The following is a 144179-nucleotide window of genomic DNA, read 5'->3' on the forward strand; positions in this document are numbered from 1 at the left end:
CAGCATCGTCACATAGATGTAAAATACGGTGTAAAATAGGCCACATCGTCCACACAGTCATTTTGTGATGGGCTACTGAAGTGCAGTTGCTACCAAAAATCTGTTTGCCTATATCCTTCATAGATGTCGCTACTGTGGGCTTAGATGTAGTCATCATTTACGTTAGAAACATAATCTGATAAAAACACATTAGGTAAAATACATGTAGCGGATTTGTAAGTATTGATAACTACTCGTATTATACGAGGGCAGTTCAATAAGTAATGCAACACATTTTTTTTCTGAAACAGGGGTTGTTTTATTCAGCATTGAAATACACCAGGTTATTCCCCAATCTTTTAGCTACACAACACTATTTTTCAACGTAATCTCCATGCAATGCTACGGCGTTACACCACCTTGAAATGAGGGCCTGTATGCCTGCACGGTACCATTCCACTGGTCGATATCGGAGCCAACGTCGTACTGCATCAATAACTTCATCATCATCCGCGTAGTGCCTCCCACGGATTGCGTCTTTCATTGGGCCAAACATATGGAAATCCGACGGTGCGAGATCGGGGCTGTAGGGTGCATGAGGAAGAACAGTCCACTGAAGTTTTGTGAGCTCCTCTCGGGTGCGAAGACTTGTGTGATCTTGCGTTGTCATGAAGAGGGAGAAGTTCGTTCAGATTTTTGTGCCTACGAACACGCTGAAGTCGTTTCTTCAATTTCTGAAGAGTAGCACAATACACTTCAGAGTTGATCGTTTGACCATGGGGAAGGACATCGAACAGAATAACCCCTTCAGCGTCCCAGAAGACTGTAACCATGACTTTACCGGCTGAGGGTATGGCTTTAAACTTTTTCTTGGTAGGGGAGTGGGTGTGGCGCCACTCCATTGATTGCCATTTTGTTTCAGGTTCGAAGTGATGAACCCATGTTTCATCGCCTGTAACAATCTTTGACAAGAAATTGTCACCCTCAGCCACATGACGAGCAAGCAATTCCGCACAGATGGTTCTCCTTTGCTCTTTATGGTGTTCGGTTAGACAACGAGGGACCCAGCGGGAACAAACCTTTGAATATCCCAACTGGTGAACAATTGTGACAGCACCACCAACAGAGATGTCAAGTTGAGCACTGAGTTGTTTGATGGTGACCCGTCGATCATCTCGAACGAGTGTGTTCGCACGCTCCGCCATTGCAGGAGTCACAGCTGTGCACGGCCGGCCCGCACGCGGGAGATCAGACAGTCTTGCTTGACCTTGCGGCGATGATGACACACGCTTTGCCCAACGACTCACCGTGCTTTTGTCCACTTCCAGATCACCGTAGGCATTCTGCAAGCGCCTATGAATATCTGAGATGTCCTGGTTTTCCGCCAAAAGAAACTCGATCACTGCCCGTTGTTTGCAACGCACATCCGTTACAGACGCCATTTTAACAGCTCCGTACAGCGCTGCCACCTGTCGGAAGTCAATGAAACTATACGAGACGAAGCGGGAATGTTTGAAAATATTCCACAAGAAATTTCCGGTTTTTTCAACCAAAATTGGCCGAGAAAAAAAATGTGTTGCATTACTTATTGAACTGCCCTCGTAGAAACCAATTGTGATACAGTAAAAGAATACAGTTACGCATATAAAATTATTAAAAGGAAATAAGCCCACAGTAGCGACATCTATGAAGGATGTAGGCAAACAGATTTTTGGTCCTACTGCACTTCAATAGCAGTTGCAAAATGACTGTGTGGACGATGTGGCCTACTTTACACTGTATTTTAGATCCATGTGACGATGCTGTGCTGAGCTTATTTATATGTTTTGGTGATGTCATTACAGCCTTATCACATTAGGACATGGTGTATAACAGGTACACTTTACTGTATTTTATCTGTACATTTCTTTGGTTGAATGATAATATTTTGTGATAAGTAATGCTGTATTGTGTTGAAAGACATACTCCCCCTAGGTGTATATATTTTATGGTGTAGATCTGAAGATGGTCATTATTGACTGAAATAGATCGTCGTCAAAGGAATTGATATTGTGATCAAAGACTGGAATAAAAAAAAAATTTGACAGTATTGGATCACTGTTCACATTCGCGACTATGTCGCAGCTGGTGGAATTTGTTTTCATGTTTCCGGCAATTTTAATGTTTCATGAGAAAATTGGCTGGAAGTTCAGACACTGTGAGTTGTTTGTTTAAATGCGTGTTTGTAGCAAGCTTATTTATTGTTAAGTAGCTATCTGGATTGTGGGTGAAACATTTTTGCAAGTATCAGACGACAAACGATGAACGTGGCAGTGAAAACTTAGATGATAAATGAAGAATATGGCTTTAAATGAATGCAGTAAAAAATGAAACGATAATGCATTTACTGTCGCTTTCAACAATGTTATGAAGGAATTAGTAGATTGAGTTACCTCAGTCAGCAGTGACAGCCTCAGTGATGCTAATGCCACTGACAAGGGGAGGCCACAAAGTCTGTAACACGGATTTACTGCAAACTTCGTACAATCGTAGTACTGCATGAGGACAACAACATGTGTAAGCAGTAGCGCGTACTTCTCAAACGTTACTGAGAAAATCGCAAGATAATTTCGGTCGTCGAATATATAGCTGTGCGTGGTCATTTCAACCATGAAGCGTCTGCAGCCGAGCGGTGCCGGCAAGGTAGCTCAGCGTGTTCGGTCACAACGTTAGCTAACCTTTATAATAAAAAAACAAACTGAACGGGTGTCATCGGACGTCCACCCTGAACAAATTCAACGAACAATATGCAGCAAAATGTTTTTTTTTAATTTTTTTAATTTTTTATTTTTTAAGTGTTTGGCGTTCAGGCCGCTCGATCGCGCGAGTTCCGTTCGTCAGTTTTTTTGAACGCCAACCACTTTTGTTCTATATTGTTCGCTGAATTTGTTCAGGGCGGACGTCCGATGATATCCGTTAGTTTGTTCGTTCATCCGTTCGCTCAGTTTTTTTTATTATAAACGGAAGCTAACGCTCTGACCGGACACACTGAGCTACCGTGCCGTCAGCACTCGGCCGCAGCCGCTTTGTGGTTAAAAGGCCACGCGCAAATATATATTCGACGACCGAAATTATCTTGCGATTTTCTCAGTAACGCTTGAGAAGTACGCGCTACTGCTTACATATTTTGTTGTCCTCGTGGAGTACTACGAGTGTACGAAGTTTACCGTAAATCCGCATTCCAAACGTCGTGGCCTCCCCTTGTGCGGCACTGAGCAATGTTTGGCAAGATGGCCGCCGAGAGAGATGACAGGTATTTTCTTCGTCCACTAAAAGAGCGTATTTAAGAGGAAATAGTGTCAAACTTAAATTTTCTAGGTATTTTCTTCGTCCGCTAAAAGAACTTATTTGAGAGGAAATAGTGTCAAATTTAAATTTTCTCTCTTTCATATACTTCCTGTAGCATCCGTTCTTGTCAAACAACTGAATATTAACATCCCAGCAGAGCTTGTTCTTGAAAAAGTTCGTGTTATCTGAAGTTCCCATAATCGCGACGTAATAAACGGAAAAAATTCTATTCAAGTTTTCTGGACAGTGAAAAATTCTTTAAAAAAAGACAGCTACTAGTTTCGTCAATGTCAACCGTCGCAATAAAAGTGTAATTAAACATTTCCAAAACGTATTTAAGTAACACATTCCATATTGTTTACTGGTTGATAGACGCGATTTAGGCCTAAATTTTCCGAGTTATAAACGTTTAAAAATATGACCAAACACGGTTGATAACGTAAATTCTCTAATTAATTATTCTGCCACTGTATCTTTAAATCAGTACAAAAACAACAACTGCCCATGAGCCCTGTGTCGTTTTTTTGTTTATGTAAAGAAAATCTCACGTCCCTGACAAATTTAAAACATTCTTTAAACTTAATTATTCTTTCGAAACTGACCATGAGTGAGAAATGTGGGAGCTGTTGTAGGGTAGTTGTTGTTGTTGTGGTCTTCAGTCCTGAGACTGGTTTGATGCAGCTCTCCATGCTACTCTATCCTGTGCAAGCTTCTTCATCTCCCAGTACCTACTGCAACCTACATCCTTCTGAATCTGCTTAGTGTATTCATCTCTTGGTCTCCTTCTAGGATTTTTACCCTCAACGCTGCCCTCCAATACTAAATTGGTGATCCCATGATGTCTCAGAACATGTCCTACCAACCGATCCCTTCTTCCGATCAAGTTGTGCAACAAACTTCTCTTCTCCCCAATCCTATTCAATACTTCCTCACTAGTTCTGTAATCTACCCATCTAATCTTCAGCATTCTTCTGTAGCACCACATTTCAAATGCTTCTATGCTCTTCTTGTCCAAATTATTTATCGTCCATGTTTCACTTCCATACATGGCTACGCTCCATACAAATACTTTCAGAAATGACTTCCTGACACTTAAATCTATACTCGATGTTAACAAATTTCTCTTCTTCAGAAACGCTTTCCTTGCCATTGCCAGTCTACATTTTATATCCTCTCTACTTCGACCATCATCAGTTATTTTGCTCCCCAAATAGCAAAACTCCTTTACTACTTTAAGTGTCTCATTTCCTAATCTAATTCCTTCAGCATCACCCGACTTAATTTGACTACATTCCATTATCTTCGTTTTGCTTTTGTCGATGTTCATCTTATATCCTCCTTTCAAGACACTGTCCATTCCATTCAACTGCTCTTCCAAGTCCTTTGCTGTCTCTGACAGAATTACGATGTCATCGGCGAACCTCAAAGTTTTTATTTCTTCTCCATGGATTTTAATACCTACTCCGAATTTTTCTTTTGTTTCCTTACTCAATATACAGATTCCTTCCCAACCACTGCTTCCCCTTCATGTCCCTTGAGTCTTATAACTGCCATCTGGTTTCTGTACAAATTGTAAATAGCCTTTCGCTCCCTGTATTTTACCCCTGCCACCTTTAGAATTTGAAAGAGAGTATTCCAGTCATCATTGTCAAAAGCTTTCTCTAAATCTACAAATGCTAGAAATGTAGGTTTGCCTTTTCTTAATCTAGCTTCTAAGATAAGTCGTAAGGTCAGTATTGCCTCACGTGTTCCAGTATTTCTATGGAATCCAAACTGATCTTCCCCGAGGTCGGCTTCTACCAGTTTTTCCATTCGTCTGTAAAGAATTTGTGTTAGTATTTTGCAGCTGTGGCTTATTAAACTGATTGTTCGGTAATTTTCACATCTGTCAACACCTGCTTTCATTGGGATTGGAATTATTATATTCTTCTTGAAGTCTGAGGGTATTTCGCCTGTTTCATATATCTTGCTCACCAAATGGTAGAGTTTTGTCAGGACTGGCTCTCCCAAGGCCGTCAGTAGTTCCAATGGAATGTTGTCTACTCTGGGGGCCTTGTTTCGACTCAGGTCTTTCAGTGCTCTGTCAAACTCTTCACACAGTATTGTATCTCTCATTTCATCTTCATCTACATCCTTTTCCACTTCCATAATATTGTCCTCAAGAAGATCGCCCCTGTATACATCCTCTATATACTCCGTCCACCTTTCTGCTTTCTCTTCTTTGCTTAGAACTGGGTTTCCATCTGAGCTCTTGATATTCATGCAAGTGGTTCTCTTTTCTCCAAAGGTCTCTTTAATTTTCCTGTAGGCAGTATCTATCTTACCCATTGTGAGATAAGCCTCTACATCCTTACATTTGTCCTCTAGCCATCCCTGCTTAGCCATTTTGCACTTCCTGTCGATCTCATTTTTGAGACGTTTGTATTCCGTTTTGCCTGCTTCATTTACTGCATTTTTATATTTTCTCCTTTCATCAATTAAATTCAATATTTCTTCTGTTACCCAAGGATAGGGTAGTGAGTAGAGGGATTTGTTCTTGTAGGAAATATTTTCATTGGGGGGGGGGGGGGGGGGAGGGAGCAGTGGAGAGAATATTGGGAGAACAGAAGAGGCTCTCTTCCGGAACTACAGAGTATGCAGTAGGGACATTTCGACTGGGGAAGGGGAAAGGAAAATCTGTGTCCTTCAGGCACAGTTGTTGGAAGCAAGGAAGGAACTGATAAGGTTCAAGGGAGATAGGGGGGAGGAGGGTGGTTAGGAAGTGGCAGCTGGTAGGAGAATAGGATGAAAGAGAACGCAATCTGACAGTTTTATCGTCAACACCAAAAACAGGGATCTACCACTGTCAGACTTAAGTGGAGGAGACCCTCAGGTATAACGAAGAGCAGGAAATGTGGAGCACACTTCAGTCAAGGCCAAGAAGCCTAGGAATGCACAAAGTGTTAGGAAGAAGAAAGTGCTGCTGCTAGGTAATAGCCATGGGCGAGATGTAGGCCCTCAGTTACAGAAAGTTTAGGGGCAGCGTACCAGTCCACCAGTATCTTCAAGACAAATTCAGGGCTAAGTCATGTGATAGAGGACTTAGCGTCTTTATGTAAGGACCTTAAGAAGAGGACCATGTAGTGACAGTGGGTGGGGTGGGAAAAACTTTAGACAAGGATGGGGCATACGACATAAGTGGTGACCTGGACAAGATAGCTTTCCTGACTCACGGCACCAATGTACACTTGGTTGAGCTGTTCTGACGTCATGATCGACCACACCTTGATGGAGCTGTGAGGCGAATCAATGTGGGGTTAGGGACGGCTCCGAGGGCAGCCAACTTTGCTCATGTTTCTCTGGTGCCTGTCGGGACTGTCAACAGATGGAGTTTCACAAGACATGGCCTACAGCTAAACAGGACTGGGAAGGGAAGATTGGTACAGATGATTCATGAAAGTATAGGGGGTGGATCTTGGGCCACACATGGTCAAATACCTGTTATCATGGGTAGTAAAAGTAAGTCTTTTTTAGGATAAATCCAGACAACAGGTTTCCCTGCCTAAAGAGTACCTCCAGTAGTTTAAAAAAATACTGAAACAAACACTCACAAGACAGATTTTAACACTCCAAATATCATACATACCAGATGTCCAAGGAAAACAAACGATTGGAAAGAGTAAAATGGGGCATTTCACAGATTTAACAATCCTCCATCAAAGCATGCAAACAATAAAAAATAAAATAAAACTGTTAGAAGTTGAGCTCCAATCTGCACTGTAGTTTGTGTTACTGAGCAGTGGTATAGAGACACAGAAATCCAACATGTAGTATTATCATTGCATGAAAGGGCAAAATATTACTGCAGAAATGCTTGAAGGGGTGCAGGATGATGCATTTATATCAGGAAAGGAACACAGTTCAAATCAAGACATGACCTCAATACAGTAAGTGAAGACAAACGCTTTGAAATATTAGCTGTTGAAGGAACAAGGCTTGATATCACCAAGAAATTAATCATTTTGTGCATGTATAGCTTTCCCAGTGGTATGTGGACACTTTTTTCAATAACCTGACAGAAGTTCTAGATAAAGTCTCAAGTACAAAGGTCAACATAATTCTGTGTGGGGACATTAACATCGACACTAATATCATAAATGATTCCAGCAGAACCCTCATAAATATACTTCAAAGTTTTGGCATGTCCCTATTGGTCAATAGTGCAACAAGGGTTACTAAAATGACTGCATCAGTAATTGACCACGTGGCCACAAATATGGAGAGGGAAAAACGCGATGTAGCTGTAAAAGATGTCGGACTATCAGACCATCTCTGTCAAATAACAACAGTACAATCAGGCATCAAATCATTCCCTAGACTACAGGTCTACAAATGACATCTAGCAGAAATCAAAATAAAAGATTTTTCAAAAGAACTAGCAAAACAAAGCTGGGATGAAGTGTATAAGGAAACCAATGTGAATATGAAATTCTCTAAATTCTCCACATTATTTAAATTGAACTTTAAAAAGGCATTTCCAAAAGTATGCATGTCTGTATCAGCGTGTCACAAAAAAGATGGATAACAGCAGGTATTAAGAAGTCCTCCCAAACAATTAAATACCTCAGTTCCATGAAAAAGAGTTGCAGTGATCCAGAATTCTTAAATTTCTAACACACATACAAAAAGATCTATAGGAAGGTCCCAATTGCTACAAAAAAGTCATTTAATGACAAAATAATATATAATGCAGAGAATAAAAGCAAAGCCATCTGGGATGTTATAAAAAAGGAAATGGGGAGAGGCAAACAAATGCAGAATAACATACTGCTAAGAGAGGGGGATAACACTAAGCAGATTCAGAAGGATGTAGGCTGCAGTAGGTACTGGGAGATGAAGAAGCTTGCACAGGATAGAGTAGCATGGAAAGCTGCATCAAACCAGTCTCAGGACTGAAGACCGCAACAACAACAAATAATGTTGCACTAAATACAACGATGTTACTTCCAACCACAGAGAATGAAGTCAATGAAACTGTTCAAAAACTAAAAAATAAAAAGTCAGTGGGCTTAGATGAAGTGTCAATGTGTGTACTGAAACAAAGTGTAGAGACTATACAAGGCCCCTTAACAAATATAATAAATGAACCCTTCACATTAGGGACATTGCCAGAGGAGTTAAAACAGGCAAAAGTTGTACCTTTGCTTAAGAAAGGTAATGCAGACAACATAGAAAATTACTGGCCCATTTCCCTGCCGTCAGCATTCTCAAAAATAATAGAAGCAATTATGAAAAACAGGTTAATGAATTACCTGGATAAATATAATCTTTTAAGCGAATCACAGTTTGGTTTCTGAAGTCGCAAAAATACGGAATCAGCCATATTAGAAATCACAAAAGTTGTTCTTGGTGCTCTTAGCAAAGAAGAGTGTGTCACAGGCATATTTTTGTATCTTTCGACGGCCTTTGGTACAGTCGACCACAATAATTGTACTCAATAAATTAGAAGCATTAGGAATAAGAGGGGTAGATAATGACTGATTTCGATCATACCTAGCAGATAGGGTACAAAGAGTGGAGATAACACATACTTCAAATAGATCTTAACATTTAGTAAAACATTTATCAGAACCAAAATACATTAATATAGGGGTTCTGCAAGGTAGCATATTAGGACCAATACTATTCCTGATACACACTAATGGCTTTCCCAGTAGTGATACGGTGAAAAAATTCTCTTCACTGATGACAACAATATTATAGTCACTGAGAAAACGAGAACTCCTTGCAGAGAAAGTAAATGAAACTCTCGAGGAAGTTTATGATTGGTCAATAAGCAATGAAGTGACGTTGAGCATAACGAAAACTAATGCCATGAATTTCAGTATGAAGAGGTAAAATTACAACGTTAAATTAAATGTAGATGGCACCTCTATAGACTTTGTAACAAATGTAAAATTTCTAAGAATGAATACTGATTCTCAGCTGAAGTGATGTAAACACACAAAGGCACTTGCAAACATAATGTCATCAGCATGTTATACCTTTAGAATCCTATCATTAGTGTGTAACATGCAGTGTCTTTTAGTTACATACTACTCATAAGTATACTCAGTTCTTAGCTACGGCATTCTTGTTTGGGGAACAAATGTACAAAATGTGAACACAGTTTTCAAACTCCAGAAAAGGGCCATAAGAATAATAACCAAATATAGTAGTCGAGCTCACTGTAAAGATCTGTTCAAAATACTGGGGCTTTTAACTGCTCCATATGAATACATTTACCAGTCAGTTGTACTCATCAAAAAAAACATTGGTAATTACTGCACAAACTAGAGCTAGACTAGACTTACATTTACCAAGAAAAATGAACATAAAACTCAAAAGAGCATTCTATACCAAGGAATAAAACAGTACATTAAATTATCAATGGGGAGTACAGAAATTGCAAAAATACACTTATTTAAAAAGGCAGCTAAAAAGTACAGTAGGTGTTTGGTAAAAAAGAAATGTTATACATATAAATAATAATAATGATTATAAAAGATCCAACATTCCACATAACACCTTCACACGAAGTGGTTTTTTCCTTCTTTTTTCCTTTTCTAGAAAAACTTACCCCCAAGCTATGCATAGCACAATACTAACAGCTCTTCCTTTTTCTGAGCTCAACATCTCACTCATTATAGAGGGATGCTGACTCAGTTTTTCAGGATAGCAAATGGGAAATTGCAGTACAGAAAATGGCCCAGAGATCGCCAGTGTGTGTGTGCTGGTGTGTGTAGTGAGTGAAGTGTTATGAATGTTATGAAACAATGTGTGTATAGTGTGTGCAGTGACTGATAGTGAGATATGAGTGAACAATGTGGCATTACATTATTTAATAAGTTATTTGTAAAAGAAGTATTGTATACTAGGAGTAATTCTAATGATTGTCTTTAACTATGAGTCTGTAAATGTATGTGTATAGGAATTAGCTTATTTTAAATTAGTATAAACTTGTAAATACTTTGAAATGTCCTATATCCATGTAAAAAGAGATATATGGATAAATAAAGCTACTACTACTCCTAGTACTAGATGTACGCAGCTGGGAACATACCTTTCGTTCCACATCCATGGTAAATTAGTCTTTGAGAAATACTGAGAGTATCACACAGATGAGATTTTCCTGAGAGTCGTAAATTGTGGAAATAAAGGTATTGGAAAAGGTATACTTCGTCTCTCTATCCCCAGTCAGCCTTCTCTCTCAACGGATGATTTTAGTGACTTCCGCAATCGCTCATTGTTTTAGGTGTACACAGATGGATCGTCTGAAGGTACAAACTCTATTGAATCATTCACAAACCCGTGATCGAAACCCTCATTCTTAATTTTTTTATACGATTTGAAGCCGTCAGTTACCGCTTTTCTACCTGGAAGAATGAAATGTTTTATAAGTGACATTAAAGTTGTCTTATCCCGAGAGTAAATATGAAGTATAAAACACTTTCTGGATTCCCTTTCGATCCCAACGAACACCCAAATATGTTCTACCTCGTTCTTAAGGAGACGTACTTTTCCGTATTTGCGAGTAACGATGTGTGACTCGTCAACCACTGCAATCTTGTAGACGCCACCGATGGAAACACTTTCGTTAGCTGCAGTTGCATAGTACACTTCCTGAAAAAATCCATAATAGTCACAGACGGTATTCACAGATTGTTCACATTCTGAAGCAGTCGCTTGTAATGTACAATCTCGTCTCCAGCACGAAACGACAGTTACGCTTTTCTGAGTGCTGAACTTCGAGTTTTTGAACCAAGTATTTCTTTTAATCAAGGTCCTTTTTTCTCATCGTACAGCACAACTTGTACGGGAAGTCTAAATCAGATGGTTTTTTGTTAAGTTTCGAACATGATTTGCCGCTGACAATCCGCGCAATTTCTCTGATCTTAGCTCGACATTAAACCATATTGCCAACAGAATTGTAAGCATTTATCTACTGTTCACATGCGTGGAAATAAATTTTGCCACGTAAGGGTATTAGAACTCGCTGTTACATGAGATTCGCTCATGGCTATTCACAATGTTAAACAACATTCCCTTGTCAATCCACAAAACAATTTTCAAACCTGCCGCCTCGACAATCGAGTGTTCGATATATAACGCTGGCATCGCGGGTGCAATTTCGATACCTAACGCCACGAGCCCGCGACTTCGATACGCCAAACTTCTTGGAAACTACCGTGAATATTCCGTGAATGGCTCGATAAAGTGGAAACGTTTAAAGACCAGAGATGATTAACGTTGCAAAAATTGGATCTGTTTTGAAGGCAGTGTATTTTGGTGAGATAAAAGTCAGTATGTCAACAGAACGGTAGTGCCAATTGAGATTAAATATTTTATTTGTTCCTGGACTAGACGACAACTTACTGTTAGTGCAAAGACGGGAGACAAGTGGTTTCAAAGTCACGTTTGAAAACGAAAGGGCAACTATTCAAAGAGGAAACGGTATTGCGAGGAAAAATGAGGCGAAAATGGTCCGCTCTGAAATTCACCAGAAACTCGTGCATGGCATTTCTTACAGGACCATTCAAAAGTGGAATCAAAGATCAGGAGACTTGAACCATACCGATCTAAAAGTGCTACCAAAATATGTGGAAGGAATTAACATTGAAAATATGAAGACACCAGAGTCGTGCACTATCTGCATGGAAACCAAGCAAACAAGACTCCCACACAATTCGAAGAGAACATGAGCAAAACGCCTACGGTGCTAGTACACAATGACAATGGGTCCTGTTACTGCCACGTCTTGCGGTGAAAAGAGGCACGCCGTTATATTTACGTATGGCTGCACCCATTTTACAGCCGTATATGTGACACAAAATAACCCCTTAACAAAGGGTTAAGTTTTACTTACGGCAGCGGCGGCATAGTGTGCTGATGTCGGCAATGACCGTTGAATGCTCTGAATTACTTGACGTTCATAGTAAGCTGACGTTTTGTTATGAAACGTTCGCTTTACGAGAATAATTCATTTATCGAGTGACAACAGTACATACAACAACCTGTCACAACAGAGCGGGGACAGCATTAATTATTTTATTTTTTTTTATTTTTTTATTTGGCCTTTGAGTGTGTACTCAATTTAGCCATCGGCAACACAGTGACAATGTACACATAATTGAATAAACAAATACAGAAATGCATATTTACAAGAATAAAAAGCTTAACTGTTACAGTTTTGTACTTAATGTTTTAAAAATTGAGTTGAATTGAAAAATAATTAAAAGTGTCTTGGCTTACAATTCACACCAATTCTGAAATATCTTCATCAGCAAGACATATTTATAATTGACGTACACCATTAAAACCTACAGATTGTGACCAGTACTCTTGATGAAGTTAACGATCACTTTATAAATTATTTTCTTCATGGGCTGTCGTTGCCAATATCAGCACAATAAGCCGCCACTGCCGTAAGTAAAACTGTACCATGTGAAGTACCAGTACTGGAATGTATTAAACAGGCGGTACTGGAATAGGTATGACAACTGCTCATTTCAGCCTGAGAATCAGTAGATTCCGCTGTGGTAACTATAAAAAATAGAACCAAAACCCCAGCGCCGCAACAACCCAAAAATCGGATCTCGCTACACCAATTAAAACACAATCAACTTATAGATACACAGAAACGTACAATTACTACAGAATAAAACCAAAAACAAAAATTACTTACCAACAACAGAATCTGGTGATACGGTCTAGATTGACCATCCCAAACACGTGCGCGCCCACCCACACGCATATGCTCACACACACACACAAAACCTCCTAAACCATCCAAAACTTACAAACCACCCACATCACCCCCCCTCCCCCCCCAAAAAAAACCACTAACAAATAAAAAACACAAAATAAACCAAAATCAATCACATCTTACAAATCAACAAATACTGTAACCACAATGGTCCTCTACAACATAATCATAAAACAATTCCCCCCCAACAACCCGCCCAATTAAATCCACAACCAATAACCCCCGCCCTTCACCCTCCCCCCCCCCCCCCCCCCCCACACACACACACACAGAAATTGCAGGTTGGAAGAGTGCCTCTTCCCCTTCCCTATAACTTATTTAATCTCCCCCCCCCCCTAAAATACTCCTGTGAACGGCGACATGTTATGCAGATCTTGGCGTCACTCACGTCCATCTAGAAAGGTAAGTCCTTATCATAAGGCTTCAGCAAAATGATTGCATTTCTGAGTGTCAGATCACTGGTGAATTCTCTTATCTATTTTTATTATTTTATATCCATTCTCCCAAGTACTTGACTGCAGGAACTTTACAGATAGTATTATTTCCTAGTGGGATTGTATAAGAAGCCTACTTGATATTGGTGATGAACTCAGTCTTCTGCCTGTTGACCCTCAAGGCGGTTTTTGCCGCAATACTGTAGAGGCTCTGTCGTTGATGAGTAGCCTCCTCCATGCTGTTGGCCAATAGGGTGAGATCATCAGCAAAGGCTAGACAGGATACATTTAGGTTGTCTTTCTTGTACCCCAGCTTCAGTCCTGCTTCTGGTGACAATGTGGAAGCCCATTCTATGACAATCTTCTCCAGAACACAGTTGAAGAGGATACAAGAGAGGCCATCCCCCTGCTTGACTCTTGCGTCTGGATGGGAAAGCTCATGGAGAGTTCATCCCCTGAACTTGACATTGGAGGTCGTGCTCTTTAGGGTAGCTTGGACCAGTCTAGTAGTCTTCCCATCTAGGCCTAGTTCCCACAGGGTAGAGAAGGGTGTCTGTCGATCTAGTGAGTCATATGCCTTTTGGAAGTCTACCATAATGGCTACCCAGGGGTGTTCCCCTCGTCTCCTGTATGAGAAGATGGTCTTGAGGTTTTGAATCTGTTCTGAGCAGGACCTACTGGTATTCACCTAGTTGGGAGTCTAGCTATTTGATGTCTCTATTTTGCAGGGCTTTAGAGAAGATCTTGTAGGTTTTACGCAAAAAGGGGGATGCCTCTGTAGTTGTTGAGGTCGGTCTTACTTCCTTTCTTGTGTAGTGGATGGATCACGGCTGAGATCCATCCCTCTGGCAAGACCTCTGTTCTTCAAATGTCCTGAATGATCTGGGTGATATTCTACAAGGACTGGTCATCTACATGCTTTCAGATTTCTGCAACTATACCTTCTTCACCAGGGGCCTTGTTGTTCTTAAGATCTTTGGTGATCTTCTCTATTTCTTCCCTGTTGGGTGGTAAAGAGTCCTGGTGCCTGACTGTGGGCTCAGCAAAAGCAAGTCTCTCTTTCAGTTGTTCTGCATTGAGGAGTTTCTGGAAGTATTCTGCAAAGGTTTTTGTGCAGTCCCTGTTATTCATTTTGAGTTTCCCATCTGGCCCTCTGAGATGTAGGGTTGGGGCCGTGTATGAAGTAGTCTGTTTCTTGAGTTGCTTGTAGAGATCTCTTGAATTATTGTTTCTCTTGAAGTCTTCTTCTGCCTGTAGTATTTGAGAAATGTGGTAGTTCCTCTTGGTTTTGCGGATGATGCTTGCTGTTGTTTTTCTTTTCACCATGAAAGCCTGATGGTTGGGCTCATCTTTGCACTGATTCCACTTGATCCAGGCTCTATACTTTCCTCTATAGCTTGATCACATTCTGTGGTCCACCAAGGATGCTTGCCTTTGTTCGATGAAGCAGGTATAGTTTCATGAGCGGCATCCAGTACAGCCTTTTGAAGAGTTGGCCACCCTTGTTTCTGTGTGTTATTCTCAAGCATGGTCTGGAAGTTGCAATCCTTATTGCTCAGCCAGAGGGTGTTAAATTTTGGTATTCTCGAAATCTTTCGGGTGTTGTGAGCTCTTCTCAAAGGTTGTAGGTTGGTGTTAACTAGGCAGATAGTGGCCAGAGTCAAGGTTTGCTCCCCTCATTACCTTGATGTTTTGTATTTCCTTGTGGCATCTCCTGTCAGTAGCCATATGGTCTATCTGAAATTCACCCAGCGTGTGATTTGGATTCCTCCAGGTCATGGCCTTTCTTGGTAGTCGCTTGAACGCAGTTGATTTTAGGACCAGGTTGTAGTTGTCACAAAGGTCTATGAGGCACTCGCCATTTCTGTTGGTCCTCTTGTGGGCTGGGTAACCACCTACTATCCTGAAGTATACTTCTTTTCCTTGACAAGTTGTGTGTTGAAGTCACCCATGAGTATGATGGTGTGGTGGTTAGGGGTCTTGTCTAAAGTCTTTTCAAGGGTGTTCCAGTAGTATTCTATTACTTCCAGATCATTCCTATTGGTGTCATTTGTATGTGCATGGAAGTTAACTATTGTGTATGCTCTATTGCAGGACCTCAAGGATAACAAGGAGGTTCCGCCATTGGGGGATGTGAATTCTAAAACATGGTTGACCATTCTATACTGTACAGCAAAGCCAGTACCCAGGCGTGGAACTGTCTTCATCACTCTTTCAGCTGATTTTCATTTATAGATCCAATATCCTTGGGATTCCACAGCATCCTCATCTTGGAACCGAGTCTCTTGTAATGCCGCTATCTTGATGTTATACTTCTCCAACACATCAAGGGTGTGTTTGAGTTTACCAACCTTTAACAGGGCGGTAATGTTCACTGTAGCTAAGTAAGTGATGTTTCTTTTCTTTTTCTGTTCTTGTTTATGTGAGGTCAATAGTGGTGGAGTACACAAAGGTGCAGACTCCCCAGAATCCGATGACCTGCTTGCCCCATCATGACTGGGGGTGGATTGGTTACCATTTGGGGTATTATTTCTGTTGATATTTCTCTTCATGTTGAGTCCAACGAGTGTATGTATGGGGTCACCCTAGTGAGTGATGAAGTTAACTCTCAAGGTTGTTAGCCCTGAGGTATGTTTTTCCAGCCGCCACTAACATGTGGAACAGGCGCTGTTGGGGTACCGCCACTGACATGTGGAACTGCCGTGCCCTTGGTACTAGTTGTGGTCCACCCCGGGTACTTTATCTCCCCGGTACCCACCATATCTGGTGATCATCCCCCTATCCGCCACCTAGGGAGCTGCTCGGTAGGAGACTAGCAACATTTACATTTATTATTATTATTATTATTGTCATTCACAGATCAACAATACAAATATAACCATAGGACCAATATAACCTGGCAGACAAAAAGACTCAGTAACTGGGCAAGTAGGGAGGAGGGATTTAATCACATCATTTCACCACTTGTAGACATGGACAGTTAATTCAATGTTAGCATGATGTGTCAACCACCTCATGCTGTGTGTACCTGCGGGCTGGAAGCTGGCAACTTACATCTCCTGTGGCACTGAGGTGACGTCCTAAGCAGCATAACTCAGCACTCCTTCCATGTTGCTGAGATTATCGCCTTCCAGGTAGAGTGCTCACTGGTGACTGACAGTATTATTGTCCTCAAACTCAATATCTGTTATTTGAGGTGATTATCACAGACAGAGGTGATGTCAGCATAACATTTGGAGGCTGAGGTCAGATAAAGAAAATGCTGGAAGACTGAGGCATCTGACTCAAGAAAGTCCATTTCGCATTGTATGAAAAATGGGTACATCTGAAGGTGATGACAGACATTGGAATGAATGTACAAATCTGACTCAAAGTGTGAAAACTGAGTCGAAAATAGGTTGATATGCTTCCAGAACATGAGGTTAGAACATTTTGTATGCAGCAGCATGAAAAATTATTTCTTCTCTGGCATTTCTGAGTACTCATCTCACTTAACACTCATTCATTATCTTCACTCACTGACTGACCTCTCTCTTCTCTACCTCTTATTCATCTCAGTAGTTTTCTCCCTGGTCTCTCACTGTCCTCCATGGCACTTAATTTTTTCCATTGTATCATCACTGATGAATCTAATTTGCAATCTCAATCTCATGCAATGAATGATCAATACTATGTAATCATGCCTCAAAGTCTTTGTATAGGGTGATAAAATTTCTGACCTTGTGAATAAAAAATAAACCTGGGCAGCATCTGGCATGTAACATGCGAACTCCCACATTGTTCTCACACTATCTCCTTGATGTGGCACCTCTCAGTCCTGGCTGTGGGATCCCGTGTAGAATTCATGTTGGATTTTCTCACGGACATGGCTAAGAATTACTTACACTGTTTGTCTGCTTTCCTGAATCGTCAAGAAGGCAGCAACCCAACAACAAACCTGTTTGTCTGTAAAGGAAATGAGCCTATGTTGCTATGCAATTGGGACTTGATTGCATCCCTCTGCTACCAGTTTACCTTTAAATAAGGCAACTCTTTCCGAGCAAAGCAAACATTTCAATTAAACCTTACCTGTCTGGCTTTCAGGAAACTGTCTAGTGCGAGTGTGGCCCAAATGGAGCCCAGTTGTCCTGAGCATCTAAAATCAGAGTATTACATAGCTCCTTGGCATGACTCTCATGCTTTTGGTACAAAAGGTTGAGAGTCATGGCAACATGGCTCATCTACACTCACTGGTCCTACCACTCACACTTCCTATTCATTAAAAAAAAATCTGCACTTATAATTTAAAAAAATAAATAAATATTATACTCATTCGCAAGCTGAGAGGCTTTTGTGAGGATGTGACATTGTTTTCAGTTGACCCAAATTCTGTCAACTGCAACCCAACTAATGCCCATAACACTTCGAGACCAGCGATTTCTATCTGAAACCACCACACTGTTATTTTATTTTTTGAAGTATCAGTGCCTTTAGCATGAAACCACCAATGCTGCTGCAAGACACATATCTAGTGGTAGACTGAGGTACTGCTATGAATATAATGCTTTGTCGCAGTCATTTTTAGCGTTCAAAGCAATAGTTGGCGTGGAGACTGTGCTACATGATTGTAGGAGATTGTGACACGTGGTTTTCTTTATAGTGGGTACGTTGATGAGATCACTGACAGCAGAAATACATATATTTAAAATTATTGCAATGTGAATTTAGTGTGTACTACTGCTTTTGTGAGTAGTTTCACAATGAAACCACTGGGGCAGTACATAGTTTTGACACAAAATTTATTAAATTTTAGGCCCATTTTTGCTTGTTATTTAGGACTATGATTTGTTTTAGGCATTAGGAGTTCACTGAGGTTTCAAGATGTGGGATTGTGTCTAGGAGAAATGTGAATTTGTTTTCAAACGTATCATATGAAATGATGGGTGGCTGAAAACTCTATGTCCTAATGGTTCCAAGGTGAAACCACATCCTCAAAACAATTGAATGTTCAATTTTTGCTAATTTCTTCATGTATTCATTGCTTACTATGCTAATTAAGGTTAACTGTGTGAAAAATTTTAACGTTATACATTTTTTTATCATAATGGTTGGCCTCAAAGACATAGTAAGTCATTACCAACCAAGATATGACTTATGTAGACAACACTCAACAACTTATAAAAAGCACTCTAAGAACATAAATTACATTGAACATACTCAAAATGTCAGAAATAAAAAATATGACAAACAGACTCAAGATACAGAGAACTGGGTCACATGCAACTTTTACAAAACAAAAAACCACAAACAGTAACAGTATTCATCAAATAAAAAAATTACAAAGTGGTTGCCCACCCAATTCACTGGTTACACAAATCAATAAACAGTCATGATGTAATCTTAGACTAACATAGGCCAGTTATGATTATGTGGAATGGGTAAAACACAATAATATTAACAGCAGTGTACCATGTACCAAAACTGACCTTACGACTTATCTTAGAAGAAAGATTAAGGGAAGGCAAACCTACATTTCTAGCATTTGTAGACTTAGAGAAAGCTTTTGACAATGTTGACTGGAACACACTCTTTCAAATTCTGAAGGTGGTAGGGGTAAAATACAGGGAGCGAAAGGCTATTTAAAATTTGTACAGAAACCAGATGGCAGTCATAAGAGTCGAGGGGCATGAAAGGGAAGCAGTGGTTGGGAAGGGAGTGAGACAGGGTTGTAGCCTCTCCCCGATGTTATTCAATCTGTATATTGAGCAAGCAGTAAAGGAAACAAAAGAAAAATTCAGATTAGGTACTAAAATCCATGGAGAAGAAATAAAAACTTTGAGGTTCGCCGATGACATTGTAATTCTGTCAGAGACAGCAAAGGACTTGGAAGAGCAGTTGAATGGAATGGACAGTGTCTTGAAAGGAGGATATAAGATGAACATCAACAAAAGCAAAACGAGGATAATGGAATGTACGGTAGTCGAATTAAGTCGGGTGATGCTGAGGGAATTAGATTAGGAAATGAGACACTTAAAGTAGTAAAGGAGTTTTGCTATTTGGGGAGCAAAATAACTAATGATGGTTGAAGTAGAGAGGATATAAAATGTAGACTGGCAATGGCATGGAAAGCGTTTCTGAAGAAGAGAAATTTGTTAACATCGAGTATAGATTTCAGTGTCAGGAAATCGTTGCTGAAAGTATTTGTATGGAGTGTAGCCATGTATGGAAGTGAAACATGGACAATAAATAGTTTGGACAAGAAGAGCATAGAAGCATTTGAAATGTGGTGCTACAGAAGAATGCTGAAGATTAGATCGGTAGATCACATAAGTAATGAGGAGGTATTGAATAGAATTGGGGAGAAGAGGAGTTTGTGGCACAACCTGACAAGAAGAAGGGACCAGTTGGTAGGACATGTTCTGAGGCATTAAGGGATCACAAATTTAGCATTGGAGGGCAGTGTAGAGGATAAAAATTGTAGAGGGAGACCAAGAGATGAATACACTAAGCAGATTCAGAAGGATGTAGGTTGCAGTAAGTACTGGGAGATGAAGAAGCTTGCACAGGATAGAGTAGCATGGAGAGCTGCATCAAACCAGTCTCAACACTGAAGACCACAACCACAACAACAACAACAACAACAACCATGTACTTCATCTATGTATTTGTTTCCCACAATAACAATAAATACAAGAAAAATGTCAGCGCTTTCAATTATACCACACCACTTGTGATTATCAGATGTGTGTGTGCATTACTCATCTTCCGAGGCATCCTGTGCCTTCACTTAGTGTTATTGTGGGCAGGTCCTGTGAACTCTGATGTCAACAAGAGAGAAGAGAGATAAAAACCTGTGCATAATTACTAAGTACTTAAGCTCTTCTACATACCCATCTTCTAACATAGTATACTAATCTTAACATGCCTAAATCTACTTTCTAAGCACAACTTTGCAAGATAATAACGTCTCCACCAATTGCATGGTGCTCCTGGCGTGTCTTCACAAAGTGCAAAATGGAACTTACAATATCATATGTAAGGTTAGTTCTTAACATCCACACCTGCACCATCAACTTCTACACATCCTATGAAAACACACAACAAAACATGGGCAAATCAGATTAGAATTAAGCACACACAACAAGCAAAAACACAAACTAAATACCAGTAGATTACAGTGAACTGTGTTGTAATATTGCACAATGAAAATATCCCCCCCCCCTCCCATGTCTATACCAATACCCTACAAAAACAAAAACACACACACACACACACACACACACACACACACACACACGGCTGTCTAACCACAATAAATAACATGCTAACCAAAAAATATTGAGTGTTTGTAACCCTCACAATTTATTATCCGCATCAAGTAAGGCATTCCTAGTCTCTCTTGCCACTTGGCTATGTAGAGAAACTCATGCTCCTATGACAATTGTCAGACTATTGCACCTCTTTCTTCTGTAGATGACATAACATTGTCTTCTACCACTACTGGAGGGTGGGGTATCACATACTTCCATAGTGCTCCTCTAAGTGTGTCTATGCCGCACTGCGATCTCTGCTGCGTTCTCCACCCGTCATGAGCCTTTGTTACAATGGGAGGTCCATGTCTAACCTTTAGTACTGTCTTGGAGGGCTTATTGTTGGTTTTGACAGCTCATCATTTCATTACAGCCACACTGCAGATCAGTGTGTTGTTCTCAGTGCACAACTTCCTTATTCACACGGGCAACGGAGTATCTTGAGAGCATGCTCATAAAAGCCCCTGGCACTCTAAACCCTATAAGCATATATGCAAAGCTCTCTAACCCACAAGCAGTTGCACCATGTCTGATATATTTCCCTTCATCAGCTAGGTGGATGGAACAATCACCACAGCCCACAGTCAGTAAACTGAACTTTCCTAGACCGCTGTTCCATCTAATTAATTGCCTTTAAGGTCCTGTAGCCCATCTATAGAAATTCCTTTGCCCTCCTTACATGTTACTAAATTACTTTAAACAAATCAATCACTGTTTCTGGGGTCCAGTACATGACTGTGATTCTGCCAGGTAGTAACTCATTCCTGATTACAAAATTAAATGACAAACCATCAATAACAATAGTGTTTTCCTTAAAGTTGCTTCTTCTGTCACTTAGGGACACCAAGACTTGTTTCCTTAAGTGCTGCTTTTTTGCCCCAACATGGAAATCAGTGTCCTTCCTTTAACACGGGTCTCTGCTAGTTTAGTGTCACGCTCCACCAGTTTAGAGTAAAAAGATACCGAAAGTGTCATTATTTGTGAAACAGAATGCAGGCATACCCTAGTCTCAACTCCTTCCACAGTTATCTCACTGGAAGGGACACCGATTGCAGCATTTCTGGGTTATCACAATATTGATCTATATTGTCCTCCACTTCTGATCACCAATACAACACTTTGCATATGCAATGCCCCTTTTCTGATAAGGCATTTACTGAAAGACCCGACTATCTTCGGTCTTTTACTTCTGCGGTCTCACACACCTCTGCCTTTCGTGAGGTCAGCACAGTGCACACACAACTATACATTCTTTCTTATTATATAATGCTTAAATGCAATTTACACAGTGCCTGTGGTCCAACACTTCATTCTAGCATTGTTCTCTTTTGGGTGGACCACAGCAGTCACCCCAGTATCATTTATTCCATTCCCCTCTGGCCTTGTGCCACTTCAGCCTGCCTTTGTATTGCAAGAATGCTTGCAACATCTCATTTTCCATAGCGACTGTTATCCTCTAATTCGATTGTTCTTCGATGTTGTCCACATACTTTAAAATATCGAGAAATTGTTTCTTGACAGCATCCCAATGAGTGCACACTGTACATGAACAGGGAATGGTGTGTCATCATGTTACACCATTCCTTATATGTAATTTTATCAGTCAAATAGCCTGCTAAAATGTGCAGATTACACTGCCATAGATTCACTTGACTGTAAAAAAACACTGACCCCAGCGTATGATAATTTTCACATCCAGCTCACCATTTGTGTTACCTGGGCAGCGGTGTAACATATCCTCTGGTGAGCCAAATGTCAAAAGTCACATATAATCTTAGCACACTGTAGAACAGCTATAATGCTTCTGCATTATTTCAAGATATGTCTTCAGTGGAGGCAATCACTGCAAAGGTTTACAGCAAGGAATATATGATGATGACACCTGCTGATGTTTCATGAATAACAACACATTGATTGATAGTGACACCTATCAACAAGTATGTCTGACAAATAACACAGGTCTGGTTATCTTGCATCATCATCTTTATGTTGAAACTAATTTCTCAGAAACGGGAGGCACACTGAATGTATGAAAGTTTTAATTTTATCAACAGTTATTCTCTTAGTGACATTTTCAATGACTCCTTGGCTACGAAACGCGTGGAGAAGAGTTAAGACATGTAAATGTTTTTCCTGCCATACACTTGTGTTCATCAACATGCAGGCAATTTTAATTCCACTAGAATCCTGTGCCAACTACAAATATTAAAAATTTCATTTGTGATTGGAAACAACCTGTGAAGTAATTTCCTGACAACAGTCTGAAGTTGTTAGAAGTTCTTTCTGCTATGATAATAGGTATGCAGTTGCCTATGTGTTACTGATAATGAAATGGCTTGTCATTCTTGTTCACTTTATGCAATCTGTAAAATCTAAGTGGTGTAGCAGCAAAATATTCATCTTGTGATGATGTAACTGAAAGTTCAAGAAAAGGTAATTCACCTTTCCAATGTACTTGACAGACTGGTACAATAATATGCAAGGGCAATGAGCACAGACTGCCTTTTCACGATAAAATCACTGTGAGGTGAAAGAGTATACAATAGTATTACTATTACCAGAAGGCAGAATATCCATCACAGTACTCTTTGACAGCATGAAACACCTTATTTTCGAAATGTTAAGGTTCTACCAGGCAATTAAAAATCTGCGCCTTTTAGGCCCACTCAAGTTGTAACTGTTTTGGAGACTTTGAGGTTCGTACACAAGCAGATATTACTAAAAGCTTGTGGCATTAATAAAATTACAGTTTTCACATTTAAGTGGCACAGGTATTTCATTTTTGCCGATTAGTATGTTGAGACCGTGCTTACACAATATACTGTCCAATATTTAACATGTTGTGCAAGTACTTTTTCCTGTATTCTGCTCAGTAAATGAAATCTTATTAGCATTTAGCATTATTCTGCCTTTTGTCTTCATTTAATGTTTACTCTGTATACTTATTGGACAACCTAGTCATTAATTTGTCACTACGTTTTACAATTATTCTTACTTTCTCCTTATTGAGCTACTTGTTACTATAAAGATATCTTATAGCTTCTAAAGTGAATAAATTTCAATCTAATTACACTGTTATATACTGCATATATTTAAAGTAAATTACAAATCTCTATTTTTAAATTCATTAGGTTTTAGCACATTTTACAACCAATCAAAAATATACTCACTCTGATGAACTTAAGTGCTCAAAACATAGAACACGCTGTTGTGAAATATAAATGAAATATCTGATCCTAGACAATGCTATTTGAACTATAAAACTAGAGAAGCTGTAGCATCAGAAACACAATGATTTCTTCCTTCACATTGAACAGTCACAAAATTCCTTATTTATCCAGTAAAACAGCCAAGCATATTACTGTAATATTCTATAAAACACTATCTGTTCCATGTCTGCTTCTGCATCATCCACATGTTGTACAAAAGTGTTTAATTTTTTCATCAAAATCTTTCATATGGTTATGGAACTTCTATGTCAAATAAAACTATTTCAAAAATGATATGCTTACTGCGATTGAGACTAGTTTTTTATGTGATACGAAAACACATGCACATTAGAACTTCATTCAGTTAACTTTCATGTTTAACGAGTGGAGGAAAAAAAATCAAGCACAACTTAAAAAAAATGATAACTGCAAAAGATTTTATTAATAGCTGCAGTGTTTAAGATTCATTATTTCACATTTACAACCCCTATTATCTTGTATAACTTAAGATCCCACATTAAGACAGAAGTTCGTAATGCAGGAATTCTCATAACAGTATTAGCAAGAAATTACAATGAAGTACATAAATGTGGTTTGTATCTTTATATGTTTTCATCCCTACGGAAGTGTGACACACAACCATGTATTGCAACAAAAGTTCTGAGCAGCGATATGAAAGGAAAATTTTGTGTATAGAGAAAGCAGAAACCTTACAACTTCACTGAGGATGACACACAACTACAATTTAAACTCAATGCAAAACCATCCATGATCTCTGTACATATATGAAAAAAGCAACTGCTGGACCTGGACACACATTCTGAATAATTTGTGAAGGTTAGAAAGTTATAAAAGCTAAATTACTTTTATTTCAAAATTGTTTCTTACATACATCTATCATAATATTCATTTTCATTGTAGTTCTTTTAAATTATGATGAGATAAATTAAAATGGCTACTCACGAAAATGCAAATCTGGACATTGATGAAACTTCTACATTTTGGTAAGTAGTTCTAATGAAAAATATGAAATTGTGCAAGTGAAGTTGAGAGGGATTAGAGAAAGATGTAAAGGAAACCTAATAATAAAATACGACAAGAGATTTATTATGAGTAGTTAATATGATAGAGGTGGGATGGAGGTCATATACCACAGGCAGCTCACAAAAAATGCCTGAAAAGGGTGAGCTGTGGTGTGGGAAAAAAAAGTCATTCTCTCACTCCCCTCCACCCTGAAGCTGCCTATGGTCAGTGATAATGTCCACTTGAAAAATATTGCCTTTTCAGTAGACATCACTGTCAAGTCTTTTTCTGTTGTTTCACTGTTCATCATTGAAGCTCTAGTATTCTTTCATCAGTTTGGTAGATATTTATATTCATGGTGTTTTGCTGTTCTGTTTTTAGCATTTGAAGAGAAAAGTTTATTTCAGTAAGTAGTGAATCATCAATCAATGAGACTATTTCCTTTGCTTCCAGAACTACAAGAAGAGACAGATAATTCTCATGAGGCTAAGGAAATAAATCATGGGTGAGTAAGCTAGGGCAGAAAATTTTAAACATTTAGGGAAGTAAAGTATTATGCTGGCATTTCTGTAAAAACTATTACAATTCAAAAAACAGGCAATTTCTGGGTGAATTTTCTCTCTGTAAAAAGTGTCTAAGATCCTAAGAATACAAGTTTTACTACAATAACTTCAGCAGGGATGTAAGACGAAAAATAAATGAAGAATTTGACCAATATTATTTGTGAAGTATCAGTTCAATGTAAAGGTGTAGTTTAACACATTCCAGCTGGCCCAGTGACCTTAGCAATCATCCAGAAGCCATACACTTTTTCAACTTCTTGGTATGACTCCTGCTTACAAGATAATGGAGAAAAGCTAAATTTTTTATTGAAACGTTGACCATCATCTTTTACCTACACCTATATTCAAGATGTTTTGAAATTCACCTGACATTTACACAAAAATTATATTTTCAAAATTAGAAGATTTGGACATAGAAATCTGTGTAAATGATATACATAAGAATTTGTATGACACTTTTCACTGTGAAAAATTCAGCTTTATGTGATATTGTTTGGAACAGTCTGGTAAGCAACCCTACTTGACATTCTTCCCACCACCATCTGGCAGTATCTTGAAGCAAACTTCTTGCTTGCTGTCTATGGTACACGAGTGAGAACATCCTTTTGGAGGTAGCCTGTTTTGGTGTAGAGCACTACTTTCCATTTTCAATAAAATCTCTACAAACTTTCTCGAGAATTTGTTTTCTTAGTTTCACCATAAATGTAAACAAGTGGATCGTTTGAGAGAGACAAGCCTGAAGTTTCTTGTAGGAACTAACCCTAGATTTGGTTTGACCTCTTCTTAGTTTTTTTTAAATTCCTGTGGCACTCCTCTTCTATTCCTCATTCCTGTACCACGGGCACACATGCCCTTATGAAACAATCTTTCAAATAACCTTACACTGAAATAAAATTGGTCCATGTACAATGTATGACCCTTACGTAGATAACTGTTGTACACATGAAGGACTACTGAATCTGCAGTATTATCTTTTCCCCCTGCACCAGTACACACTTCACAGTTTAAAACATACCCTGTTGCACAATCATTAAGAATGAAAAACATTATACCACAACTGTGTGCCTTGTCCTTGATATATAACCTAAATCAAATTCTTCCACTTCAAGGACATAAGCCTCCATCAACCATTAGATTCTTGCCAAGATAAAAGCTGCTCTTGCTTCTCAATATAAAGTTACCACAGGCTGGATCTTGTGTGAAGGAAAATGTTTCGGTTGGCCCCAGTCTACGAAATTGTCAATGTTGTTCAGATGAAGCAGAAAGTAAACAAACACAAATCTCTCTTCACGATTTTCAAAGGTAAAGATGTTAGAACATTAGCTCATTGCTCCAACAGTCTGTGATATTTGGTTTGTGCACAAGGCATATGTGAATACTTACAGCACAAAACTGATGCACCTCATGCAGCTCCACAGCAGACCAATTGGTCCAAAGCTACTTGGGGGTCATTTTCCTGCCTCTGCAATTTAGAAACAATTGATGCTGGGTAGTGGTTTGTTTAAGCTCTAACCTGTATGTCACATTCTTGACAGTAAACAAATTTGGTGCTTTCAGTGTCCAATGGTGCAAAAAAATTACTTACGTATGTATTCATTAACCCAGGCAATGACGCTGGTTTGCGACTCCTGCTGTTGCATTTTGCCATGTTGAATGAGAACTTCACACTATTCCAGTTTATCTGATATCTCATTTTCATTTTCAGGTCATTAGTTATCTTCAAAATACAAGAGTCAGTAAAACTACCGTGAATGCAACTGGCTGATATATTTACAGTTTGTTTCAAAAAATACTGTTGTCAATTTTAAAACTGTCATTGTCAATTGCTGATTTAGATTCTTCGAGTAGTCCCAATTTCTTTTCGGTCAAACCATCCTCCATTTCACGACACACTTTTGCAATCAAGACAACAACAGAACAACATTGCAACAATGAAAGTGCAGGAACTAATGACACTTTTAATACGTTCCTCAAGTCACATGATGCCTTGTGAAAGCAGGTAATGTTATCTAGCAGCTCTCCTACAAGAGCAGATGACTGACGTCAAGCAGTCACTCCTTGGAAATAATACACTACATTGTGAAGTAAAAATCAGAAAACCTGCACTCAGATTCTACAAGTGCCGACTGCTAGGGAAATCACAACACGCCCCAGAAAATTGCTACTGCAAATTGTTTAGTCATTTTATTAGAAACTGAAGGCATTAATAGTCTTACACTGCAAGTATCCACAGTATGTAGTTCATAAATTTATTTTGTATGTCCATTCTGACTAGTAAAAAAAGGATAACAACAAATCTTTCTCTCCTCTCAGGGCATAAAACTCAAGGAATCTGTCTGACACATTTTACACAGCACATAACAATAATAATGATAATGAAGTACATCATTAACCTCTCATTTGTTTACAATTCACTTAAAGCATCTGCAGAACATTTAGATCACAGTGGTTCCAGTACAAAAATAACAGTTCTTTTTAAAACAGCACTCATTGCAGAAATGTCAGTGAGTCACATGCCCATTCACTTCTTCACTTGCTTGGGATTTCTGCCTCCTCGACCTAGCTGTCCTGGTCTCCCACCACGTCCTCCAAATGTGCCTATGAAACAGATGAGAAACAAGCTTAATCAGAAACTTTCACATACACTATGTGTAGTTAGCTTTAAAGGTACTGTTAGTGGTTGGGGGTTCAAGGTTTGAATAATATGCTAACAGCATGGTGATGGATTTTTTCCCTTGTCTTTGGGTCCATAGCCACAAAACATTGATTTGAAGAAGACTTGATTCTGTTGAGGCTATGTAATATTTGAAGAAGGCACTTTATTCATCACTCTATGGTCTTATTCAAATGATATACAGCCTCACTGGAAATTCATTCTATATATGGATGGCTGAGCACACAAAAAACAGGATGAACCTTTCCAACATGTTAAAAGTTTACTTTTTCACTTCTCATGCGCATAGAAATCGCGTCTAATGAGGCACACATTCAAGTTATTTCTAAAAACAACTTTTCAACCTGCTGAAGATTTTTCATGATTTATGTAGTAGTTAACATCTTTATGTCCTTTTGACTGGGGCAGAAAGTCTGAAAACTTCCCTTTAGCACAGCAATGGTTTTTCGATTTTGCTCGAAACTGATTTCGAGAAGCATCAGCAGATGTACTGGCACACGTTGAATCATCTTGCTAAGTTAGAAAGCCACTACTTTTGAAGGAATCAGTTGCTATTTAAGCTCAGATCTGAGAGTGCACAAAATGTTAAGTCTTTTTCCTGGAGTACTGCCCGGAACTAAATATCAGTGAAAATATGTACAGAGATATTTTTAGAAGTGATTTTAAATTAAAATCTAGTGTGTCAAATGTATGCACATTCATATTGTGGCAAACTCTTCATGTACATGGTTAGTGCTGATAACGCCGAAGGAATTAAAAAAGGTTTAACAGAAAGAAATATAAGTGTTAAGCATTGCAGCACTGGCTCAAACAACAAGAAGCAGACTACTAATAATGTCTTACTGAAGTAAAATGTCTGCAAAATTGTTAGTATTAGTAGTAATCTTAAATTTGGTTCCAATTCCATACCTATGCATAGGTCTATTAAAAGGAAAAATAGTGGGGAATGTAAACCAACATCATATCATATTGTATTTCAACCTTGTCAAATACTACAAGCAATCACTCATGTAGTGTAAAATCTAAATGACGATTACTATAACAGGACCTTCCATGTAAGCTGTGGCTGTACTACAGCACACACCACAAGCCATTTAGACAATGAGCCTACACGATTCCAGTATTACATCCATACTGACATTAATATGATACACTATTATGTTAATTGATAGTAATATAAAAACATAGATATGAAATCTTGAAAGATTGTCACTTATCACATTCTATTTCACTCTACTGATTTATGCGAGGATAAATCATCAGGGAACAGTAACCAAAAAGGAAACTAATGAATGTAGGGCTGCAATTAGATTCATCAAAAAATGCCTATTGACAAATATTGTACCCATGTTTCCACGTAAAAATAAAGGTATGAGATTATGTTTCTTAGAAAATGAAAGTGTTCTGAAAAAATATGTTTGTAAGAAGAGTTGAAAGTGAAATATAAGGAGCTCACTCTTACTAAAAAGGTGAAAGTGTGTGTCCCACTTGTTACTGGGCAAAATGCTAAATTGGGGATACCTCTGGTCAATGTGTGAAACAGCTGACTGTTATATTGATTTGGAAAGACAATCTTTTAGTGACAGACATAAGAAAGTGTTCATATACTAATAATCCTGCAGCAGAATTCCAATTTTATGACAGAGTAGTAAATCTACCAAACATTACGTTCTCAAATGAAGAGCTCAAAGTGTTAGAAAATGGGGTAAAATACAACTTACATCCTTCAGTTAATGATAACAATTTTAAAAGACCAGTTGCAAGTACAAAAATATTAATCTTTGAAAGCTGAGTGTTCATTAGCACAGGAAAATTACATGTCCTGTAAGATAGCTAAATTTATTAAACAACATGTACAAGAAACAATATTATGAAAAGGAAAGTTGCTACTCACCATACAGCGGAGATGCTGAGTCGCAGATTGGCACAACAAAAGACTGTCACAAATAAAGCTTCCAGCCCAATGCTTTTGTCAAAAGTAGACAACACACACACACACACACACACACACACACACACACACACACACACAGTGTGTGTGTGTGTGTTTGTTTTTGATGAAGGCCTTACAGGCTGAAAGCTTTATTTGTGCCTATCTGCGATTCAGCATCTCCACTATATGGTGAGTTCCTCCTTTTCATTATATTGTTTCATTCCATCCTAGATTTTATATGTACAAGAAAATAAGAGAGACAAAGTTAATAAACTTGAATATCACAAAATGTTAACGAGGAGGTTGTTGGGAGGACAAAACTTGATAGCCAGAGCACATTATTTCTAAAAATCCCCGACAAAAAAGTAATATTCAATATGTATTAAATGAATTTAAAAAAGAACACACTTATTATGTACTCAAAATCATATAGGTTTAAACCAACATAAGATACACGAAAGTGGCATACCATTTAGCCTGATTGTCAATTACATCAACAGCTGAGGTTAGTTGCTTAGTCAAAAGCTTAACAGCACCATTAATAATAATTACATCTTCTGTGAGAAATATATAATCAAGAACAGTGCTGAATTGGTCAGATTTTTGAATGAGATCCATGTGAGTGATAACACTGCTTTATGCTCTTTTGATGTAGTGAATTTATATACTTATGTACCAATTAAGGAGCCATTGAGAAGGAGAGTAAAGTACTTATGAAAATACGTTTAAGAAAAAATTACAAATATGCAGTTCTGCCTTATTGTGGGAATGTTTCTGAGAATGTTAAACAGTTTTTCCAAGAGAAGTAACATTTTTATCATTTCAGACTGATAGCAAGTTGAGGAAAAAACACGACATTGGTCAGGAGTTTATAAATGATCAATCTGGAGTTTACAGAATCAGTTGTCAGCAATGTGACAAAATTAATATCAGTCAGACAGGTACGAAACTAAGAATAGGGTTCAAATGACATGCATATCACAGCAGTACATATGCTTTATTCACCAAGTTGAAAGCACATAATCTTACACTAGGCAACATCTCATCTCAGATCTGGTGGAACTATTACAGAAAGTTCATAAAGATATTAATATGAATTTGCTAGAAGAGACTGAAATTTTCACAAACTTATTTCACACCCAGATAGAGTTCTTTACGAACAGACTGACTTAAACATTATTTGAATAACAAACATGATTTGAATAACTTTCACATGTAATCAAAAGTGTCGTATTTACTCGAATCGAAGCCGCACCTGAAAACTGAGACTCGAAAGCATGGAAAAAAAATTTTGCCGAATCTTAGCCGCACCTGAAATTTGAGACTCTAAATTCAAGGGGAGAGAAAAGTTTTAGACCGCACCTCAAAATCGAAACAAAGTTGGTCCATTGTAACATGAGACACAATTTAGGTCGAATGGATGAAAATACAGCTACTGTAATTTGGTTCGAGTCGTAAGCTTAACATTTAAGCTTACCAAGTAGCCATTGCTATGTGTATTTATACTGGTACCCTTCCGTTTTCATGCGCTTCGTCTGGTTTGAATCGATTGCTTATTTTGCTTTGATCTGATGAGTACCGTTCTCTTTGTTATAGGTGTTTACGTCACTCTAAGCTAAAAATGCATTACAGTACTGTGTCATGCATTGTTTGTCGTGTTCTGATAATTAGTGTTTACGACCTGTCGCCGCTCGTGGGATGGCTTGCTTCTTTTGTGCGCGCTACCGCCACTTACAAGAGAGAGTAATTGTCTCATAAGCGAAACAATGGCAAAGAGACTGCTATTTGTTGTTACTTACACTGATGCTTTCTTTGATAATGATCAACAAGAACCAAATAATAAACTACATATTATAGAATATGTTCTGAATGAGAGTTTGGCAAAAATTTTTCTCAGTTTGAAAATCTTTGCAGACGCCTCTTTAGTACATTGGATTCTGCACAGAAATTAGAGTCATCTTAGATTTAAAAATCTAGTCAGTTGCCATGCTTCATTTCTGACTGGATCACTATACAGCATAAGAATAATACGAATATAAACATGACATGATTTGTATATTCTTCCGCGTTTGCTGTTGTCTCACACTAGTTTCATAGTTTATTAGGCAGACAGGATTTAAATGAGATAGCAGCAAACACGAAAGAATACATGGCATAATGTTTACATTCTTCTACCTTTTCTTTTAATTTATTTACTGACTCAGAGGTTTTGGCGTCAGTATTTATCTTTGTGCCTGCAAAGCATGCCTGTGTAACACTACATATATTTGACGGCAGAAGTTAGTTGTGGCGGCACCTACCAACATTTTTCAGAACTTCCGTTTACTCCGCACTCAATTCTAAGCCACAGGTGGTTTTTTGGACTACAAAAACCAGAAAAAAGTGTGGCTTAAATTTGAGTAAATACGGTATATTAGTGACCTGCAGAAGTGTGGCTAAAGCCTAAAATAAAAATGTCTTCGATCCCACTTACGTCCCCGCCCCTCTCCATTTTGGTTGCTGTTCCTTGATGTTTTGTCCTTACACAAATCAACACAGTGGATGTGATAGGTGATACCCTAACAGGACTTCATATTTAACCTTTTATATTACCACTGATCAACATACAAGTACATCATTCTAATGTCAATACGGAGTAATACTGGAATCGTGTAGCCACATTGAGGGAGGGTGGTTATACGACTAAACAGTGAGGTCATCAATCCTGTGATTGAAAAATTACATGCGTAAGATAGAGGTGTCCACTGAAAGTGTGTGGATCCGGCTAGAGGGGTCCAACTATAAATCAAGGAAGCTAAAAAACACACATAGGAGGAGGTATAAAAGGGTAAGCCAAATCTAAAAAGTAGAAAAACACCGGGATACAAGTGCGGTCTTTGCACGGGGAGTGATCATATGTTCCTGACCAAGAAAACATCAAGAGAGTCCCCAATGAGAGCTACACAGCCCCTGCTCCAGGAGTAAAGCAAAACCTTATAACTGAAAATAAAAGCCACTTTCATGTAGGAAAACTAAGGACCAGTTCAATCACCTGTGAATTATCTGCCAATATTAAAGGCAAGGAAGGGCCAAAAGAAGAGGACATTCCACCAACATATGGGATACTGTCAGTCTGGCTCCACAACCACATAGTGGGGGTGGCCCATTAAGCAAAAGAAAACAATGGGTGATCCTAATATTACTGGTGTGTACACAGCATAGACTCCTTCAGAGAGGAGTGGAAGGAAGAGCGCCAAATTACAGTATTCTCCTTGATTGTGGGAAGTTTATTACTAAGAGCGGTAGTGCATAAGATGTCATTCCACTTTTGGATAAAGAGAGATCTGACGTACAGCCACATATCTGCACCTGGAATCACGAAAAGGAATGGGGCGTACGTATCTACCTCTCAAGCCAAACAGACCGCCAGTTCATTCCCTGGGGTGCAGACATAACTTAGGAGCCAGATAAAGACAACTGAGCAGGCGACATGGCCAAGGGCAGAAAGGAGGTCATGGATAGCAGAGACCAAAGAGTGGTGATAGAAGCATTGGTCCATAACCTGCAGGTTGCTCATTGAGTCAGTACATATTCAAACATTGTGGGGGGAGGCCTAAGTAACAAAACGAAGGGCCCTGTTAATGGCTAGCATCTCTGCTGTGAACACAGTACATGATCCCAGCAGTACATGGTGTTCCATACCAGTAGGAGACATAAAAGCGTATCCCGCCTTATGTCATTTCAGAACAATCAGCATAGGAAATGATAGCACTATGGAAATCTTCCAAGGATGGAACATACAAGATGCCAGAATATCATAGAGGCAATGGAGACCTTAGGACCGTGGAATAGGTCAGCCCTAATCCACAGTTGTGGCAACATCCAAGGAGGGGTGCAGGAGGAAAACAGGGCTCTTCCCAGTGAGAGGAGGTGGAGATGCATTCCAACTGGCAATCCCACCCAAGGGTGGGTATCAGGAGTGAGGCATCCCTCGTTTGCCAAGAGGACAGGGTACACGGGATGGCTAGTGAATCGTCGAATGGCGATTGCGTAAGAAACCAGGATGCTGGCTTTGTCGTATTTGTAGAGGGGGGAATCCTTACTTCTGCGAGGAGACTGTCGACAACTAGTACAAAAGGCACTGATAGCCAGATGTACCCCATACTGATGAACAGGGTCAAGTAACGTCAGAGTGGAAGGAGCCACTGAGCCATAAACTTGACAACCATAATCTAGTCTGGGTAAAACTGCAAGCCATGGGAAAGAGCCCATGGCCCATGCAGAGACCCATCAGATTGAGCTTTGGAACTGGTGTTCAGCAGATGGCTTAGAGTGGGAGCTGTATCAGGTGCAAAAATCATCGACATGCAATGCCAGTGTAACCAGAGGCCCAACAGAGGTTACAAACCCATTGATGGTGATAAAGAGTGTGACACTTACACAGAACACTGTGGGACATCGTTCTCCAGGATCCAAGGGGTGCTGAGTGAAGTGCCAACTCTAACACAGAAGAGCTGGTGGGGTAAAAATGTGCGGATAAAAATCAGAAGGGCGTTAGAGCCCCAGTCAAGGAGGGTAACTAAAATACAATGGCGCCAAGCCATGTTGTATGCTTTATGTAGGTCAATGAAGACTGCAATAAGGTGTTGTGGTTAGAAAAAGACTGTCGGACTACTGTTTCCAATCTGAGTAAATGGTCAGTTGTAGATCGAACTTCCCGGAATCCACACTGGTATGGGGACTAAAAGCACGAGATTTGAGTACCTAACATAATCGGAAGCTAATTTTCCTCTCGAGCAGTTTACACAGTATGTTGCTCATGCTAATCAGTCAGTAGCTTCTCGAGAGACGTTGGGTTCTTCCAAGGCTTAAGGACAGGGATAACTATGCCATCCTGCCATTGAGAGGGGAGGGCACCTGTGAGCCAAATGCGGTTGAAGACCCTGAATTGCCTTTGGGTAACATCCAAGTGTTGGATCATCTGGTTGTGGATGGAATCTGGGCCTGGAGCCATGTCATGTGAAGAGGAAAGAGCTTGCAAGAATTCCCATTCAGTGAAGGGTTCATTGTAGACTTCAGCTTGGTGGAGGTTGAAACACAGGGGATTTCTTCAACTCGTTGTTTCTGCCAGAGAAAGGTAGCAGGATAGGAAGAGGATGCCGATGCTGTTGCAAAGTGTGTTGTAAGGTGTTCTGCAAGGACCAATGGATCACTATAAAGAGCACCCTGTAGGCTAAGACCCTGGACAGTCGATTGTTGCTGGTGGGCCAGAGGCTACGGAGCTTGAAGCAAACCTGCAATGAAGAGGCATATGTCTCCAGGTAGAAAACGTAGTGCTCCCAGCATTCCTTTTTACTTAGTTTAATAAGGTAGCGAGCCTTAGCATGGAGACGTTTAAAAACAATAAGGTCGGTCTGTGAAGGGTATTGTTTAAATTGTTGCAGTACCCGTTGGTAGTCAGCAGTCCTTGCTAGCAACTGCTGCGTTCTTGGTCCCCTATGGTACCGGTCGATGACAAGGGGGGCCTGTGATAGGGGAATAGCAGTGCCAGTGGCATGAAGAACAGTGTCAGAGGCAACTTGCATGATGGCAACAATGCAATCCAAGAGAGGTCTTTAAGTGCACAGTAGACGTATATAAAGGCTGACTGGCACTACAGAATGCCCAACATGGGGCCTGCTTGCCTGGCAGCAGTGGGGGGAATGATACAATCACCAGAAAGTGGTCACTGTCACAAAGATTATCATGTGGGGAGGGGGGTGAACAATGTAGTGAAGCCACGAGAGCAGCAGGAGAGGAGATCATGAGATTGACAGCAGAGAAGGTGCCACGAGTGTGCCACTGAAGTGGATAGGGCACCAAATATTGCAGAGACACAAATTGAAGTCTGTAATACATCGGTCAATTAGAAGACCCCTACCCGTCAAAGTGGCACTCTCCCACATGGGGCGGTTTGCATTAAAGTCATGGAGGAGGAGATACAGGGGCCGGAGCTGCTGTATTAAGATAGGCAGTTCAACATAAGGAAGAGGGCCTACCTAGAGGAGGTACCGTATTTACTCGAATCTAAGCCGCACCTGAAAAATGGGACTCGAAATCAAGGAAAAAAAATTTTCCCGAATCTAAGCCGCACCTGAAATTTGAGACTCAAAATTCAAGGGGAGAGAAAAGCTTTAGGCCGCACCTCCAAATCGAAACAAAGATGGTCCACTTTAATATGAGACAATTTATGTCGAATGAATGACTATACAGCTACAGTAGTTTGGTTCGAGTCTTAAGCTTAGCAGTTAAGCTTTACCTGGTAGCCATTGCTATGCGTCAGGCGCTCCATCCGTATTTATACGGGTACCCTTCCTTTTTCATGTGCTTCGTCTGGTTTCAATCGATTGCTTATTTTTCTCTGATCTCATAAGTGACGTTCTCTATGTTATAGTTGTTTACGTCACTCTAAGCTGAAAATGCGTTATTGTACTGTGTCATGCATTGTTTGTCGCATTCTGATAATGAGTGTTTACTACCTGTCGTCGCTCGCGGCATGGCTTGCTTTCGTGCGTGCTACTGCAGCTTCTTTTTTTTGTTTTTTTTTTTTAAAAAAAAAAGAGGAATTGTTCTCAAAAGCAAAACAAAGGCAAGAGACTGCTATTTGTTGTTACTTACACTGCTGCTTTCTTTGATAATGATCAACAAGAACCAAATAATAGACTGCGTATGATAGAAGATGTTCTGAACGAGAGTTTAGCAAAAATTTTTCTCCGTCTGAAAATCTTTGCAGACGCCTCTTTAGTACATTACATTCTGCACAGAAATTAGTCATCTTAAATTTAAAAAATCTAGTCAACTGCCGTGCTTCATTTCTGACTGTATCACTATTAGGCATAAGAATAATACAAATATAAACATGACATGATATGTACATTCTTCCGCTTTTGCTGTTATCTCACTCTAGTTTTGTAGTTTATTAGGCAGACAGGATTTAAATGAGATAACAGCAAACACGAAAGAATACATGGCAAAATATTTATATTCATATTATTCTTATGGTGAAGAGAATATTGCATGTGATTCACAATTCATAAAAGTTCCTATTAGCAACCATTTCTTCTCACAGGTAGGAAAAAATTCAGAATGTAGAGTTGGCCATATTGACAAAAACCCCAAACAGTCTTCCCAGTCGGATTTTCGTAGTACATTGAAATGCTGCTACATTCAAAGATGAACAATACGGAATTTATATTTACTTCGTTGGATAATGTATGAATATGTGGTGGTCGAAACTTGGGGCGGAGAAGCTTGTCTTTCACCTTTTTTTAAAAAATTTATTTACTGACGCAGAGGTGTTGGCGCCAGTATTTATCTTTGTGCCTACAAAGGAAGCCTGTGTAGCGCTACTCATATTCGATGGCAGAAGTTAGTTGTGGCGGCACCTACCTACATTTTTCAGAACTTCCGCTTAGTTTGCACTCGATTCTAAGCCGCAGGCGATTTTTTGGATTACAAAAACCGGAAGAAAAGTGCGGCTTAGATTCAAGTAAATACGGTAGACATTGCAAATGGTGATTGTTGGGGTAGTTTGTAATCTTAACGCTATTGCTTCTGGGTTGGTATGATGTGGGAGCCAGTCACTAACGACATTTGTTTGAACCAATGTACAGACCCATCCAGAAGGTATCTTGGAGCTGGCACAGTACCGACAGAATGGCAGATAAACACGAATCATTGTAGAGAGGTCATCATCAATGTGCATTTCTTGAAGAGCACTATAGAATGCAGAATAAGAAGAAACAAATTGTTGTATTTCAATAGGTGACTGTAATATCCGCTGCAATTCCACTGGATTATCATGTGGCACGAGTCCAGGTTAGACATAAAGAAGCCGAGGGGAAGTCATGTCACTGGGTGGTGGAATGAATGGTCACCGATGAGGAGGGGTGACGTCCATAAAAACTGGCGCCGATTCAGAGTGGGTACAAGGGGGCAAAGCCAACTGCCCCCCCCCCCCCCCCCCCGGATGCTGGGAAGGCCTTGTTCTTGGACTATTACTTCTGTGGGAGGGAGGTGGTGTTGTGGTGTTATCAGTAAGGGAATAGCTGGCAGTGACATCTGGGTTGGACAGATAACAAGCAGCTTTTGAGCTCTCTGAGTGTAGGTCCCTTGTCTGACCCGAGGGAGAACATCTCTTCTCTGGCTGAGGAGGTCGAGGTGGTCGAGGTGGACGTGGAGGTGGAGGAATGGCTTCTTGAGGGAAAGGGATGGGAGCTGCTGGGGTGGGGTGGGGGAGGGTAGTACAATTGGGGTGAGGAGGAGGGGAATGCATAACTGAGGCACTGTTAGAGGATAAATTCACAGGATGAAGTCAGTCAAACTCTTCTGGGCCTCAAAGTAGTGGAGAAGGTCAAGGATCTTCATTTTGGGGATTCTTTTTTCCTTTGTGTACACTGGACACTCCAGTGAGTGGGGAGAATGTAGACCAGAGCAGTTTGCATAGTTAGACAGTGGAGTGCGGGGGCTCCCCACATGAGGAGGGTGGCCACATTCACCACAGGTGTGCGTGGCAACGCTTCATGAGGACATGTGGCAGAACTTCAAGCAACAGAAGCAATGCACGGGAGGTGGAATGAATGGTTTGGCGTCACACCTGTATACCATGACCTTGACTTTCTTGGGCACGGTATGCCCCCAAAGGCCAGGATGAAAGTGCCAATGTAGGACCTCTCTGGAAATCCTAGACGAAATGAACGCCATGTCGTCCCAGATTAGCTCCAAATTCATCACTGGAATGGAGGAGAAGGTCCCTATGGAAAATTACACCCTGTAATATTGAGAAACTTTTGAGCACTGATATTCACCGAGATGTCTCCTAAATGGTTACAGGCATGGAGGGAGGCCGACTGGCTGGCAGAACTTGCCTTTATAAAGAGGGAGCCAAATCTCATCTAATTGTAGGACTCAACTTCACCGAACTTGTCCACAACCTTTTTTTTTTTTTTTTTTTTTTAAAGAAAAGGGGGTGCACTTGGTGGTGGCAAAAATCACCCTGTCGGTCCTGGTACAGACAAGGAACTGTGGAAAGGGTTCTCCCCCAAGCTGGTTGGCTTGGCCCTCCTACCAGGAAGTAGCCAAGAGGAAAAGCCAGGAAGGTAGTGACAGAACTGAGACAGAACTATTCCTAGGAAGAGACACAGCCGCGGAAGAGTGGCCAGAGAGTTTAAACTGTTTCATGTGCCAAACGTCTGCCCTGGTACCATCCAATCCAATCTTGGGCTTGGCGCCACACAGCCACAGCAACAGCCGCCTGTCATGATGGTCACTGCCGGGAGTTCCAATGCCCAGAAAAGATAGGCAACCACTCCTAAGCCTCCACAAGGCATTCACAGTGCAGGTACCAGCAGTTTGACCCCTGTGTTGTCAGGGGCTCGGCCAGGTGGGTACATAACGGCCTCACCACATGGACTGGCTACTGAGCAGGTGACCTAGCAAGAAAGCTAAAGGGCTATGGCGGGTAGGGAGAGGAAGGGGGAAAAGGGAGTGGGAGAGGAAGAAGATAGGGAGAGGAGCCCCCACCACAGACGCAGGGATGAAGTCCTGGCTCACATAACAAATGTCAAATTTAGAGATGGACGCCAAATCCCTAAGGGGAACCAAAAAAGAAAAGCTGAAAAAGGAGGAAGAAAAGCAAACCAACCAAAATCACAATACGAAACAAAGTCAGAAGGGAATAGCCGGGCTGATATTAATAAGAACACCACGAGAGGGAACAGAAGGGGCAAAGGGAAAGGATTAAGGGCAGGGAGGGAGAAGGAAGGGTAAGGTAAAGTAGTCTGGAAAAGAATAAAGTCTGAAATAACTCTGGGACCAGAGCATGCCATACACATACTCACAAAAGAGCTGTGTGCCCTATGGGGCCATATCTGACAGACAGAAACTGCAGATAAATTTTTTATACTGATACTTCTATGGTAGTTTATTCACATTATCAACAATATCAGATAATAGGGCTTAGTTTTATGTAGTCAGTACCTCCTGTTCAAGTGGATTAATTTATAATTGCACTATTTATGTCCAGATGTTGCTGTTTCTTTTTGATAATCTTTTTCTCTTTATGCCTTGGATTACCATACACCTAGTTTTATAATCTCTTTGTATGTGACTTTAATGTGTGAAATAAAATATTGTTTTCTTCTGACGAATCAGATTTATATATATGACTTCTTCAGCTCTGTTAACCTGACTGATAAATGTGGTATGCTGGGATCACTGACAGTTTAGGAGAATGGAATTAATTAGTGGTAGATCCCTGAATATGTACTGTGAATGTAATTTTATATACTGGTATTGTTGGGCACTTTATTCACATATGGCATAAAGTAAGCAATGACATTATTGTTATTTATGTTCAGATGCTCTTGGTCTCTTCTTGTAGCTTTCTTGTTATAATTTAGTTTATAGCATACCAATGTATGATTTGAATCTAGTTTTATTTTGGTACACAAGATTTATCGTTACCCTTTTACTTAAGACTTGAAATTTGAGCTGTTTTTGTTACATGAGTGTCCTGATCCTTTCTGTATAGTCTAACTGATCTTCACTGGGACATAATAATACAAGTATGTTGTCATTTAGATTTTGTACCTGGAAGCAGGAGGAGGAGAACATACACAAAGAATAGGTATTAAATAGGCAAGCTTTCAGAAAAAGAGGCTCGCTCTTATGGCAGAAGAACTGAAGAGGAAGGAAGAGGGGTGAAAGAAAAGGACTAGAGAGGTGTAAGAAAAGGGGCAGAGTTTGGAAAAGTCACCACAACGCCGGGTCAGGGGAGACTTACTGGACAGGATGAGAAGGAAAGACTGACTCATTAACATTTTTGTTGTTATATCATTTAGATTTTACACTATGTACGTGATTGCTTTTATTATTTATTAATGTTTTAATAGAATATGATTTTCATTTACATGTTCCAGTATTTTCCCTTTTAACAGACCTATGCACATGTGTGAAATCAGAACCAAATTTTAGATTATGACTGATACTAACCATTTTCCAAACTTTTTGCTCGAGTAAGACATTGCCAGTAAGAAATTTTTACTATACTTCTTTTGACTTTATATGTATAGTTACAATCCTAGTTTCATTAATAGTTCATTTTTCCACAGAGTGTATGTTTCTTTTTGATGATGTGTGTTGTACTTCACTTTACTCTCAGTTCGTCTTCGACCATACGATCTTCGGCCAAGCTTGGGTCGCAGTTGTGACCTAGACTATCAGTAGGCTACTTGTTGTCTGAACTGATGCTGTAAGGAAGAGGATTTACATTTTGCAAGTCATTCTATGCTGTTCATGTCATGTTTGAAAACATGAATGTCATGTGATGTTACCTTTGTAAAAGATATTTTTTGTAAATATTTAAAATCTACAATCAGAATTTTCTGTGTAAATTTTATTTCAATGTTCGCTATTTTTTCTTGATTTTGTTTTATGAATACAGCACTGTGAATGGTCTTATGGCTGAAACTGGTTGTGAATAAACTGATTTACAAGACGGCATTGACATTTCTTGCTAAAAGATTCTACATGTTTCATCCAATGACCCTACTACACTATGGAGAAGAGGGAGTCTTAACATTCTGCAACCCTACGCCTGTCAAAGCATTGCAAAACGACTGAGAGGTACTAGTAAAATAACTCTGCCACCCTCTAATATTTGTTTTCCCTGTCTTGTATGATACCTTTTTCCAACGAAAAGCTTCGAAAAGGAAGACTGACTTGACATGTGTCGTCATATCCCAGCTGAAGAACTATATTTCTATCACCAACTACCAAATGAATAGCTGTTTTGCATGTCCATGTGGTAAAATGCATGTATCGAAGACTCAAAATTTAATGCTGGATGTACATGTTTAGAGTAATTAAGCTGCAATGGTGTTAAATTTTTCAGTGTCTTGTGCTGCTGCTTGTGCAGATTTGGATTCCTATTTCTGCAATGATTAATATAGAAAAATCAACCTGTTTCAGCAATACAATACTGCTATTTCATTAGTCCAAGAAAACTGAATTGGTACTTTTTGAAAGGATTATTTAAGCAATTGTGCAATAACTGTCACAGAAATATGTAGTGGCATTTCACCTCGACTGTACTACCACACATCCAAAACTCCTACGTAGGTAAGTATAAAAGAAGTTTCTTTGTTCTCCTGTAAAATTTGCTTTGTATTAGTTAGAATACTGATCAGGTGGAAAATTCCACTGTTCTGCTGCATTCTGAATATTTTTGTGAGAACACAAAACAAGACGCAATTTTCCTTCTGTCACATGATTATACGTGCCTCCACTTAGAGAAGCAACTTCAACTTCAATTAGATGAAACATTTCATTTCACTGTTTGCTTACTGTTCTTTACAGTTTTACCAAAGGAAGGTGCTCAGTGTGAAAAACACCAGAACAGTTCCCATGTCTCTTGGCACACACTACATGTGAGAAGAGAAGGGTTTCCATAACCCATGTCCCTACTGCGGCAGTTAGTGTCTGCAGCAACTGCTTCACAGCTAAATCATTTATGAATCAGTGTCCCATTTTCTAACCAATAAGAGCTACTGTTTTATTTATGATGGAATGATATTTTATATAAAAGTTGTCTGTCCAACTGAAACAAAATTTGGTGCTTACATCTGAACAGCAGTTGAGGATTATATCAAGTAAACTGAGTACTTGTGTTATTACAATAGCTTCTACAAGAAGGTCTATCAGCATATCAATCACCTATATTATTAAATGGCTAACTTCGTGCACAGTTCCAGTTACAGGTTGCCTATTTAATGGCTTTTGCTGGCTGCATTTAAAAAAAAAATTAAATGTAGTCATAAACTGATCATTAAGAGGTATAATTTATATTAAAAGTTTAGCACACTTCAGTTAGTAACACACAATAATTTTTTTCTCTCCTGAAATTGCAGATAGATGTTGAAATTTCATGACAATATAGTTTGAAGTTTGCACTATGGAGGGCATTTTGTTTTCATATGCAGCTCTAGCGAGAGAAACTGGGACTACAAAACGAACAAGGCACGCATGATACTGTCATCAACTTGTGAAGAGCAGAGAAGTGTTTCGATATTTGTGGACCAAATTATATTAAACAGAGTGAAATTCTCAGGGAAATGTGTGAGGACAACCATACCGATCATAGCAATGTCTCCAGGTGGTGTACATTCTTCCAGGAGGGCCATGTGAACCTTAGTGATTCACCACAGTGGGTGGCCAGTATTAAGCTGCAACCCCACAGAATGTTGGAGTCATTGAGGTAGCAATTTTTAACAACTGTGAACTTTATCATGGCAGTTCAATATTTCCTATGGTGCAGTGTACAATATTGTTCATGACATGTTGAAATTTCATGCTGGGTGCCTCAGAACCTGACAGACAACCACAAGGACCAGCGAATGATGACAAACTCGGATCATTTAATGCATTATGCTGCAGAATGGCATGAATTTTTAAAGGTATCATCACTGATGATGAGTCGTGGACATACCAATACACACCCGAAGCCAAGCAAGCCTTTATGGAACAGAAATATGCTGGTTCTCCATCACAAAAAACATTCAAAGTGACCCAGTCTGCTAGGAAAGTGCTTGTGACAGTGTTTTGGGATATGTATGGTATGTTACTGGTGGACTTTACTGAACATGAGACCACTGTGAAGGCTGCAGACTGTGTAAAAACTTTGGTTACGCTGCCTCGTGTCCTTTGTGACAAATGCCACAACATTAATGCTGACAGTCAAACTTCATGACAATGCTTGCCTCCATGTTGCTATTCTGGTTTGTGAGAAAATTGAAAAATTTGGGTGCCAGGTGAACATCCACCATACAGCCCAGACCTTGCACCATTGGACTGTCAACTGTTTGGTCCCATGAAGAAAGTCCTGGTCAGCCAACATTTTGTGACATGTGGAAGTGAAGTCAGCAGTCTGCAGATGGCTACACTCCAACCAACTGGACTTGTATGCACAGGGTATACTGAAACTGGTACCATGATGGCAAAAATGTGCTGAGGATGTTGGAAACTATGTGGGAACGAAGATACAAGATGTAAGTACATTTGTCATTTTTTTGTTTTGTCACTTATTAAACTGTTTGGTAAAAGAATTATTGTGCACTACTTTCCAGTTTTCCTTAGTATATGTCTTGAGACAGTATAACTCATGGCGTGCAAATTACCCGGACTATATTCAACCAGTATTCGAGGAAAAGAACTTAAGTGATTTCCAACAAACATGGCATATAATTTTAAACTTCTCTGAAAGTTATTCTCTCTGACACCCTCACGAAACAGTGAAAGAAAAGAAGTTTATCACTTACAAAATTTTCACTGTTCATGCTGTAAAACAGCAGCATCAGGTACAAAGTTTTAATTTATGACTTAATTACTACTAACTTTATTCACAACACATTTTGTAGACAGTATCCACATACACTGAGACAATTCATGGAATAGTGATACGCACATATACAGATGGCAGTAGAATCGTGTACACAAGGCATAAAAGGGCATTGCCGTGGCGGAGCTGTCATTCGTACTCAGGGGATCCGCGTGAAATAGTGATTATGGCTACATGACGGAAATTAACAGACTCTGAATGCAGAATGGTAGTTGAAGGAACACTCATGGGATATTCCATTTTGGAAATCGTTAGGTAATTCAATATTCCAAGACACACAGTGCCAAAAGTGTGGCAAGAATACCAAATTTCAGGCATTACCTCTAACTATGGATAACACCACTGCCAATGGCCTTCATTCCAACAACTGAGAGCAACAGTCTCTGCATAGAGTTGTCAGTGCTAACAGATAAGCAACACTTCATGAAATAATCACTAAAGTAAATGTGGAACATACGATTAACTTATCTATTAGGACAGTGCAGCAAAGTTTTGCGTTAATGGGCTGTGATAGACAATTAACAAAAGTACCCTATATGGCTGGAAAATTGTGGCCTGGACAGATGAGTTTTTACTCCAGTTGGTAAAAGCTGATGGTAAGGGTTGAGTAGGGCGCACAGATCCTATGTAGCCATCAACCCAAGTTGTCAAGGCTCTGTGCAAGCTGCTGGTGGCTTCATAATGGTGTGGGCTACATTTACATGGAATGGACTGGGTCGTCAGATTCAACTGAACTGATCACTGACTGGAAATGGTTATTCCTGGCTACTTGGAGACCTTCTTCAGCCATTCATGGACTTCATGTTCCCAAACAATGACAGAATGTTTATGGATGACAACATGCTACGTCACCAGGCCACAATTCTTTGTGAATTATTTGAAGAAATAATCTCTATAATTTGAGTGAATGGTTTGGCCACCCAAATCACCCAACATGAAACCCAACGAATATTTATGTTACATAATCGATACATCAATTTGCGCACAAAACTCTGACTGGGAACACTTTCACAATTGTGGATGGTTGCACCATGCTGGGCAAAAGGAGGCATCCCATGACTTGTCACCTCAGTGTATACCACTGAATGCACCTGCAACATTATATCATTGTACAGCATATAGTTCAGGAGATATTATGCACATATATATTGAGATGTGTGAAAAACTAGTTTTTCTTAAAACGGAGAGCATATTATCCACACTATACTCATGCACTGTTTGGTAATGAGAGCAATGGTGACTTCCAAACAACTTGAAGCATACAATTAAACTTTTGGTTTTGATTTTCTCATTAGTTTATGAATGGATAATCCAAAATTAATGGGACCAACACAATTAGGGTTTTGTGTCTTCAACCATAAAGGTTTTACATGCTTAATGCCAAATATTTAATGCATGAATTCATTTGTAAAGTTATGAGACTTTGAAGCTATTTTATACATGAAAATTTGAGCCTTTAAAGAAATCGTGGGTGGGGAGAGGGATTATTTGCTCTTATACATACAGGATGTTCACATGGTTGAAAATTGTACTTTACCTCTTCCACTACCGCGTCCTCTCTGAGCCTGGCCTCCTCTGCCTTTCATTTCTCCACGGCCACGACCTTTCACTAATGTATCTTCCTTAACCATGTCAATTACTTCATCTGGAATTCGCAAGTATTTAATTGTGCTGCCTCTGATATAGCATTCTGGCATTCTCCAGAACTTGTCACCATCCTGTAAATAGTTTGAATAAAGTGAAACTATAAGATCATCATTACAATAAATATAATGAAAGCTTTGAATGCGCATGATGATGATGATCACTGAAGAAATCTGACGATTGGGTAACATGGAGGGCCAACTGCATAAACAGTGCCGACTACAGATCAGTTTTAGTCAATGTTCAGAAAAGTGTTGACCTAAACTAAACAAGACATGCATGGCAACACTTAAATTTAGCTATCGACATATTAACCGTGTTTCAACCACTGATGCTGATCATACATCATAGATATGCAGTATTCTTTTTTTGGGTTTCTTGATGTAAAGATGGAAGAAAATGAGTCAAGGAAATTTCCAAAAGTAAATGAAAAAGAACAATATAATTCTCAGCAATTAAAACTCTTTAGCATAAAACACCATCCACCACAGTGACCCAGAACATCAGGGAAGCAGCAAGTGGAATATTCAGGCAGCATGGTTTCAAAACAATGTTATGACACTTCCTGACATTAAATTTGTGTGCCAGACTATGACCCAAACCTGGGACTTTTGCTCTCCCTACTGAGCTGTCCAAGCACAACTCTCAACCCAAGCGTGCAGCTTCACTTATTCCAGTATCTAATATCCTATCTTCAAAACTTCACAGAATGTCCTGCATACCTTGCAGGATTAGAACTTACGGAAAGAAGGAATGAAGGATTATCCGGAGAAATTGCTTAGGCACAGGCTAGAAGATTGCTTGCAGAAAGTGTTGGGTGGGTAGTGACTCGTGCTTTGATGTATCAGTCGGTAGAGCACTTGCTCACAAAAGGAAAAGGTTATATATTCCAGTCACTGTCCAGCATACAGTTTTAGTCTGCCAAGAAATTTCAATTTAATGCAGACACTGCTACAGAGTGAAAATTTTTCTGGCTATGTACTTAATAATTACCTTCACAACTAACTAAACAACTAACATTATAGACAATATATCATTTGGCAGCTCATAATTCATAGATACCCAGCATAGGTTGTTTAGGGACGAGGTCAGTTAGAACACAAACTGTAGAAGGCTATAGTGTCATATCAGACTTTCGGAAGTTTTCTGAACATACCGGAAACATGTTACATATCACCGGTCATGGATTTAGCAGTTTTCTCAAAAGTTTCAATAGTCCACAAGTTCAGAGTTGTCCTCTACCTGAAAGTTGGTTTGGCCACAACAGTTATTTACTGGGCACAGTCCTTTTGGAGGTAGTGTACCACTGCTTTCTTTGACCTTTCATCAGGCTTACCTGTCCAGATATATGGGGAGCTACAGTTTAATGTGGACACCAAACAAGGGTGGGGATGACGACGACGACGACAAGAGGGTGGGGGGGACACTTCAGATTAGCAGGAATTGACCCCCCTGACCTTCAGAAAAATAGTCCTGCACGCAACCATGGAGCCATCAAGACTTAACTCTATTTTTCAACTGGCCAATAAACATGACTACTGACTGATTTCTATGTCTTATTACATCTGTTGATCAGCTTATCTACAATTGTCACAGCTGTTTGAGCAAATGTTCGATCGTTAAAACTTTAATACCAATTGGCTGAAATTAGGTCCAAGTGTGTCCTCTACAGTGTTTCCTTCCCGACTAGGAACGTTATGAGAGTAATTAGTCACTACGTATGCCACATAAAATAGTGAAGTTAAAATGACCACTACGGAAGACACAAGTGTCTATCAGCCTTTACCAGAAATCCGCCTTTTGACTCTTGTGGCTGATTTGGAACAACTAACGGAATTCATCCATGAACTTTTTTTGCTCTCTTTAATTGTCTGACATGCTTTTGGCCTCACAAATGACAGTCTGCTAGGTTCTATCCTGACAATTTGATCTTCAAATTTGCAGTGCCTCGTGCCTGGGCTCACAAACAACAGTCTGTTACATTCTGTCCTGACAGCGTGATCTTTGAATCTGCAGTGCCTCAATCCTGAGTTCGATTGCACTGCAACACTTAATTCCTGAGAGAAAAGGCTGGTTCTTAGTGTGCTTTGAGTGGTTTTAGTGTGGATGTCTCAGCAGCTTGGCAGATCACACTGAATATGACCCACACAGTCCTGGAGGCTGTCATGTCCAAACCTAGTTAACAGGCCATGAAATATGTAATTTATTCTGCAGAGTACCCACCTCAGTAGCTTCATGTCTAGGTTGCTTGTCTCAAAAGTGTGTGTAGATAAGGAAGTGGTCGTCTGTGTGAAGATCAATGTCCACTTCCCATTCCACAACATCTGTGAGGGTAGGTGAACAATTGCAAAAGGTCAGTGGCTACTGAGAGCGCAAGTGAACAGAAGGAAAGGCTAATGGCCAAGAATGAATCTGTGGCTCAGCTGAAATGCATCACTTAACTTCTGTTCATAAGACATATGTCTCTCTCATAACACAACTCTCAAGAACTCAAGTACTGCAGCAGCTGTTGTTGTTGGAACCTCAAAGCACACAGCAAACATTAAATTCCTCAACAAACAGGAATGGCTGAAACTTGTTTACCTAGTTCTAACAGACCATCTTTAACATACGGATTGTGAGGCAGTAAGTACCCAGCACGTGTGCTAATTTTCAACAATGACAACAGCTACTGTCTGCAAGCTTGCACTGACTGGGAAGGAAACAAATTGTAGGGTCTGTCATAATACAATCAGGCCATGAAAGGTGGTTCCTCAGGAAGAAAGGAGCAGATAGCAAATTCAATTCTTTACAGATTTGACAACAGTGGGAATAAACGAGGTGTGTTATAAGTTACTAATGAATGATGCTACCCCACACTTAGCCCTGTTGTTGCTAATCTCAACTTTCTTGGGGAGAGAGAGCTTCTACCACTAGGCATTGGAAGTTTTGTAGTGCCCCTCCTGCACATACATTTAAAGTGTTTCTACATTCTTTTTTCGGTACAAGGAGCTGGAGCTGCTGCTTGTGAGTTCTACATCTACATTCCACAGGCCACTTTACAATATGTGGTAGGGATACCTCTGATACCACTATAATTTTCCACCTCCTCTGTTCCATTTGCTAATGATGCATGGGGAGAATGACTGTCAATGGACTTCCATGTAAGTTCTAATTCTTTGTATCTTTTCATCAGGGTCTTTCTGCAAAAAATGTGGGAAGAAGTAACATTCTGCCTAATTCTTTGAATGAATGCTCTCAATTTCTACAGAAACCTTCTCTGCGACACATAGCACTTCTTGTAGCAACTGCCACTGGAGTTTGTTGAGCTTCTCTGTAACACTCTTGCATTTACTACAAGAACCCGTAATTAAATTTGTCATTCTTAGCCGGACCTTCTCTTCCTCTCTTATCAATGCTACTTGGTAAAGGTCCCAGACTAATCAATGCGTCAAACAAGTGTTTTGTAAGCCAATTCTTTAATGGATGAATTACATTCCTGTAAGATTCTTCCACGGAATCCCAGGCTGAATCTGTTCATATTTCTCTTAATTATGAGAGGCGCCAACCCGTAATGCTTTTATTTACATATTTTTCTTTGCCATAGGGATGCACTGCAGATAAGGGACAATGTAATTAAACTTTTTGGTCCTCCATCTCCATAACATAGATTAGACCACTCCGCAATGTCAGTGCTTGACAATACAGTTTTCTTCTTTGACTTCGGTCAGCTTGTAGCAGGATGTTTCTCTATACATGGAGGTGATGGTGTTTGTGTGTGCTGCACACACAATGATGCCTTTATAGATTCTTGAGGTTGAATGTTTCGACTTGGAATACCCATTGGCTTTGGAGTCTCTGGTGGTTGTATCTGCTAGCACATGTACTCATTTCGACTTGGAATACCCATTGGCTTTGGAGTCTCTGGTGGTTGTATCTGCTAGCACATGTACTCAGCCTTGACTCGGATGCCTGAATTGGTGTACAGCATTTCTTTTGATGTTACCGTATTTACTAGAATCTAAGCCGCACCTGAAAAATGAGACTCGAAATCAAGGAAAAAAATTTTTCCCGAATCTAAGCCGCACCTGAAATTTGAGACTCGAAATTCAAGGGGAGAGAAAAGTTTTACGTCGCACCTCCAAATCGAAACAAAGTTCGTCTAGTTGTAATATGAGACACAATTTAGGTCGAATGAATGACGATACAGCTGCAGTAGTTTGGTTCGAGTCGTAAGCAGTTACGGTTTACCAGGTAGTCATTGCTACGCGTCACGCGCTCCGTCCGTATTTATACGGATATCCTTCCTTTTTCACGTGCTTCGTCTGGTTTGAATTGATTGCTTATTTTTCTTTGATCTGATAAGTGCCGTTCTCTTTATTATAGGTGTTTACGTCACTCCAAGCTGAAAATGCATTACTGCACTGTGTCATGCATTGTTTGTCGCATTCTGATAGTGCGTGTTTACGGCCTGTCGCCGCTCGCGGCGTGGCTTGCTTTTGTGCGCGCTACCGCCGCTTGCAAATAAAAAATAGAGAGGAGTCGTCTCATTAGCGAAACATTTGTTGTTACTTACACTACTGCTTTCTTTGATAATTATCAACAAGAACCAAATAACAGACTGCGTATGATAGATGATGTTCTGAACGAAATTTTAGCGAAAATTTTTCTCCGTTCCAAAATCTTTGCAGGCGCCTCTTTAGTTCATTACATTCTGCACAGGAAAGAGACATCTCAGATTTAAAAATCTCGTCACTTGCCGTGCTTCATTTCTGACTGTATCACTATCAGGCATAAGAATAATACGAACATAAACATGACATGATATGTATATTCTTCCCCGTTTGCTGTTGTCTCACTCTAGTTTCGTAGTTTATTAGGCAGACAGGATTTAAATGAGATAGTAGCAAACACGAAACAATACATGGCAAAATGTTTATATTCGTATTAATCTTATGGCGAAGAGAATACTACATGTGATTCACAATTCATAAAAGCTCCTATTAGCAACCATCTCTTCTCACAGGTAGGAAAAAATTCAGAACGTAGAGTTGGCCATATTGACAGACATCCCAAACAGTCTTGCCAGTCGGATTTTCGTAGTACATTGAAATGCTGCTACATTCGAAGATCAACAATACAGAATTTGTATTTACTTCGTTGGATAATGTACCAAAATGCAGTGGTCGAAACTCTGGGCGGAGGAAAAAGGCTCGTCTTCCACTTTTTTTTTTTAATTTATTTACTGACGCAGAGATTTTGGTGCCAGTATGTATCTTTGTGCCTACAAAGCATGCCTGTGTGGCGCTACATATATTCGACGGCAAAAGTTAGTTGTGGCGGCACCCACCAACATTTTTCAGAACTCCCGCTTGCTTTGCACTCGATTCTAAGCCGCAGGCGGTTTTTTGGATTACAAAAACCGGAAAAAAGTGCGGCTTAGATTCGAGTAAATACGGTATGTTTTCTATGAACTGCTGCAAAAGGTGTGGGAAATGTTGGAGGTTGCATGGCCCTTTAGGGCTCTGTAAACCTCGCCATAGTCAACTCTCCTCATCTTCAGTTTCTGATTTTTTTTTTCTCTCCTTGGCACAAATACAGCAACCCCTGTTTTATAGGATGTTCATCTGAACAGTTTACACATTTTGGTGGAGAGGTACATGATCAATCTGCTTCATGTACATTTCATCTGCAACTACCATACACTCTTTCAACCTGGAGTGTTAATTCCAACATTTTGGCATTCAAACCACCTTGTCAAGCGTAACTTTGATGCAGATAAACCAAGCTGCAGTATGCCCCAGCAATATGGGGAAGGTTAATGCTAAAACATGTGGCCCATTTACTTTCTTCATTGTCTTCTTTATGTCTGTGAGACATTTGCCCAGTCTTTCTGTTATTTCTTGGGATTAATTTCTATTATACTGTGGAAGGTTATTATACACTGCTGCAGTTAAGGGTGTTCGGCGTAAGAATTTCAGTTTCAATATGGTAGTCACCTAATTTTTTGGACACCAGAAGCTTAAACAACTGTTTGGATGTAGCTGTCTAAACTAGAACAGTGCTGTTACATTTTTTGGCTTTCCAACATCAAGTATTATATTTAAAAACTTTGCAAATAGAGAACAGTGATATCTTTAAAAAGGACTCATCTCTCTTAATTCCTATAAATGAATAATTTTGCAAAATTTGTGCCTTGTTATACTCTTTACCAAAAATCCTACAATTTTGTTGTTTTCTTAAGACATCTTTTCATCCAAGGTCTCACTGTTGCCTGTATACTGGTGCTCTCTCTCAGATGGTTTACCCACTCCATCCAGAGTTTTAACAGCGGGAGCTACACAAGTAAATGTCCATCCAGACAGGGCCTAACTTGTCTGGATATTCTTCTAGGAGTGGGTTGTGCCTGCCAGCGAGTATTTTGCTTCAACAGCCATTCATGGCAGACAGGACATATGAGGTTTTTGACACTTTAATCATTCAAATGACGTGGTTAATTATACCAATATCACTTCTCTCTTAAATGCACAATATTCCCATCACACCATATTGTTGTCTCCACAACATGCCCAGGGTTTATGGCAGCAAATGACTAATAGTACTTACCAGCCCAAGGCTTGGAAATAGTCCTAGTTCACCAGACCCACACCCAGCCACTATTTCCTGGACTTTGAGGTTAGACTTGCAGTGCAAAAAGGGTAGTACTATTGCATTTCACATGTGGTGGACACAATTGCTTGCATTTTATCTAAGCCACAGACAAAAATCAAGTCAACCAGAGACAGTTAAAATGTCTGAACTGTTAATATGTTGTGAAGACAATGTGTCTTCAAACATTCAAGAGAACATACTGCTCATTACCAGATCCTGATATATACAGTGTGCCTCCATTGTCACTCTGGAAGGCATTTTGTGTTTTACTAGCACTTCTCCCATTGCTGAAAGGTTAACAAAATATTTGATTAGATGATAAGTTACAACATGACTCCTCTTGTGATAGCTTACAGATCAGTGCTTGATAATGGCTAGGAGCCAAAAGCAGATGTGACAGCAAATATTTGTATACAATTAGAGTTGTGCCCTAACAAAACTGATCACAACAGTTGTGGATGCCCAATATGGAAAGTGATCAAGTATGATAAAATAGGTACCAAAATAGGCAGCTCTTTTTTAGCCTCCCATAGCACAACAGATTGATTTTTGCTATGTTTTGAAGCAGCTAATGCTGGAGGTATTTCAAACATAGGCATTTGCAGTCTCTCTCTCTCTCTCTCTCTCTCTCTCTCTCTCTCTCTCTCTCTATGTCAATCCAATGATTACAGGCTACATTCTGTAAGAAGATCCACAACAGCTTGCAGAGCTGTTGCCAACTTTCAACTGTGAAGCATTAATGGCTGCTGGCACAACGGCTGCCATTTATAGAGCTGTGGCAAAATTGAGATGTATACTGGTTTAGGTAGGCCCACAACAAAGCTGCCACACCCAGCCCACTGCAACTGTCAGGGGTCAACTTATGCAACTCAACTGTAGTTGTAAATGCCTGTGCCACACAGTAGGGTTGCAAATTACACGATACACGGAGCTGCAGATGGAAGTGTAATTGTGTCCCTGATTATGAGGAAAAATCTGTCCAATAAATGTGGTTATGATCTCAAAAGTAATCCTCTAGGAAGCAGCATTAACCGCCACTAGTCTGAATGACTTCCATGGTACTAGAGGGAGCTGTAGAGGGCAAAAACTGTAGAGGAAGACAGAAATTGGAATACGTCAAGCAAATAATTGAGGACGTAGGTTGCAAGTGCTACTCTGAGATGAAGAGGTTAGCACAGGAAAGGAATTCGTGGCGGGCCGCATCAAACCAGTCCGTAGACTGATGACAAAAGTCTGAATACAATAAATCATATTCAAAAATATTGTCACATACTCTCATTTACAGAAGTTAACAAACTTGCAATTATAAATGAACTATTACATGTGTACTACCAAACCCTATACAAATATAAACAACACAGATAAGAAAAGCACTTGTAAAGCAGCACAAGTACCAGACACCACTCTCATAAAAGCTTTTAAAATCAGATATTAACAATGTCCTTACATACCCTTGATGTACATATAACTTCTCTTAAATTAATGTTCATCCAGTTGTCACAGCTAACTAAGTGGCCGTTGTAGGTCTCGCCATTTTTCAGCTCCACCAACTAAAAGCAATAGAGGTCAATCAGTAACAGCATCATGATTAATACATTTTTGTAATTATTGCCATTTTTCAAGCCTTCAAGTTTTAACTTACCATGGGATGATTCTGTGCTGTCCGAAGTAATGACAGTGGCAACTGAAAAAAGAAAAAAGTGACTTATTTAAACATTTCACTGCAGATATTTTCTTAACTTTCCGTTTAGTATAATTACGATTTTATCCATTACAAAATGCTGTGCAACAACTAAAATTACTCTGAACTCGTCTGAGTTTACGATGACTATATCAGGTCAATGGCAGGAGTATGCCTGACAATAAATAACTTGTTTTAGTCATCAGTCTTCAGATTGGTTTGATGCGGCCCAGTGTGAATTTCTCTACTGTGTCAGTCTTTTCACCTCAGAACAGCACTTGTGCCCTCTGTCCTGAATTATTGGTTGAATGTATTGCAATCTCTGTCTTCCCTTACATTTTTTACCATCTGCAGCTCCCTCTAGCACCCGAGAGGTCATTCCCTGATGTCTCAAGCCATGTCCTCTCCCTTCTCCTTCACCCCATCTTACCAGTCCACCTAATTTTCTACATTCTTCTGTAGCACCATGTGACTCTCCTCTGCATCTGTTTTCCCACTGGCTGTGATTCACTACTATTCAATGCCATGCTCCAAACATAGTCTCCGAAATTTTTTCCTCAAAGTAAGGCCTATGTTTGATACTAGTGGTCTTCTCTTGACTAGGTCTCCCTTTCTTGCCTGCGTTAGTCTGCTTTTTATGTCCTCCTTGCTTCATCTATCACAGGTTATTTTGATTCCAAGATAGCATGATTCCTTAACTTAATCTACATTGTGATCAATTTTGATGTTAAGCTTTTCACAATTCTCATTATTTTTGTCTTTTCCAGTTTATTATCAATCTGTATTCTATACTCATTGGACTGTTCATTCCATTCAACAGCTCTTGTTTACTTTAATTGAAGACAGCAATGTCATTGGCAAATCTTATCACTGATATCCTTTCACCCTGAACTTTAATCCCATTCTTTAATCTTTCATTTATTTCTGCCATTGCTTCTACATGCATAGACTGAACAGTAGGTGTGAAGAACTGCATCCCTGTCTTAAAACCTTTTTCACCCGAGCACTTCGTTCTCAATCTTCCAACCTTACCGTTCCGTTGCTTCTTGAACATATTGTAGATTATATGTCTTTCTCTATATCCTACTCCTATTTTTCTTAGAATTTTAAACATTTTGCACTATTTTACATTGTCAAAAATTTTTTCTAGGTTGACAAATCCTATGAGCGTGCTTTGATTTTTCTTCAGTCTTGCTTCCATTATCAACTGTAACATCAGAAATGCCTTTTTGGTGACTTTACCTTTCCTAAACACAAACTGTATCATCTAACAGAACCTAATTTTCTTCTCCATTCTTCTGTATATTATGCTTGTCAGAAGCTTGGATGCATAAACAGTTAAGCTGATTATGCGACATTTCTCACTTATCTGCCCTTGCCATCTTCGGAACTGTGTGGATAATTTTTTCCCGGAAGTCTAATGGTGCACTGCCAGTCTAGCAGATCCTAAACACCAACTTTAATAGTCATTTGGTTGCCACTTACTTCAATAATTTTAGAAGTTCCAATGGAATTTTGTCTATCCCTTCTGCATTATTTGATTTCAAGCCATCCTTTTAAATTCTGACCAATACCAGATCACCTATGCCATCTAAATCTACCCCAATTTCTCCTTCTTATGTCATCAGCAAGTCCTCCCTCTCATAGAGGCCTCCAACACACACTTTCCACCCTGTGGCTAAACATGCCTTGGTGCACAGCCAGCACATCTTGGCACAGTGTTACACCGTCCGGGTTATCTGGATACTTCCCACTAATACCAACCTGTCAGAACTCCGGAGATGGGAACTTGCCCTTCAGTATATCCTCTCTTCTCGTTATCCGCCAGGCCTCAACGTCCGCTAATTTCAAGTTGCCGCCGCTCATACCTCACCTGTCTTTCAACAACATTTTTGCCACTGTACTTCTGCCTCGACTGACATCTCTGCCGAAACTCTTTGCCTTTACAAATGTCTGCTTGTGTCTGTGTGTGTGCGGTTGGATATGAGTGAGTGTGTGTGTGTGTGTGTGTGTGTGTGTGTGTGTGTGTGTGTGTGTACGCGCGCACGCGCGAGTGTATAGCTGTCCTTTTTTTCCCCCCTAAGGTAAGTCTTTCCGCTCCTGGGATTGGAATGACTCCTTACCCTCTCCCTAAAAACCACATCCTTTCATCTTTCCCTCTCCTTCCCTCTTTCCTGATGAAGCAACCAAATGAAAGTGCTGGCAGGTCGACAGACATACAAACAAACACAAACATACACAAAATTCAAGCTTTCGCAACAAACTGTTGCCTCATGTTTGTGTTTGTTTGTTTGTGTGTCTGTCGACCTGCCAGCTCTTTCATTTGGTAAGTCACATCATCTTTGTTTTTAGATATATTTTTCCCACGTGGAATAACGGTTGCTTCGTCAGGAAAGAGGCAAGGAGAGGGAAAGACGAAAGGATGTGGGTTTTAAGGGAGAGGATAAGGAGTCATTCCAATCCCGGAAGCGGAAAGACTTACCTTAGGGGGAAAGAAGGACGAGTATACACTCGCACACTCGCACACACACACACACACACACACACACACACACACACACACACACACATATCCATCCACACATATACAGACACAAGCAGACATATTCAAAGGCAAAGAGTTTGGGCAGAGGTGTCAGTCGAGGCGGAAGTGCAGAGGCAAAGATGTTGTTGAATGAGACAGGTGAGGTATGAGTGGCGGCAACTTGAAATTAGCGGAGATTGAGGCCTGGTGGATAATGGGAAGACAGGATATATTGAAGAGCAAGTTCCCATCTCCGGAGTTCGGATAGGTTGGTGTTAGTGGGTAGTATCCAGATAACCCGGGCGGTGTAACACTGTGCCAAGATGTGCTGGCCGTGCACCAAGGCATGTTTAGCCACAGGGTGATCCTCATTACCAACAAACACTGTCTGCCTGTGTCCATTCATGCGAATGGACAGTTTGTTGCTGGTCATTCCCACATAGAATGCATCACAGTGTAGGCAAGTCAGTTGGTAAATCGCGTGGGTGCTTTCACACGTGGCTCTGCCTTTGATCGTGTACACCTTCCGGGTTACAGGACTGGAGTAGGTGGTGGTGGGAGGGTGCATAGGACAGGTTTTACACTGGGGGTGGTTACAAGGGTAGGAGCCAGAGCGTAGGGAAGGTGGTTTGGGGATTTCATAGGGATGAACTAAGAAGTTACGAAGGTTAGGTGGACGGCGGAAAGACACTCTTGGTGGAGTGGGGAGGACTTCATGAAGGATGGATCTCATTTCAGGGCAGGATTTGAGGAAATCGTATCCCTGCTGGAGAGCCACATTCAGAGTCTGGTCCAGTCCCGGAAAGTATCCTGTCACAAGCGGGGCACTTTTGTGGTTCTTCTGTGGGGGATTCTGGGTTTGAGAGGATGAGGAAGTGGCTCTGGTTATTTGCTTCTGTACCAGGTCGGGAGGGTAGTTGCGGGATGCGAAAGCTGTTGTCAGGTTGTTGGTGTAATGGTTCAGGGATTCCGGACTGGAGCAGATTCGTTTGCCACGAAGACCTAGGCTGTAGGGAAGGGACCGTTTGATGTGGAATGGGTGGCACCTGTCATAATGGAGGTACTGTTGCTTGTTGGTGGGTTTGATGTGGACGGACGTGTGAAGCTGGCCATTGGACAGGTGGAGGTCAACGTCAAGGAAAGTGGCATGGGATTTGGAGTAGGACTAGGTGAATCTGATGTAACCAAAGGAGTTGAGGTTGGAGAGGAAATTCTGGAGTTCTTCTTCACTGTGAGTCCACATCATGAAGATGTCATCAATAAATCTGTACCAAACTTTGGGTTGGCAGGCCTGGGTAACCAAGAAGGCTTCCTCTAAGCGACCCATGAATAGGTTGGCGTACGAGGGGGCCATCCTGGTACCCATGGCTGTTACCTTTAATTGTTGGTATGTCTGGCCTTCAAAAGTGAAGAAGTTGTGGGTCAGGATGAAGCTGGCTAAGGTGATGAGGAAAGAGGTTTTAGGTAGGGTGGCAGGTGATTGGCGGGAAAGGAAATGCTCCATCGCAGCGAGGCCCTGGACGTGCGGAATATCTGTGTATAAGGAATATTTTTGTGTGTGTCTAAAATGACCGGTATATTTGAAACGGCAATAAAAACTAAACGAGCAGCGATAGAAATACACCGTTTGTTGCAATATGCTTGGGACAACAGTACATTTTCAGGCAGACAAACTTTCGAAATTACAGTAGTTACAATTTTCAACAACAGATGGCGCTGCGGTCTGGGAAACTCTATAGTACGATATTTTCCACATATCCACCATGCGTAGCAATAATATGGCGTAGTCTCTGAATGAAATTACCCGAAACCTTTGACAACGTGTCTGGCGGAATGGCTTCACATGCAGATGAGATGTACTGCTTCAGCTGTTCAATTGTTTCTGGATTCTGGCAGTACACCTGGTCTTTCAAGTGTCCCCACAGAAAGAAGTCACAGGAGTTCATGTCTGGCGAATAGGGAGGCCAATCCACGCCGCCTCCTGTATGTTTCGGATAGCCCAAAGCAATCACACGATCATCGAAATATTCATTCAGGAAATTAAAGACGTCGGCCGTGCGATGTGGCCGGGCACCATCTTGCATAAACCACGAGGTGTTCGCAGTGTCGTCTAAGGCAGTTTGTACCGCCAAAAATTCACGAAGATTGTCCAGATAGCATGATGCAGTAATCGTTTCGGATCTGAAAAATGGGCCAATGATTCCTTTGGAAGAAATGGCGGCCCAGACCAGTACTTTTTGAGGATGCAGGGACGATGGGACTGCAACATGGGGCTTTTCGGTTCCCCATATGCGCCAGTTCTGTTTATTGACGAAGCCGTCCAGGTAAAAATAAGCTTCGTCAGTAAACCAAATGCTGCCCACATGCATATCGCCGTCATCAATCCTGTGCACTATATCGTTAGCAAATGTCTCTCGTGCAGCAATGGTAGCGGCGCTGAGGGGTTGCCGCGTTTGAATTTTGTATGGATAGAGGTGTAAACTCTGGCGCATGAGACGATACGTGGACGTTGGCATCATTTGGACCGCAGCTGCAACATGGCGAACGGAAACCCGAGGCCGCTGTTGGATCACCTGCTGCACTAGCTGCGCGTTGCCCTCTGTGGTTGCCATACGCGGTCGCCCTACCTTTCCAGCACGTTCATCCATCACGTTCCCAGTCCGTTGAAATTTTTCAAACAGATCCTTTATTGTATCGCTTTTCGGTCCTTTGGTTACATTAAACCTCCGTTGAAAACTTCGTCTTGTTGCAACAACACTGTGTTCTAGGCGGTGGAATTACAACACCAGAAAAATCCTCTGTTCTAAGGAATAAACCATGTTGTCTACAGCACACTTGCACGTTGCGAACAGCACACGCTTACAGCAGAAACACGACGTACAGAATGGCACACCCACAGACTGCGTTGTCTTCTATATCTTTCACATCACTTGCAGCGCCATCTGTTGTTGAAAATTGTAACTACTGTAATTTCGAAAGTTTGTCCGCCTGAAAATGTACTGTTGTCCCAAGCATATTGCAACAAACGGTGTATTTCTATCGCTGCTCGTTTAGTTTTTATTGCCATTTCAAATATACCGGTCATTTTTGAAACACCCTGTATATATATATATATATATATATATATATATATATAGACACACACACACACACACACACACACACACACACACACACACACACACACACACACACACAAAATCAGTTGGTTTTACTGAGAAATTCATCAATGGAGTAGAAGGAGTTGGCTACCAATAAATCCTTTAGGCTTCTCTTAAACTAAATTTCATTGGTTGTTAAGCTTTTTATGGCTGCTGGCAAGTTATTGAAAATGTGTGTTCCTGAATAATGCACACCTTTTTGTAGAAGACTAAGTGACTTTAAATCCTTGGGAAGATTATTCTTATTTCTAGTACTGATTCCATGAATTGAGCTGTTGGTTTGAAAAAGTGATATATTTTTAATGACAAATTTTATTAAGGAATAAATATATTGGGAAGCAGTAGTTAGTATCCCTAGTTCCCTAAACAGGCTTCTGCAGGATGTTCTTGAGTTCACACCACATAAACTCTTACTGCATGTTTTTGTGCCTGGATAACTTTATCTTGGCTTGATGAATTACCCCAAAAATTAATCCCATGTGACATTATGGAATGAAAGTAAGCATAGTATGCCAGCTTTTTCATTTTCATATCCCCTATGTCTGACACAATTCGCATTGCAAATAGGGATTTGTTAAGACGCTTCAGCAGTTGTTGTGTGCTCCTCCCAGTTGAATTTATTATCAAGCTATAATCCCAAGAATTTAACACTGTCCACTTCTTCTAACTTCTTGTCATCGTATGTTAGACATATACTCCTGGGACACCCCTTACAAGTTCTGAACTGCATGTAGTGTGTTTTTTCAAAGTTTAGTGACAAAGAATTGGCTAGGAACCAGTGATTAATGTCCACTAATATTTTATTAGCTGATCTTTCTAAGACTACACTTGATTTGCTATTTATTGCAATGTTTGTATCATTGGCAAACAAAACGAACTTGGCATCTGGTAATGTTACTGATGAAAGGTCATTGATATATGCAAGAAAAAGTAAGGGCCCAAAATGGAACCATGTGGGACCCTACATGTAATTAGTTCCCAGTTGGATGATGCCTGATAGCTTGATACATGTCTCTTTCCTAATAACACCCTTTGTTTCCTGCCAGAGATATAAGATTTGAACCATTTTGCAGCATTTCCTGTTACACTATAATATTCTAATTTACTTAAAAGAATATTGTGATTTACACAGTCAAATGCCTTTGACAGATCACAAAATATACCAGTTGCCTGCAATTTTTTATCTAATGAATTAAGCACATTTTCACTGTAAGTGTAGATAGCCTTCTCAATATCTGAACTGTTGTGGACTGGCAAGACAGCCAATCGACGGTGACGGGTAGCCAAAAGGCACGCGTTTAAGCTTACGCAGGGTGGCGTGAGGTCTGGGACAAGTCAGGGATATGAGACTAGCAAAAATAGTACGTATCTGTTGGAATACTTAACTTTAATCCATAATTGGTGAACATCGGTCTGACGGTACATGCATCACAAGATAAATAGCAATTGATAATGGCGCCTTGCTAGGTCATAGCAAATGACGTAGCTGAAGGCTATGCTAACTATCGTCTCGGCAAATGAGAGCGTAATTTGTCAGTGAACCATCGCTAGCAAAGTCAGCTGTACAACTGGGGCGAGTGCTAGGAAGTCTCTCTAGACCTGCCGTGTGGCGGCGCTCGGTCTGCAATCACTGATAGTGGCGACACGTGGGTCCGACGTATACTACCGGACCACGGCCGATTTAAAGGCTACCACCTAGCAAGTGTGGTGTCTGGCGGTGACACCACATGAACCCTTTAGAAAACCAAACTGTGACTTTGACAGTATGTTATTTGAAATAAGATGGTTATAAAGCCGATTTTACATTACTTTTTTAAAATTTCTGAGAATGCTGGCAACAGTGAAATTGGACGGAAATTTGATACTATTTCTTTATCTCCCTTCTTAAACTTCAGCATATTTCAACCACTCAGGAAATATTCCACTGAAATAACTGGTTACACAGATAACTTAATAAGTTACTTAGCTCAGAATCACGTGCTTTAATTAACTTTGTTGATATTTCATTACCCACTAGATGTTTTTGATTTTAAAGATTTTTATGATGGACATTATTTCTGCTGGGGTAGTGAGGGTCAAATTCATATTATGGAAGTTACTTGAAATGTCTGGTCTGAGGTATTCCATAGCAGCATCTACCGAACCTGACAACCCCATGTTTTCAGTAACAGTTATATAATGTTTGTCAAAAAGTTCTGCAACACTATACACATCTGTCACCAATGTATAATTTACTCTTAATGCTATTTGTTCCTCTTCATGTCCGGTTCTACTGGTCTCCTCCTTCACTATTTCCCATATTGTCTTTATTTTGTTATCTGATATGACTATCTTTTCCTTGTAATATATTTGCTTTGACGTCCATATTTCAGTCTTTAATATTTTGCAGTATTTCTTGTAATGTGTTATAGCATCAACATCGGAATATTCTTGTACTTACTTCTTTTGTCAATAAACTGAAGTATTTCTTCAGTTATCCAAAGTTTTTTCTCGTTTACTTATTGAAACTATGTTTGGCTGTCTAACTTCCATGATTGTCCTTTTTAGAGATGTTCACTCCTCTTCTACTGAACTGACTGTTCTGACATTCCCTATCGCAGGATCTGCATCCTTAGTGAACTCCAGACGCTTCTCATCTTTCCTGAAGTACTTCAGTATCCCACTCCCTTTCACACCAATTCTTCCTGATGGTTTTCAAACATCATTAACAAATTGTGATTGAGTCTATATTTGGTCCTGGGTACATCTTTTTCCGAATCTCTGCCTGACCATGATGTAATCCAGCTGGACCCGAACTCTAGGTACACAGAGGGACATCTTCAACATGTTATTTCTGAATTAGAAAGGTAGCGGGTAAGAAGAGTGTGTTTATGCAATGTGTTCAGCAAGAACCGACTCATCAGTACAAAAACCACCCCGAAGGACAAGACCCAAAACACTTATTGGTCACTGGCAGCCCAGAATACTAAGGAGCTTGGTCCAAACATGGGATCTACATCCACATCTACCTTTATAGTCCGCAAGCCACCCAACAGTGTGTGGTGGAGGGCACTTTACGTGCCACTGTCATTACCTCCCTTCCCTGTTCCAGTCGCGTATGGTTCGCAGGAAGAATGACTGCCGGAAAGCCTCCATGCGTGCTCGAAACTCTCTAATTTTACATTCGTGATCTCCTCGGGAGGTATAAGTAGCGGGAAGCAATATCTTCGATACCTCATCCAGAAACGCACCCTCTCGAAACCTGGACAGCAAGCTACACCGCGATGCAGAGCGCCTCTCTTGCAGAGTCTGCCATTTGAGTTTTCTAAACATCTCCGTAACCCCGCTATCACGCTTACCAAATAACCCTGTGACGAAACGCGCCGCTCTTCTTTGCATCTTCTCTATCTCCTCTGTCAACCCGACCTGGTACGGATCCCACACTGATGAGCAATACTCAAGTATAGGTCGAACGAGTGTTTTGTAAGCCACCTCCTTTGTTGATGGACTACATTTTCTAAGGACTCTCCCAATGAATCTCAACCTGGCACCCGCCTTACCAACAATTAATTTTATATGATCATACCACTTCAAATCGTTCCGTACGCATACTCCCAGATATTTTACAGAAGTAGCTGCTACCAGTGTTTGTTCAGCTATCATATAATCATACAATAAAGGATCCTTCTTTCTCTGTATTCGCAATACATTACATTTGTCTATGTTAAGTGTCAGTTGCCACTCCCTGCACCAAGTGCCTATCCGTTGCAGATCTTCCTGCATTTCGCTGCAATTTTCTAATGCTGCAACTTCTCTGTATACTACAGCATCATCTGCGAAAAGCTGCATGGAACTTCTGACACTATCTACTAGGTCATTTATATATATTGTGAAAATCAATGGTCCCATAACACTCCCCTGTGGCATGCCAGAAGTTACATTAATGTCTGTAGACGTCTCTCCATTGAGAAAAACATACTGTGTTCTGTTTGCTAAAAACTCTTCAATCCAGCCACACAGCTGGTCTGATATTCTGTAGGCTCTTACTTTGTTTATCAGGTGACAGTGCAGAACTGTATCGAACACCTTCAGGAAGTCAAGGAAAATGGCATCTACCTGGGAGCCTGTATTTAATATTTTCTGGGTCTCATGAACAAATAAAGTGAGTTGGGTCTCACACGATTGCTGTTTCCGGAATCTATGTTGATTCCTACAGAGTAGATTCTGGGTTTCCAGAAATGACATGATATGCGAGCAAAAAACATGTTCTAAAATTCTACAACAGATCGATGTCAGGGATAGTTTTGCACATCTGCTTGACGACCTTTCTTAAAAACTGGAACTACCTGTGCTCTTTTCCAATCATTTGGAACCTTCTGTTCCTCTAGAGACTTTTGGTACACAGCTGATAGAAGAGGGCAAGTTCTTTCGCATACTCTGTGTAGAATCGAATTAGTATCCCGTCAGGTCCAGTGGACTTTCCTCTGTTGAGAGATTTCAGTTGCTTTTCTATTCCTTGGACACTTATTTCGATGTCAGCCATTTTTTCGTTTGTGCAAGGATTTAGAGAAGGAACTGCAGTGCAGTCTTCCTCTGTGAAACAGCTTTGGAAAAAGGTGTTTAGTATTTCAGCTTTAAGCATGTCATACTCTGTTTCAATGCCATTGTCATCCCAGAGTGCCTGGATATGCTGTTTCGATCCACTTACTGAATTAACGTAAGACCAGAACTTCCTAGGATTTTCTGCCAAGTCAGTACATAGAATTTTACTTTTGAATTCACTGAACGCTTCACACATAGCCCTCCTTATGCTAACTTTGACATCGTTTAGCTTCTGTTTGTCTGAGAGGTTTTGGCTGCGTTTAAATTTGCAGTGAAGCTCTTTGCTTTCGCAGTAGTTTCCTAACTTTGTTGTTGAACCACGGTGGGTTTTTCCCATCCCTCACAGTTTTACTCGGCACATACCTGTCTAAAACGCATTTTACGATTGCCTTGAACTTTTTCCATAAACACTCAACATTGTCAGTGTCGGAACAGAAATTTTCGTTTTGATCTGTTAGGTGGTCTGAAATCTGCCTCCTATTACTCTTGCTAAACAGATAAACCTTCCTCCCTTTTTCTATACTCCTATTTACTTCCATATTAGGGATGCTGCAACAGCCTTACCATCACTGATTCCCTGTTCTGCACTTACAGAGTCGAAAAGTTTGGGTCATTTTGCTATCTGTAGGTCCAAGATGTTATCTCCAAAGAGTCGGTTCTCTGTTTAATTGCTAAGGTAATTTTCGGATAGTGCACTCAGCATAATGTCACTCGATGCTCTGTCCCTACCACCCATCCTAAACACCTGAGTGTCCCAGTCTGTATCTGGTAAATTGAAATCTCCACCTTAGACTATAACATGCTGAGGCAATTTATGTGAAATGTATTCCGGATTTTCTCTCAGTTGTTCTACCACTAATGCTGCTGAGTCGAGAGGTCGGTAAAAGGAGCCAATTATTAACCTAGCTCGGTTGTTGAGTATAACCTCCACCCATAATAATTCACAGGAACTATCCACTTCTATTTCACTACAGGATAAACTACTACTAACAGCGACAAACACGCCACCAACGGTTGCACGCAATCTATCCTTTCTGAACACCGTCTGTGCCTTTGTAAAAATTTTGGCAGAATTTATCTCTGGCTTCAGCCAGCTTTCCGTACCTATAATGATTTCAGCTTCGGTGCTTTCTATCAGCGCTTGAAGTTCAGGTACTTTACCAACGCAGCTTCGACAGTCTACATCTACATCTACATCCATACTCCGCAAGCCGCCTGACGGTGTGTGGCGGAGGGTACCGTAAGTACCTCTATCGGTTCTCCCTTCTATTCCAGTCTCGTATTGTTCGTGGAACGAAGGACTGTCGGTATGTCTCTGTGTGGGCTCTGATCTCTCCGATTTTATCCTCATGGTCTCTTCGCGAGATATACGTAGGAGGGAGCAATATACTGCTTGACTCTTCGGTGAAGGTATGTTCTCGAAACTTCAACAAAAGCCCGTACAGAGCTACTGAGCATCTCTCCTGCAGAGTCTTCCACTGGAGTTTATCTATCATCCCCGTAACACTTTTGTGATTACTAAATGATCCTGTAACGAAGCGCGCTGCTCTCCGTTGGATCCTCTGTATCTCCTCTATCAACCCTATCTGGTACGGATCCCACACTGCTGAGCAGTATTCAAGTAGCGGGCGAACAAGCGTACTGTAACTTACTTCCTTTGTTTTTGGATTACATTTCCTTAGGATTCTTCCAATGAATCTCAGTCTGGCATCTGCTTTACCGATGATCAACTTTATATGATCATTCCATTTTAAATCACTCCTAATGCGTACTCCCAGATAATTTATGGCATTTACTGCTTCCAGTTGCTGACCTGCTATATTGTAGCTAAATGATAAGTGATCTTTCTTTCTTTCTATGTATTCACAGCACATTACACTTGTCTACATTGAGATTCAATTGCCATTCCCTGCACCATGCGTCAATTCGCTGCAGATCCTCCTGCATTTCAGTACAATTTTCCATTGTTACAACCTCTCGATATACCACAGCATCATCCGCAAAAACCTCAGTGACTTCTGATGTCATCCACAAGGTCATTTATGTATATTGTGAATAGCAACGGTCCTACGACACTCCCCTGCGGCACACCTGAAATCACTCTTACTTCGGAAGACTTCTCTCCATTGAGAATGACATGCTGCGTTCTGTTATCTAGGAACTCTTCAATCCAATCACACAATTGGTCTGATAGTCCATATGCTCTTACTTTGTTCATTAAACGACTGTGGGGAACTGTATCGATCGCCCTGCGGAAGTCAAGAAACACGGCATCTACCTGTGAACCCGTGTCTATGGCCCTCTGAGTCTCGTGAACAAATAGTGCGAGCTGGGTTTCACACGACCGTCTTTTTCGAAACCCATGCTGATTCCTACAGAGTAGATTTCTAGTCTCCAGAAAAGTCATTATACTCGAACACAATACGTGTTCCAAAATTCTACAACTAATTGACGTTAGAGATATAGGTCTATAGTTCTGCACATCTGTTCGACGTCCCTTCTTGAAAATGGGGATGACCTGTGCCCTTTTCCAATCCTTTGGAATGATACGCTCTTCTAGAGACCTACAGTACACCGCTGCAAGAAGGGGGGCAGGTTCCTTCACGTACTCTGTGTAAAATCGAACTGGTATCCCATCAGGTCCAGCGGCCTTTCCTCTTCTGAGCGATTTTAATTGTTTCTCTATCCCTCTGACGGCTATTTCGATATCTACCATTTTGTCATCTGTGCGACAATCTAGAGAAGGAACTACACTGGAGTCTTCCTCTGTGAAACAGCTTTGGAAAAAGACATTTAGTATTTCGGCCTTTAGTCTGTCATCCCCCGTTTCAGTACCATTTTGGTCACAGACTGTCCGGACATTTTGTTTTGATCCACCTACCGCTTTGACATAAGACCAAAATTTCTTAGGATTTTCCGCCAAGTCAGTACATAGAACTTTACTTTCGAATTCATTGAATGCCTCTTGCATAGCCCTCCTCACACTACATTTCGCTTCGCGTAAATTTTGTTTGTCTGCAAGGCTTTGGCTATGTTTATGTTTGCTGTGAAGTTCCCTTTGCTTCCGCAGCAGTTTTCTAACTCTATTGTTGTACCACAGTGGCTCTTTTCCATCTCTTACGATCTTGCTTGGCACATACTCATCTAATGCATATTGAACGATTTTTTTGAACTTTGTCCACTGACCCTTAACACTATCTGTACTTGAGACAAAACTTTTATGTTGGGCCGTCAGGTACTCTGAAATCTGCTTTTTGTCACTTTTGCTAAACAGAAAAATCTTCCTACCTTTTTAAATATTTCTATTTACAGCTGAAATCATTGATGCAGTAACCGCTTTATGATTGCTGATTCCCTGTTCTGCGTTAACTGTTTCAAATAGTTCGGGTCTGCTTGTCACCAGAAGGTCTAATATGTTATCGCCTCGAGTCGGTTCTCTGTTTTAACTGGTCAAGGTAGTTTTCAGATAATGCACTTCAAAAAATTTCACTGGATTCTTTGTCCCTGCCACCCGTTATGAACATTTGAGTCTCCCAGTCTATATCCGGCAAATTAAAATCTCCACCCAGAACTATTACATGGTGGGGAAATCTACTCGAAATATTTTCCAAATTATCCTTCAGGTGCTCAGCCACAACAGCTGCTGAGCCAGGGGGTCTATAGAGACATCCAATTAACATGTCTGAACCTGCTTTAACCGTGACCTTCACCTAAATTATCTCACATTTCGGATCTCCATCAATTTCCTTCGATACTATTGCACTTCTTATCGCTATAAACACGTCTCCCCCTTCACTGTCCAGCCTGTCTCTGTGGTACACATTCCAATCTGAGTTTAGGATTTCATTACTGTTTATGTCTGGTTTCAGCCAACTTTCTGTCCCTGTGGGCATTGTGACCATTTATTAATGAGAGCAGTTCTGGGACCTTTCTATAGACGCTCCTGCAGTTTACTATTAGCACATTAATATTGTTATTCCCTGTTGCATTTTGTCTACTCCTACCTTGCCGCGTCTCAGGAGGCGTCTTGTCGGGCCTAGGGAGGGAATCCTCTAACCTAAAAAACCCACATGTGCACTCCACACGTACTCCGCTACCCTTGTAGCCGCTTCCTGCGTGTAGTGCATGCCTGACCTATTCAGGGGGACCCTACATTTCTCCACCCGATAGCGGAGGTCTGAGCCTCTGGTTTAAGCCTTCTACTCGGCTCCAAACCAGAGGACCGCGATCGGTTTTGGGAACAATACTACAAATATTTAGCTCAGAGTCCACCCTACAGAGTACAGTCTACAATTACAATACCGACCACTGCTTGGTCCCCTGTTGTACTGACTCTGTCTCACACCCTTTGAGGCTGTTGCCCTTTCTGTACTTGCCCAAGGCCATCTATCCTAAAAAAACGCCCAGTCCACGCCATACAACCCCTGCTACCCATGTAGCCACATGCTGTGTGTAGTGGACTCCTGACCTATCCAGCGGAACCCGAAACCCCACCACCCTATGGCGCAAGTCGAGGAATCTGCAACCCACACGGTCGCAAACCATCTCAGCCTCTGATTCAGACCCTCCACTCGGCTCTGTACCGAAGGTTTCGCAGTCAGTCCTGTCGATGATGCTGCAGATGGTGAGCTCTGCTTTCATCCTGCTAGCGAGACTTGCTGTCTTCACCAAATCAGATAGCCGCCGGAAGCCAGAGAGGATTTCCTCCCATCCATAGCGACACGCATCATTGGTGCCAACATAAGCGACCACCTGCAGATGGGTGCACCCTGTACCCTTCATGGCATCCGGAAGGACCCTTTCCACATATGGAATGACTCCCCCTGGTATGCACACGGAGTGCACATTGGTTTTTTCCCCCTCCCTTGCAGCCATATCCCTAAGGGGCCCCATTACGCGCCTGACATTGAAGCTCCCAACTACCAGGAAGCCCACCCTCTGCGACCGCCCGGGTCTTGCAGACTGAGGAGCAACCTATGCAACAGGACAAGCAGCCATGTCTGGCCAAAGATCAGTGACAGCCGGAGACAGAGCCTGAAACCGGTTCGTCAGACAAACTGGAGAGGCCTTCCGTTCAGACCTCCGGAATGTCTTTCGCCCCCTGCCACACCTCGAGATGACCCCCCCCCCCCCCTCTACCACGGGTGAGGGGTCAGCCTCAATGTGGGCAGTATCCTGGGCAACCACAGCCGTAGTCTGATCGGGGGATGCGTGGGACGAGCTGTCCATCCCTAACAGTGATGCCCATTGGCAACAGCCTCAAGCTGTGTGACCGAAGCCAACACAGCCTGAAGCTGGGAGCGAAGGGATGCCTACTCAGCCTGTATCCGAACACGGCAGTCGCAGTCCCTATCCATGCTAAAAATTGTTGTGCAAAGAACGTCTGAACTAATCTACAGAGAGCACAAACAATTCAAAATAAAATTTAAACCGTTATTAAAATACAAGACTGCCTAGTAAATGCAGTAATGCTGCTACTTGCGCACTGCTGACACACTGCTCGGCAGCAGAAGGCTAACTGAAGAAACATACATTCCCAGGGAGGAGCTGTAGTGTTCCCATCCTTCTTACTGAGTTTGTTTGGAGAGCAAGCTTTAGAACAAAGTCACTGAAAAGTTGGGCTGCAGAGGATGTTGCTTGAATTGTTGAAGGGCACTTTGATGATCCTGAAAACCTATTGCAATATCTATGGTCCACCATGGCACCTGCTGGCAGTTATCACATTGAAGACGTCTTTTACAATCTCATCAATGCAATCTGACAGAAAGGGGAGATATTGCTTGGTTGGTTTAAAAGAGGGGCGAAGGGACCATACTGCTAGGTCATTGGTCCCTTGAGCTGAATAAAACAATTCCACAAGGGTGGGAATAAAACAAGCGAGACTGACAACACAAAACGGAGAGAAAGGAAAAACCACAAGAACGACGGAAGGGCAACACTTAAATGGAGAAAATGGGAGACGAAAATTACAGAAACGCAAGAAATAGGTACAAGAGATTAAAACAATAAAACAGAGTACCATGGCTGGCAGACCATGAGTATAAAAAGGAGAAGCCAGCCACTCTGCAATACATTAAAACCTCAACCCTAAAAGCACTAGGGTGGAGGACACAGAGGGACTAAGGACATGCGTTAAAACTTATATCAAATGATAAAACCCACTCTCATGAATAAAACGTACAACTAAATCAGCCAATGAGGCATTGTCACATAAAATTAGCGGCAACGAGTCCGATAACCGAAAATTTCGTCACACGACAGTCGAAGTGGGGCAGTGCACCAGAATATGGGCCACTGTCAACTGGGCGCTGCATCGACACTGAGGTGACAGGTCTTAATGGCACAAAATGTAGCTGTGGGTCGCCCAAGTGTGGACAACGTGGAGCCAGCAGAGAACCACAGAGTCCCTGCGAGAGGCTCGCATGGAGGACTGCCACACATTCATAATCTCCTCAATAGTACACAGTTTGTTGTGTGTAACAAGACTATGCCATTCCGTCTCCCAAAGCTGAAAAACCTGGCAGCGTAAAAACGAATGCAGGTCAGTTATTGGAATGCTGATCTCCATAAGCAGTTTCCGTGTAGCCTGTTTGGCCAGCCTGTCAGCAAGTTCGTTGGCTGGGATTCTGTCATGTCCTGGGGACCACACAAACACCACTGAATGACCGGACCATTCCAGGACATAGATGGACTCCTGGATAGTCGCTACCAAATGATGACAAGTGTATTACTGGTCGATAGCTTGTAGGCTGCTCAAGGAGTCAGTACACAGAAGAAATGACTCCCCTGGGCATGAACAGAAGTGGTCAAGAGCACGAGATATAGCCACCAGCTCTGCAGTGAAAACACTGCAGCCATCGGGCAAGGAATGCTGCTCATTATGTCCTCCATGGACATACGCAAAGCGACGTGACCATCAGCCATCGAGCCGTCGGTGTAAACCACTTCATGGCCTTGGTACATGCCAAGAATCGAGAGGAAATGACAGCGGAGAGCCATGGGGTGAACCCTTTGGCCATGTGAAAGGCCCAGGTAAAGCCACAGCCTAGGTGTACACCATGGAGGTGTATGCAAATGGACCTTGAATGTAGGTGGTAAAGGCAGTTCAGATAGAAGGGCTCAGATGCGAACTGCAATTGTAAGCCCTGACCGGGGCCGCCAATGTGGGAGATGAACCGCCATGGGCGGGAAATGCAGATGGTAATTCGGATGCACAGGAGAACTAAGAACGTGTGTAAGGTAACTGGCGCACAGTTGCACACACCTGACCTGCAATGGAGGGACTCCAGCCTCTGCCAGGACGCTGATTTGATTTGATGATTCGATTTTGACAGGGAAGCTAAAACAGCTTACGTCTAACCTGGCACTGCCTGCACCGAAACCAAGTTTATTGTGTGGTATCGCTCCCCGTATATCTAGTAAAGCCAACCAATGCCCTTAAATAGTGCAAGGAGTCCCATTACCAGTTTTTTGTTACACACAATTTCTTCAGGTCTAGTTGTCCCGAAGATGCTGTATCTTTTGCTCTCCAATTCCACGCATTCGAAGATTAGGTGTGATGCAGTTTCTTCACTGTCATCACAGATCCTATATTTACGGTCTTCTTCCATTATACCCATTGTGTGTAGGTGTTTTTTGAAATTCCCATGGCCGGTCATCAGTCCAGTCATGAGTTTGATCTCTTTCCTGATCAATCTCCGGATTACAGAGCTTCTTTTAAAACATGGCTTGGGCATCATTACCTTACCATGTTTTTGTTTATGGACCTTGGTCCAATATTCTACATGCTGTTTCCTGAGCCAGTTCTGTAGTTCTAGTTTGATCATAGCCTTGGTGATTGTCAGGACAGGTTCAGTCCAATAAATGGATTTGTTGCCCCCATCCTGGCCAATCTGTCAGCTTGTTCATTGCCACAGATCCCTGAATGGCCAGGGACCCACACCAGGTTTACCCTATTGCTTCCCCCTAGCTCCACCAGAACCCTGTGGCATTCTGCAACAATCTTAGATCTTGCTGCAAGAGCTGCCAGTGATTTCAGGGCTGCCTGGCTGTCTGAATAGATGTAGATGTAGATGCTACGGTCATCCTAGCACCTATGCATATTCTCCTCCACACATGCCCTGATTGGAGTAATTTCAGCTTGGAATACAGAGGCCAGTTTACCTAGAGAGACGATGCCCTCCAGCCTTGGCTGAACCCCCTATCCCTCACCCCAACGCCTTGGTCTGATTTCCACCCATCGGTGAACCAAACAATGTTCCCCATACAGTGTCGAACTGTTTTTTCCCCCACTGCTCCCTACTTCCAATTATTATACTGTAAAGCTTGTTGAAGCAGTTGGGAGTTGTTATATAATCGGCATGCATTTCCCCAGCCATTCCTATGTTTACCTCAGTCACTATGTTAGTTTGTGATTCTCGATATCCTGATCCTAAAAATCGGTATGTCTCCACTACTGCGAGGGGATCATCAGTATGGTAAAGTTCTGGATCTGGACGAACCGGTATGATGCAGACAGAAGTGCATAACATGACTTTGCGGCCGAAAACTGGAAGCCATGAGCTAGAGCCCATGACTGCACCTTGTGGATGGCTCCCTGTACACGCCTCTCAGCAACACCAGTACTGGCGGAGCAGAAGTCATCTGCATACAGAGAGGGTGAGACAGACAGCACTAAAGCTGCTGCTACACCGTTAATGGCCACTACAAATAGAGACACACTCCAATACAGAACCCTGTGTGACCCCAGTCTCCTGGGTATGGGGTAGGGAGGGGGGAGGGCTACGGGAGGCACCAACTTGGATATGGAAAGTATGAAGTGACAGGAAATTCTGGATAAAAATCGGGAGTGGGTCTTTGAGACCCCACTCGTATATAATGTGGCAAGGATATGATGTTGCCAGGTCGTGTCATATGCTTTTTGTAAATAAAAAAAAAGACGGCAACAAAGTGTTGGCGGCTGGAAAAGGCTGTTCAAATAGCAGACTCGAGGGACACAAGGTTATCAGTGGTACAGCGACCCAGGAGGACACCGCCCTGGCATGGAGCCAGTAGACCACGTGACTAGGACCCAACCCAACCACCGACACACCATATGTTCCAGCAGCTTACAAAGAATGTTGGTGAGGATGATGGGCCGATAGCTATCCACATCAAGCAGGTTTTTGCCAGGTTTGAGCACTGGTATGATGGTGCTTTTCTGCCAGTGTGATGGAAAGACGTCATCGCACCAGATCCGATTGAAGAACACGAAGAGATATCAGACGAGAGATTTTTAATCATCCGACTGTGGATCCGATCTGGCCCAGAAGCTGAGTCGGGGTAATGTGCAAGGGCGCTGAGGAATTCCCACTCTGTAAATGGGGCATTATAGGGTTCACGGTGGCATGTAGTAAACAAGAGGACTTTCCCTTGCATCCACCGTTTCAGAATGCAAATTGTAAATAGCCTTTCGCTCCCTGTATCTTACCCCTGCCACCTTCAGAATTTGAAAGAGAGTATTCCAGTCAACATTGTCTAAAGCTTTCTCTAAGTCTGCAAATGCTAGACGTAGGTTTGCCTTTCCTTAATTTATTTTCTAAGATAAGTCGTAGGGTCAGTATTGCCTCACATGTTCCAATATTTCTACAGAACCCAAACTGATCTTCCCCGAGGTCCGCTTCTACCAGTTTTTCCATTCATCTGTAATGAATTCGCGTTAGTATTTTGCAGCTGTGACTTACTAAACTAATAGTTCGGTAATTTTTACATCTGTCAGCACCTGCTTTCTTTGGGATTGGAATTATTATATTCTTCTTGAAGTCTGAGGGTATTTCACCTGTCTCATACATCTTACTCACCAGATGGTAGAGTTTTGTCAGGACTGGCTCTCCCAAGGCTGTCAGTAGTTCTAATGGAATGCTGTCTATTCCCGGGGCCTTGTTTCGACTCAGGTCTTTCAGTGGTCTGTCAAACTCTTCACGCAGTATCGTATCTCCCATTTCATCTTCATCTATGTTCTCTTCCCTTTCCATAATATTGTCCTCAAGTACATTGCCCTTGTATCGACTCTCTATATACTCCTCCCACCTTTCTGCTTTCCCTTCTTTGCGTAGAACTGGGTTTCCATCTGAGCTCTTGATATTCATACAAGTGGTTCTCTTTTCTCCAAAGAGCTCTTTAATTTTCCTGTAGGCAGTATCTATCTTACCCCTAGTGAGATAAGCCTCTACATCCTTACATTTGTCCTCTAGCCATCCCTGCTTAGCCATTTTGCACTTCCTGTTGATCTCATTTTTGAGACGTTTGTATTCCTTTTTGCCTGCTTCACTTATTGCATTTTTGTATTTCCTCCTTTCATCAATTAAATTCAATATTTCTTCTATTACCCAAAGATTTCTACTAGCCCTCGTCTTTTTACCTACTAGATCCTCTGCTGCCTTCACTACTTCATCTCTCAAAGCTACCCATTCTTCTTCTACTGTATTTCTTTCCCCCATTCCTGTCAGTTGTTCCCTTATGCTCTCCCTGAAACTCTGTACAACCTCTGGTTCTTTCAGTTTATCCGGGTCCCATCTCCTTAAATTCCCACCTATTTGCAGTTTCTCCAGTTTTAATCTACAGTTCATAACCAATAGATTGTCGTCAGAGTCCACTTCTGCCCTTGAAAGGTCTTACAATTTAAAACCTGGTTCCTAAATCTCTGTCTTACCATTATATAATCTATCTGATACCTTTTAGTACCTCCAGGCTTCTTCCATGTATACAACCTTCTTTTATGATTCTTGAACGAAGTTGTGCTCTGTGCAAAATTCTATGAGGCGGCTTCCACTTTCATTTCTTAGCCCCAATCCATATTCACCTATGTTTCCTTCTCTCTCTTTTTCAACTACCGAATTCCAGTCACCCATGACTATTAAATTTTCGTCTTCCTTCACTATCTGAATAATTTCTTTTATTTCATCATACATTTCTTCAACTTCTTCGTCATCTGCACAGCTAGTTGGTTTGTAAACTTGTACTACTGTAGTAGGCGTGGGCTTCGTGTCTATCTTGGCCACAATAATGCGTTCACTATGCTGTTTGTAGTAGCTTACCCGCACTCCTATTTGTTTATTCATTATTAAACCGACTCCTGCATTACGCCTATTTGATTTTGTATTTATAACCCTGTATTCGTCTGACCAAAAGTCTTGTTCCTCCTGCCAGCAAACTTCACTAATTCCTACTATATTTAACTTTAACCTATCCATTTCCCTTTTTAAATTTTCTAACCTACCTGCTCGATTAAGGGATCTGACATTCCACGCTCCGATCCGTAGAACGCCAGTTTTCTTTCTCCTGATAACGACGTCCTCATGAGTAGTCCTCGCCCGGAGATCCGAATGGGGGACTATTTTACCTCCGGAATATTTTACCCAAGAGGACGCCATCATCACTTAACCATACAGTAAAGCAGCATGCCCTTGGGAAAAATTATGGCTGTAGTTTCCCCTTGCTTTCAGCCGTTCGCAGTACCAGCACAGCAAGGCCATTTTGGTTAGTGTTACAAGGCAGATCAGTCAATCATCCAGACTGTTGCCCCTGCAACTACTGAAAAGGCTGCTGCCCCTCTTCAGAAACCACACGTTTGTCTGACCTCTCTACAGATACCCCTCCGTTGTGGTTGCACATACGGTACGGCTATATGTATCGCTGAGGCACGCAAGTCTCCCCACTAACGGCAAGGTCCATGGTTCTTGGGGTGGACCATATATATGTGTCAGCTATTTTGTGTTTTAATTCAATTTGAGCTTCTTGTAGTTTTTTTCTACCATAGCTGGGCCTGTCTCTTTTCCCAACTTTGTGTGTCTTCATGGGAGACAAACCAAGAGCAGTCACTGAAGTATTTAATTGCTCATCCGCTGTGGTTGTAGGTGGCTGATGCTCTTCGTCACTGTCATGTAAATTATCAGAATATTCTTCATTTTTTAGCAGTGTAACACACCTGGACACACCTGGAACATAACTTTTGTCCTGGTTTCATGTTTAGTCCCATGCACTGATTCACTTTCAATACTGATTTTATATCAATTTCTCTGAGGCTACACTTCACTGTCCTCTTATGAATCCGAAATGTATCAAAACAACTTCTTCATAGGAAAGAATACTTATCCAGAAACACTTTCATATGATGATAAACACTAAAGTTTCCTGGAACTGTACTTCTTGTGCCCACAAGGTGTATCCCGGATCTCCATAGCAACAAATCTTGGTCCGATTCATCCAGATCTCACAGTACAAAGCGAATGCCACATTTTGTTCCATATGTTGTTTTATAACATTCAGATGCTTGTGCTCTACCAATACTGCAACTTGTTTGGACAAAAGCATCACTAGTACACTCTTCTACCTCCGTACTGACTTTCCACAACAGTACTGACCAGTCTGAACTAGAATCTTAAAAATATGAGTAACCTGTAATTGTTGCTTGTTTCCTTTGTTGTTCCTGCCTAACAATGACTCATTCTGTCCCTGAAAACTACCATTGTTTAACTTTCTGTTGCCTAATGGTCCCCAACAATTGCTGCAGCTTTATCTGAAACAAGCTGTCTGCATCATCACTATTACTTGCTAAATCGTGTTAAAAGAAACGTAACCAAATACATCTCAGTCAACTTTTATTGCATACAAATGCCTTGCAATAACACGTCAAAATTTTGGCACATATTATATTATGGTCTACTTATGCAGTGTTTGAAATTTGGCTTGGATATCACTTGTCCCTTTTGTGCTACCACACTTCGAAAATCCATGTTTTTCAGGTAATTTTTCAAATTTTTGTATTTTCGTGTGCATGTAACTCTGTTTGTGTGACTGATATGGACAAGATGAGTTCTGTGTGTGTTTAGGCCACATTAAGCTTACCACAAAAAAATTTATACCCTTTTTGAGTGAATTACATTTGGCATAGAGGGCACTTACAATATGTACCTTTTAACGTATTAAATTTTTTTAATCACAATTTGGAATTTTTTATTTTCCCTCAGAAATACGTTGTTGGTGTTTTGATTCATAGAGAGTGTTCTCTACGTGGATGTTACTGGGTTGTAAAAATTTCACTGGACTGTGTGGAATAGTTCCAAAGTTGTTAAGATCTGAAGTTGGGTCTGAGGATAGATTTCCAGATGCGGGTTGCAATTTCCGGGTCATGCCACCTTCTTTCACCTTTGCAGGGGAACTTGTACATGAGTGTTCTACACTTGGTAGCACTGGTGTGCTAAATTTCAGCCAAATCTAAGTCTATCGGCTGGAACATTTTCTCAAATTGGTTCAACTGACATGGAATGACCCACTTATCCTCTATCCATTTACACTTTGCTATTTTGCTTTTTTTTTGTCAGGCCCGTCTTCTAGACGTCTGTATTCCCTTTGGCCAATTTCATTTGCATATTTTCCTCTTTCATTAATTAAATTCAATATATCATATGTTATCCAAGGATTTCTACTGGAATTTCATATCAGTTGCTTATTTGATCTTCTGGTGCTTGTACTATTTCATATCTCAAAGCTACCCATTCATGATTGTATTCCTTTCCCATTGGTCAATGATTGCTTAATGCTCCCTTAAAAACTCAACACACTATAGTTCCTTTGGTTTATCCAGCTTTCATTTCCGTATCTTCCTGCATTACTGAATTTTTTTCTGTTTTAATCTGCAGTCTACAAGCAACAAATTAGAGTTAGAATCCAATCCACTAGTGGAAATGTTTTGCAGTTTAAAACCTGGTATATATAATCTGTCTTGCCATTATATAACCTATCTGAACTTTCCTGGCAGCTTCATCTGTTCCATATAAACAATCTTTTTTCATAATTTTTCATTGATTGTTTGCTCACGTCATCAGTCCCCCAGTCAACATATAGTTCATCTGGAGATGGTGCATAAACCTACAAATTTGATTGAATTATGAAAGTTAAGTATGAATTATGAAATTTAGGAACTGAAAGCAATGCTGATACAAGAGCCAAGATGGGTCATTCCACGTTAAAGAGACTTTGTGACAAAAAAATTAAAATGACAATATTACAAATATAACCTTAAAAATGCCAAGTTAAAAGTACATTTGTTCATTGCAAAATAATCATGACTATGAAAAAATTAAATTTCTACCTTCACTAAGTGTTAAAGTGCACTACTCTATGGCGCCACAGAGAGGTATGTTTTATGCTATTTCCAGATGAGTATTAGTTGTGTTATCTATGGCTGACTGTTCTATTGTTGCAAAGAATATTGAAGTCAACATTGTTATAGCTCATAATAATTCGTTTTGTTGAGCTAAGCTAATTGCATTTCTTTATTTTGTTAGTTTTATAAATATATGTGCAGCTTTTAACACCCGTAACAAAAGAGATACCAAAGTTTAATTTGTAATCTAGTAAATTTGTTCTGTACAATACCTTCCTGTAAAAGTGAGGTTATGCACATGATTTACAATATCATACCATTACATGGAATTTGAAGTCTTATTTAACACTCTTAGGGCTGTTACAGGTGTTACTAATTTTTGTTTCAGGTGTTACTTAACACATGTGTAACACCCGTAACTTGAATTGGAAGGTTTAATGCCACCTTCATCTTTAGTAGGCCTAGGCCCTACATTTAAATTACAACCAAAGGGTGTTATTATGAATGAAAAAAGTTTTTTTAACTATGTTTATTACATATGAAAACAGTTTTAAGCATGAAAACAAAAATTTTTATTCCTCCGCATACACTTGTTTAAGCACTGCACCTACATTATAAAAGTTAATTGGGGCGTTAACCTGACTCAACTGACGTTCTCCTAAAAAGTTAATTAAGCCCAAAATTCTTTAGATTACATATAGTTTATGTTTTCTATTCCAACTTTTCCAAGAACCACAATATTGCTAATCTCAGTTTTAAATTTTATATACGCCCAGTAAACTGCTTATTGAGGCAAATTCTAGTCATTCATAAGAGCCTACAATTTCATAAGCATACTTGAGTATTTGAGCAAAGCTGTTCCAGCTGTTCCAAGCAATCACAAGGAATTATTGAACGAATTAAGTTGTAATTCACAGAACGAAGACTGTGTTTTTGGGTCATGCCAGGAATGTCAAATTAAATTGAGCAAATTTATCACAGAAGGCTTTGACTTAACTAAAAAGATTGTCTGGCAGCAATGGGAAGATGATGCAAAACATCATCCTTGTCTTAGTGAACATTCGGGGAGCTTCGATGATGCCTTAGCATCACTGGTTGACAAATTGCCTCAGTTTAAAAAACATTGCTACGTGAAGATAAAGCAGAGTGATTTCTTCCAAGGAAAGAAAAACAGCCATGACGTTGAAGAATGTGTTCTTCAAATGGACTTTGCAGAGAATTATGCTCTAATTTCACAAGATGAGGTACAGAGTGCACATTGGGCACATTCACAACTAACTATTTGCACTTTCTGCATTCAGTTTGCAAACCATGAAGTCAGGTCCTATGCAGTCATCAGTAACAAACTTTCACACACAAAATATTTTGTGTGGCCGTTTCTTAAAACTGTTATAACGGAGATTAAAAAAGTGTTTCCTAAAATAAAAAGAGTTTTTATATTTTCTGACAACTGTGCTGGCCAGTTCAAAAATAAATATACTTTGTCCAATCTATGTTATTTTGAGAGAGACTTTGGACTGACAGTTGAGTGGAATTTTTTTGCCAGTTCACATGGTAAAGGAGCCATGGATGGCATTGGAGGTACACTGAAGAGGAGCGTGTGGACAGTTGTTAGATCTAGGAAAGTTATTATTAACAACACAATTCACTTATGACTACACTCTGACGAGTTTATCTAAAATTAAGGTACTATGGGTTGATAAGATAACAATGGAGCATAACATTCCTATTTTGGATGAAAGGTGGAAAAATTTACAAGCAATTACTCAAATCCAGGGCTGCCATCACTTTCGGCCTTATATAACACAACTGATTTGCTGGTTTCAAAATCAGCAGAGTCATTAATGACAAGGGTGTCAGTATTTATTACTGAGGAGGCCAAAGTTAAAACATTACATGCAAAAGATGCTTGAACTTCTATGAAGCGTGCAGTTCTGATGATTCTGATCAGGAGACTGTTTCACTATCTGAATCACAAGACAATATTGGAAGTGCTTGTGAGTTAAGCCTAACTAATAAAACTGAAAAGTCTGATTTAAAATTTGGGTTATTTATCTTGGTTGACATTCCAAGTAACAAAAAGAAACCAACCCTATCCAAAACTCAATACCATTACTTGGGAATCTGCCAGAGTGAGGTTGATGATGAGGAGGATGTGAAAAAAATGTTTCTGAAGTCTGTAGGAAAAAGTAAAACACTTTATCTAAGGTAACAACACCAGAAATCAAACAACAAGGTAACCGTTTGTAGTAAGAGTTCAATTTTGAGTTGGATGTTGCTGAAAAGGATTATTAAATGAAGTTTTTAAACCAATCAATGATAAGAAAACATTTTTGTCATAAATTTATTAGGCCTACAAAATGAGGTAAATGTTAAGTAAGCAACGATATCTTGGCCTAGTTGTACTATAAAACTGTAACAAAATTTTTTGTGTAATAAATAGCTTTATCCTTCAAATATGTTTTCTTAAGTATATACTTGTATTCCAAATAAACTACAATACTTCTTTTCTTTTTATGCAATTGTAAGAGGAAAATTTATTCCTTCAAGAATCAAATCTGATGCATCTATGTAACACCTGTAACATTTACTGTAACACCCATTACAGCAAAAAAAATATATATATATACTAAGTTATGATGTCCAAAAAAATTAAAATTTATACTTCAAAATAAAATTTGGAGCAATACCTCTTAACAGTTGTTTTACAAGAATAAAAGCTTCATCAAGTTTGCAGAAATTAGAGAATTCCCTAACTCATAACAGGGGCCCGGTCTACTTTTGGTAACACCCATAACACTACTTTTTTTATTAATAACCAGAACAATAAAACAATTCCAGTATCAACATTTCTAACATGAAATATAATGTAAGCCTTAAAAGTTTTCAATATTAAATTCAATAAATATTTTTTCTTATATTATTTTTCCTGATTTTAAGGTGTGTACATGTAACACCCATAACTGTGGAATTGCCCAGAAGTAATTTAAGAGAAGTAAATGTATACAGGTTGGGTCGCTATACAGATCAAGAGCGCAGATGAGAGTTCCCACAGGGCTCTTCAGTAGTGAGAGAACCACACCTGTAGCTCATTCCTTGCCTTCCTGATTAAGAAAAATTAATGTTACAGAGTAGAGAATGCTATCTAGCTGGAAGATTCTTAAAAGTAAAAGTGAGATGGCTAAAAATGTAATGAACATAAGTTGGATCGACAATAATAAAGGAAATAATGAGACTAATAGATGGGTGGGCCCCAGGGCTCTACCCGCAACGGCAGTTATCTCTCTCACCCACCATCCCCAATCCATTATAGTCAAAAGTTTTATAGTGTGTGTGTGTGGGGGGGGGGGGGGGGGGCAAAAACAAATATTTATCAGTGTGCTACCTACAAAACAGAAAACATGGTGTGGCAGAAAAAAAGGGGCTAACCACATCTAAAAGCCATTAAAGAAAGAGTAAATGAGGGATGACGAAGTCAGCTGGCAAAGGAGGTGGGGTTGGGGTACCTTAGGCAAAGCATGTGGCAGTAGATGCCCTAACCATCTTATTCTTGTCCTAAAGTAGTTTAACACTATTACACATCACAATAAAAACTACTTTCATAGAGAATCAGGTATACTGTCAAATAAAATATCAAATTAAAATTCCTTTCAGCTGTCTAAATTTACAATTGTTATTTTATTTGAGCAACTAGTTTCAGCACTACATTACACCATGTTCAGACCCCCTGACAGACATGTAGAAAGAATTCCACCTCTGGTCCAGTCAAAATGGGGACCAGCATTCAGTGACTAGTGTCCGTAGACTTTTGACACAGCGATCCCTTTTATCATCATTTGCCAATGTCAGTCAGGGGCCTGAAGACGGCATAATATAGCACCGATACTGGTTGCTCAAATAAAATAAAAAATGGAAATTTAGAAGGCTGAAAAGTGTTCTGATTCAACATACCACAGAGTGAAGAGAGGCTGAGTGTGTGATCAGCTCTAATGCAAAACAACTGGTGGGTTAAAAACTGACAAATAAAAATAAGTAGGGAGCTTCAAAAGCTCCATTCAGGGGTAAGTAAAAGTTTATGGTACCAAGTGGTGTCCTATGCCTTACGGAGGTAGAACACAAAAAGACTGCAATGGTATTGCCGTTAAACAGAATCACAAAGTTTCAGCACAACAGGACTTTTAGATCCTCAGCAATGATGAAACAAAGTTGATGATTTATTCCTCATGATGTCAAAAAACTAGCCTCTATGAAAAGGTGGCTAGTGGCTCAACCACACTACTTATAGAGCTGTAATTTGGAAGTGCTTCATGAAAGTTTTTTTATGTACATCCTGTAAAAATTTCATCAATACTGGAGAGGGTCCAGTGGGGACCCTTCTGCCACTTGACATGGAATGACCCATAATTTATATATGCTGCCCTCGGCAACATGCAAATGAATAGCCCAGTTTGTCACAAGAACCTCAAAAACGTGTCAATCTTCAACACACCCCATTTAGCTGATAATAAACCAAGTCTCAGTTCCAAACTGATTTGGATATTTGGAGACTACATTACACCTACAAGGAAATCTACCAATGAGTCACTCCCCTAACCACACTGAAAGGTACCTGACAAGTGTAGAAATGACAGCAGAATGGAGGAACAGTTGATATCGAACAAATAAGTAAAAAGAAAATGATAATTTAAGTGGCAAGGAAACACTATACTACAGTGACAGACAATGGAAACAAGTAGCAAACTGGTCTCTACAAGTAACATTTTCAATTCCAAATCAAACTATTCTGTCGTAATTACATAATTTTCAGCAAGTTATAGACAGTCACTTTTTGGACTGAGTGAAAGAGCTCCATAACGCACTGCATGCTCCTAAAAAATTGACAACATGGTGTACATAGAGTGCCCTTTATGATTGGACAGCAGCAGACACCTAACACTTGATTTGCTGAAATGTCATTCACAAAGTAATTTTAATCTGAGTGTAGTAAGTTAGTCTTAGATAATGTCACACAATTTTTCATAGTTGACAGACCATACTACACATGCACCGGGAGAAGCTGCAGCAACTTTTGACTGGCTACTACACTACAGCCTGTCTAACGCTGACCCACTTGCCATGCTGACAATGAGCCTGTTTATGTTTGCAACTAGGACTTCACAACTTGTGTGACATTTGTGCACTGAGCACTATCCTCTTAGCATGTCTCTTGCCCCTCTGACAACCAGAAGTTTGCGGTGCAACCATAGTACACGTACACAACATGCATCAAAACACACATTGGAGTTTTGCCTGCTATATAAAACAACATTTGTAAATATCTAAAATGGCAAGATAAATTCAGAGAGAATAGTGCATGGCAGCTATGTGCCAAAAATACGAGAAACTCAAGATATTGCAATGCCGCAAGTAATGCCACATTGGGTTGGTGTAAAAAAGAAAACAACAATGAGAAGAGTACAATATAAAATCGACACTGGAAAGTAATATATTAACAAATGGCAGAACTATGTCACACACACACACACACACACACACACACACACACACACACACACACACACAAAGCTGTATGTAAATATGTGTAATGCGTGGCCTACTCGAATTTCTCTTACGAGAAAGAAGTAACATAGGTAGAATGAAATCAACAATGTGTGATGTTATCATACCTGTGGTTGCTTATAATAGTGAGAAAGGTGGGGCAGGTAGTGAAAGTTTATTACTTCAACAAACATGGTTGAAGTGTGAAATAAGTACTTACAAACATTGACAAGTTTTCCAGTAGTGGTAATCAAATGAAAGGAAAGCAATGTGAGCATGTTATTACAAGCAAAGCATAACTCAGCTTGAAGAAGGAAGGGGGATGAAATTCCTTTTCAAAAAAACTGCTCAGTACTTATCTTTGACAGTTTTAGAGAATCATACAAATGTCATTCATAACGTAATTTTAATCTGCGTATAGTAAGCTAGTCTTAAATAATGTCCTTGAATATTTCATAATTTATAGACAATACTTTACATGCACTAGGGAGAAGTTGCAGCAGCTTGTAACTGGAAACTACACTACAACCTGCAATGTTGGCCCACATGCCACACTGACAACGAGGCTGTTCATGTTTGCAACTAGGACTTCAGAACTCATGTGACATTTGTGCACAGAGCACTATACTCTTATCATGTCTATAGCCCCTCTGACAAGATACTTTCGAGTTATCCAGAAAACTCAATGGGGATTTGAGATGAATTCCAATGTTAAAAAGTAGGAAGTTGAACAATACAACTGCCACTAAAATGAACATGTTAGCACAAAAGCTGTGGACTAGTGGCTTAAAAATGAGGCTATGTGGAATGAATGTAAATTTTTATGTTGTTTATGAACCATTTTCTCCTACAACAAAATTTTCAATTGGGGTCTTAAGATTATCCTCATTATTTGCCTGGTACAACGTCAGAATGTCCAAATTACTTGCAGAGAAAAGCTTTTTAAGAATCTCACACACAAAAATCTTGCACTTCCGGTGTGAAATAAGACCTCTAAATAAAAGAGGTGAGGGGGAGGGGGGGGGGGGGGTTGAAACAGTGCTTTGCATTAATGTTAAATCGTTGATCTTCCATAAATTATTAATAGTTTGGGGGGAGGGGGGGGGGGTTGAAACAGTGCTTTGCATTAATGTTAAATCGTTGATCTTCCATAAATTATTAATAGTTTATGTGTGATGTATATACATAACATGCATCAAAGTGCTAACAGAAAGTGAAAAATAAAGTTCCAATCACACTGCACTGGGAAAAAAACTGAATGGACGCCCAGTGCTAGCATTTAATAAAAATCTAACGCTGCCTTTACCTTTAGGCCTACACATTACAATGTTAACGAAAAATCAACGTGTAAGCTGACAGAAGATACATTCCGCAGTTTTCATCTTTTGCCTCACAAAGATACATTCGTAAGCGCCGAAATACGTCCACACCTGACAAATAATGCCTTAGCACGTACTTTAAAGGAGCTGCAAAAAATGTTCATCAGTCAATTACTCGCGGCTTTGAAAGACAATTTGCACACTTTTAATCATTCTTCTCCGCAGTTTAACTTACTCCCACATTCTACTAGAAAAATATAGCTATACTATGAAATACGCGGTTATTAATCGCAAAAGATGGTCATCTGCTCACTAACTTACAAGACCTACCACAACTCAATTATTTTTTGGTCAAAGAGTAACGCGCGCTTTACCACATAACGCCCTTTTAACAAACGAACGAACCCTCCCCATACAAATGTAAATCGAAAACTCACCATTTTACAATCAGCGCAAAAACTCAATTCCCTTTAAACGTCCATCAACAAACAAACAAACAACTGTTGGCGCCACAATCGCAAACTGTACTACTTGCTCAAGCAAAGAACAACTGAAAAACGAAACACTTCTTACTAATTAACAGAACACCTGGAGCACGGCCGACTAATACAGGCGGCCCTGCTTGGAGTAAAAGGACAGGTAAATCCTCCGAGTAATAGTTATGACAAAAGGACAACCAAAAGTAATGTTTGCAATATTCCATTACGGAGTGACAGGTTGAACAAGCAACATCGACTGGTGGAGACCTTTTACACAAAAGAAAGTTAAGGCAACAATATTAAGAAAATTCAATGTTTAAGAATACGACACGTAATTTAAGACTCTGTCGCCACCTAATTATCAGCAAGATAATACACTTTTTTCGCCGTCGTGTGCACTGCAGCTTGCTTGACGTTAGATGGCGCCAGTAGCAGAATCGTCAATTAATCGGGCGCAAATGTACCAAATGATAGTGGTTAAGGCCGACCTGTAGTGTTGGTTCACATGGGATTATACACAAGGAATGAACATTGATTATTATCAGCTGTTGTGTTTCCTATGTGAATAACCCTAAAATTTCGCTTGGAATATACACGTAACATCGAACTAGTGAACCCGACAATGCCTCGCAGTTCCTACATATGTATGGGAATTGGATGTACTCCTAATCTCCGCCTTCCACTTCTCTCTGTCAACCTTCTCATGCCACCTCTCTTTAAAGGACGGGCAGCAAATTTGTTGGCTACATGAACAACCACATATAAACATCGAACATAATTTCCCACATCGTAAGTGAAGGAACAATACCACGTAACTGACGAAGTGTCGATTTTTAGGCTTTTCATTCAGTTGATATCCTTGGCACTCCGCGCGTCTGCTCTTATCGCCAGAATGCCGAAATTTTAATTATTTACAAAGAAAATGATGAACAATAAAGCGTAAATCTAAAGCCGCGCGCCGCCACAGCATATTGTCATTGCTTACTGCAAAAAGGTGGGAATTTAAGGAGATGGGACCTGGATAAACTGAAAGAACCAGAGGTTGTACAGAGTTTCAGGGAGAGCATAAGCGAATAATTGACAGGAATGGGGGAAAGAAATACAGTAGAAGAAGAATGGGTAGCTTTGAGAGATGAAGTAGTGAAGGCAGCAGAGGATCAAGTAGGTAAAAAGACGAGGGCTAATAGAAATCCTTGGGTAACAGAAGAAATATTGAATTTAATTGATGAAAGGAGAAAATATAAAAATGCAGTAAGTAAAGCAGGTAAATAGGAATACAAACGTCTCAAAAATGATATCGACAGGAAATGCAAAATGGCTAAGTAGGGATGGCTAGAGGACAAATGTAAGGATGTAGAGGCTTATCTCACTAGGGGTAAGATACATACTGCCTACAGGAAGATTAAAGAGACCTTTGGAGATAAGATAACCATTTGCATGAACATCAAGAGCTCAAATAAAAACCCAGTTCTAAGCAAAGAAGAGAAAGCAGAAAGGTTGAAGGAGTATATAGAAGGTCTATACAAGGGCGATGTACTTGAGGACAATATTATGAAAATGGAAGAGGATGTAGATGAAGATCAAATGGGAGATACGATACTGCGTGAAGAGTTTGACAGAGCAGTGAAAGACCTGAGTAGAAACAAGGCCCCTGGAGCAGATAACATTCCATTGGAACTACTGACGGCCTTGGGAGAGCCAGTCCTGACAAAACTCTACCATCTGGTGAGCAAGATGTATGAAACAGGCGAAATACCCTCAGATTCAAGAAGAATATAATAATTCCAATCCCAAAGAAAGCAGGTGTTGACAGATGTGAAAATTACCGAACTATCAGTTTAATAAGTCACAGCTGGAAAATACTAACGCGAATTCTTTACAGAAGAATGGGAAAACTAGTAGAAGCCGACCTCGGGGAAGATCAGTTTGGATTCCGTAGAAATATCGGAGCACGTGAGGCAATACTGACCCTACGACTTATCTTAGAAGCTAGATTAAGGAAAGGCAAACCTACGTTTCTAGCATTTGTAGACTTAGAGAAAGCTTTTGACAATGTTGACTGGAATACTCTCCTTCAAATTCTGAAGGTGGCAGGGGTAAGATACAGGGAGCGAAAGGCTATTTACAATTTGTACAGAAACCAGATGGCAGTTATAAGAATCGAGGGGCATGAAAGGGATGCAGTGGTTGGGAAGGGAGTGAGACAGGGTTGTAGCCTATCCCCGATGTTATTCAATCTGTATATTGAGCAAGCAGTAAAGGAAACAAAAGAAAAATTCGGAGTAGGTATTAAAATCCATGGAGAAGAAATTAAAAGTTTGAGGTTCACCGATGACATTGTAATTCTGTTAGAGACGGCAAAGGACTTGGAAGAGCAGTTGAACGGAATGGATAGTGTCTTGAAAGGAGGATATAAGATGAACATCAACAAAAGCAAAACGAGGACAAGGGAATGTAGTCGAATTAAAGTGCCTTCTGCCTGGCAGCTACTTTCAGTGTGTAAGTCACGTTGCATGAAACCAGACAGAACCACTTAGAAACTCAAGTGTTGAACCATTAGCAGCTAAACTCGTGTTGCTGGCGATGTAACGCTACTGAACTCCACGTCTACAATTTGGCTGTCCCATAGGGAGGGTTGGAGGTGGTCACGCAGGGGTGGAGCCGTGGCCAGCCTTAGGGAGCGGACACACCGTCTGTTCTCTTCTGCTGGCAGCTTCCGACCTGACTAGACGCTCTCCTCTCCTGCTCTCTTGGGCGGCAGCCCATTCAGTTTTAGCGGCTTCTCTAGGCCTGCCTTTTTTACTGCATTAAATCACCGTGCCCTTATAAAATGTTTAACTTCTTCACCTCAACGGGTACCCACTGCTTTCCCTTCCTTACCAATCCTGACACTTTAACATCTAGTGTCAGAAGTGGGACTGCTCACCATTAGCTCCATCTTATTGACCCAACTGAAGAACAACATTCTGTACCCTATGAAGCTGCCAGAAGTATTTCGCGCTTGACGTACCAGATGCGATGCGCAGTAACAAGCGCACACTTTCGTGGTTCACCACGCAGTCTTCCGCCATTTCGGCGTTCTCTCATAACAGCTGCTGCAGTGAACACCAGGCTGCTGGCGCGACGAAGTGCTTTGACGCGCCACACAGCCAGCTGCCGCCGCTGCCATTCCCAGGCAGTCCGGTGGTACGCCACGCCATGGATAGCTATCCTCCACACCGCTCCGATGTAGCACGGTGACATGTTCTGGCCGCGCGCCGACATCCAGGAAACGCACATGTTCCGGCCGGCTAGCTGAGGCACGTCGCACAGCCATTGACACCGCCGACATCATCTTCGCCGCTGTTTCCTGCCGCTGTCGCCCAATGGAATGCAGCCGTCGACGACTCACCACCGCCGCAACTGCAGTTTATGTAAGTTCATCGCTCAATTTCTCCTCGCCGCCGCCTCCTTGCTGCCAGCTACGCCATCATCTTGTCAATTGTAGGCCCTTCTCCTTTTATGCTGTAATAGTAAATTTTTCAGCGAGCAGTAGGTGTCCTAATATTGTAACCATGCCTCAAACCCGTAGTACCGCCACTGGCGAAGGGAACTCCCCACCTACGGAAAAATCAGACCCAGTAGCTGCCCTTCAGGCAGAAATCGATAAGTTAATGTTGAGAAAGATAGAATTGACAGAAGACTGCCAAAAATTGGCTCAAACCTAGTCTGCCGATCTAAGTGCGTCAGAAAAACACCCTGCTGCGCCGCAAATGTGTTGGTTCACATGGGATTATACACAAGGAAAGACCATTGATTATTGTCAGCTGTTGTGTTTCCTATGTGAATAACCCTAAAATTTCGCTTGGAATATACACGTAACATCGAACTAGTGAACCCGACAATGCATCGCAGTGCAATGCTACGCAGTGCCGTGCACCTTATTGTTCTTGGTATGGAACCATAGGGCACATGAGTATAAACTGCCTGTAGAACCCAGGAAACGGGGGCCCCTCACGCAACCAGCAGAGGAAATAAGTCGCTAATATTTCACCACGACCCCAACATCAGCCGAGAAATAGTTGGGGGGCAAGTCACGCTACCAGACCGAGCCCCCCTGTAAAATTCATGCACCCAGTTCTCCACGTGTCTTAAATGAGACGGCGAGAATCCTCCTCAAACGCAAAGTTCGAGGAAAAAATGTAAGAGTGCTTATCAACACGGGAGCACAAAACAGCGAATTATTCGTAGGACATGGGGACAGAGGAGTGTTAAAACCACACTGTCACCACATTAACGGTCTGAGCGACGAAATAATCATACCCGCTGGGTACTGCCAAGTTAAATTGAAAGTCGGAGCCAGCCACTACCCATTTGACATGGATGTAATTCGAAAACGAAGGCGAGATTTTGACGTGATCTCGGGAAATGATTTCCTCCATCACTATCAGAGTGTAGTAGATTACAGAACGAAAACTGTCTGTCTTGGTGAGGAAACCCACCGTTTCGGCGGCCCCCACGTCGTTCCGCCGCAAAGCATTTGTGAAACGCGGCCGCTTCCACAGGTTCCTTCTGCGCAAACGTGGGCGTTGCGTACAACTACCTCTGTTAGAATCAACGGTGGCACGGAACGCATTCTCTGGCTTGGGGTCAAATCCCGCGAATTGCCGAGAACAGCCGTATGAGGACCCTCTCCATCGAAACGATGTCCCGACAGATTACAGATACATGTTAAACGTGGCTTAACGATAGCGGAAGTGCAGGGAAAGAAATTTTATGTTCCCGTCTGTTTGGACAATTTCGGAACAAAAGAGGTTGTGTTGTTGTTGTGGCCTTCAGTCCTGAGACTGGGCGCCGGCCGCAGTGGTCTAGCGGTTCTAGGCGCTCAGTCCGGAACCGCGCGACTGCTACGGTCGCAGGTTCGAATCCTGCCTCGGGCATGGATGTGTGTGATGTCCTTAGGTTAGTTAGGTTTAATTAGTTCTAAGTTCTAGGGGACTGATGACCACAGATGTTAAGTCCCATAGTGCTCAGAGCCATTTGAACCTGAGACTGGTTTGATGCAGCTCTGAATCTGTTTAGTTTATTCATCTCTTGGTCTCCCTCTACGATTTTTACGCTCCACGCTGCTCTCCAATACTAAATTGGTGATCCCTTGATGCCTCAGAACATGTCCTACCAACCGATCCCTTCTTCTAGCCAAGTTGGGCCACAAACTTCTCTTCTCCCCAATCCTATTCAATACTTCCTCATTAGTTATGTGATCTACCCATCTAATCTTCAGCATTCTTCTGTAGCACTACATTTCAAAAGCTTCTATTTTGTTCTTGTCTAAACTATTTATCGTCCATGTTTCACTTCCATACATGGCTACACTCCATATAAATACTTTAAGAAACCTCTTCCTGACACTTAAATCTATACTCGATGTTAACAAATTTCTCTTCTTCAGAAACGCTTTCCTTGCCATTGCCAGTCTACGTTTCATATCCTCACTACTTCGACCAAATAGCAAAACTCCTTTACTACTTTAAGTGTCTCATTTCCTAATCTAATTCCCTCAGCATCACCCGACTTAATTTGACTACATTCCATTATCCTCGTTTTGCTTTTGTTGATGTTCATCTTATACCCTCCTTTCAAGACACTGTCCATTCCGTTCAACTGCTCTTCCAAGTCCTTTGCTGTCTCTGACAGAATTACAATGACATCGGCAAACCTCAAATTTTTATTTCTTCTCCATGTATTTCAAAAGAGGTAGTAATTCCTAGAGGCGCCATTATAGCTAGCGTCCACGAGATTGAAGAAAACCACCCTGTTCAAGAGAAGCCAACATCTAACCGGAAACATCAGCTTCCAGGACGCAGCATATGTCATATTGCTCCTGTGCTCAGAGACAAATTTAAAGATAAGTTAGCTCATCTGCCTGCAGCTGACCAAAACAAATTGTACTCCATCTTGGAAGAACACTCCTGGTTATTCGAAGAAAGGCATTATTTGCTGGTTACTGACCTTGTTTACCATGAAATTCCCACCGGAGATTCAAGGCCCATTGTGCAGAAACTATGTAGAATACCGTATCACCTCCAGCCTGTTGTGGAGGAAACTATCCAACATCGGCTATAGGCAGGGTTAATACAACCCTCCACCAGCCCATGGTCGTTCCCAGTCATAGTCATCCCAAAGAAATCAATCAATTGAGAGAAGACATACCCTCTTTGCGTCGATATGAGAGCAGTAAATAAGGTAACCACTCCTGATACCTACCCTCTCTCACATATCAACGAAACACTGGACAGCTTAGGAAATTGCAAATACTTCACTACCCTTGATATGAAGAGTGGGTACCATCAAATACCGATTGCACCACAGGACAGGCCGAAAACAGCGTTTGTAGTCCCCACTGGTCTATATGAATTTTTGAGAATGCCATTCGGGCTGCGCAACGTGCCAGCCACTTTCCAGCACTTCGCTGACTTACTGTTAAGAGGGCTGAAATCTACAATGTGCCAAGTTTATGCAGATGATATCTTTGTCTTTTCCAGAACCATAGATGAGCATGTTACCAGGTTAAGAAATGTTTTGTCTAGACTCAAGAAGTGCCAATTTAAGTTTGAAAATAGAAAAATGTTCCTTTGCTCAGAGTCAAGTACAGTATCTATGGCATATTATTAGTGCTGATGGTGTAAAACCAGATCCCCACCTAACTGAAGCAGTTAGAACATTCCTTTCCCCTAAAAATGTAAAAGAATTGCTTGGTTGGTTGGTTGTTCTGGGGAAGGAGACCAGATAGCGAGGTCATCAGATTAGGGAAGGACAGGGAAGGATGTCGGCCGTGCCCTTTGAAAGGAACCATCCCAGCATTTGCCTGGAGCGATTTAGGGAAATCACGGAAAACCTAAATCAGGATGGCCGGACGCGGGATTGATGTAAAAGAATTGCAAAGCTTTCTGGAACCTAGCAATTATTACAGGCGCTTTGTAGAGGACTATGCCACAGTAACCAAACCCCTTCCCACCTGTTGAAAAAAGATGTATGATATCAATGCACCCCCGAGTGTGAAGCTGCTGTGCAACATGTCAGAGATGTTCTGACTAGTTCCTCCTTATTGATCTATCCCGATTTCGAAAAACCATTCATTCTCTCTTGTGATGCGTCCGAATTTGCAGTGGGGGCTATTATGAGTCAAATTATTGACGGTGAGGAAAGACCAAATGGTTACGCATCCCGTCAGCTGAACCAGGCGGAAATTAATTACAGTACTACAGAGAAAGAATTGCTGGCATTAATGTTTGGTGTCAACTATTTTAGATGCTATCTTTATAGGAGAATGTTTACAGTAGTAACACATCATGCAGCACTTCAGTGGCTATTAAGTTTAAAAGACCCTAGCAGCCGTCTCACCCGCTGGGCCCTGAAGTTGAGTGGTTATGATTACCAAGTGCGACACAAAGCTGGAAAACTGCACCAGATTGCTGACGCCCTTAGTAGAAAACTGAGAGTAGCTCAAACAGACAATATGTCAATCGACGAATTAAAATCGCTCCCATCTGGATTTTGTTACAGGAGGTGGAATTCTATACTGCAAGACCCCCCCCCCCCCCCAGGGTAAACGTGCAGTAATATCTAAAAACCTACAATCCAGAATTATTGCCCAGTGTCATGGCAGCATTCAAGCGTGCCATAGTGAACGAAGAGCCACAAACGCCCGCATTTTCATGAAGTACTAGTGGGACAAAAGATGGCGAGATGATGCTAAGTATATAAAAAACTGCCTACCATGTGCCCAAAGAGCACCACCCCCACGAATCAAAATTTCCTTACAGTCTCTTCCTGAGGCATCAAAACCCTTTTATTTTGTGGCTTTGAATGTAGTCGGGCCACTTCCCATAAATACACAAGGAAATATATTCTATTCATTATTGATCACATTTTCCGATACCTCATTTTGGTACCCATCGCGGACATGTCAGCTGAAACAGTAGCACGAGCTTTTGTGGATCATCTTGTCCTTCCTTTCAGAAGTCCTGAGGCAATCATAACAAATCCAGGAACCAATTTTATATCCGCCTTATTTGTCCAAGTTTACAAATTGATGAGAATTAGGAAATGGAGTACCACCCCTTTTCACCCCAGGCAAATGGCCGAATTGAGTGTGTCCACTGCACTGTGAAACAAATGCTTTCCTATTACATCAACTCACCCACAGTGGCTGACAAAGATAAATTCCGTACAGGGCAAGTGCGTACAATAGCCATTTCCATGAAGCCACTGAACATACCCCTTATGAGATAGTGTTTGGCCGCCCTATGGAATCTCTCTTTGAGATAGATAAACTAGCTCCGGGAATTGATCACACAGCTGTTAAGGGGCTAGCCCGCCGCCTTAAAGCCATTTGGAAAAAGGTACAAGGGAACAACCGCAAAGCAACCAGGAAACAGATGGAAAGAAGTAATAAAAATGCCATCCTCCCCCCCCCCCCTATAAAGCTGGTGATTTGGTTTTGCTAAAAAAACCTAGTTTAAAGAAAGGAAGAGTGAAGAAACTTACCCCTCTGTGTGATAGACCATATTCAATCATTCAGCTCACTTCCCCTGTCAATGCAGCATTACAGCTGCCTGACCTCAAGGATGTCGTCCATTTTGATAGACTAAAACCATATTCAGGAACTATGCCTCTCCCACTGCCTTCTGAAACAAGCGCCGGGCCTTCAGCAGTTTCTGCCCCCTGTGAAGTGGAGGAAAAGGAAAGTTCCACCCCTCTCCCCTCCCAGCTCACTCCAGACTTACTCAGAGATCTAAACACCCATATGCCCTTAGATCCAGGGACTAAACACCAAGGTACTTATTCTTACTTAGGGGATTCCCAGTTATGTCAACCCAACAAAGAAAAGTAACAAGGCTAAAGCAACGACCTTATTACTTTCCTTTGCAAATGAAGATATCACCCTAGCCTTCCTCTCTGAAAGAGGTTATCAGACCTTTACCCACCCAGCCTGTTCTGCAATGCTGGCCTAGTAATGTAATCCCTAATTTTAACCAGTATTTTTATTATGCTCTTTTTATTATGTTATTTATGTGTTATGACATGTCTAGTGGTCGGACAACAGTTCTATTTCCAATACTAATACATTTAATTCTAAATAAGAGTATCATATGGAGAAGTTATGGGTCAGTATTAGGATATTGTATTAAGTAATGACTGCATTAAGTCTCTACCTTTTTATTCCAAAGACTTTCTCCCTGAAATGGCACCTTGTTTCATTAAGTAATTTTCCCATTTGAACACCCAGAGTGATAATTAATAACACACAGTACTAAATGAGAAACTTGCTCCTAATGAAGATACATAACCTGTCGCTTTGACACCAAAAGAAATGTTACGTAACTCAATGATTATTCCCGTACCATGGCCGTGTGGCCTACACACAACAGTGACACTCTAAATTTCCCCTACTGTCCCTCACGGACGCCTGTTCTTTTTCAGGTTAACTCAGAAGGTAAGTTTAGCTTCTCAGCGGTACTGTGAAGTTATAAACGTGCGCTCTGCCTGTCAGAATCAGGTGGACCCGTCAACAAGGAGTCGCATGTGCGGCGGCCATAATGTGAAGGGCGAAGTCACTTCCAAAACCTGACACTGCTGCTACCTCCCCGTTCCTCCCCAACCCTCGCCGTCCCACTAGCCTCGCCGGCTGTCGCCGCCTGATTCCCCTCCCCTTCCCCTCTCTCCAAGTGCCATCCATGCGCCTGACGACTAATATTAAAGGGACCTTACACGTATTAGAATGTACTGTCTTCGCTATCAACCAATGAATAGCAAGTTAATAGAGAAAGGTACCATCTTCTTACGTAGTACCTATTTCAAACGTGACTTCTTCCATCCTTCCGTCTCAATACCTGGGTAACTTCAACAACTTGAAAACCCACCCGTAAATTTACTTACACACCTACACCCCTAACACGCCTGCTGAGCACACTATAATTCCGAGTGGAGTTCCGAAGCAAGCGAACTCCAGCAGATGGAATGCGAAGTGGAAACGCATTACAGTAACGAAGTCGGCCGTTATGGGGTGTCTTCCCGAGCACCGCCATTTAGTTTGGTGGCACTTTCCATTTCCGAACCTCCTCCGAAGTATAGCACCACCATACCACCTTGTGCCTAGTCTGACACATCTTAAGAACCGACTACCTGCTCCTCTTCCAAATTCTTAAATGGTTTCACCATTACATGCCCATCACGGCCTATTCACTTTTGCCACCATGAGAGAAAAAAAAGAAAAAAAAATTAAAAAAAATTTCTTTATACGTGAGATACAGTAATTTTACCCAACAAACCCATATATATCAATTCGTTCAAGAAAGGATTGAGGAAACTACTCGCAACAGTCACTAATCCCACTCTAATATTATTAATTTACGTGAAATGCATTTTATAAATGGTTAATTGAAACGCCCGAAGGAGTTGCTCACTCAGTACACGAGTCGCGCCGCTCGCCGCTGCCCCTCTATTTCAGCGCTAACGCGCTACGCCGCTGCTCCACTATCTCAGCACTAACGTGACACCTGCATCCGTCGTAGCGGGTCTGCCTGTGTCTCTCCCCACTTTCATAACGGTACTTGCTACACCATCTAACGAGTTTGATAAATTGTCTTACCACCCAGTTTTTGCGGCACCCTAAAAACTCTTAACATACGTGCATCTCCACCAATAAGAGAACCCCCCAACAGACAAATTTAAGTATTAAATATTATGTACCTATTCACTATACCCCGCACCTCGAACGTAAGATTTAAGAACATCGACTATCGAATTCTCCCCTTTACACTCTCGATAGCTTTAGAGATATTAGGAGAGAGCACACGACCTAAGAGAACCAGGCTTCGAGCCTCGGCCACAGCTGACAGAAAAAAATAATTACAGGTAAGTCTGTCCAGTAACAACAACATGATACACCACCAGAACACTAAAACAAGTACACCCCGCCAGTAAACGGTGGCTAACCTCTTTTTCCTACCCAGAGATATACCGGAAGGCTCAGTATTGCGCGTATTTTGTGTGATTAGAGGTGTTGAGCGATGTGCGACTCACTATGCGTTGCCAGTGCTAGCTGTTTAATAATTATTGCCAAATAACTTGTATTTTTCTCCCCTTATGATTTTGTATTACGTTTAAGCATTTCCCAATCATTTTGCTGCGCAGCAAAGCCCTTGTTATACCCTATATGTTATACCATGCATGTATTTTTTTTTTAATTTATGCCATTTGTTTTGTACAATACGTACTTGTATTTTCTTTCTGACCCCAGTATGTAAAGGCCCACCACAGTCCTGGATTCTAGATATGTTGCTCTATAGCAACACTCCCATTACGCAAGATTTCCCTTCAGTCCTGATACACGATTTTGTGAGTCAGCGATTCCGGAATCCCATTATGTGCCATGTTCGTGTCCAGAACCGGACTGGTATGTTTAGAAGAAAGTGGCAGACTCGAACTCGGGACCTTTGCCTTTCGTGGGCAAGTGTTCTACCAATTGAGCTACCCAAGCACGACTCACGCCCCGTCCTCACAGCTTTACTTCTGCCAGTACCTCGTCTCCTACTTTCCACACTTTACAGAAACTCTCCTGCGAACCTTGGAGAACTAGCACTCCTGAAAGAAAGGATATTGCGGAGACATGGCTTAGCCACAGCCTGGGGGATGTTTCCAGAATGAGATTTTCACTCTGCAGCGGAGTGGGCGCACATGGAATCCCAATAATTTTATTACCTAGGCAATGAAGAGTTACTTTTTCGCATTCATGTCTACACCACAATCGGAACCCACTCTAGGACGGTTGTCAATCAGCTTAGATGTTTTTCAAATGCCTTAGAACAAAACGACAGTGTCATCCAGATACGAAAGACATGTCTTCGGTTAAAGGTGTGGAATCAGGTTGTCCTTCATACATTCGAAGGTGGCCACAGCATTACATAGATCATATGCCATAACTCTGAACTCATAGAGGACATCAGGAGTTACAAAAGTAGTCTTTTCCCATTATACCTTGTCAGCTTTGATTTGCCAGTAGCCTGTGTACGTAGTGTCATCGTAGATGCGCTATGGTATCAATGATCCTACTTCAGGTAGTTTGTATACTGATCCTACTTATTCTTTCTCTGCAGTGGGCAAGTTTATATGTCTGTTTCTGGAATGGAGTACTTATTTTCTTTATTCTTTCTGTCTCTCTACAGTCAGTGAGACAACAGTGTCTGTAAGAGATCTAGTGGCACAACATACCCACCTACTCCACCACCACCATCCCCACAGCAAGCAGTAGCGTGGGTGTCGCGACCGATGAAGGCGTCATCAAAATGTGGCCTTATCAGGCACGTTTCGCCCGCAAGGCTTCGTCCTGCACAGGCAGCCACTTGCACCACGTCCGCCGTTGTCCCCGCCACATCCACCACCACTGCCTCACATTCGCCATCGCACTAGCAAACGTGGGTGATAAATGGCCTGTGGGCTTCCGCCCCTGGTTCACTATGCCCAGTCATTAGGACGCCGACAACTGCGTCAAGGCTGGTAGTTTCCAGAGTTGCACCTGATGCTGTGGCCGACACGCCTTGTCACCTCACACATGACGAATTTTTGCAGCCTGGATGCTCCTTCTGGCCTGATGCATTTGAACAGGGGGTTACAGATGCAGTTGCTCCACATCCCCGACCAAGATGACAGCCATGCAAGGTCAGTTCACTGTGGAGGTGATGGTCTCAATCTTCGTTTTCATCTAGCAACGATAGCACTTCATCTTTGACTAACATCAGTTCCCTGTCCCGTCCTACTAGTGATAATGTAGATGCTCATCAGGTCAGCCACAGGTCACCTTTAAATTACTCTGTAGTTCGAAGTGCATTTGGAAACAGGATCTTGTACAGTAGGATTGACAATAATTTGGGATGGTACCGAAATACTGTCCGTGTCCTGAACGTTTGACTGACGTTTGATTACCTGTTTTGGAAAGAAAACTTTCCAAAATCGTTAGCGATGAGCGATATCCCACCATTAAGCGTAGTGCAGTGTTATCCTGTGAGCTTATGCACCCTCCAAGACAGAACTCTGGTGATGAAGAGATGATCACTGTTCATAGGCTGGATAATGATAGGATACAGTGGGCTCTTATTGCTGAGTGGTTTCAGACATTAACCTTGAGTGTCATACAGAACAAATTATCTGAAATGCAGTAAAGGGGTTCTGGATGGACTCCATCTTGACATCCACTCAAATGTCTTTGATCCAATAAAGGGGTGTGGAGCTACATCTAACTTCCTAGGGATACAGCCGACAAGGAGGAAGACATGTATTAAAGTCGGAAATAGAAAAGACTAAATTTGTTTTGCATGGCCTATACTGGCTTGCGAGTGAAATAGTTTGCTCTCTTTAAGCAGTCAAAGGTATCATCAGTGTATGGAAATGGATAGATATGTTTCTTCGTGATTTCATTCAGTCGCCTGTAGTCGACACAGAAACGCCATGTGCTGGACTTCTTCCTGACAAGACCATTGGAGAGAACTAAGGCCTCTCTGGGCTGTTTTCTTGCAACATCTTCTCCATTTTCTCCTGGATTATCTGTCGTTCAGCCAGCGACACTCTATATTGACCAATTAGTGGATGATATTCGGTGTTGGTACAGTGTTTTATAAAGGGTTGCTCGGTCAGTTTTCTTCCACTCAAGATTTGAAAGTACCTGAAAACTGATACAGGATGGCTATTACTCATTGACACTGTTCCTCAGTCAATCCAGATTCTATTGACAGTTCAACAATTGATTCTTCCCATTGCCTGTGTTCCATACAGTGATTGTGGAGCACAATTCTTAGTAGAAGACATTAAGCTGTCCTTTCTGAGTTGGTTCAGCCATCCCTATTCACATACCTTTAAGGATGAGTTGTGGCTGCTCTTGAGAAATCCTGGACCACCTACAATGCTTTGATCGTTGCAGGTATGTAAATTTATTTTGTGACTGTGTGTAGCGTTTTTTTTATAAAAAAGAGCCTCACAGTTTTACCGAGCTGTTCGAATGATGACTGGAACTCGTTTCATTGATGATGGCTGGATAACAACGTCTTCAACGGCAGACATCCGTCCGGAGCCATCTTTGTTATATCTTCTTGTAGGAATACCTCCATCAGTCTGAAGTTCTGATCTTCCATAATCCACGATTACTTCTGATACCAGCAAGAAGTCCCAACGACAAATTTGAAGGGCTGTTTTCTGTGATTGACAGTTATTGTTGCATTACACGTTCCTGTCAGCTGGAGGTATTACACATTTGTCACCTCCAGCACAATTCATTTCATAACACCAAACATACCTTTCTTCACCTGGCAGCCATAAGTATTCAACAATGCAGAGAAAAAAGCCCCTAAGTCGAGTAGGCAGCAGACTGGTTGGCCATCGATGATGACATTGATGAGATTTCCTATCACCTTGGTGACTGTCATCCATGAAGGCTTTTCATCTGTGGCGGCTACATCTACATAGATGGTCGCCTCACACAGTTTTCAAATGGTTCAAATGGCTCTGAGCACTATGGAACTTATCTTCTAAGGTCATCAGTCCCCTAGAACTTAGAACTACTTAAACCTAACTAACCTAAGGACATCACACACATCCATGCCCGAGGCAGGATTCGAACCTGTGACCGTAGCAGTCCCGCAGTTCCGGACTGCAGCGCCTAGAACAGCACGACCACCGCGGCCAGCACACAGTTTTCCTGATTTCAGCAGCTGCAAGATTAGCTGGTACCTTTGACGGTGCCATGCAGGGTAGCCGCATAGTCTGCGGTGTCTTGCCACAGATTCACACGGCTACCCATGTTGGAAGATCGAGTCCTCCCTCGGGCATGGGGGTGTGTGTATTGTCCTTAGCATAAGTTAGTTTAGGATTAAGAAGTGTATAAGCCTAGAGAATGATGACCTCAGCAGTTTGGGCCCATAGGGACTTACCTCCAGCACCACCTTTGATGGTGATGGAGAATAGCTACAGCATGTTAGGAAGTGACCTCGACGAGGGAACCATGATGTGATTCATGTTGATTATAATCATCTGCAACTGACTGGCACCAATAGGACTGTTGTGGTGGTTAATGTGTAGTGGGATCATAGTCGTCGAATAATCAATTTTCTCTGTCTGCAGGACGCACAATGTGTCTAGGGCGCCCACAGTGAAAACGGACTGGTACTTGTCCTCCTTCCTCCAAATATCTGCTCTTCTGCAGAGCTTCCTACTTGGTGGAGGAGTAGGTTGTATCTGTGTAGTTTGTATGCTGAGTTGTAGTTTGACGGCGGCAGTGGTGACGTGAGTCCGAGTTGGCTGAATCCATTCTGCAAGGCACGGTCGACTGGTGGTGGAGACTAGTACTCTTCTTCAATATTTTCTAATACCTCCTGATTTATCAGGTTGTTATTAAAGGCTGCTAACTCTTTTCTACTCGGACTTACATTTCTGGCTGCCATACATTGTTGTATCTCTTTTCTTACTATCTGGCATATGAGAGAAGGGAGGTCATGGTGGTCTTCTATAATTGTCGTAGGGACCTCATTCAGTAGTTTGTCGTACTTTTTTCTTCAAACTGTTTTCTGTTGCATATCCTCAATCCGATGGCGCCAATTGGTGAATTCCTCTGTCGTGTGACATCCTTTATCAGAAGAGCTTTGTAAATTTCTTTTGTGACTCCCTTCATCAAGTATGAGATGTTGTCAGTTTCTAGCATAATCCGATGTATGATATGGTGTTTGGTCAAAACATTCTGTATGTACAACTACATAATTTCCCTATGACTTTAGACCCTGTTCTTCAGTCGTTCTTCCACTGTGCAGACTTACTTTTGATTGTCGAGAAAAGATTTCTTCACTTCAGCCTCTGATTTGGCCCAAGTATTGAACTTCTTTTCATTATTCTCGAACCACTGTGGGCTGTGTTGTCCAAATGGAAGGTCACATTCCCCAAACACATCATGTCATTCCACATGTTATATTTGGCGACTTGGTCTAATGATCTCAGCCATTTCATTGGAACCTGACCAGCATCTCCGGAAAACACCAATGGATGCCTGACGTGTAGCAGACTTACTGCTGTTTTGGAATACACCTAATACGTGTATGGAAAGATCTTAGAAATGATGTACTGCTTGTAGTCTGTTTCTTGTCTAGTGGTTCGAGAGCAATGAAAAGAAGTTCAATACGTGGGACAAATTAGAGGCTGAAGTGAAGAAAACTTTTCTCAACAATCAAGTGATAGCTTTGTGTTGCCTAATTAGAGCTATGGAAAATGCTTCGAAGTTCGTGTTTGTCTCCATCAAGCAATATCACATCTAAACCACAATCAAGACTAAATCCGAAATCAGGATTGTCAGTGGTTCAACCATCGTATTGAAAGTGTGTTTATTACTGACACCAACATACATCCAGAAAAGAACTAATCTCATGAACAGAGAGTCCAACTATTTATACAAACATCGAACATTGCAGAAAATACAAAGGTTATAAACACCAGATCTTTCAAGAATCTCACAGTAATGATAAATACTAAATAAGAAATAATTTCTGGTGTCTGGATTTTAACTGGCAGCCGCAGCATGCTTGTCAGTGATGCTGTCCAGTGCACTACGCTGTATGGACTATGCCTTGTGGCAATATGTGTGCATGTGTATATGTGCTGTTCATGTTAAGCTCTTTTCACATATATGTAATACTTGTGTAAATATGTCCATCATCGTTTTAAAAACTCCCACGTCACTAAATGTCACATCAGTTCCTACATGCGCTTCTGAAAGGTTTTATAAAATCATATCATCTTGTTTAAAAGCGATAATAATGTTTGTATTTTCACTTACCAACTGTTCCTGAATCATACAACAAGTCTGACTAAAAAAAAAAAAATCTATCCTCCTATGGCACCTGAAACAGAAGTATTTTCATATTTGATGCAGATTTGCACTGCAACACCATCAAAAATAAACACAGTATTCAGCTTTACTCTTTCTCGTAGTGGAATATCACTGCTTCCAGTGAATATTTTGTATGGTACACCATCAGTACCTGACAGTACCTAGTGAAATAGCTAGTACTTGGGCTGGAATAACGTGTTTGAAAAAATATGTATATGTTCAAAATGAGCTCCATCTGGGTACATTAGCAATTATTTTGTGCCAGACTAGGATGCAAACTTTGATTTCCACTCACCTTAAAGACTTTGGCTATCCATACACGCCCGCTAGACCAATCGAAACTTCTATTTGTCATGTTATTCATATTGTCTATGCTATCACTTTGTGACTCCCGCACAAGGAGAGGTAATTTTTTTAATGTCTTCTTTTTAGCCCCTCAAGATATGTACAGGATGGTCCATTTAAAGATTTCAGCTTACATATCTCTGGAACAACTATAAACATTGAAGAGCGGCTTTCACAGGTATGAAAGTTAAGGCAGGGGCTCATGAAAGTAAACATTCTGAAACGGAAGCAAATATTAGTTTCAACACAAATTTTTTTTTTAAATGGACACTTGACGTTATTTCTTACACAGTCAATAACACGAAAACTCACAAAAAAGAATGGCGTTAGTTGCATCGCAATATGTTAGTTACACCCTGAGAAACTGCAAGGCGAAGTTGATGCTTGACTTAAACCATATCGGCCACTATTGCACATCCGTAGATACAAGCGTGAACCCCACGTTGCTCGTAATTGCGATGTGATTGGCGTGCGTAACCTTATTTTCACTGTTATCAGGAGCGCCGAAAGTAATTACAGGATTTCCTGCCACAAACATTGATATGTACGTAATGGTTTCTCCCTTGCGTGTTTTATTTATCTACATGCACATTACAGAATAATACTGATCATTTACGCTGACTCATTCTTACACTACCCAATACAACCTCTCGGCTCTGCAGTTGTGTACTGGGACGGACCGCAATCGGCTGTGTGTGGGATCAGCTCGCTACAAAGCAGGTTGATCTGTGTTGAGGTATGTACAGGTAAATGGCACTGTTGTACTGTACACTGTAATTGGTATCAATGTTGTAAACGTGATATTAATTTACCTCGCATTTGATATGGTTTTCACAAATGAAAAAATGGCTGACGTGTTATTACTTTTACGGTCGCAGGTTCGTATCCTGCCTCGGGCATGGATGTGTGTGATGTCCTTAGGTTAGTTAGGTTTAAGTACTTCTAAGATCTAGGGGACTGACCTCAGATGTTAAGTCCCATAGTGTTCAGAGCCATTTGAACCATTTGTTATTACTTAATGGGGAATCTCACTAAAATACCACATGAGTGGCACAACTGCATGACCAGTGCTACCCTAATAGATATCATCTGACCCCCACCCCCAACACCTTCACGAATATTGGTAGATGGTTTTGCATGACAGGACGCATGTCTCTATGAACGTTGATCTGAAGCAAAAGGGTAAGAAGTGAAGCAACCGAAGTAGCTGCTCTGGAGGCAGCTGCAATAAACCCTCATACCAATACTAGTGAAACGGAGAGACTGGTGGGAATCCCTCGAAGAAGTGTTGGTTGGCTGGTTGGTTTGATGTACACTCCTGGAAATTGAAATAAGAACACCGTGAATTCATTGTCCCAGGAAGGGGAAACTTTATTGACACATTCCTGGGGTCAGATACATCACATGATCACACTGACAGAACCACAGGCACATAGACACAGGCAACAGAGCATGCACAATGTCGGCACTAGTACAGTGTATATCCACCTTCCGCAGCAATGCAGGCTGCTATTCTCCCATGGAGACGATCGTAGAGATGCTGGATGTAGTCCTGTGGAACGGCTTGCCATGCCATTTCCACCTGGCGCCTCAGTTGGACCAGCGTCCGTGCTGGATGTGCAGACCGCGTGAGACGACGCTTCATCCAGTCCCAAACATGCTCAATGGGGGACAGATCCGGAGATCTTGCTGGCCAGGGTAGTTGGCTTACACCTTCTAGAGCACGTTGGGTGGCACGGGATACATGCGGACGTGCATTGTCCTGTTGGAACAGCAAGTTCCCTTGCCGGTCTAGGAATGGTAGAACGATGGGTTGGATGACGGTTTGGATGTACCGTGCACTATTCAGTGTCCCCTCGACGATCACCAGTGGTGTACGGCCAGTGTAGGAGATCGCTCCCCACACCATGATGCCGGGTGTTGGCCCTGTGTGCCTCGGTCGTATGCAGTCCTGATTGTGGCGCTCACCTGCACGGCGCCAAACACGCATACGACCATCATTGGCACCAAGGCAGAAGCGACTCTCATCGCTGAAGACGACACGTCTCCATTCGTCCCTCCATTCACGCCTGTCGCGACACCACTGGAGGCGGGCTGCACGATGTTGGGGCGTGAGCGGAAGACGGCCTAACGGTGTGCGGGACCGTAGCCCAGCTTCATGGAGACGGTTGCGAATGGTCCTCGCCGATACCCCAGGAGCAACAGTGTCCCTAATTTGCTGGGAAGTGGCGGTGCGGTCCCCTACGGCACTGTGTAGGATCCTACGGTCTTGGCGTGCATCCGTGCGTCGCTGCGGTTCGGTCCCAGGTCGACGGGCACGTGCACCTTCCGCCGACCACTGGCGACAACATCGATGTACTGTGGAGACCTCACGCCCCACGTGTTGAGCAATTCGGCGGTACGTCCACCCGGCCTCCCGCATGCCCACTATACGCCCTCGCTCAAAGTCCGTCAACTGCACATACGGTTCACGTCCACGCTGTCGCGGCATGCTACCAGTGTTAAAGACTGCGATGGAGCTCCGTATGCCACGGCAAACTGGCTGACACTGACGGCGGCGGTGCACAAATGCTGCGCAGCTAGCGCCATTCGACGGCCAACACCGCGGTTCCTGGTGTGTCCGCTGTGCCGTGCGTGTGATCATTGCTTGTACAGCCCTCTCGCAGTGTCCGGAGCAAGTATGGTGGGTCTGACACAGCGGTGTCAATGTGTTCTTTTTTCCATTTCCAGGAGTGTATAAAGGGACCAAACTACATAGTCATCGGTCCCGAACAAGTGTTCTGAGCAGTCTTCACAGGTGCAAATACTACCAGTACACGTTTCACTACGCTAAGGGCTTCATAGCAGTGACTTTCGAAATTCGCCTTGAATGTTGTCAGTGGGTACTGTGGCAAGGCTATGACTTCACGTGTAAACGTACTGTTCACTGATGAAGGCATGTTTAGAAACCATGGAAATGTCAGTTTACACAATATGCACCGCTGGTCACCGGAAAACCCGCATTTCTTCCTCATGTAGAACATCAACGCCTTTTGAATGTCAACTTATGGTGTGGTATTGAAGGACAACACGTCATTGGTCCATATTTCATTGATGGCATTCTTGCCAGTAACAGTATGAGCAATTCTTTGGATGTACCTTATCAGGACTGATGGAAGGCCTACCCACTCTTGTGCATCATACACACATCAAAAAAAAGGTTTGCATCACCTCTGTTCCGAGAGTTCCGGAACCTGTACAGAAAATTGGAATAGAGATCAACATAAACATCATTTCCGCACTTTTCATTTCTCATGAAAACCACACATTGTATGTTGTACCACCACACAGAGAGACCTTCAGAGGTGGTGGTCCAGATTACTGTACACACCGGTACCTCTAATACCCAGTAGCACGTCCTCTTGCATTGATGCATGCCTGTATTCGTCGACGCATACTATCCACAAGTTCATCAAGGCACTGTTGGTCCAGATTGTCCCACGCCTCACCGGCGATTCGGCGTAGATCGCTCAGAGTGGTTGGTAGGTCACGTCGACCATAAACAGCCCTTTTCAATCTATCCCAGGCATATTCGGTACGGTTCAAGTCTGGAGAACATGCTGACTGGCCACTCTAGTCGAGCAATGTCGTTATCCTGAAGGAAATCTTTCACAAGATGTGCTTGATGGAGGCGCGAATTGTCGTCCATGAAGACGAATGCCTCGCCAATATGCTGCCAATGTGGTTGCAATATCTTTCGGAGGATGGCATTCACGTATCGTACAGTCGTTACTGCTTCTTTCATGACCACCAGCGGCCTGCGTTGGCCCCACATAATGCCACCCCAAACTAGCAGGGAACCTCCGCCTTGCTGCACTCACTGAACAGTGTGTGTAAGACGTTCAGCCTGACCGGGTTGCCTCCAAACACATCTCCAACGATTGTCTGGTTGAAGGCATATGCGACACTCATCAGTGAAGAGAACGTGATGCCAATCCTGAGTGGTTGATTCGGCATGTTGTTGGGCCCATCTGTACCGTGCAGCATGGACGTCGGAAGTGAAGTTGCGCACCATGCAGCCTATTTCGCACAGTTTGAGTCGTAACACGACGTCCTGTGGCTGCACGAAAAGCGTTATTCAACATGGTGGCGTTGCTGTCAGGGTTCCTCCGAGCCATAATCCATAGGTAGTGGTCATCCACTTCAGCAGTAGCCCTTGGGCGGCCTGAGCGAGGCACGTCATCGACAGCTCCTGTCTTTTTGTAACTCCTCCATGTCTGAACAACATCGCTTTGCTTCACTCCTAGAAGCCTGGACACTTACCTTGTTGAGAACGCTTCCTGGTACAAAGTATCAATGTGGACGCAATGGAACCGCGGTATTGACCGTCTAGGTATGGTTGAACTACAGACAACACGAGCCATGTACCGCCTTCCTGGTGGAATGACTGGAACTGATCGGCTGTTGGACTCCCTCTGTCTGAAAGGCGCTGATCATGCATGGTTGTTTACATCTTTGGGCGTGTTTAGTGACATGACTGAAATGTCAAAGGGACTGTGTCTCTGAGACAATATCCACAATCAAAGTCTATCTTCAGGAGTTCTGAGAACCGGAGTGATGCAAAACTTTTTTTGATGTGTGTGTAATGTGGTATCAGTATATTGCCATGGTAACAAGAAATGCGATAAACCAACAATTTTTATTAATTGAAGACATAAAGTCTGTAACTGAATCCGCAATCATTTTTGGCACTTTATTTTCACAAGTCCGTCTTGATCGTACAGATTTCTTTCACTTTATTACCGGTTTCGGCATACTGGCATCATCTGAGGATGTGAAAATAAAAAACCAACAATTTCCAAATCAACAGATAGGACCAGGCAATCCTGTTCAGAGATTTGCAGCATAGTTACTGGACCTCACCCTATGGACTTGTTTGTCTAGGGACATTTGAAAAATGTAGAGTATCAGCAGATTCCAACAAGAATGGACAACATGAAAGCCTGAATTCCTGCTGCATGTGCTGTAGTAACACCAGAAACACTGACAGCACAGTGTTGATCAGTACTGGAGTGTGCACAGTGTATTGCCATGTAAATGGCGATCTCTTCGAAAGTATGTTGTAGCATTTCTGCTGTGAGAAATGTGATTGCATGCTGCCGTACATTTTGTGTGTTTCCGAGAAGATAATGGGTTTTATATGCCATGTGCTAAGTTCTGATGCACAGTATGCTTCAGAATGTTGTGTGAAGGTATTTTCTGTACGTTGTAGATCTGATATGCAAGCTCTATTAAACTAAACATTTTTTAAAGGTGACTACCAACAGCCATCAATCAATGTATAAAACGCATGTCTGACCATCAGCTGCTTCTATCTTAAATCCAAATATCGACCGGTTTCAGTCACAGACTATCATTAAAGATTAGGGTTAAAACGGTTTACGCCACATCACATCACTTACCAGATGTAGAGCATGTCATGAATTCCAAAATACAACACACTGGACTCGCATTTGGGAGGACGACGGTTCAATCCCGTCTCCGGCCATCCTGATTTAGGTTTTCCGTGATTTCCCTAAATCGCTTCAGGCAAATGCCGGGATGGTTCCTTTGACAGGGCACGGCCGATTTCCTTCCCCATCCTTCGCTCACCCGAGCTTGCGCTCCGTCTCTAATGACCTCGTTGTCGACGGGACGTTAAACACTAATCTCCTCCTCCTCCTCCAAAATACAACACAGCACTTTTACAAGCAAACATATTAATAACAACCATAACAAGAGTAGTAACAAATGTGTTGAATTCATGATCCAACCTCATTCTGAAAACAGCATGTTTAGTGTCGCTGGCATTGAAACTGAAAGATTCATGGAAAACTGATACTTTTACTTCTGATAGGTCCTGTTGTAGTGGTGGTTTTGTCAGTGAATGTTCGATTACATCGCCTGAAATGAGAACATCAAAAACTAATTAAATGCATACACATAAATAGTCATCAGCTGTCTATTATCATCATCATTATGTTTTTTTTTTTTTTTTTTTTTTTTGCTGCTTTGGTACTGAACACTTCATCTTGTTACCTCTTCAGCGGTTCATTCATAACGAAAAACATTATTTCTCTAGTTATTTTTAGTATTATATTATTTTGAGTTCAAGTGTGGCTAACGTATTAAAAACACAAATATTGATTGTTTTTTTATTAGCTATGTCTCTGGACAAATTGTGTGATCATTACAGCCTGGACAGTTAGGAGGAACGGAGATGGAGGTACGCAATTTCTTTATGAATCTGTTTTTTGCTTAAGGATTATTTACCATCAGTTGGAGGTAACCTATTTTTGTATGACTCAGTCACCTTACTGACAGAGCTATAACTCCCACATGTCGTTATAAACTTCACACTCCAATTACATTCATTGATAAGCAATTTTTCGTTTATTTAACCAATTCACAATTAAAAGAACATTTTCCATAGAACATATTTTGTTTGGTTTCTTGTGTGGATTGCAAACACACTTTCTCTGACCATGATTTACAGGTAATAATACCCCTTAATACCAAGTACATTAGCTTCATGAAATAGCTGCTGTTTTGTACAATTTACTTTCTGTTCTCCTATGATGGAAACATTACTATTAGGCCCATCATACAGTCTTGTCACAATGCATGCCATTATATAATAATCCATGCTTAGCAGTTCGTATCCTGATGCTTGATAATTGTTTCTTAACCTCACAGATGTGTTTCTTATAGTTTTCGCAGATTTGAGATCACAAAACTTAGTGATATGATTTGATGAATGAATGAAACTTAATTAAATCCTCATTTAGCCTGCTTTAATGCAGTTTCTTTGATAACAATGTATTTAGATTCTGTATAGAATCCATGCAGGTCAAAAGCAATGTTTGTAGGTCTAGTGTACATGTTCAAATGCGTTTGATAAGCATTTGAAGGAGTTTTCTATCCACACAGGACACAGCATCATTCAATCTAGCATGACATTTTAAAACATGTTTGTCATTGAACAGTACAGCTGCAGGATGAGACAGTAGAGAAATTGGATGACTCTTGTTTTTACATCCCATCTAGTTGTGCAGGTTTCTAGGTATTTGCATGGCCTCAGTGCATTTATGTGTAGCAATAGAAATATATCGTAACAGTTTGTGCACCATGTCTGGACAGGCAGTTGTTTAGGCACAACTGAGGTTGAGTGCACTTACGAATCATGTTAGAAACAGATTGAAACTTGGTTGTGCAGCATACTGGCTGGTGTCAAGACACCACTGAGACAAGGTGCATGTATGTGTAGCATCAGAAATAGACTGAATTTATTTGTATGTCCTGTCTGGACAGGCAGGCACTCAGGTAGCCCCACCCTCCATCTTTCGCATGTGGTGGCGGGGACAGGGCTCAGTGATGGGTAGGACTGACGCAGCACTCGAATGGCTGACTTAAGCCCATCTCACACGAAGTAAGGTTTGCCAGAAGTTTGCTAGATGGCATACTTGACTGCCAGCTATCAGGGAGGGGTGACAGCTACCTCTCATACTAAACCCCCGCACATGATGTAAAGAGTAAGCCTCAAAGCTAACAGTCTCATTTGACTGCGTGAATTGCAAAGCGCGTAAGTCAACCATTACACAGTCTTTCTCAAACGATAGTAAAGAAATTTTTCTGTAAAAGAATTTGATTCTCACACATCTCACAGCTTGATTTTTCAGCTTCATATATTTAGAGATTAAGTAAACTACTACAAGTAGTTTGGAAAGCTTGCAGTGAACAATGGGTCGCTATGAATACTGGATTATTCTTTAAACTTGGAAAGATGTTGCTATCTATCACCAAGTTCCAGAAAATAGATTGTATGTAAAATGCTTCAACCCAGACGCATATGCTATTTTAAAAGCCAGAATGAAATAATCATAACATTGCTCGTATCTCATAAATTGTTTGAGGATCGAATTGCATGAAGAAATTTAAAGAGAACAAGAAGCCACATGAAAGTAGTTGCTACTTTTGTCGGAATTTCAACAGACTCCTATAACTGAGCATATTTTAAATAACGAATGAATGGATTGAAACTGGCTAAAGGATTTTATTTCTATGCCTCAATTTTCTAAGAAATATGAAGACAATTAACAGCACATAATATGCCACCTTTAACTTCCCATCGGTATACAGGGTGAAAAAAACGTGTAGGTTAAAAAATAAGGGAGATGGTGCTGTGAACTGTTTTGAAGCCAGAGTGGGTGGAGCCTGCCACCATCTTAAATAGCCCAAAACATTAGCTTCTTGTACGTTATTTCTGCTGTGTTCAGGCAACAACTGTTTTAAACACTAAAAATTACAGTTCTTCCATGAATAATATAGGCTAGTGTCAGGATGGCAATTTCAGACGTTTTTCTGTTCTTAAACGCATATTTATTCTAGTAATACGACATATTTTGCCTCGTTAACGTAACTTGTATTCGTTGTTATATTTCGAATAACCAAGAAGAGAAGAAACGGATTGAAAAGCATAATACCGTAATCCATTTAATCCTACTTTCACTGTATTTGCATCCATAGCAAATGCAGCTGGAATTCCGAAACCAATGCTCGTTTGCTAACTTTTATTACTTCCTGTTCCTTACATTTTCAATTTTCAACTCGTATGTTTAATATTTTAATGTTCGAGCTTGCAAAAAACTTACCTACATGTCTTTGCAATCCCATAAACGTGTGCAATGAGGGAAGATGCAAGGCATGCTATCGTGTCTTGTGCATGTCAACAAAGTGAAGGATTACTGAAAAGTCAAACAGAACAGCATTGAGGTGTACCTCCATGCAGAGTAGAGTTCTTGCTTTATTAGGTTATCAGTGCGTTAGTTTCACTATAGCTTACACGTTTTCTAACATTGAAATCTTACCTACGATGCGTCATGCAGTGTGAGACCAATAATAGCATTTACAGTGTAAAAAAGGCATATATAAATGTGATTAAGGGAATGATCTCACACGTTTAGACTCAATAAAATGGATATTTTGCTTTAACATGTATGTAAGTCATTGTGTAACATATAGGTCTACCTTTCCAACAGCAGTCTGTTTGCTTCTTTTCCCAGAATGCTTATCGCCAGTAACTCTGTCAGTTTTTCAGGAATAACCAGACATATCACAACTGGAATGTATAACTACTTTGATCATCTGCTGATACATCTTAATGAAGTGAAACGAGCCAATTTTATATTAACATCATTTTTGTTGTAAATATGCCTCCATGCTGAACATTTGTTAGTTTTTTGATTTCTTTAATTAAAGGCAGACAGATGTTAATAAGTAATTTCTAGTTATCACCATTTACACATTTCACTAATAGATAGTCACTTGCAGAATAGTTGTTGAAGAGAAACGATTTCACTTTAGTTTGAAATTTTATTTTTCTGTCTGTTAGGCATTTTATATCACTGGGTAAGTGATCAAAACTTTTGGTTGCAACATTGTGAGCCCTTGTTTGTGCTACAGGCAACTGTAATGTGCCGTAATGAATGTTATTTTTTTCCCTTCTGGCGTCGTAATTATGTACATCATTGTTCCTGTTAAGTTCAGTGTATTACTTTTAACAAACATCACGAGCGAATAACTATACTGTGAAGCGGTTAGATTGCTACTTAGAAGCCAATCAGCAGACAGACACAATGCAAACAGTGTTCGCATAAGTTTTTGGCCACAGTCTTCTTCAGAAAGGAAGCAAAGCACACCCACTCACCTACCCACATACACACAAACCTACACATCCATACAATCATACATACCAAATTTACACACACATGACCGCTGTCTCTGGCTGTTACAGCCAAAATCTTTTTATAGAGGGATGAAATGTGAACGATGAATAATTATCGGCAGGAGGAATTTAGGGCATGAGATGCTGCACCAACAAGCAGAGAAGTCATTTAGCTATGTGTTGTGCAGGGATGAAGCCGTTGATACATTGTGGCTTGGATGTTGGAGCGTTTGCAGTTTGGAAGGCAATGAAAAACACAGGAAAGAATCAAAGTGAACAGCGCAACCATAATTCACCTATACAAAAGAAAATATTTCTTGAACGGTTCCTCTTATGAATGAAATGTGATCCCTTTAAACTTTAGATTATGATCAGATCGATTAGTACTCCCGTAAACAACGCAAGTTGACTTTTTTGATGAAACAACAACATCTCCACACAATCGAAACACGCAGCATGGTAGAAACTGGGCACGGGTACGAAGAATGACGCCATGGGGAAGGTGAACCATGGAGGTATGAATTCGCTGAACCTAATTTTTTGCCTACTTAAGATGGTGTACGCCAGCTTCAAGTTTGCGATGCAATGACGACTCCCTTCTCTTCTTACATCTGTGACCAAAAAGATCTTTTAGTTCATCAAAGATGTTGATAATCTGTTTACATCTCGATGGGTAGTTAATAGGATTCTGCAAATTTAAATGTTTTCATATATTTCAGATCGTTGAGACATAGAAATAAATTCTTTTGATCATCTTCAATCTATATCATTCTTTATTTCAAAAACACAGGGGTACAGGATTCCTTTGAAATAGCGACATAAGTAGAAATTTACTTTCACCTGACTTCTTATTCCCTTTATTTTTCTTCAGCGAGACCTTATCAGTGATCAGTTTTGAGTAATACCTAACTTCTCTTGTTGCCATGTTAAAATCTACTCCTTTTGCCAAAACAAAACAGAGTTTACAAATATTCATCTCGCTAACATTCTAATGCAGTTGAAATTGTGACAATATGATGAGACAGTGCACTAAACTAGCAACTTGGGGGGAAAACAGTTCAACAGTTTATGAAAATACTCACTCTATATATAGAAACAAAACTGTAATTTCTTCCCATATATTGTTCCCAGCTCAAAGCAACTTTCATTTCATCAGCTATTGAAGCCTGCTAAAAATTAAATTATTTCACTGAAAAAAGGTGGTTGCTACAAAACTTCTGTAGATATTGTAATAACGCAGCCACTTTAGCCAAGATGCCGCGAGCTGCCATGGAGGAGGAAGAGGCTGGACTCCCTGGGTCGAGCTCCTGAGAAGAGGGACACTGCCTCATTCTGCAAGCACACAGCAGGACGCTACATTTTTGGCGCCCAACGTGGGGCTTCGATTTGACTTCATTCTCACGATCTTGTTACTGTGAGAACTTCTAAGTTTCGACACGACTCAGCAAGACTCCCCATTCCATTATTAGCACATGGTAACCTGATTGTGTGAGCTATCAGGTTCACGGATGGTGTGTTTGAGTGTGCTAAGTGCGTTTCAAATGAGCATATAAAGTAGATATAGCGGTAGCTAGTGTAGTCAGTTTTGGATCCCATAGCCTCGTTGTATTTTTATGCAGTTTTATAATGTGAAGTTTGTTGTGAATATTCTGTTCCACGACTTCCATTGTTCTGTTCGCTGTTACCAGCGTTGTGATCAGCGTTGTACTGTCTCTGTTCGTTCTGTGGAATGCGTTTAGTTTTTAGTTTAATTTTTCTGTGTAACTGAGGTCTGGGAGACTGATAAATATGGAAAGTTTGGGAGCGAGCGAGGAAACACAAGGCAAATGTGTGGCCAATACGCAGTCAGGGTGCATTAGATAGAATTCTTGCGATACTAGAAAACCACACAACACAATTAACAGCCATAAGTGAGGAGAATAAATCGCGGTTTGAAAGATTATAAACTGAAGTAAAATTTTGCAGTCCAAAGGTTGATCGGCAGATCGCCGAAGTTAGGCACGAATTAGTGACCGAAACCGAAAAGATACGGACGGAGGTTACCAACGACCTAAACGTGGTGAGAAAAGAGTGTGCGAACATGAGAAATGTAAATCATCCAAGGAAACACAAATACGGGTGTCAGTCCTCGAGCAAGAAGCATCTGTAATGCGACAAGGTAATGTCCTTGTAACGCAGGTCACGCCAACGAATTTGCAGGCCGCATTCCCAATGTATGGGGTTGATGTACCACTGTCCAAGTTTGGCCGAATGCGCAGCACTCGCTCGAAGGCATACCTACAGAATTTAGACACGTTTCTGCATGCGAAAGGCGGGGCGGAATGTAATGCTTTACTCGTTGCACGCCAGACGCTCGATCAAGAGGAGGCTGCCTGGTTTGACATTACAATTCGCGAGAACGGTAGTTACAAGGATTTCTGCACCAAGTTTCTAGCAACGTGCTGGAACCTGGCTGCACAGGCGTGTGCAAAGATTAGTATATATCGGGAACAGTATGCGCCACAGTCACGCCAATCCCTGGCAACCTACGCTGCTGATTTTGTCGCTCTGGCGGGATACTTGGTTCAAATGGCTCTGAGCACTATGCGAGTTAACTTCTGAGGTCATCAGTCGCCTAGAACTTAGAACTAATTAAACCTAACCAACCTGAGGACATCACACACATCCATGCCCGAGGCAGGATTCGAACCTGCGACCGTAGCGGTCTCTCGGCTCCAGACTGTAGCGCCTAGAACCGCACGGCCACTCCGGCCGGCGCGGGATACTTGGATGACTAAATGTAAGATGACGAAGGTGCAGTGTGATGCGCTCACATTTTCCTGCTCATGTACAACATAAACTCGTCAGTATTGTGCCAAGGCGGATTCTGAGCCACTCTGCATTGTTGCCAGGTGTATCCAAGATGGCAGCGATGACGTCAACAAAGATAGTGGCATGTAGACTAGGCAACAGCGCATGACGTCATCCAAGGTGGTGGCTGCGACATCATTCAAGATGGCGGATTTGGCGGGAAGATAGGTAAATTGGGCTACCTCCACTAATCTAACCCCCCTCCCCTCCCCCAGAAAAATGGTGGGAACTTCAACTTCCAACAGGACAATGCATCACACCATGGTTATCTCTACTAACATAAGAAAATCACGGGGAGATAGGTCACTTGGGCTACCTCCACTAACTAATTCATCTGACCGCCACTTATCCCTAGTAGGGATTGGTTGCGGAGAGGACTCGACCTGTGCTGGACATAAGTCTTTACTTAAGCAATTTCATGCAGTACAGCCATCCAGTGTGTTCACCTCGAGGTCCAGAGTCCAACTGACCTAGTACACACAACCACCAGCAGAGGGCGCTGTCGTCCAAGATGGCAGTCATGACATCAACTGATCACATGAGTACCGTTATCCAAGATGGCGGGAAACAGTGTGTTCGCCACGAGGTCCAAGTGGTCTAGTACACAGTACCACCAACAGAGAGCGCTATTATCCCTCTCATCTGTTTGACCACTTCCTCTCTCCTGTGATTCTAAGAAACACATCTGACGTGTCTAGCCTGTGTGTGTGCATAGTTATGTCACAGCATATAGCCCACATGCGCATACTGATGTCACATCTCTATCTAAATAAGCCCCAATCGTCCTCTGGGCTGCACACGTGCATGTTCAACGCTGCTGACTTCATTCCCCTCCCTACCTGCAGTCCCGCGAAGACCTATTTGCAGAGCGCCACGGCCCTTGCAGATGCTATAGAAAAACTGCTCCACCGCTCGCAACATATATGTGTGACACGCATACTAACGTCACAGATCATGCAATAGAGTTCCACTCCTCCACTCGCGATTCTAATGGTACTCATGCGGCTTGTGTAGCCCCCGTGTGCATAGTGACATCACAGCATATAGCCCACATGCGCACACTGACGTCCGCCGACCCCTGTCCACTAGACCACACAGGAGGCTATCGACAGACCCGCGAAGTGACGTGGCCGTCAGCTGTTAAACCATGCACAGGTGCCCATTTGGGTCCCACATGATGAGGCGGGCGACATCCCTATCATATTTGGTACCTGAGAAATTGCTCTGAAAATAAGTGTTCACCTAGGCACCGTTGCTGACGCGACCGGATGGGAGTGAAGATGCTGCTGCAAGCCTCTGCCAGACACAAGCCCGTGCAACCCATCGCTCTCTCACCGCTGCCGAAGGCATGTGAAAGTTTACCATTCCTGGTGCGATGATGCATAGCTGCAGTGTGGGTCCAGTGGGAGCACCGTTTGCAATTGTTTTCTGCAGATGAGACTTTAAGTGGTAAAATTATTTTGTACAGATTGCAAAATTGCAAAGACAGTTAAACCCACAAAAGTTGTCTACAGATCATCAAATACATACAAGACTCACAAGAGTATTGGAAGCTAGGGAACATATTTACCAGAGCTACTACAATTAAATATTACGATTGCTGCTACAGTCTGACACCTATCGATGTACAGGCAATGTCTTCTCTTGATGGCTGTGGTTCTGGAACGAATATCAGTATATATAGTGCACATAATTTTCCACAAAAAAAATCTCCCTCATACCCTCACAGTTATCGATGTGCTGAATCTGTATGTCCCTCATGATAGGACACACACTCATCTTCTCTGGTCATGCCACAACATAAGCCACAATAGCCTTACAATGCAATACGTACACATTATACACAAACAGTGCAGTTATCTCTTATATCTGTACAACACCCGAAAAAACTATGGTATACCTACAATCATACTGGCTATATGTCTCGATTCTCCTCAGTCCGAGGAAATCATGCAGTCTTAAAATTAGTGCTTCTGTAAGGTGCTGCATCCTGCCAAGAGTCTCTCAAAGAAATGTTTTGAAGCACAGGCGTCAGGCACTATGTGTGATAATGAATACCGCACCTGTGGACATAATGCTTGGAAAGACATCACCAACGTGGCTTGGTGTACTGTAATCATCATCACTATCGATAGAACATCAAGGAAAATGCGAATTCGTTCTTCCTCGCGGTCCTAACATAGCACCCTGTCCTTCATGTGTTACCCTTCCTGCTTTCAACATACACAAACGTTCTAACTGCTATGCAGAGACGCCTAATCCCAGCACAATGTATGTGTTGTGAATCAATGTTGGATTATGATCGGCTCTTATCGAATTTACTGATGCTGTCGGTGTTGAAGAACCATCCGCCTTTTCTTTTTCTTTCTGCAGATGAGACTTTCATCGCCAAAAAACCATTTTACACCAATCGCAATATTGCACCGACAATTAAACCTCGCAAATTCGGAAAGACTCTTACTCAGTTACACTGCCCTCCCACTGAGGACAGGAGATTGAAAATTAGATCGTGAAACCGATCACCAACCCAGCAATATATCACCATGTACCGTGTTGATGTAGCAAACACACAATTTGTATAATACACCATATAAAAATCGCCTCTTTTACATCATTCGTACATATACCACGAAGACAGCCAGCACTGTATACATACTTGCGACACTAGATATCCCTCTGTGAGGTCGGTGGTCACCTACTCCCCACAGGTGACCTGAGCACCCTCAGCAGACCAAAGTCACTCTCTGAACTGTTCTACAAATTCGGGCTCGTTCCCCCCAACACAAACATGTTACCATTTCTAGTCTGGACCTGCTTCCCTGCTCGCTTTTTTCTACACCTATCTCCAGACTCTGAGCTTACAAGAACAATTATGTTTTTGCATGGTTTGCACACAGTAGTATCCTACCAATCGCTCACGCAACATAATTCCAAAGATGCAGACTGGGAACTACACTCCTGGAAATTGAAATAAGAACACCGTGAATTCATTGTCCCAGGAAGGGGAAACTTTATTGACACATTCCTGGGGTCAGATACATCACATGATCACACTGACAGAACCACAGGCACATAGACACAGGCAACAGAGCATGCACAATGTCGGCACTAGTACAGTGTATATCCACCTTTCGCAGCAATGCAGGCTGCTATTCTCCCATGGAGACGATAGTAGAGATGCTGGATGTAGTCCTGTGGAACGGCTTGCCATGCCATTTCCACCTGGCGCCTCAGTTGGACCAGCGTTCGTGCTGGACGTGCAGACCGCGTGAGACGACGCTTCATCCAGTCCCAAACATGCTCAATGGGGGACAGATCCGGAGATCTTGCTGGCCAGGGTAGTTGACTTACACCTTCTAGAGCACGTTGGGTGGCACGGGATACATGCGGACGTGCATTGTCCTGTTGGAACAGCAAGTTCCCTTGCCGGTCTAGGAATGGTAGAACGATGGGTTCGATGACGGTTTGGATGTACCGTGCACTATTCAGTGTCCCCTCGACGATCACCAGTGGTGTACGGCCAGTGTAGGAGATCGCTCCCCACACCATGATGCCGGGTGTTGGCCCTGTGTGCCTCGGTCGTATGCAGTCCAGATTGGGGCGCTCACCTGCACGGCGCCAAACACGCATACGACCATCATTGGCACCAAGGCAGAAGCGACTCTCATCGCTGAAGACGACACGTCTCCATTCGTCCCTCCATTCACGCCTGTCGCGACACCACTGGAGGCGGGCTGCACGATGTTGGGGCGTGAGCGGAAGACGGCCTAACGGTGTGCTGGACCGTAGCCCAGCTTCATGGAGACGGTTGCGAATGGTCCTCGCCGATACCCCAGGAGCAACAGTGTCCCTAATTTGCTGGGAAGTGGCGGTGCGGTCCCCTACGGCACTGCGTAGGATCCTACGGTCTTGGCGTGCATCCGTGCGTCGCTGCGGTCCGGTCCCAGGTCGACGGGCACGTGCACCTTTCGCCGACCACTGGCGACAACATCGATGTACTGTGGAGACCTCACGCCCCAAGTTTGAGCAATTCGGCGGTACGTCCACCCGGCCTCCCGCATGCCCACTATACGCCCTCGCTCAAAGTCCGTCAACTGCACATACGGTTCACGTCCACGCTGTCGCGGCATGCTACCGGTGTTAAAGACTGCGATTGAGCTCCGTATACTACGGCAAACTGGCTGACACTGACGGCGGCGGTGCACAAATGCTGCGCAGCTAGCGCCATTCGACGGCCAACACCGCGGTTCCTGGTGTGTCCGCTGTGCCGTGCGTGTGATCATTGCTTGTACAGCCCTCTCGCAGTGTCCGGAGCAAGTATGGTGGGTCTGACACACCGGTGTCAATGTGTTCTTTTTTCCATTTCCAGGAGTGTATTTCTCAACAAACCAGAAACTTTAGCTAGGTGGAGCGAGCTCTAGACCACTGAGTAACTAGAAACAAATAGAGAAAACTGATATCTCCACTCGCGAATACTGATGTCGGTGATTTAATAGATTCCAAATCATCCCTCTATTTTACGAAGTCGACTATTGTGTTTCTCATGTCTCTAGAACCAGCAAACGTATATTCCACCTGCTAGACGCAAACACCACAGTCGATATTCTCTCAACAATATACAGACGGGAAATGTGCGGAAGCAGTCAACCAAACTAATTACATGGGAGGCAATGAAGGTCCAGCGCAAATGCACCTCCAAGTTTTTCCAATGCAAGTTTTTCCTGTGGGTGATACCACTGTGTCTTAGAAAGAGAGCTGTAATCGTCTCATATGTTAAAAACCCCAATGGCAACAACTGCTGTATGTTACTGTCACAAGTGGTCTTTGTTCTACAGGTGCACAAAAGTATCCATGTTAAAAGCTGTACTTGCTTTATAAATCCACGTATGGCGTTACCTACAAAACACGTGGGTTTTCCAGACAAATACCGAGACAGTGATCGTCTTCCAAACGGCCAGATGTTAAAAACCCGATCCCAACAACTACTGTATGTTACTGTCACAAGCGGTCTTGGTTCTACAGGTGCACAGAAGTATCCATGTTAAAAGCTACACCGGGTTTATAAATCCATGTATGGCTTCACCTACGAATGACATGGTTTTTCCAGACAAATACTATGACACTGACTATAGATGATGATCGCTGGAGTGTATATTATCACACCAGCAGTGTGGTTACACATCGCCGACGGTGCACCCTCGTAATAAAATTTCCAACTTTGATTGTGATTCGGCTAAGGGAGCGTGGTATGAAACATATGTGCAACCGTCTCATGCCGCCGCCACTAGATATTTATCCAGTATTTGTCATGTATTCTGTCTCAATGCCATATCATATTTCTGGCATTCGCATATCTCGAAACGAGCCAACTTTCTCGAACCTATCTGCTACAGTGAAATTCCAACGTGGTTTTAGGTAGCCGCTATGTATCTTGCAACAACCCCTCAGACTCTGAAGTACCTTCCATACAGCTTTGCGCATGTGATTGTTCCAATGTAAGTCGGAACTGAGTGGAAGTCGGAGAAAGCTACATCTACCACCTTTGGCAACTCGTGTAGAATAAGGCGAAGCTGAGTTACTGTGACAGAACTGTATTTGAACCATTCGACGGAAACGAAGCCTGCTCCTGCAACACGAGTGGGGACCTGCTCAAGAGGCCGCATTTGAGCACATTAAGGCAGCTGTAGCCAGTCCTCCTGTTCTCAGAGTGCCTGATTTTAGTAAGAAATTTATTGTCCAAACCGATGCATCTAATGGGGGTATTTCGGCAGTCCTGCTCCAGGAGGTCAAGGGTTAAAGGCAGCCATCAGCATACGCGTCTCGTCGGTTTACCAGCGCCGAGCTTAAATATTCTGTTTACGAATGCGATGCATTGGCCGTCTTGTTCTCGCTGGATAACTACTGGTTTTATCTCAAACATAGAGTACTGCAGCTAGAGACTGACAATCAAGCGTTAAGCCGGGTGGTGACCAGGCCGCGTAAAACTGGCTGTATCGCGAGGTGGGCGGTACGCATTTTGGTGTTTCAGTTCAAGGTTAAGCACATTAGAGGCACTGAGAATGTGCTCGCGGACGTCTTTACCTGTATGTTTACTGAACAACCATCTAATGCTGGCGCCCTAGAAGCTTCAGAAGGCAATCTTAGTTGTGTCATGTTAGGCAGTATTCCTCATTTATTTAGTGATCTTGCCGACCATCAGGATCAGGACACCACTTGGGGACCCATTAAGAAACGGCTTTCAGCGGAGGAGCATTTGGAGGAATACATTGTCAGGAAATGCATTTTGTGCAAAAGGGTGGGACGTAGCAAGGAGATCAAGATCTGTCTGCCAGGCACCCTAATGCCCCCAATTTTACATTATTTTCACAACTCGTTGATTGGCGGGCATTTAGGAACCTACAAGACCTTGCAGAAGATTAAGGAGCATCTGACTTGGCTGTGTATTGTCCGAGACGCTAGAGAAATGGCTTCTCAGTGTCAGTTGTGTCATGTGGCCAAACCAAATAACGCTCTTCAACAGGGGTTCCTTAGTTCTGAGCGTGAATCTCGCGCCATGGACAAACTCTACATTGATTATGTGGGCCCCTTACCTCGCACTAAAAGAGGCCATCGGTATGTATTAGTTATAATTGACACGTTTTAGAAGTTTACCTGGCTCCTTCCGAGTCGTAATGTGACTGCTGGCACCACCATTGCTCATTTAACTAACGTATTTAGTGTTGTCTGACATCCTAAGCAAATCGTTAGTGATAATGTGCTAGCCTTTCTTTCGGCTCCTTTCAAGGCCTTCCGTATTCTACGCGGCGCTAAGCATGTAACTACCATTCCATGTTATCCACAGGGGTCCTTTGCAGAAAGGGTCAATCGTAACCTTAAATCCGCACTGATTATCTTTCATCAGAAGTCTCCTAGTAAGTGGGATACTAGTCTTCCTTGCTTAGCTTTGCCTTCAATACCACCTGCCATAAGGCTTTGAAGGCTACTCCAGTTTCCTTGATGTTTGCTTATCCTGTTAATAACCCCCTTTCGAATTTATGGGGGATTCTAGATCTAATCCCTGTGGAGATAACCCCTCAGGTCGTTGAAGAAAACTGGAGTCGTGTGAGGCGCAATATTCTCAGGGCCCACAATAGAAAAGCTGGTCATTATAACCGTAATCGGCGAGCCTTCAGGTGTAGTTCGGGAGATCAGGTGTATGTCTGTAATTTTCCCGGGAGGGAGGTGCGTGTTGGCAACCTTGGTAAGTTTACTCCCCATTTTAGGGGTCTGTGCACGATTATGCGGATTTTAGGCCCAGTTAATCTTCTGGTTAACGACAACCATACTGGTAAGCAATACCGGGTCCACCTTAATCAAATTAAGATTGGTTAGGCCGCTAGATGGGTCTCCTAACATTTCTTCCCCCCCCCCCCCCTCCCACCCTTCGGGTTTATACTTGAGAGGGGGAGGTAGAGCCGTGCTGCGGGTCGCGTTGGTGCTGTTTCTAGGTTTCCGCCTTCTGTTGGATGCCAGACCGTATCCTTTAGTTGGCATGGTTGCAGTTGTTTGTCTTCTTTTCATCTTGACTGGTGCCACTCGTTTCGCAAGCGTTGCCTGTCCGCTAGTGGCAGCAGTGGCGGTTATCGATATGTATTAACTGTTGCCCTATTTTGGGGCGATGTCGTTGTTTTTCCGTGTCGTGTGAGTGTGGCAGTTCGGTTAGGGACTCAGGAGGAGCCAGGTCTGCGCATTGCGAGAACACGCCGGGACTGCTGGCGGCGCGCATGGACTGTCGGATGGAAGTGCTGTGGTCACAAGGGTGCATGACCTTGTCATAAAGCAGATCCTGCAGGCTTTAAGGTGAGTGCATTTCAATTCCAGTAGAGAAACCTCCACCATTGTGACATCTCGCCATTCTCCAGTGACTTGGGTTCGTGTTGCTGCTTGTAGTGTTGCCGAGGTGAAGAGAGCGTGTGGAGTACTTGGGGAAAGCGGATCTGATGAGCTTTCCTCAACTTCTTATTACTGTTTACTGTGTTCAGCTTGTTACAATTTGTTAAGTTCAACCAGCGATTTTTTTCCGGCCTGGTGGCCACTAATGCCCCACTTACCTGCCCTGGGGTTAGTGTATGTAACAGCAGTGTATGTTTCCTCGCCTTGCCGCTGCTGTCTGGTAAGGCGTGTAGTTTTGACAGCTTTATTGATTGTAGGTCGTTTGTGATTCTTCTACTCTGGTGGTAGTGATTCCCTTCTCGTTCCGGGCACTCTAAGCACAGTATTCTGTGGGCGTAGTGCAGTCCACCAGTTCCGGCTTTGGCGTGTTGTTCCATTCTTGCACTTGGTTTATTGGACGTCAGACAGCTTCAGCAAGATTATCATTAGTCATTCGTTAGACTACCACTTGTCTGAGTTACCATCTTGTGAAGTGAGTGCAACGTCTGGCTGTCTATCTCATCTCTCACGAAAGTGTTTGTTGTTGGACCTTCTCAGAGGTCGATTCCTGGACCACTGTCTGTGACTGGTCCTTGTGTTTTCTTATTGTATTATTTATTACCATACCTTGTAATGCCTATATTAAAGATTATGTATGTCTAGCTAATAGTTCCAGCCGCCTTCTGGAATAAATCTAGCAGTGTAAGGGTTGTGTTACAAGGTTATTATCATCTTATTTCACCCGTTTGATGGCTAATTGCTTGTTTCTTTTAATTAACCTTTGCTTGTATTTACTGTTTTACAGCTGGTTTCTAAATTTTTTATATGATTGCCGTTCCTGGCGCGTAAGGCATTCAGCCTTGTTTGTGGTCATTTGCTTTGAAAAAATAATTCGATACTTCTTTTTTAGCAGTAAGCCTTAAAACCTTATTTACTGCTATTCCTGGCGCCTGATACCTTCTTCTGTGTTTGTGGCCGCTTCCTTATTAATATTTCAGTACCTGTAAGTTGTAATTGCAGCAAGTTCTTAAACATTCTTAATTTATTGCCATTCTTGACGTGTAAAGCCTTCATCCGTGATCATGGTGGCTTTTTTTTTTTACATTATCTGTATCTGTATTTTATGGTGATTTGCAAAATTGTAATTTACTGAAAACATTATTATTTACACAACTGTTTATTCCTCCATTAATAACGTGTGGTACTTTTTTATTTATTGTAGAGCATGGGTTCCCAAACTGGGGAGCGCGCCCCCCTGGGGGCACGTGATAATGTTGCAAGAGGGCACGGGTGGAGTTAGCGGTATAAACCTAATATTTCTTTTTAATATCGATATTTTAATAAAAATGAATGTGCAGCTATTAATGATAGATTATAGTGCTAAATGCAATCGTTTGGCGTCCCACTTCCCGCAATCCTATCTCAATAACCTATGCTAGAACATACAGCTTTTGAAGATCACGTTTAGAATGTCACACACAGAAACTCTCAAAATTACGAAGGCGATATGCGTTAATTCTAATATATCAGATTTGTAAACAACTTACTTCTGACAATTGGAAAACAGGAAAGGCAGATATTAACTATTCCGTACATTTGTACACATGAACTGAACGTAATCATGTTATAACTTTTAGCCGTAGTAGGCTATGTTCATCAGAGTAATAATCACTTATACTGCGTAACTGCAAAAATGCAGTTTTATTACCCTGTCAACCCGCGGATCCCCATGTGATGCGATTACAGTGACTTTAATAGACTGTATACGCTTCAAATGAACTGGCGGGTTCGTAATTTGGACTCCAGGCTTATGCCCTTTGTCACCAGAAAAATGTGCACGACGTGAATGCGAAACTAGTACAAGTGTTCGTTCTGAGCAGAGTACTTCACGCCGTTCTGGAAACATTGTCATGACTGCTAACAATGAAAAGACAATGAAGTCCATTAGTGAGGCTATGTTTTTTTTTTAACGGTCAGTACTACAGCTCTTTCATTCGGATTACTTATCTGACAAAACAGTTTTTTTTCTTCTGCCTTTTTGAAATACGGCATAATTTCGTTTGAAATTAGTGTACGTTCTTTGCTGCGACAATGGCTTCTTTTGGTACAAGTACAGAGATAACTGCTTGGCACTGTACACAGTTTCCAGCGCTGTATGAGGTGTATCCATGACCTTACTTAATTACTGTGAAATTGGACAACCAATTCATTGATGTTATCTCAAAACTTATAACGTTTCGTTTGTGCCGACAGATGACAGTAGCTTTCCTTTATTTCAGTTGGTTGCTTGCAGTTGTTGACACGTCTGATGTATTGGATTTTGCTGAAATCGCGTTGAATCTCTCACAGTTGTACCTCAGTAAAATCAGTGTTAGTGAGAAATTATACTGTTAACTTCTTGTTTTCTTTTTACTTCACCATGAGTGTCGTGAAAAAACGTAAATACATTGATGATTATATCAAATACGGTTTTGCTTCTATACGAAAAAAAATGGTGTTGACCAGCCGCAATGTGTTATTTGCTATGAGGTATTGAGCAATGATTCCATGAGACCACCTCGTCTGGAACGCCATTTGTGGGCAAAGAATGGTGCATTGAAAGAGAAGCCAAAGGAATTTTTTGCTGCAAAATGTGATAATTTGAAACGAATGAAGTTGGACACTGCTGGATCCTTCGCTCAGACATCAGAAAAGGTACTGGAAGCCTCGTATGAGTTATCGCCACTTATTTCAAGGACCAAGAAAAGTTATATTATCGCAGAGACACTAGTCAAATCCTGTTTGTTGAAAGCTGCTGATATTGTTCTTGGGTCAGAAAGTAAACAAAAACTTTCACAAATACCGCTTTCTGATAATACTGTGAAACGTCGGATTGATGATATGGTCTAGGGACATACAAAATCAATTAGTTACGGCCGTCAAACATCGCAGTTTTTCGCAATACAGTTAAACGAGAATACCGATGTTGCGAATTGTTGCCAACTGCTAGCTTTCGTTCGCTATATAGAAAATGAAGCGATTAAAGAAGAGTTGCTGTTTTCTACAGAGTGAAAGTCAACTTCAAAAGCAATTCATACAATGGCAGCTGTCTCTGAATTCTTTTGTAAAAATGAGTTATCATGGCAGAAACTGATAGGTGTATGCACAGACGGCGCCCCATCAATGCTTGGATGTCGCTCAGGATTCGTGCAGATGGTCAGAGAAAAAAACCCTAGTGTTACTGCTATGCACTGTGTAATACACCGTCAAGCATTGGCAGCTAAGGCACTTCCAAAGGAACTCAATGATGTCTTGAAATTGTGCATCAGAATCGTGAATCATATTAAAAAGAGTGCGTTAAATTCCAGGTTATTTACGGCTCTTTGTGAAGACTTGAGAGCAGAGTATAAAACAGTTATTTCATACAGAAGTACGCTGGCTCTCAAAAGGAAATATGCTAGGAAGATTATTTGAACTTCGAGACGAAGTGATGCAGTTTTTGGAAAATAAAAAACTGAATTGTATGTGGAATTTCGAAAGCCCGGTGTTCATGTTGCATTGGCATATCTGTCAGATATTTTCGAATCTTGAAACTCATTGAATTTCAAATTACAAGGTGGAGAGTCAAACATAATTTTTCATCGGGATGCCATCAAAGCGTTTACTGAAAAGTTGCAACTATGGAAACGTAAAATTTTAGCCTGCAATTATTCCTGCTTTCCCAAATTGTTTGGAATCCTGGAAGAAGCCCGATTTCAAAACGATTTTAAGGATACTGATACTAAGAGTAAAATATCGAACCATCTGCAGCACCTCATTGATGAATTCGAACGATACTTCCCTAACAGTTGCGATGATAAAATTTATTGTAGGTTAGCGACGGATCCATTTCACGTTGACTACAAAAGGAAGTATTAGAAATTAAAAATGATTCTGCAGCGAAGTACGAATTGAGAAAATGGATAAGCCTTTATTTTGGGTGAAATATCTCACGGTGTATCCCAGCACAGCAGAACAAGCACTGAAACTGTATTTACCATTTTCAAGCACTTATTTGTGCGAAAGAGCATTTTCAGCGGTAGTGGTGATAAAAAATAAGCTTAGAAGCAAACTCAGTATTGCCAATGATTTATGTTGCGCAGTTTCTACTATTCAGCCAAGAATTCAAAATCTTGTAAAAAATATGCAAGTTCATCCTTCACATTGATTTATTTGTTTGTTTCTTGCCACATGTGTGTGTAAATAATATTTTTATAATAAATACGTCACATTATAAGAGAACTTGTAATTTTCCTCCTAACTATCCTTACATGTAGGTAATACTGTAAAATTACAGAAAACTCTTTCGAAGAAACAATATAAAATAAACGTAGTGAATTTGATTTAAATATAAATACTGCGTGTGATCCTTATGGGTCCTTATGTTACGTGCGGTATGTTATTTCAACTAATAACAGTATTTCTTCTGGATGAAGACACAGCGAAAGTTTATCCTAGATATGGCAAGCGAAGAGTAGTCCTAAAATCGTATACTGCTGAAGAAATGGTGTGCAGCAAGAGAATGCAATCAAGGTATGGAAGTTGTTTTATTCATATTTTTTAAAGTTCTGTGTAGTCTGCAAAATTATTTCGTAAAACTTATTTTTTATTTTTTGTCTGGTTCTGGGAACTGGGCCTTTGTCGCCGTTCGGTAACTGTTGTCGTTGACATAAATGCCAACCTATGCGCAATGACAATGGGGAGCGCTATAGGCGTACAAATCAGTGATGTTCGTTAACACCGTGACTATTTTGATGATGAGTGAAAGTAATAAGCTACACTCAACTTAAAATAATGGCCTGCATCCACACTAATCTGCAAAGGTCGCAACTATTTTTCCTTATTCACCAAGGACTTTCTTTACTTTAGGAGTGGCTTATAATCACTAGACTAGACTAATGACGTAATAACTGCGACTCGATACATTAACAGGCCACCGTGTTACATGGCGTCACCATCACAAATTTTTCAATAGTTTCTTGATAATTAATAAAAATCTCTATCTTTTTTTAGGGGGGGCACGGAAGCTTTCTTTTCGGCAGAAGGGGGGGCGTGACAAACAAAAGTTTGGGAACCTCTGTTGTAGAGTCTGGAATTACTGTTTTAAAAATAAATGTGTGTAGCTGTAAAAGGCAACCAATAGTAACTGATTACGACCCTGTCCACAATTGTAACCGACTCCTGCCTTCCCTTGACTATCAGGTTTCATACACCATACAATAATCGCCCCTTTTACATCATTCGTACATATACCGCGAAGACAGACAGCACTGTAGATATACTTGCGGCACTATATATCTCCGTGCAAGTCGGTGGTCATCCACTCCCGACGGGTGACCAGAGCGTCCTAGCGGGCCGAAGTCACTCTCAGACCTGTTCTACAAATTCGGGCTCGTTCCCCCCGACACAAACGCGTTACCGTTTCTGGTCCGGACCTGCTTCCCTGCTCGCTTTTTTCTACACCCATCACCAGCCTCTGGGATTACAAGAACAATTATATGTCTGCATGGTTTGTGCACAGCAGTAGCCTACCAATCGCTCACGCAACATAATTCTGAAGATGCAGACTGGGAATTATTTCTCAACAAACCAGAAACTTTAGCTGGGTGGAGCGAGCTCTAGACCACTGAGAAACTAGAAACAAATAGAGAAAACTGACATCTCCACTCGCGATTACCGATGTTGGTGATGTAATAGATTCCAAATCATCCCTATAATTTACAAACTCGACTAAAGTGTTTCTCATGTCTAGGGAACCAGCAAACGTATCTTCCACCTGCTAGACGCAAACACTACAGTCGATATTCCCTCAACAATGTAAAGACGGGAAATGTGCGGAAGCAGTCAACCAAACAAATTACATGGGAGGCAATAAAGGTCCAGCGCAAATGCACCTCCATATTCAATCTTCTTAAGTTTCCGCACGATCACCAAAGCTATCCAATACATATTAAGTATTAGTTCGCTGTTCGGTAGTCTAGAGGATAACAATTTAATTTATCTACATTCCTGCACTCTAACAGGCCTCTCCATTCTGACAGCTACTATTGTTAATAGGAAACGTGAATCCCCCCCACACAGGTCACTGGCGCCGCAGGCCGAGCATGCACAGGTAGAATAAATCATTCTAAGAAATTGATCACATATATATTTTATCCCTGTACTTATAACTAAATGTTATGATCGCGGTCTCAGTTGAACGACATTCGACAATGAGCGAAGTATCGGAAACACACCCTGTTGACGGCTGTGGCCCTGGAAATAGAAATATCAGTAACGTTCTTATGACTTGACATACTATTCTCTTTGCTATCACAGTACTCGTTGTCAAATCCATACCTTCCTTACGAATGGACAGCAGGCGCTGATAACCTCGCTGTTGTGCGCTCTAAAACACTAATCATCACGAATGGACATCGTCATTTCCTTTGCATATGTCGGAACACAAACACATACTTCATAAGCCTGATGCTCAAGGCGAACCTATCACGCACCCCCTATTACTGTATATAATATTTCGTCAATAACTGTTTACCTACGATACAAAATAATACTGAGGGGAAATCAGTGATGGGTGGACATGTCTCATAAGTTTTTCCTGTGGGTGATACCACTGTGTCTGAGAAAGAGAGCTGTAATGGTCTCATGTGTTAAAAAAACCCGATGACAACAATTACTGTATGTTACTGTCACAAGCGGTCTTGTTTCTACAGGTGTACACAAGTATCCATGTTAAAAGCTATACTTGCTTTATAAATACACGTATGGCGTTACCTACAAAACACGTGGGTTTTCCTGACAAATGCCCAGACAGTAATCGTCTTCCAAACCGCCAGATGTTAAAAAACCCGATCCCAGCAACTACTGTATGTTACTGTCACAAGCGGTCTTGGTTCTACGGGTGCACAGAAGTATCCATGTTAAAAGCTACACCGGCTTTATAAATCCATGTATCGCATTACCTACAAATGATGTGGTTTTCCAGACAAATACCATGATACTGAATATAGACGGTGATCGCCGGAGTGTATATTAGCACACCAGCAGTGCGGTTACACATCGCCGACGGTGCACCCTCGTAATAAAATTTCCAACTTTGAAAGTGATTCGGCTAAGGAGCGTGGTATGAAACAGATATGTGCAACACTCTCACGCCGCTGCCATTAGATATTTATCCAGTATTTGTAACGTATTCTGTCTCAATGCCGTATCATATTTCTGGCACTCGCGTCTCTCGAAATGAGCCACCTTTCTCGAACCTATCTGCTACAGTGAAATTCCAACGTGGTTTTAGGTAGCCACTATGTATCTTGCAACTACCTCTCAGACTCTGAAGTACCTTCCATACAGCTTTGCACATGTGATTGTTCCAATTAAGTTGGAACTGAGTGGAACATCTATCACCTTTGGCAACCCGTGTGGAAACGGGTGAAGCTGAGTTACTGTCACAGAGTTGTGTTTGAGCAATTCGACAGAAACGAAGCCTACTCCTGCAACATGAGGTAGTATAAAAGACAATACGGGAGCTGGGGGAAGGACATGGATTTTGCTACTGCATTGTGGTGCTTCTCCAAACTACAAGCAGGTACTACAGATCCGCGTCCCTCAGGGTCCATTCACATCTATCACCTCACCATTCTATCATCGTTATTCTATTCCATCCACCAGAGAAAAATTATGAACTATAAAAGCTCAACTAACTTCATCCAATAGAGAACAAGACAAGATTTTTAACGCATCTCTCTCCTCCCATGCATCTAAACCAAATACCACATGCATGCAGGCATTGAGCACATGTGCCGATCCTATAAATTCGCAGGTATTGATCAACTGCACAGACCAGTTTAAAGTTCCATCACCAGTACTCTAGGAGGATAATTGTATCCTGTGGACTATAGTGTAAGTCGCAAGGGACGCCCCCCCCCTCACCCCTGTGGTCCTATCTCATTGTTTGAAACATTATTTTCTAACACCCTTTGTACACTGCCAAACATTTTATTTTTATGCCATGACTTCGAGATCCAGGAAAATGTCGTTACATAAGCGAACTAAAGCACGGAAACAGTCACTTTTTGTTCTGTTGTGGCGGCTTCACCTGTACGTCTATTGAGGTAACAGTGATACATGCGAGTTGACTACTGTATTTGACGCTTTTCAGGATGACAGAAAAACATCTGCCTCTAAACTTACCTGCATCTGTGTTAAAGGATAGCAGCGAGTGGACGGAGTGGTCGATTGAGATGGAGCTGTAACGAGGTACTATTTAATGACAGACTGATGATGCATTCTAGAGAGAGATGGATATGTTGGCGCAGGTCATTTGACCATTTTTTCTGCTGATCTGTCGGGATGCATCAGTCACATGACATAGCCGGCATTCGACTCACATACAGGCACTTGTAATGTGTGGGTCTTGGAGCACTGTCTACTTGTGATCGTTAACAGAAAACCTCTCTGTCATCAGAGGACTTCCATCTCACGCCTGATGAGCCTGACACAGTCCTCTAAACGAACGAAGATTTATGCGATGTCCTCCATTCCCCTGACGCATGTTAAGTGTAAAATCGATACTTCAGTTTCATAACTAAGTTAGCGATAGGTATTTGTGAGACACTGCAATCGCCGTGTATACATCTACTTGACAGATGTACTGTTTACAGAGTTAGTGGCGGCAAGACTTATAATTTAACATGTTGGACACTGCTGCTATGCATTTATGTGTTTCCTTGTAAGAGGTATTCTCGGTTATTAACGATCATTTTATATAGAACTGATGTGGGCATAGTATAATTTCTGAACCGTGATTGGATGTGGACAATGGACAGTATACATCCCTGGAAAGATATATTGTCCATGTATCACACAGAGCCAGTGTTTTACAGTTTGTTACCATAGTTTATCGTAGGGAAACCTGCAAGAAGGATGTATGTCATACGCTGGAAATATATTTCTTACATTGGAATATTAACAGCGCCGCATTCCACATGACTGATAGGTTGGAAACTCAAAGGATCTAACGTTATAGCCTGTCTTTAAGTGTGGAACTTTGTAGCCTTAGGGGTGCAGGTGTTTATATTGTCTTTCCAATACCTTCCAGGTACTGATCCTGGACTCTAGAACAATACTTTAAAGCTAATAGCGTAGTTGATTTATGTAAAATGCTTCGAACTCCATCGATTCAGAGCTCCATCATGCATAAAAATCACTCATTTCTTGTTCTTCTTAACCCTGTGCTATTTCATCACAACACTTTCAAATCTGTTACTATACACCAATAAGGGGTGCTAACCTCCTCGGCATGACTGCATCTGGGGAAATCTTGTGCACCTGAATGGGTGAGGACTCGGCAAACTCCATTCATTCACAAGACGTGGAATGTAGTGGTCTATTTCTGGTCAGCTGCAGATTAAATCGGTAACCGTGCTAAGGGCGGGCTGGTCTAAGACAGTACAGGGAGGCATTTCAGTCTTTAATTTTATCCTAAGACAGCGACAATGCTCTATGACTCCCGTCCGCATAGAGATAGATCATAAATTATGCACTATGCTCGAAATGTTAGAAATATGTAGAGCACTGTCTGATATACTTTGATGATTTATGTGTTCGAGAATTAACAATGAGTGGATGTACTGCACAGTCATCTATCTACATTCCCAATGATACTCGCAAAGTAGAGAAGGGCCGGTTTAGCTATGATACTGAATTTGGGGAAACATGCTGTCACATCATTGGCTTGTGTTGAAATTACTGTTAAATTGCTAAAATTGTTCACGCTATCAACTGAGGTGCTTATTACTACAGTACATTGGCGATGCCTTATCCATCCCATGCAGCCACTGATAGGCTGTTGGTTACCACATAATGATTGACTGACAGCGCTTGTTTGAGTTGGGGAGAGGGTTTTGTGGATGGGTCACACCTTTTGGGGGTTGCTAGCACCGAAACAATGATCGCGTACATGAGTGCAATATGAGGAATCAGTCGAAACGGAACGCAGAGCTATCAGCTATTCCGTCACTGTGACAACCGAGTTTAAATGTAGAGGTACCCCAGTTGACCTAACTTCCCTCCAAAATTCAAACTTCCCGCCAGGGGGCTTGGCAGGAGGCGTGGCACTTTCCTATCTTGGGTAACGGTACTCGCGTCATCAGCTGACATCACAGCAGCCATCTTGAATGACGTCAATCATGTCACAGTGCAAAGACTTGGATAACCAACGAGTTAAAATTTCATAGAGTGGCTATAGGTCCGCCATGTTTGAAGCAAATTGAAGTTCTGTCCGCCATGTTTTCTTTAGTCAAGGCCTTCGTCTGCTGTGTCCCGCCCCCTTGTAACTCCGTTTAACTTACGTGAAATAGCCCATACTAGCTTTATTTTTTCTAAAACAAGCTATAGACAGCAGTGATTTCTGTGTACACTGATAACAAAAAGTGATGTTTTTGTCGAAATATGGCTAAACTTTTCGATGTAGATAACACTACAAGATAAATCAAATAAATCCGTCCATCCACTATAACGTCACTTGTTGCCCATAAATTAATGCAATTAGAGCAGGTACCACCAGAATATTATGGTGAAACTTATAAACATGCTGTGGTTAACTATTAGAAACAGTAACTGGCGCAGAAATGTGATATTTTTGTCGCTATTTCAAAGTAAACAGTCAAAGCCTCAAGAACCACTACACTGTGAATGAGAATATTATTGAAATATGTGTTACAAGTAGTTAACACACGCATAGTAATTCAATAATAATAATAATAATAATAATAATCTACAAGAAAAGTAAAATAATTTATTTACATTTAATTTTTACAATGTTTTAACTGACATTCGAATTTTGTCAGTCTTTTCACTGACCTTTAAATAAAATAAGCTTGGTGTATAGTTGTCTCACAGCTTTACCTCTCTGCTCAGAAGATTTTGAGTTGCATAAGTGATTTATTCGACATATAAAATAATGTTTGAGCAGCAGTTTTATCAGTTTAACATAATGGGTTTCTTCACCAAATTCAGTTTCTGTAAAAAGATGTTCATTTTTTTATAAGTAAGGAGCCTCTCACCAATTGCAACACTTCTGTCTGGAACCTCAACAAAATGTTTTTCTGACATTTTTAGGATTATGTCATTATTTCTGAAAACCTTCTCAGCAACATTACAAAGTTTAACATCATTAGCTGGATTGATTAAACTGGTTTTCACATCTTTCACTGCAATCAATCCAGTTCTTTTAGCCTCAATAGAAGCAAAAATAACTTCTAAGCAGTCAGTACAGTTAATTTTATTGGTCACCTGTCTCACTATAGTTCCAGCTATGTACTCAATGACACATTCAGAGTGCATATTCAGTGACGCATAATCTGGCACATAATCATGGTCTACAGCTGCAGGGCTTACCTTAGCAAAAGGAAATGATGGAATGGTAGCAGGAGGTAGCATACTAGTATTTGATTCTTGGCAATTTCCATTTTGAGAACCTTCTATCTGTGCAATTAAGCATTTCCTGTATGCTGATCTAAACTGCACAACATTTGGGTTATTTCTGTTTCCTCCTCTACTACAAATGCTGGAGAAAAATAATTCCAAGTTATCTTGACTTGATCTATGGGTCAAAATATAATTGAGCTCTGCATTTTCTTTCCAAACATACAATTCTGCAATTTACCTTATGCTCATTAAATTCAGCATAAGTCCATGCAGAGGCATTTTTCTGTTAGACAGAAATAACAGGACTTCCATCAGAAATCTTTAAAGACTTGAAATAATTAATGTATCCATTGATCCTTTTAGAGATTGTGTCTCTGTTCCCTCTGAAAATTGGTGCCTTAGTGCCCTTGCCCATTGTGTGACAAGAATTTAATAAATCAATGGCACTGTCTAACATTTTGATATATTTAACTGTTGCTTCACACCCATAAAATTCTTTAATGCCTAAATCTTTGCAGAACAACATGCCATTTGCAACAGAATTGCTAAGGGTTTGTGCTGCCAAAGCCACTTTCATCTTTTGAGTATGGTACAGAATGTGCTGCCTCCTAAGTTTGTTTCCAGCATGCAAACCTTCCCTTTCATGCAAGTCCACTAACTTTTAAAAATATTCCCATTTAATTATGTTATCACTGTGTGAAATGCTACCATCTAACAAAAAATTATTTTCTGCGAGTAAATTACGTGCCAGCTTTAGCATGTGAGCTGTGTCGAACATGCAAAATACCCTCATATCATTATTTGAAGGGTGGGGAAACCAACACTGTGCTCCCTGTTCATCACATCTGATCCCTAAATTTGCCAGTAAAGATCTATTTGTGGCACTACCATCGCAAACCATAGCTATTGTAGTAACATCAGTGTCTTCAAGTTTTTGGAGATACTGTTGTACCAAATTTAGCTTTACAGTAGAAGATAGGGCGTGAACTAAACAATAACCCACAGAAATTTTCCAATTTCTATTTAGCGCTGTGACCATGAACACAAGAGCCTCTTTTGCTGCCTCACTATCATCACTTTCTATGCCACCCTCAACAAAATCAACATAGACTCTTATTTTTTCCCCATCGCAAACAAGGTCCTTCTTAATAGCCATCTCATCAAACATCAATGTTGCAAACATTTGGGTTGTGCATTTCTCAACTTCAGAGGCAATTTTAGTGAAACACTCCTCAGTAAAACCTGGATGGCCACCCACTGACATTGCCCAACGGCAAAGCGTTCTTGGGTGAGGTAATTTCACAAATTTTCGTAAGTATGTATATGCCTTGTCAGAATAAAAGTGTAGGGTCAGTGCAAATTTCCTTATTTGCTGAGAATAATGGCATACTTTACCACTGCACTGAAGTTCCAATAGCTCCTTCAATAAACCAACTACATGTTCACCGTTTAAAATATCAGAAACTGAACTACATAGCCTTCTTCTCAAACCAGCAACTAAAGTCTGTAACTGCACTATTCTTCTTTTGTGTCGTACACTAAGTTGCTTCATTTTCATTATCCGCTTTTTTAGTCGCACATTCTCTGCTTGTACTCTGTTATATTGTGTTTCCAACTTCTTAGGGCTTGGTAGATAGTAATTGTGGTCAGCAGAAACAGATGTGGGTCCAATAGGCACTGAAAGAATGCAGTTACATCATAAGTTTATAACAGAGTTACACCATAAGATTATAATAGAAACTATGTAATTCAAAGTAATAAGAACGTACAGTAAAATTAAATTACTGACTTCCTTTGTGCTAATGATGTCACATTAACAACACTCTTGCAAATAGTCGAAAGATTGCTTTTTGGGTTGTGGTCGTAATACTTTATCTTTTTTTTTGTAAATGTGGTGGAAAATTAAAGATAGTTGGTACTGCTTTTGACAAAAGGCGCCTCTGGACATTTGCGTGGTGCATATATTTCTCTTCAAAATGAGCTGAACAGAGGCAACTGGCTGTAGTAGAAAACCAGTTTTGTCACTTCATATTTATATGGCTAAAATGGTTCAAATGGCTCTGAGCACTATGGGACTCAACTGCTGAGGTTATTAGTCCCCTAGAACTTAGAACTAGTTAAACCTAACTAACCTAAGGACATCACAAACATCCATGCCCCAGGCAGGATTCGAACCTGCGACCGTAGCGGTCTTGCGGTTCCAGACTGCAGCGCCTTTAACCGCACGGCCACTCCGGCCGGCTTCATATTTATAACCCATCTTTTTGTAATCTCCTTATCTTTTAAAGGAAATCTGTAATCAACGATAAATAAATTACTTTGCTGCATTTGCTTTAAGCATAATTATAGTTCCAATGCAAATGACTCTTTAATAAACATTAAAAACGTGTGTTGTATTTCGGTACTAATAAACTTACTTATAATATGAAATATTTGTTGTTTTATCGCTGCGATTTGTGCAGTTGAACGCTGAACACACTGCAGGCATGTTGACTTTATATTTTGTAACTAAAAATTCAACTAGAAAAGTTAAATATTGCAGTAATATCACAACAGTTGACACACTTCCAACACAAGCAACAGTAACACTTTCGTAATGTTTTGACTAAGGAGAACGTGGCGGCCGAGTTAGTGTTGGTTGCCGCTAGGAGCGCTGTAACTAGTATCTCAGCCACTCTATGAAATTATAGCTCGTTGTGGATAACTGTACTTTGGGCTGATATCCTTGTTGTCTGCGAGAGGCTGTGGATCAGAACGTCTTAATGTCAGTTTAGAACCTGACACAGACTTCAAAGTCGTGGCATAAAAATAAAATGTATTGCAGTGTACAAAGCGTGTTAGAAAATTTTTTTTCAGATAACGATACAGGGCCACAGGAGGGCATCTCTTGCGACTTACAGTATATTCCGAACAATAAACTGGTCTGTGCAGTTGATCAATACCTGTATATTTAATAGGATCGTCACATGTGCTCGATGAGGTTAGTAATTATCCATCAAAGATCATTCTAATAGAATTTGAGAGTATGGTTCATTAAATTATTTCAGTTTGTTGTAGACTTACAGATACTTAGTATTAAACAATGTTTATTTTTTTTACCTTTTCTACTTTACATTATCTAAATAACCCTCAATGTTATAGAATGATTTATTTGATGGGTATGCTTTAAAAGACTTTTTAAAGTTTTGGATTTTACGTGCCACTTAATCTTCTTGGGAAATTTATTGTGCAATTTATTCCAATGTAGACTATGCTATTTTATGTTTTTTGTTTGTTTACTCTTGGGAATGTAAATTTAGTTCAGTTCTTGTTCTATGATCACTTACATTGCTGTTTGTTAGGCCATTGCTGATGTTCTTTTTGATGAGCATAACAGTTTGGCAGATATACTCACTTGGTGGCGCTGTAATCTCTAGTTGTTTAAGCAATTTTTATAGAGTATTTTATAAGATGTTCAGTTATTCTTGTAATGCTCATTTTCTGTAGTGTGTTACTGTGTTGATGTTCTATGTATTGGGACTCCCAAAAAAGATTCCATGGCTGAAGTTAGAGTGCACATATCAACAGTATAAAACTATAAGGCATTGTCCATTACACATATAGGAGGACTATGACCAGTGGGCTTATGCACCACAGATTTTACTTAGACTAATTGGGATAGTGTGGAGATCACTTTTTCTTTGCTAGTGCAATTGTGTCTTCATTTCACTTCAAGTGGCCATCAATATTATCTCCCAAAATTGTTTTGTTTGTGATGAAATGAATGAAGTCTTCATTCAAATTTAATTTTACAGATTTTCCCCTCCTTAAGCTAAAATTCATACTGCTTGTGTCATGTATATTCAGTGCTAGTATTACAAGATGACCCACTACACACATTCTTTAGGGTTTCATTTGCTTTTGTCCACTAGGAATTCTGGCGGTTTATCTCTGACTCCAGTGTTGTTGTCATCAGCACAACAAATGGTTTCCCTGTTACCAACACTGTCTGGAAAGTCACGGATGTATGTCAAAAACAATATCAGCCCTAAGATGCTGCCCTGAGGGCTTCCTTTGTTAATATACTTGGGATCTCATAATGTTAAACTAAAATTTTTGCTTCATTTGAACCAGTGATACCTCTTCCTTTTGTACCCTGTTTCATTAACATATGATAAGAACCAGTGATTGGCAGTGCACCTTATTCCCAATAATTCCAGTTTGTTAAGAGAATTTTATGGTCAACATATAACTAGTTTCATATGTGTGACACATTCATCCTTGTCTAATGCATCAAGTATCACATCTGACTTAACTAATAGATTATATTACTTGTGAGACTAATGACAGCAGAGAAAGAGGCCTGTGGTTTTATATGTATTTGGCATCACCTTTCGTTGATAGAGAAAAAAACTCCTGGTTGTTTAATGTTTCAGACAGTTATCTGAGCTGAAGGAATATTTTATTTATCTGTTAGTGTAGCTTTCAAGCTGTCTTTGCATTCTTCATGTACACTGCTTGGCATTTTTTATATGACTGCTGACTTTGTGTTTTTAATCTTTGTGCTGTTATCCTGATTTCATCCTCTGTGGGGGGTAGCAGTATAATTTCAGTTACTGCATAATAATAGTGGACAATATTTGAATTTGAGAATTTTTGACATAGCTTCTATACCATATACGAAAAATATTCCTTCACTAAATTTGCTAATTTCTGTGTATCATTTGTTGATCTACTATGTCTTTTATTTGTAAGTTATTTCGATCCTGTCTCTGTTTTCTTGTTTCTTGTATTAACACCTTCCAGCTTGCTTTGTTTCAGCATTAAGTAGCGTTTTGTAATTTGAATACTTTGGATATGATTGCTTAAAGCTTAGTGTAAGTACTATACAGAATGTGGAGAATTTTGCATCTAAATTTTTTATGTATATACCTCATCCCAGCTTATGTTTGATAGTACCATTTGAAAAATACTGAATTTTGGGTTTGGCAAGTTTCTATGCCTCTGGTCTGGTGTGCTTGTGCAGCAAAATTTTTACTTTTCTAACTGGCAGAAATAATTAGACAGTCCAAGGTATTTTACATGTACAATGCAGTGCCCCATGTATATATTTTCAACAAAATGATCGAGTATTGGTGCAGTGGTTTAGTTACTTTCGTTTCACAGTTGATGAATAGTGACACGCCAAAACAATGAAGAATGCTTATGAGAGTACTGCTGGTTTCATCAGTTTGTTTTTATATTTATGTCTTCACTTAAGATGAACTTCTTGTGAACTGAAATGGTGGCATTCACACTAACTTTAAATGGAATGAAATGGAACAGCATGGAACAGAATGACAGAACCAAGGATTCTTTGGACACGTTTTGACACTGATGTTGATGGAAGAGTGTCGCATCGTCTGCTAGCATAGGAAGTTAACCTGTCCTTTCCATGTCATAGTAGTGGATTTTGGCTTTTACAAGTCCTTAACTTTTATTTTACTTTTTTCATTGTTTTCATGGCTCATGTTGAGTCTGTGTGAGAACTTAGATGTACTTCTAACAACTTTTTTTTGCAGAAAAAAGCAGTGTCTAAAAGTGATTAATGACTTAAGTTTTATAACACTTGTGCAAAGGGAAAGCCAAGACTGTACATGTTTCACAACATAAATATAAGATAATTATCATAAAGAGCCTTTCTTAAGCGTAGGAAAGTCGGAACTATTGGAAGAGAAAAATAAACTTGGTTTCAGCATTATTTGGTACCTATACAGAAAACGATAATCAATAGCTAAAGCAAAAATGTCTAATGTACTGACACACTAAATACTATTTGATGTGTATATTTTCCCTTGCAAACAAATCTTTATATTTTGAAATATCTGGACAACACTTTTCCCATTCTTCGTGTTACGGCAAGAACACATATGATGAGTAAAGTGTTCTGTTGTATTATTGCCAGATTTTTAATTCTAAAGCCATATTCCGATTTCTTATATCAGATATGGTATCAAATAACTTCACTTTCACCAAGCAGTAGAAGACTAAGCAAAGGGATGAACTGACAATCTGCCTAATGTTTACACAAGTCGATTTGATGGTAACATTCACTTTTGTTTTATTTCACTGATGTCCAGTGCCAGTCGATCTTCAGGGCCTTCATTAAAGGTATTTATTTTCAGAAATAGCACTATTCTGACGTGAATACTACTAACTATAAGAGAAAGAGGCGCTCTAGTAACAATTTAAGGTCATCTCACACAGGACCTAAGTGGAACTAAATGGAGTGGAAAGGAAGGCGTACTGAGCACTGAAATCGAGTTTACATTATACCATCCATTATACAAAAAGCACAAATACAGTATCATTGTTAAGAAACTAGTAACAGTAGAATTTACTGATGCCAAAGCTAAATTAATAAGGAATGTTCTTAACAAAGACTGCATGGTAAATTTTACATGTTGGTGAAAAATGAAATAATAGGAAAAATGATGTAGTGGTTAATAAAAAAAAATGGGAGAAGAGAGACCGTGAAAAAGGGAAAGAATGAAAAGCAAATCGGACTTTGTGTTACAGAAAAGCTATCGGACTTCGTTATTCGGAAAAGCTATTGTTGAGGTGGTCCTTGTGGCGTTTTTGGGCAAAAGTTAAACCAATTTTCACTACAAAAGTTATTGAAAAGAAACAGAGAATTACAGAATGTAACTGACAAGGGGAAGTGGCGTAGACGAGAGATCATCCTTTACCAGATTAACTTATCTTCTTTCGGGCGGCGTCCACGTCTTCAAAAATCTCCTTCATTTCAGCGTGAAAAAATCTGCTCCGAAAGCTTGCAATAGTCCAGGGATCACTACTTTATACCAATTAAAATCATCTTGATACTGTATGCAATTTAATTCACTTTGTTACTTCCATCCACCGAATTTCTTAATAACTTCCACAATGTCTACACATTACAATCAGATCAAGATTAGCCATTAAGTTTTTACGTCAGCATCCGATCACGTCTGCCTTAAGCTACGGCTATCAAGAGACAAACAAAAAACGGATAGAAAACAAAAAAAAGTGTTACCATTTTAGTATTTTCTCTGCCGTCGAGCTCTCATACCGCTGCGACGGGATATTTTTTATCTGAGGGAACGAGTGTAGCGCGGCGAAATTCAAAGCCCCGCTACATCGCCCTCTCGACTGTCACGCTAAAACATTTAGCGTGGCAGGCTAGCAAACAATAGAATAGATAAACCTAAATGTCTATTATACATATTTTCCCAGGAAACGCCATGTGCATACTTAGAGGATTATCTTTGTCAATACTTGGTTTCTAAATCTGTATACTACATACACTTGTTACAGTTTTGATCCTTTTTAGACAATTAATATATATATGTTTACATAGTGTGTGTTTGAGCAAGCTGCTCACCAGCACAGTTAATGTTGTGCGCTTCCAGCGTTGGTTTCCCAATGCATCTCTAATAGCCTGAAAATCAGCTTGGCAAAACTCTGTCCATCTCCAAATTGCGTTCTTTTTCAGTAAAGTTAGCAGATGAGAGCTGTTCAGAAGCTGTTTTGAAACAAACTTCCTAAAGAAAGAAGATAAACCTAAGAATGCTTTCAACTGTTTGCGGTTTTGTGGAGGAGGGAAATTACGGATAGCATCAATCTTCTTAGAATCGAGACGAACGCCTTCCGGCGAGACGATATGGCCCAAAAACTTGATTTCACGCCTTCCTACTTTGGACTTCGAAAGATTTACTGTGACTCCAGCTTGTGAAAATTTAAATAAAATTTGCTGTAACAGATCAATATGTTCCTCCCACGTATTTGTTGCCACGACAATGTCATCGACGTACGCCGTGACGCGTGACAACAAACACGGGCCGAGAACGGCGTCAAGTGCCTCGATGAACACGCCCGCGCTTACGCGCAAGCCAAAAGGCAACACACAAAACTGATAACTGCGTCCTTCACAAAGGAAAGCAGTGTATTTACGACTGTCATTGTGAAGGGACACCTGCCAGTACGATGAGCGGAGGTCAATATTAGTTAGGTATTGTACATTATAAAATTTTAGCAACTGTTCATCCAAGTTGACGGATCTTGTGTTAACGGGTATAATAATTTTGTTGATTTCACGTGCGTCTAGCACCAATCTGACATTTCCATCTTGCTTGCCTACCGCCAGGATAGGACTGCAATAAGGGGAATGTGATTTTTCTATAACACCCCAGATCAACATACGCTCGATTTCACGTAAAACTGCAGGTTTCCTCGCCCATGGAATATTGTAATGTGTCCTACAATAAGTCTTATGTGGCTTAACATCCATTTTGTAGCTATAACCTCTGATTACACCAGGCCTCTCACTGAAAACTTGTGCATAATCACATAATAATTTGTACAATTCTTCTTGCTGTGGTTTCGTTACGTAGTCAGATTCGACACATTTCTGATACAATAAATCCTGCTCAATTTCCTGATAGTCTGAATCTTCAGGTGTTAAATTACATACGCTAACTATGGTAGGATATACCAATTGAAATTGACTTACTTCGTAATGTTTTTGTCGTGGTTCAATCGTCTTGTTAAGTTCAACATTAATTAGTTGTTCTCCTACGGATAATTGACATATGCCATTACTTAAATCTATGATTGCTTTGTGTTCATTCAAAAAATCCATCCCTAGGATGC

The 144179-nt window shown here is 41.2% G+C and overlaps 1 protein-coding gene across 1 annotated transcript; it reads right to left on the minus strand.

The window, feature by feature from the left end:
- Positions 1-27777: 27777 nt before the first annotated feature.
- On the minus strand, positions 27778-86393 carry LOC124595273 (U6 snRNA-associated Sm-like protein LSm4). Its single transcript, XM_047133948.1, has 5 exons — positions 86290-86393; positions 54545-54586; positions 54354-54452; positions 46166-46346; positions 27778-28206 (listed from the first exon to the last, which is right to left on the minus strand). The coding sequence occupies exons 1-5, from the start codon at positions 86290-86292 to the stop codon at positions 28130-28132; spliced, it is 402 nt and encodes a 133-aa protein (XP_046989904.1). The 5' UTR covers positions 86293-86393; the 3' UTR covers positions 27778-28129.
- Between the last annotated feature and the right edge of the window lie 57786 nt (positions 86394-144179).

This window comes from Schistocerca americana, chromosome 2, assembly GCF_021461395.2.
Source record: "Schistocerca americana isolate TAMUIC-IGC-003095 chromosome 2, iqSchAmer2.1, whole genome shotgun sequence".
NCBI lineage: Eukaryota > Metazoa > Arthropoda > Insecta > Orthoptera > Acrididae > Schistocerca > Schistocerca americana.

What these genes read in the sequence shown, in the direction of transcription:
- LOC124595273 (XM_047133948.1), bottom strand. An exon ending in CAGCACAGAATCATCCCATG is followed by an intron (nt 54,453 to 54,544) that starts GTAAGTTAAAAC and finishes TATTGCTTTTAG; the next exon opens with TTGGTGGAGCTGAAAAATGG. An exon ending in AAGTTATATGTACATCAAGG is followed by an intron (nt 46,347 to 54,353) that starts GTATGTAAGGAC and finishes AACTATTTACAG; the next exon opens with GATGGTGACAAGTTCTGGAG.